At 37.8% G+C, this 144,179-nt stretch overlaps 1 protein-coding gene across 4 annotated transcripts; it reads left to right on the top strand.

Annotated features, from left to right (window-relative positions):
- Positions 1–63,625: 63,625 nt before the first annotated feature.
- MINDY3 (MINDY lysine 48 deubiquitinase 3) lies at positions 63,626–143,306 on the top strand. 4 transcript variants are annotated; one of them, XM_061436126.1, is made up of 15 exons: positions 63,626–63,717; positions 75,794–75,873; positions 79,915–79,975; positions 81,904–82,077; positions 85,345–85,396; positions 86,268–86,382; positions 88,846–88,919; positions 89,792–89,871; positions 102,029–102,099; positions 107,228–107,308; positions 128,567–128,639; positions 135,908–135,980; positions 137,809–137,896; positions 139,596–139,667; positions 142,321–143,306. In XM_061436126.1, exons 6-15 carry the CDS (start codon positions 86,326–86,328, stop codon positions 142,468–142,470), a joined length of 819 nt encoding a protein of 272 aa, XP_061292110.1. In that variant the 5' UTR covers positions 63,626–63,717; positions 75,794–75,873; positions 79,915–79,975; positions 81,904–82,077; positions 85,345–85,396; positions 86,268–86,325; the 3' UTR covers positions 142,471–143,306. The 4 variants fall into 4 exon arrangements, with proteins under 4 accessions (XP_061292110.1, XP_061292111.1, XP_061292113.1 ...); XM_061436127.1 differs by having other exon boundaries at positions 63,626–63,960; XM_061436129.1 differs by lacking the exons at positions 63,626–63,717; positions 75,794–75,873; positions 81,904–82,077; positions 85,345–85,396 and having other exon boundaries at positions 79,957–79,975.
- Positions 143,307–144,179: the final 873 nt, after the last annotated feature.

Raw genomic sequence — 144,179 nt, 5'->3', positions numbered from 1 at the left:
AATAATAAATACATAAAAATTATTAAAAAGTAAAATGAGACTGTACAGGCTTGGGCTTAGCCATCAGAATTCCTGAAAATTGTGTGGGTAAATCCCTGAAATGGAATTATGTTTTCCTGTTTCCCTTCTAACAGGCTACTTGTTTTCCTGATGAAAAATTCTTCCTCCTGCAATATTTTGCATAGAGAGACCATCACTTTCAAAAAGATAAGGCAATTAAGAGGGTAAAGAGGGCTTAACAAGTTGCGTGTAGAAATAGCAAAGTTTTTCTCTTTTTTGGAGGCATTCAGATTCTGATCTGAGCTGTTCAGCTTTTAAATAACATTGCCTCAAGTTACCTGGGGAATCCTTTCTGGACACGTTGACCCTGGAATGTCTTTGGGATGTCATGGCTCCACTACATTTTATCCTGTAATTTCTTCCCTCATAGCTGCGCCCCACCCCAGCCCTCCAAAAGTACCAGGCTTTATTTAAAATACAAACACAAAGAAAATCAAGATTATACAGAGATGTTAGGAACCAGCGCCCTGCCTTCAACTTTCAATCCTCTTATTAATACTCATGTCATGACTCTTGTCGAGGGAATGCTGGGGTGTCAGTGTCCTCAATCAGCGTTCTCTCAGTCACTTTCATTAGCAGCCATGTTTTCTTGACAAAGGATAACAAATGGACACTGTTGGTCCCTAATGTGCTTTTGACTACGGATCTTGCACCATTTCTCCGCGAAGCAATTGCAATTATTTGTCATTTTAATATGACTTGGCAAGGAGGTCTAAAAAACATGGCTATTATTCATCAGTATGTATATTTTGTACTTATATTAATATTAGAATATCATTATTACTCGCCTCACATTGTATGAGCAAGATAAAATTACACCATGTAAAAAATGCATTAAATTCTCTTTGGCTGCACTCACATAGCACAAGTAAAGGTAATTTAAGAGCTTGTACCATTTATATGCTAAACACTACCATTTATTATTATTAGTGAAGAAATACTTTCACCTCTGCACTAATGGAAAGGATATCAATATGTTCTCATTGTTAATTGGAAATAATGTAGCTAATGCTAAAACTCGAACCTCTTAAAGTGTATCTATCCATCCTTTTACATCCTGAAATGTTCTAGTGCCTAATTTTTCTATCATGTTGGCATAATGTACATTTAATTTTGATATTAGAATATAGCTCAGTAATTCTTTCATTCTGCATTCTTTCAGAGGCTTTTGCACACAAGATTACTCTGAAACCTTTGAAATTCAAGAACTAGCTTTGTACATAACTACTCATAATTTTCAAGCGACCTTCTCTCAATGGATATAGTAATGTTGTATTATAAGTGTGATGAAACAAGTGAAATTTCTATCCAGTTCTGGGTAGTTTTAAATTACTTCTGTAATTATATCAGTCCTTTTTTCTAATTCCAAGCTAGAGTTAAGTAAAATTCAAGTGTGTTGTGAATAAACAATGTTTTTAATAGCTACATGCTAAGCCAGTGGAAGGAGAGGGAAAATTTACTAGATTGTTTCTTTGAATTAAGAGCAGCACACATGCACACACATATTCATACTTTAATAAGAGTCAAAGAAAAGCCAATCAAGTAGATGTTTGCATTTCAACATAATAAGATCTGCATCATCATAGCTCAAGGTAAAATAAGTAAATTAAACTTTTTTTTTTTTTTTGCTCAATTACAATTTTTTCTTTCATTATTTACTAGGTGCCTTAGAATAGGCTAGGCTTCAGTTCAGTTCAATTCAGTCGCTCAGTCGTGTCCGACTCTTTGTGACCCCATGAATCACAGCTAGGTTTGCACTTTTTAAATCACCTACTGTATACAAGAGACTATACTAAGGCTTGATTTCAGTATCATTAAACTTACAAAATTGGGAAGGGGAGGGTGGGATGAACTGGGAGATTAGGATTGATATATGTACATTGCCATGTGTGAAATAGCTAGTGGGAAGCTGCTGTATAGCTCAGGGAGTTAGCTCAGAGCTCTGTGATGAGCTAGCACAGTGGAAGTGGAAGGTGGTGGGAGGGAGGTCCAAGATGAAGGGAAGATATGTAGACATATAGCTGACTCACCTTGTTGTACAGCAAAAAACTAACACAGCATTGCAAAGCAGTTATACCCAAATTAAAAAAAAAAAAAAAGTTGTGGAACCAAGAAATAACCTCTTAGATGAGAAAGAAAGCAAAGGGCAAACATTAAAGCAAAATATCTGGTTTGTTTGTATTGGTAAGTAGGAAGGGTAAGATGGAAGATAGGAAAAGACTAGAAACAATTAAAAGAGCATTGCCAAATTTCCAGTTATAGGATAACTGGAATGAAATAAATTGTGCTGAAGAGAAATATGTATATTCAATGATACTCATCCCATGACTATGTATAAAGTAAGGGACTGTTTAAATGAAATATAGATTACCTTTCAAAGACTATAGCTATGAAAACACTTAAAATTATGTCTTAAGGGTGTAATTTTAGATGCAGAGATATAAAAATACATCAAGTAAAAGTAGATTTTTAAATGAATGTACTCACATATGAAACACAGATATATACATGTATAAAGCAGTATGCTACAAATATTCACCAAGTGACAAGATTATGGGTGCTTTTAATTTTCTTCTTTATACTTTTTGTGTTACTCAGATTTTCTGCAACAAATATATTACTTTGTCAGAAAAAAGTCACTTAAAAGGCATACTAAAATATTAATTAGAAGATTATTTTTTAATGTGTAGAATTTAAAACCTTTATTTTCATAACTCAATACTGGACTAAATTATGGGTTTCTGTTGAATTTATTAGGAGGCTTAAATTTGTGCTAAATAAACTTTTGGCCCTTTTTAATGATATTTTAAATAGTGATGCTTAGTATTTTTTAAAGTATCCATAGGAAAGGCTCAACCTTGTAGGAGGTATATTAAAAACTTGCTCCCAGCCTAAAGAAGTCACAGAACCTCTAGGAAATACCAAAAGACTATTTTTTAAGAGAAACAGTAATATCACCCAGCTTTTTTCAAGGATTGAATCACTCACTGACGGTTTTATCCCAGGGTCAAATTTGAAACACAGATGGATTCAAAAAGTCATGAAAAATTATGTAAGCTTTTACTGAACACCTTTTGAGGAGACTGTGAAACACAAACTACATTACAAAAAACATGGCAAAATTTCCCCCCAAATGCTTTTGAGCAACTCTTCTTTACCTTGAATTTCCAGCCCTAACTTACTCCCTTTCCTGGGAGTCTTGATGGTTTTCTGCTTGTCTGCACGTTTCATCTATGCCAAAGTTCCTCCAGCTTTCTCCTTCCTCTCAAGTCATTACCTTCCTTCCCTCTCCAGAAATTCCGTTTCTATGGGAAGATCATTTGTCATCTTGGATGGAATCTTCCAGTTTTATTCTCCACCATCCATTCTAGTCAGCATCGCTGTTTACTTATCTGTAAAAATGTGAATATTCTTTCCAACCTCAGAATAGGCAACTAGGGTAGCCTGCCATATATTTCATGTTCAGTAAATGCAAGTCTCCTGCACTGCAGGCAGATTCTTTACCATCTGAGCCACCAGGGAAGACACAGTTCTTGTTCAGTAAATATTAACACACTCCTTTACCTAAAATAGCTGTTTTAATCTTGTCTATCTCTTCTCAACCACTTTTAAAGTAGTCAAAATATCAGGTTGTGCATTAAGAGCTTTTCTACCCTATTATCTTCTATGAAACAAAATGCAAAACAATCATTAAAAAAGAATCTAATTTCATTAGAATAGGACATGGTTACAACATTAAACAATTCTGAAGAGTAGCTATAAGCCAGATGCAGTAAAATTTGGAGTGATGTGAGGGAGATTTGAATGAAAGCCTACATCTTTGATATCACATGGATCTTGCTTGCCAAAATCTCTTTTAGGTAAAACTGCTCTGATGGGCCCAGAAATTATCTTTTTCTTAGAACAGATGAATGTTTAGAAAGTTTTAGCAATATCCATAGACTGTGTTTGACCCTGAAGAATATTAGAAAAGGTAAGTCTGAGAGAAAGCCCTCATAAATCTTTCATATGAAAGAAACATATATAAAATCCCTAAATAAAAAAGGAGTGACCCTTAATACCAGGAACTTAATACAAGAACTTAATACCAAACCAAGATGTCATAAACATTGAAAAAAGAGTAGACAGGTATAAATTCTGATGACCTTGGATCAAGCAATGGTTTTTTCCTTTCTTTTTTTTTTTTGCATTTACAGTATTTTTTATTTTTAATTGGAGGATAATTGCTTTGCAATGTTGTGTTAGTTTCTGCCATACAATATGCATTGGCCGTGTGTGTGTGTGTATATATCTACCGATATATATACATATATATATATGTATATATATATATCTCCCCTCCCTCTTGCGCCTCCTTCCCACCATACCCCTTCTAGGTCATCACAGAGCTGAGCTCCCTGTATTATATAGCAGCTTCCCACTAGCTATCTATTTACACATGTTAGTGTGTGTATGTCAACGCTGCTGTCTCAGTTCATCCCACCCTCTCCTTCCTTACTGTTCTCCATAGTGGCTGTATCAATTTGCATTCCCACCAACAGTGCAAGAGGGTTCCCTTTTCTCCACACCCTCTCCAGCATTTATTGTTTGTAGATTTCCTGATGATGGCCATTCTGACTGGTGTGAAGTGATAACTCCTCATAGTTTTGATTTGCATTTCACGAATAATGGGCGATTTTGAGCATCTTTTTATGTGTGTGTTGAGCATCTGTATGTTGTCTTTGGAGAAATGTCTGTTTAGGTCTTCTGCCCATTTTTCAATTGTGTTGTTTGTTTTTTGAATATTGAACTGAGTGAGCTGTGGATCAAGCATTCAATATCTCAAGGACTATGGCAATGACAAAGCAGATAGTCTAACAGAAGACGTGTGTGTGGAGGGGGGCTTCCTTGGTGGCTCAGCTGTAAAAGAATCCACCTGCAATGCAGGAGACATTAGTTCAGTCCCTGGGTTTGAAGGAAATGGCAACCCACTCTAGTATACTTGCCCGGGAAATCCTATGGACAGAGGAGCCAGGCAGGCTATACTCCATGGAGTTGCAAAAGAGTCGGACACAACTTAGTAACTAAACAACAACAGTGTGTGTGAATCAACCAGTTTGAAGAAGCTGTTCTCTAATAATACAGTCTTAAGAAACTATACATTGCATGAGAAACAATATTGTGAGATTGAAGAAATAGGACTCAGACACATTGTGAGTATGCTTTGAAGAATTTTAAGGGTTTTTTTTTTTAAAGAGGATATTGTTTGACCTCAGGCATTAATAAAAGTCTCAATAAAAGGTCTCTTTTTCAGTTAACTTCATAGCCCTATGACCATATAAATGAAACCTGAAAATTCAGATTTTCAAGATAATAAAATTTTATCTAATAAAATAGTATCTATGGTACCTCATTGTGGTTTTGATTTGCATTTCTCTGATAATAAGTGATGTTGAGCATCTTTTCATGTGTGTGTTAGCCATCTGTATGTCTTCTTTGGAGACATATCTATTTAGTTCTTTGGCCCATTTTTTGATTGGGTCATTTATTTTTCTGGAATTGAGCTGTAGGAGTTGCTTGTATATTTTTGAGACTAGTTGTTTGTCAGTTGCTTCATTTGCTATTATTTCCTCCCATTCTGAAAGCTGTCTTTTCACCTTGCTTATATGGCTGCAATCCAAAAGTCTACAAGCAATAAACGCTGGAGAGGGTACGGAGAAAAGGGAACCCTCTTACACTGTTGGTGGGAATGCAAACTAGTACAGCCACTATGGAGAACAGTGTGGAGATTCCTTAAAAAACTGGAAATAGAACTGCCTTATGATCCAGCAATCCCACTGCTGGGCATACACACTGAGGAAACCAGAAGGGAAAGAGACACGTGTACCCCAATGTTCATCGCAGAACTGTTTATAATAGCCAGGACATGGAAGCAACCTAGATGTCCATCAGCAGATGAATGGATAAGAAAGCTATGGAGCTATGGTACATATACACAATGGAGTATTACTCAGCCATTAAAAAGAATACATTGACATCAGTTCTAATGAGGTGGATGAAACTGGAGCCTATTATACAGAGTGAAGTAAGCCAGAAAGAAAAACATCAATATAGTATACTAACACATATATATGAAATTTAGAAAGATGGTAACAATAACCCTGTATACGAGACAGCAAAAGAGACACTGATGTAAAGAACAGTCTTTTGGACTAGTGGGAGAGGGAGAGGGTGGGATGATTTGGGAGAATGGCATTGAAACATGTATAATATCATATATGGAAAAAAATAAAATTAAAAAAAATAAAAAAATAAAATAAAACAGTACCTGTGATGCAGCTTAATAACTTACATGGAACTTGTTAAACTTTAAAAAATTACTTAATGTAGGAGCATCACATTGGTTAAACTGGATGATTCCAGAATCTGGGATGAGAGTATGAGCTAACACCAATGTCTTAATATTCCTTCAATCTAGTCATTATTTTTATGTATCTAAAATACTGATCAGGAAATATCAATAAACTATTCACAAAGGAAATTCAGACACAAGTGACAACTAAAAATTTAGAGCCCAGAATTAGTGATTTATAAAAACAAATAAAGATCTATAGACAAAAGTGAAGAGAACTAAATATATACAAATTTTTTGTTCAATGATAACAAGAAAGTACTGTGATAAAAGGGGTATTTTCAAATTGTGAAAAAGAAATGAATAGAGGCTTGTTTAGAAGAACCCAAAGATATGATCAGTGTGATTTTTAAAAAATGATAATTTTAGAATGACACTAAAGGGAAACACTAATAAATTAATCACGAAGTTTTTGACAGTACTCCTACAGAGTTTAACTTGAGTCTTAGGCATTTTTCTTTTAAGGTAAAGTTCAAGGTAACAAAAAAGTAGGACTTGTAAATATGTACCTAGTGTTAAAAAGAACCTGTGGTGGATTCATTTTGATATTTGGCAAAACTAATACAATTATGTAAAGTTTAAAAATAAAATAAAATTTAAAAAATAAAAAATTAATTAAAAAAATTAAAAAAAAAGAAAGGCAAATTTAAATTTATTCAACTTTTAATCTCTTAAGTGTAATAGATTGCCTTTGTTGAGTTCTGCACACTACTGTTCAATTCAGTTCAGTTGCTCAGTCATATCTGACTCTTTGCGACCCAATGTACTGCAGCACGCCAGGTATCCCTGTCTATCACAATTCCCGGAGCTTACTCAGCCTCATGTCCATCAAGTCAGTGATGCCTTCCAATCATCTCATCCTCTGTCATCCCCTTCTTTTCCAGCCTTCAATCTTTCCCAGCATCAGTGTCTTTTCAAGTATATCAGTTCTTCGCATCAGGTGGCCAAAGTTTTGGAGTTTCAGCTTCAACATCAGTCCTTCCAATAAATAGTCAGGACTGATTTCCTTTAGGATGGACTGGTTGGATCTCCTTACAGTCCAGGGGACTCTCAAGAGTCTTCTCCAACACCACAGTTCAAAAGCATCAATTCTTTGGTGCTGAGCTTTCTTTATAGTCCAACTCTCACATCCATACATAACTCTGGAAAAACCATAGCTTTGACTAGATGGACGTTTGCTGGCAAAGTAATGTATCTGCTTTTCAATATGCTGTCTAGATTGGTCATAGCTTTCCTTTCAAGAAGCAAGCATCTTTTAATTTCATGGCTACAGTCACCATCTGTAGTGATTTTGGAGCCTCCAAAAATAAAGTCTTTAACTGTTTCCATTATTTCCCCATTTATTTCCCATGAAGTGATGGGACTGGATGCCATGATCTTCGTTTTCTGAATGTTGAGCTTTATGCCAACTTTTTCACACTCCTCTTTCATCAAGAGGCTCTGTAGTTCTTCTTCACTTTCTGCCATAAGGGTGGTGTCACCTGCGTATCTGAGGTTATTGATATACATGCACATCACTTGTACATGTGCATATAACCTCTGTATGATTTTAAAGAGTATTTTAATTTCAAAGTCAGTTATTTGAGAATGAAGAGGGATACCCTACTGAATTAGCAACAATGTGAACAAACCTTTGTGGGGCAAAGGAAGGCAGACACAACAGAGCAAATGCTACAACCTTCCCATGTGTATGAAATTCAAAATAGAGAAAACTGAAACCTGGACTTCCCTGATGGTCCAGCGGTAGAGACTCCACCCTTCTGCTGCAAGGGGCAAGTGTTTGATCTCTGGTTTGGGAACTAAGATCCCACAGCTGCATGGCATTGCCAAAATTTTTTTTAAAAAAGAAAGAAGAGCTATAGAAAACTACTATTCAGTATAGTAATTCTGAGATTCATTTTGTCACATGTATCAATTGTTCATTCACTTTTATGGCTGAGTAGTGTTTTGTTGGGTGATCATTCCAGTCTGTTTATTCATTCACCTATCCAGGGACATTTGGGCGATTTTCAGCTTTGCTTTTGCCCATAACAAGTAAAGCTGCTGTGGACATTTGTGTAAATATATGTTTTTATTCTCTTAAGTAAAACCCTAGCAGTAGAACAGTTGAATTCCACAATAGGTAAACATATCCATTTTTAAAAACCTGTTGAACCATTTTCTAAGGTGGTTGTACCATGTTGTATTCCCATCAGCAATAGAATTCCACTTGTTCTACATTCTTATCAACTCTTGATATGGTTAGTTTGTAATTTTTTAATCATCCTAATGAGTTTATAATAGATCTCATTATGGTTTTAACTTGAATATCCTTGATGTCTAATGATGGCTGAGCATGTTTTTAAATTATAGAATATCCAAACCAATCTAAATTGTTAGAAAGCAAATCATTTGTTGCCTGGGCTGGGGCAACAATGGTGAAATACAGAGAAGAAAGATTTACAAAAGAGGCATGAGTAGCTTTTAGGAGTGACAGAAATGTTTTTAGTTTTTATTGTGGTGGTGGTTTTACTGGTATAGATACATGTAGAAACTCATTGTGCACTTGAAATATGTGTGTCAGATCAGATCAGATCAGTCGCTCAGTCGTGTCCGACTCTTTGCGACCCCATGAATTGCAGACCGCCAGGCCTCCCTGTCCATCACCAACTCCCGGAGTTCACTCAAACCCACGTCCATTGAGTCGGTGATGCCATCCAGCCATCTCATCCTCTGTCATCCTCTTCTCCTCCTGCCCCCAATCCCTCCCAGCATCAGAGTCTTTTCCAATGAGTCAACTCTTCGCATGAGGGGGCCAAAGTACTGGAGTTTCAGCTTTAGCATCATTCCTTCCAAAGAACACCCAGGGCTGATCTCCTTTCGAATGGACTGGTTGGATCTCCTTGGAGTCCAAGGGACTCTCAAGAGTCTTCTCCAACAACACAGCTCAAAAGCATCTAGGGGTAATAGGAATTATCTGGAAGGGATCTTGTGAACTTCCTGGGGTGATAGACATATGTTACTTCTTGACTGGGGTGTTGATTAGTCAGGTTTTTGTATTTGTCAAAACTCACCAAACTGTGTGCTTGAGATCTGGGTGCTTCACTATATGGGCTTCCCTGTTGGTTCAAACAGTAAAGCATCTGCCTGAAATGTACTTCTCTATATGTAAATTTTCCTTCAGTTTTAAAAACTTCATTGTTTAAAATTTTACTCCACAATGTCCCTATACTAGTTCAACTAATTTTGCAAAGTTGTGATTTTTTTCTCAGCAATTAAGTTTTGAGTTCAGTCTTTTATTTCTTACTAAGTGTAAATATTTATGTTTATGTCATGCTGCTACTGCTACTGCTAAGTCACTTGAGTCGTGTCCAACTCTGTGCGACCCCATAGATGGCAGCCCACCAGGCTCCCCCGTCCCTGGAATTTTCCAGGCAAGAACACTGGAGTGGTTGCCATTTCCTTCTCCAATGCATGGAAGTGAAAAGTGAAAGTGAAGTCGCTCAGTCGTGTCCGACTCTTAGCGACCCCATGGATTGCAGCCTACCAGGCTCCTCCATCCATGGGATTTTCCAGGCAAGAGTAGTGGAGTGGGGTGCCATTGCCTTCTCCGATTTATGTCATAGGAGATCAACAAACTGGCAAATTAGTAACAGAAACTGGTAGCATGCAAAGAACAGTCTAGTTGAGTGAGAGACACTCTTACTATCTCACCAAAGAACTTACTCATTGACCTTTGAAGTCACTTGGGAAACACAGAAATTTCAGTTTCACAAGCAGGGTCAAGAAATCATTGAAACGTTACAAAATTGTGACAAACATCATTTTCTTTCTTTTTAAAAAGAATTTTTGAAATATAGTTGATTTACAATATTGTGTTAATTTCTATGTACAGCAAAGTGGTTTGTATACACATATACATATTATTCTTTTTCATATTCTTTCCCATTATGGTTTATCATAGAATATTGAATATAGTTCTCTGTGGTATACAGTAGGACCTTGTTGTTTATCCATCCTAATATACTAATTTGCATCTGCTAATCCCAAACTCCCAATCCTTCCGGCCCCCACTCCACTCCCCCTTGGCAACCACAAGTCTGTTCTTTATGTTTGTGACTCTGTTTCTGTTTTGTAGATTCATTTGTACCATATTTAGATTCCACTTTAAGGCTTCCCTGGTGGCTCAGAGGTTAAAGTGTCTGCCTGCAATCAGGAGACCTGGGTTTGATCCCTGGGTTGGGAAGATCCCCTGGAGAAGGAAATGGCAACCCACTGCAGTATTCTTGCCTGGAGAATCCCATGGATGGAGGAGCCTGGTGGGCTACAGTTCATGGGGTCGCAAAGAGTCAGACACGACTGAGCGACTTCACTTTCACTTTCACTTTACAAGTGATATCATATGGTCTTTATCTTTCTCTTTCTGACTTACTTCGCTAAGTATGATAATCTCTAGGGCCATCCATGTTGCTGCAAATGTCATTATTTCATTTCTCTATGACTGAGTAATACATACACACACACGTATATAAATACACATAGCACATCCGCTTTATCCATTCATCTGTCAGTGGACTTTTAGGTTGTTTCCATGTCTTATGTCTTAGCTGTTGTAAATAGTACTGCTATGAACACAGAGGTGCATGTGTCTTTTGAATTATAATTTTGTCTGTGTATATGCCCAGGAGTAGGGAGCAGGAGAGACATCATTTTCTTATATTCATGTTTGATGCCACTCTATTGAATGCTAAGAATTTTTTAGAGGAGATCTTCCTTAAGTAAGAACCCAGTATCTGTGACGACAGACTCAGAGGTCGTTCCCCCATGATCTTCACCTCTTGGTGGTCAGTCCCACTTTTGCATAATCCCTTCTTGAGCGGCAGAACCTGTGACTCTCTTCTAAGCAACAGAATATGGCCAAGATGAGAGAATATCATTCTTATGATTATGTTACATTACATAAGATCCTGTCTTTGTAGCAGTCTCATTCCAAAGACCCTCCCTTCCTAGTTGGATTTGAAGCATTTAAGGAGCTGTGTTTGAGATTCCACTTGGCAAAGAGTTGTGGGTGGCCTCTGGATGCTGGGGGCAGCTGACAGTCAGTAGAAGCAGGGATGTCAGTCCTACAGTCAAAAGAAAATGAATTCTGCCGTTGACCTGAGTGACCTTGGGAAAGGATTTTTCCTTGGTCAAGTTTCTGGGTGAGGATGCATTTCCTCCAACATCTTAATTACAGCCATATGAGACCTTAGGCAATGGATCCAGCTAAGCCATGCCTAGACATCCATCCCATAGAAACTCTCAGATGACAAGTGTGTGTTGTTTTAAGCCACTGCATTTGTGTTAATATGCTATAAGCAATAAAAAGCTAATACAGTAGTTCTCTTGAATGTGCTAATTAAAGCTCTTCTTATACTTTCTGTGTTCCCTGGACTTTCCAATTTATTGCTGAAGCTTCAGCTCAGGTCACAGACCAGGGGCTCCAGAGTCAGTTCCTCTGCCAAGTTTGATGATGTTGGCACAGAAATCTGCTATAGCTGGAGCATCTAACAAGACCAGACACATTTCTTCAATTCCTCAGAAGAGATGAAGTTATGGCTCCATCTCAGGCCCAGAAAATAATTTCCCACCTGTACATAATAAAGGCTGTGCTCGTACATTCAACTAAATGATGTTATGAAGTAAGCCCAGGCTAAATAAACTTAATAAAATAAATATGTAATATGGGAGAGAAATCAGGGTGTAATTTTGGCAGTTTAAAATTTTGAGTTGTACATATTTGCCTTCTTAGTTAAATGACTTTGAAAACAACTTCTTAAAAAGATCTCACTGTCAAAAATATTGAAAGAATTCTTAGCATTATCACATGACTCACATTTCAGAGCTTCTCATTTTGTGAGGTCAAAGGAGAAAAGTTACAAAGGAATTTTTATTTTCAGTTTTATTTGTTTTACTTAATGTTTTAAAGTTCAGTACCATAAAAGAACTTTATTACCTGAATGACCTTTTCTTGTCTTTAATGCAAAACAATCTTATCTTAGTTTTACTGAAATGGTTCTAAATTCTTGTTAAAGTTCTTCAAATCCTGAATATCTTTGAGTTTATTTTTTAAAGCATTTTTTAAAGACATAACACTTTTTTCTACAGATGTTTAATTTGTTTCTCTATAACACTTGCAAAATCAACGTTGAGTCTAGATTTAATTAATATATACAATAAAACAAGATATGTTCCAGTTTGTTTTAATCAGCTCTATAGTAAAATTTGTTTTATATTCAGCTCTAGAGATCGTATTAAAATAACCAGAGCCAAACATTGAATTCTGTCATCTTTAGGTATTAGTATCATTAATCAATCAGTAGGTATCAAGTTCTTATAAGGAACAACACTATGCCACAAATGTATATGTGTGCTTCTAATTATATATAGCAAAGTTTTTAGTCTTAAACATTATTTAAGAGTTATAAAGCAAATACAGAAGACTACATGCGATCATGTAAGTGAATTAAAAAAATTCATTGAGCCCTTGCTTTGTTTATATATTACATGGATACCTTGGAACTGAATCAAACTGTGTGATTGAACTGAACAATAATTTTTAAACGATGTAGTCAATAAGCTTAACATAAGGTCAAGAGCTAAATGTCTTTCTGCAGAAGTGCAGAAAATGATAACCAGGAAGGCTGAATAGATTAAGTGTGTCTAAGTGTCTTCCTTGTGACCAGAGAGTATTAAGGACTCTGGGACATTTAAATACAGAGTACACAGTGAGTGTACTCTTTCTTAAACAAGCGATCTGCGGAACACTGTGCAAGAATAATATTGCATAGATTCATGCTCAAACAAGTAAAGGGTGTGATGCTTGGTTATACCTCTTGGTGGCTCACAATGCATATACACTGGCATTTTAAAGCTGTTGAAAAGTTCTATAGTAGATGAACCTCTATCATTTTAACACAGTATTTTCAAAACATATTCAGTGGGAGTCAGCATCATCAACCTTCTGGTTCCAACCAGTCTAGGGTCTACAAGCTTGTTAGCAACATTCCATTAACTTCTCCTACCGAGTGGGGGTTCCAGTCCCTGCAAAACAGCTCAAAGATGTTGTATGTGTCCCTTGAAGAGGGGACCAGGACCCTGCCCCCAAGGCTGTACAATTGTTCCTTTTGATTGCTCCTCCCTTGTCTCCACATGCCCCCCCTTCCCTAATTAACAATTATTTGAACCTACCCCTTGGAGTTCAGGGAAGGTCATGGAGGCTGAATGAAGCCTAATTGCCTGTAATCAAGAAGTGAGGGACATGGGCTTTTGTACCCCAGAGCCCCACTCCTTCTCAATTTCAAAAGCAAATGCCTTGGTAGTTAAATTCATGTTGATAATGTATAGCCAAAGCAATATTCTGAAGGCAGCTGGGGGGTGAATTCTAGTACAACTGAGTACAGTTAATAGAAGTTAGAGTTTCATGTATCCTACCAGAGTCCCTAAGAACCAGGGAGCTGGACACTGGTGCTTCTATTGAACAGAATTACAACTGGGCTGGAAACTAGAGAATTGACCAAGACCTGTACATTTCAATTTGTTCTACAATCATAGATCTGAGGAGGAATTAAAGTGCCAAACAATCAGGCAAAGAACAAGATGAAATGCACTTTACCCATAAGATTTTGTCTAAAAATAATGAGTCAGGAAAAATTTCTTCACTTGAGCATGAGTAGGAGCTGAAGCAGAAAGGGCTAAAGAGGAAACTGTGAATTAAATACTGCAGAAAAAGAGAAAGAAAGAATATCCATGTGGCTTTGACACTGATCCACTATGTGATACACAACAAAATTTTGTATTGAAGTGTGAAACTGTTTATGAACTCCAGAGAAAGTAAGAAGCTATAGCCATTAAGAAACAGGAATAGGGTGTCAGAATAGTCTGGAAATAGAACATACTGAGATGGGAAAAACAGGCTAAAATTAAAAAAAAAAAAAAGAAATGAATACAGGAATGCTCGAAATAACAGTAGAGGACAAAATTCAGGGTGCAGAAAATTAACAGTAGTGAAGAAAACAGTTACTATAAGTGCAGTGGGGAAAATACAGTAGATATCAAAGACAGACTCAAGCAAGCCAGTAAACATGGGCAGGAGCAGGTGAAAGAGAAAGAGCTGCTTCCCCTTCCTGTTCTTGTCCAATTCACAGCACATCCTGACCTTTTGTTCGTCAATTTTATCCCTTTTTTCCCAGATGGAAGGGACCCAGCTACTTGCAGGAGACCAGTGTTCTGCTGTCTCATCCAGACCATAAGATCTAGAGAATTAGGCTCTTCCCTTGATGGGGAGTTTGGGGAAGAAGAGAGTAAATTTATTCCACGGTGATATTATGATCCAGTACTTTGGGTAGGGGACCCTGACAAATACATAAAGATTTGAATCTAGAGATTGAAAGAACCATATGGAGAAGCCAAATTAGGCTAGACAATGTAGCTTCATTTGGACTTTAGGACATGACCTTGAAAGTTTAGGAGACTTTTTTGGGGCCATGTGTCTTTTTTTTTTTTTTTTTTTACAGTTGTGGTTCTTTATTTTTCATGTATTTAGTACAGTGTCCTGGTGCTTTTGCCCCTGGGGATCCCTGAGCCTTTTGTCTACAGACAGGGGCTGTTATATAGAGGCAGGGTTGCATTTGCCAGACTATAAATATACAACTCAAGAGTGTGACCTTCTTTAAGTGATATCAAAGGCCTTAGCAAGCATGCAAGCTCTAGAAGCAGCATGGGTCTCAGCAAGGGTGATGTGCACAGAGTTGCCTGGGCAGATGTTGGCCACTCAGGTACCAATAAGCAAACACGAGGTGCACAGGCTCAGCAGGTAAATGCCAGCCACGATGGCTTCAACCAAACTTCCAGCAGCCCTAGAATGGAGACTGTTGCCACCTGTACTTGGAATTCACAGATACAGCTTGACCTGGTATTCCAAGTTAGATGGAGGCAGGATTCAATATTTCTAGACGTGGTTGGGCAGAACTGTATTTACTGTAAGGCATTTGAGTTCTACATGTACTGTGAAACATTAGCAAAATTCTAGGTTTAAAAATGTTGGATTTGGAGGGAACAGGAATTCCTAAACAGATGAGTGAAGAGCTCTCAGTAACAAAGAAAAAAAACAGAAAGCATCACAACTTATTTTATAAAACAAAAATTACCTTGTGCTCACTACTGAATATTTGTGACATTCCCCCCACCCTCAAAAAAAAATTCACAAGTTGGAATCTTATCCTCAATGTAATGGTATTTGGACTTGAGCCTTTGAAAGGTCCTTAGGTCCTGAGAGTGGAGTCCTCATGATAGAATTAGTGCCCTTATAAAAAAAAAAAAAGACCCCAGAGAAGCCCCTCAACCCTCTTCTACCAAGTGAGGACACAAGAAATCTGTCTATGAATCAGGAAGCAGGCTCTCACCAGATACTGAATATGCTGGTGCCTTGATCTTAGACATCACAGCCTCAAAAACTGTACAAAATAAAATTCCACTGTTTTAAGCTACCCAATCTAGGGTATTCAGTTATAGCAGCTTGAATTGATTAAGGCATCTCACTATTAAAAAGAGAGAAAAAAACAATTAAAGGTAAAAAAGAGTAAATAAGCAAATATCAGCTGTGAATAATCATGAAAAATCTTAAGTAAAGTATTAGCAAATTAAATGAAGGCATAAATGTAGCAATTCCACTCCTGGGTGTATATCCAAAGAAAACAAAAACACTAATTCAAAAGGATGCATGCACTCACCATGTTCATACCAGTGTTATTTATAGTTCTCAAGATACAGAAACAACCTAAGTGTCCCTAAACAGATAAATGGATAAAGAAAATGTAATATTATATATATGTATATATTTGTGTATGTGCATGGTATTTATGTATATGTAAAGTCTATCATAATAGGGGCTCAAAAACATTGAATGAATAGATGGTAGAATGGGTAGGTGGATAGAAGAGTGAATGGATAGATGATAAGTAGATGGTTAATAGAAAGATGGTTGAGCGGATAGATGATGAGTAGGTAGAAGAATGAATGGATGAATAGACAGATAAATGGATGGATAAGCAAATGATTAAATGAACCAAACATGTTTTTTAAAAACCACTATGTGCATAAACGGTTTCAGAGTCACCATCTTCTAATCATGGCATTATAATCATTAAGTCATAAATAATTGAAAAGTTCTTACCAAAAAAAAAGTTCCATTTTCAAAAACTAAACAGAAACTATGATATTCTTAAAAGAAAAAGTAATAATAGCTATGCTTTGAATTCAACACTAAAATTTCTTTTGTGATCAAAGTAGAACAAATATTTTTTAAACAGACTTTAAAATTATTTAAGTAGGGCTCCAAATAAATTTAGATAAATCTTTAAATTGATTTACATCTCACTTCATAATGTGTGTAAATGTAGTATGACAGGCTTCAAATATTTGGAGGAATGTTTCATATAACAAAGGAATGTAGAGTTTACTTTAGGAGAAATCTTCAATACTTTCTAAAATAGGCCATAAAAATAACATAGGCATCATTTTGATCCTCATGAGTATACTTTATTTGTCCTTGAAAAAAAATATATCCAATGTACCTTTCAGAATGATTTATTAGGTGTTATTGTTATGGTGCTCAATATTGTTCAATACCGAACTACTATACTGATTACCACTCTCCATTCAGCTTTAGTTCTATCATGTGCTTTTATTTACCTCCTGAGGCAAAAACATTTTAATTGGTTTAGAGAAGCTTGAACTCTCTTTTATCAATGACAGATTTCATCAAAATGGAACTAACCCAAGAGCAACAGTCCAGGGCAAAAAAAAAAACTACACGAAAATAAAAGCATGATCCACTTTGGGTTTCTAAGTTTTAAGATGCACAAACCAACAGTTTGTTTTTTTTTTTAAGTGTGAAAGCTAACACAGCATTGTAAAACAATTATACTCCAATAAAATTTAATTTAAAAAATTTTTAAAGAGAAATAAAGCCTCTTTGTAATCTAAGAACTTTTTTCATATGTATATAAAACACACATATGTGCATACACACTCATATATGTGTGTACAGATATACACATACACATATGCACATATACATACATACGTGTATCTATAAACACATATGAAGAAGTGAAAGTGTTAGTCGCTCAATCATGTCCAACTCTTTGCAACCCTATGGACTGTAGCCCACCAGGCGACTTATCCATGGATTCTTCAGGCAAGAATATTGGAATGGGTTGCCGTTCCTTTCTCCAGGGGATCTTCCTGACCCGTGTGTGTGTGTGTATATGTGTGTATATATATATATATGTGTGTGTGTGTGTGTGTGTGTACACACACACAGAAATGTATAGTGCTTAGATATAATTCTACAGAAAGTTTAAGAATTATCAAATACATTAGTCTGTCTACAGAAGTCTATAACATTACAAAAATGACAAAAATGGTTTATATTTCTACCTTAGGGAAAGTATTACTCGATGAAAACAAGTCAGTGCTTCTCCCGTTTTGTTTTGTTAATGGGCTGCTTGCCGAATTATCCACACATTAAATTTATGGAATACTGCAGTCAATTTTGAAATAATTTGCAGCTATAGTAAATCCTGCTAACTGCATAAACTTAGGCAAATGGTGCATTATTTTAATAGGTTTGTATTTCTTTATTCATTTCACAATGCTCCATTATTTATGAACAGTAGCATAAGAAATAATTTGCTTGCTGCATAGAAACTGTATTTGTTTAATAGATTTTAGTTCCATGCAGATTTTACTATTTCAAGAATGGAAGCTAAATTGCTATTTTCACAGAACCAAACATTAATTGTAATACACATGCAAAACAAATACTACAAATATTAACCACAGTGATAGACAGCCAATATTGGTTACTTCCTTTAAATTTATTTTATTGTGATAAGAGCACTTAAGATGGGATCTACACCTTTAACAAATTTAATTGTACAATACAGTACTATTCCCACAAATACTCAAAAGAATAAGTACTGGTAAAGATATGGAGAAATTGGGACTTAGTACACTGTTGGTGGAAACAGAAAATGACACAGCCGCTGTGGAAAACAGTATGGATATGCCTCAAAAAAATAGAACTACAAGATAAGCAATCCCACTTCTGGGTGTTTATCCAAAAGAACCAAAATCAGGATCTCAAAGGTACACCAGTAGTCCCATAGTCATATGGTCAGTGCAGCACTAATCACCTTTGCCAAGATTCGGGAAAAATCTGAATGTACATCAGTGAATGCTTGGCTGTCCTTTTTGCCAAACAAGATGACAAAAACCGTAAGGCATTAGACACGGAAGGGCAAACAGAAATAAATTCAAGTTCTCCCAACATTCCCATGGCAAATAGGCACAGCCCATCCTTGCATTGAATTTTAGCAAAGGTATTCATGTATAAATCTGCAGGCACTCTGCACAAAGGAAAGATAAAGTGTGTGTACACTGTTTAAAGTCAATGGTAGATTTCAGTGAATTCGAGTGAATTTCAGTGAATTCACCTATCAGCAAATTCTCTGTCTATGCCCAGTGAGTCTTCCGTAGAGCTAAATTGTGCACTAATTTTTATTGCTCTTTCTAATATTAATTTGTTTCTTTTTAATTTCTTTCTATGTTAAGGTGAGCAAAATCCCCTGAGAGCCACAGACACTGACCTTAATGTTTCTCCCTGCAAAGTGAGAGGCTTTTCCAGCACAGAAAGTTCATTCTAAAGAGTAAAGTCATCTGATATTACCTAGTTGTGAAATAACAATGACTTCAGTGAATTGGTGAAAAAAATTATTCTCTTCTAAAAAGCAAATGTGCAGAATAGGTAGAAATGTAGGGTCATCTCTGTAATGTAATATAAAGGGTATAGAACATTGATTTCTTTCACTCACAACAGTAATTCCAGTACATTCACATATTATTCCAATGCGATGAATAAACACGTGTATCTAGACACTTCATTACTTTGAATCAATAGATATTCTTTGTTGCAAGCAAACCAAAAAAATTCTGTGAAAGTACACTTTCAGCAGACAAAGCAATCAAGTATCTATGGAGTACCTGCTCTATGTTCAGCTATGTGCTGGGGATTATGAAAGATACAGACAAAACCTAAGTCATGGTTCCTACTTTTAAATAGCAGCTAAAGTTTTGGTTAGGAAAAAAACAAGACGAATGCCTGAAACAACATCAAACAAAAAATATCAGGTTGCTTGAACATTTCTTAGTCCCAGCCACAGCTCAGCAAACCTGCAAAAGCATAGGTAGCAAAGTTTTAAGGAAACATAAGGTCTCCATCAAGATTACTTAACTCTGCTGCTATAGCAGAGATAATCCTAAATGATGAGTGTGTCTGTGTTTCAATAAAACTTTATTTATTAAAAGCAGGTTGTGGGCCAATTTCTGACTCTAGGTCCATTCAGTAAGGATGTTTACATTATGTTGATGTCTTAGAGAGAACAAGATTTTTCTCTTTTAAATTTGTATTTATTTTTTATTGAAATATTGATATAGAATATGGTATAGCTTTGAGGTATTTATGTTAATTTGACACATTAATACAATACAGTTACCATTGTAGCAATAATGGTGGGCTGTAGTCCATGGGGTCTCGAAGAGTCGGACACGACTGAGGGACTTCACTTTCATTTTTCACTTTCATGCACTGGAGAAGGAAATGGCAACCCACTCCAGTGTTCTTGCCTGGAGAATCCCACGGACCGGGGAGCCTGGTGGGCTGCCGTCTATGGGGTCGCACAGAGTCGGACACGACTGAAGCGACTTAGCAGTAGCAGCAGCAGCATATTACATAATTATCCTTTCTTTCAAGTGTTTGGAATCATTATGTTCTAGTCTCTTAAGTTTGATGACAATAATACTGTATTGCCTATAATCTAGTGCTTCTTTACTACTTGTTATAAGAGTGTACCCTTAAACTACATCTGTCCAATCCCCCTTTCCCTATTCCCTGGTAAGCACCATGTTACTTTCTGTTTTTACGAATTTGATTTTTTATATTAAAATGATACTAGACAGTATTTGTCTTTCTCCATCTGACCTTTCTCACTCAGCATAAAATGCTCAAGGTCCCTCCTTGTTGATGCAAATGGCAAGATGTCTTTCCTTCTCATAGCTAAATAATATTCCATTGTATATGTATCTTTTTATCCCTGCATTCATTCAAGGGCACTTGTTTCCATATCTTGACTCTTGTAAATAATAATGCACTAAACACGGGAGTGCATATATCTCTTCAATATCCTATTTTCATTTCCTTTGGATACACACACACACACACACACACACACACACATACCCAGAAGAGGAACTGATACATCATATGGCAATTGTATTTTTAATTTTTTGAAAGACCTCTCCACTGTTGTCCATAATGGTTGGATCAATTTACATTCCTACCAACAGCGTACAAGGGTTCCCTTTTCTCTACATCCTCACCAGCACCCGTTATAATCTGTCTTCTTGATGCTACCTTTTCTAACATGTGAGGTGATATATCATAGTGGTATTGATTTACACTCCCTAGTGATTAGTGCGGAGAAGGCAATGGCACCCTACTCCAGTACTTTTGCCTGGAAAATCCCATGGACGGAGGAGCCTGGTAGGCTGCAGTCCATGGGGTCGCTAGAGTCGGACACGACTGAGCGACTTCACTTTCACTTTTCACTTTCATGCACTGGAGAAAGAAATGGCCACCTACTCCAGTGTTCTTGCCTGGAGAATCCCAGGGACAGGGAAGCCTGGTGGGCTGCCGTCTATGGGGTCGCACAGAGTCGGACACGACTGAAGTGACTTAGCAGTAGCAGTGATTAGTGATGTTGAGTATCTCTTCATATACCTCTTGGTCATTGGATATCTCCTTTGGAAAGATGTCTGTTTAGTTCCTCAGCCCATTTTTAAAATAGATTGTTTTTGTGTTTTGTTGTTATTGAGTTACATGAGTTCTTTATATAATTTGGGTTATTAACCCTTTATCTGATACATGGCTCACAAAACTTTTCTCTCATTCTGTGGCTTCACTTTACATTTTGATTCTTTTGCTATGTCGAATATTTTAAGTTTTATGTAATCTCATTTGTTGAATTTTATTCTTCTTGTTTGTGCTTTTGGTGTCATATCCAGAAAATCATTGCCAAGACCAGTGTCAAGGAGCTTCTTCCCTATGTTTTGTTCTTGGAACTTTATGGTATTTCATCTTATGCTTAAATCCTGGATCTGCTTGGAGTTAATTTTTGTGAGTGCTATAAGATAGGGGTGCAGTATCATTGTTCTTCCTGTGTTTATCCTATTTTCCCAGAACCATTTGTTCCTCCTCACTGCGTTCTTGGCTTTCTTGTCAAACATTAGTTGACTGCATATGTGGAGGCTTAATTCTGGGCTCTCTATTCTGTTCTATTGGTCTTCGTGTCTATTCGTGCTAGCCCCGTACTGTTTATAACTTTGTAGTCTAACTTGAAGTCAGAAAGTGTGACGCCTCTGGCTTTGTCCTTTTCCCTCAGGTCTGCTTTGGCTCTCTGGGCCTTTTGTGTTCCATAAAAACTTTAGAGTTTTTCTTCTACTTCTGTGAAGAATGTCATGGATATTTTCGTAGGGCTTAGGTTGAATCTATAGGTGGCTTTAGGTAGTATAAACATTTTATCAACATTCTTCCAAGCCATGAACAGAACATCTTTCTGATTTTTTTGTGTGATTAGTTTCTTTCATCAAAGTCTTGTAGTTTTATTCTGCAGATATTTCACTTCCTTGGTTAAATGTATTCAGAGGTATTTCATTGATTTTAATGCTGTTGTGAAAGAAAGAGTCTTAAATTATTTAGTCAGATGTTTCATTATTAGTGTATTAGAAATGCAACTGATTTCTGTATGTTGATTTTGTATGCTGCAGCTTTACAGACATCATTGATTAGTTCTGAAACTTTTTTGGTTGATGCTTTGGGATTTTCTATATACAAATTATATCACCTGCAAATAGCAACAATTTTACTACTTCTTTACCAATATGTATGCTTTGTATTTCTTTGTGTGCATAGTTTCTCTTAGCAATGATTTCCCATACTATATAGAATAAGAGTGGTAAGAGTGACGTCTTTGTCTTTTTTTCTAATCTTAGAGGGAAAAGCTTTCAATTTCTCTCCATAGCATATATTGTTAGCTGGGCATCAGTCATATATGGCCTTTGTGATGTTGAGATTATGTTCCTTCCAATGTGTTCAAGGCTTTTATCATGAAAGGATGTTGTATTTTGTTGACTTTTTCTTCATAAGCAAAGATTTGTTAGTTTTTTTTTTAAAGATGTCCATCTTACCAATTTTTTTAGTTTTAAGGATGTGATTTCTTTCTCTTCTCTATGAAAATTTTTCCTAAGCAATCCCACGATGAAGCCATGGTGAAAGAACTCAAAAGCCAGTTTTAAGCCAAAACTGTTACAATTTTGAGCATTGAGAAGAATAAGATAACATGATTGTTGAATATTTGATAAAACATTAAATCAGTAAAAATCCATTACTCTGTAATGCTGCTGCTGCTGCTGCTAAGTCGCTTCAGTCGTGTCCGACTCTGTGCGACCCCATAGAGGGCAGCCCACCAGGCTCCCCGGTCCATGGGATTCTCCAGGCAAGAACACTGGAGTGGGTTGCCACTTCCTTCTCCAATGGATGAAAGTGAAAAGTGAACGTGAAGTCGCTCAGTCGTGTCTGACTCTTAGCGACCCCATGGACTTCAGCCCACCAGGCTACTCCATCCATGGGATTTTCCAGGCAAGAGTACTGGAGTGGGGTGCCATTGCCTTCTCTGTACTCTGTATTAATACCCCCAAAAAAGGAAAAAATGGGGGGAATAACTCATTGCTGCCTTCTACATTGACTATTAAGCCAGTTTTTTCTTTGAAAATTAGAAATCAAAGAGAAAACTTAAAATGCATGTACCTTTGCCTTTTCAATAGGATCTGTATTTTGAAGTTACCGTATGACCCCAGTTCATGAGGAAAACCTTTACTTTACTTAAAATGACCAGCAAATAATCACAGAAGGAAGGATAAAATTAAAAAAGAATCACCATTTTTCAAAGTCCAATGAAATTATATATTCAGACTAGGATTGCAAATTGATTTTAAAACCATTACACAAAACATTGATTAAGAAATGGATCTATATATGGTGCTGAAGTATACCACACAGATTATTTCCTGATTGCAAAAGGAAAATTTAATGTGCAATAAAGGGACAAGGCTGTATTCTCCCTAATCTGATGGCCAACTCTTAGTTTAAAAAGCAGTAGGACAACCAGATATTATGTGTTTCTAGATATAATGCATTATGAAATAGACAACATCACTTATGGTGCATTATACAAAAATGTTTAACGTGGTCTAATCAAAACTTTGAAATAAAATTCTAGGTTTTCAGAAATACAAGTTATTAAACTATAAAATTAAATGGCACCATGTGAGAGAAATGAGGCAATGTCCAAATGGTAGAATATTCGACTAGGTAAAGTTAGGTTCCTGTGTCAAGAAAATTTTTTGATCAAAAGAGACTTATGAAATTCAATTCATTTTGATATTTGGCAAAACTAATACAATTATGTAAAGTTTAAAAATAAAATAAAAAAAAAAAGAAATTCAATATGTAGCCCTGGATTCAATAATGTTCATACAAACCAACTGTGAAGGACATTCAGGAAATGATTGGGTAAATTTAAATGTGGATTGACTATTAGATAGCACTAGGGAATAATTATTAATTTTATTAAGTATGATAATGTTACATTGTTTTGCCTAATTGTATAGTGTCCTTACTTTTTAGAAATGCATATTCATTTTTATGTGTGGAATGTTATAATATCAGTAAATCTCTTTTAAATGCTTTTGAATAAGAAGCATTAAAAACAGAGTGTCATTCCACTAACTACCACACATTCTCTATGCACCCAGCCCTAGGGCATTCTCTATCTGGCACGTGTTATGTTGCTTCTCCGTGAAATTTGTCATTAGCAATAAAGACTTGTTGTTTGGTTGTTTCATTATTTGTTTGGTTGGTTACTTACTCATATCCTTCCTTCAAAATGCAAGTGTTATGAGTTGTGGGATCTTGTCTATAGTATTTACAATTGCACTCTTAGCCTATGAATAGTATGTAGCACTTAGTAGATGCTCATTAAACGTTATTACAGAAGAGGGGGTAGGGACTTGCCTGGTGTCCAGTGGTTGAGACTCTGAGCTCCCAATGCCAGGGTGCAGAGTTCGATCCCTGGTCTGGGAACTGGGATCTCACACGCTGATTGGCCAATAAAAAAATAAATGGCATGTAAATTTTAAAATGGGTAGGGCACACTTTTATTATACTGAATCTCCATTACTGGTGAAAATTTTCCTTTGAAGATTTCCTTTGCTTAGTTTATGGCCTTCCCTGGTGGCTCAGATGGGAAAGAATCTGCCTGCAATGCAGGAGACCCAGGTTCAATCCCTGGGTCAGGAAGATACACTGGAGGAGGGCATGGCAACCCATTCCAGTGTTCTTGCTTGGAGAATTCCCATGGACAGAGGAACCTGGAGAGCTAAAGTCCATGGGGTCACAAAGAGTCGGTCCCCACTGAGTGACCAACACTTTCAGTTTCCACTCTGCTTAGTTTGACACTTGGTTTCCTTTGGAAAATGTTGACAAAATTGGGAAGAGGCTGCTTTTTTGATTTAACATATGAATATAGTTTGTGTTGTATCCTGCCAGCTAACAAAGGGGGTAAAATGACAGAAAGATATGAGATTTAAGTGCAGAGTTATGTGAAATCACATGTGAACAGTCTGCTGTGCGCTGCTGGAAGACATCCCTGTGAAGTTCAAAAAGCTGAGTGCTCTAGCACCTGTTTCTGAGCTATAACCTGTTTACACTTTTCATAATAAGATGAAACTCAATGTTTTCGGAAAGCCAGTACATGAGCGTTCTAAACATATCCTGTTGGAATTAAATCTTTAGTCCTAAAAATAAAGCTTGCAGTGCTCCGATGAAAGAAAATTAAAACATTTTATTTAAAAAAATGTGACACTGAGATTCATAATCCAAAGAAACTGTACCAGTGTGAATAGGAACATCTTTTCTACCTACAGGAGGCATATATTACAGTCAAGATCCGATTTAAATTTATAGGTTACAGAGACTCTTTGGCTCGAGAAATACTAGTAACAGATTTTTGTCATATAGAAAGAAACTGAATTCCAGAGAGAACTAATAATAAGACCATATGCCTGTCATTTTATGACTTGACATTGAATCTGCCTTAGATAATGAAGGCCACCCCAAAAGTCCACTAGGTCAGAGGTCCCCAACCTTTTTGGCACCCGGGACCAGTTTTGTGGAAGATAATTTTTCCATGGACCAGGGGGTGGCAGGGGGGATGGATTGGGGATGATTCAAACACATTGCACTTTTTTAAACTTTTCCTTTTGTATTGGAGTATAGCCAATTAACAATGTTGTGATAGTTTCAGGTGGACAGCAAAGGGACTCAGCCATACATATACATGTATCCATTCTCCCCCAAAGTCCCCTCCCATCCAGGCTGCCCTGTAACATTGATCAAGCACATTGCATTTATCGTGCACTTTATTTCTGATCTAATGTAGCTGCTGCTGAGCTGACAGGAAGTGCTGATTCACGGCCCGGAGGTTGGTGACCCCTGCACTAGGTGACATGTCTAATGGCTTATTCTGTATCTCTTACTCTAATCAAAACATGGAGATAAGCGTTACAGATACTGTCATAGCAACAGAAAAGCACTGTTGCATGACCATGTTTTTACCAGGTTACAATTTCCTACAACCAGAATTCTGCTTAGTTGTCACTGAAAGGGAAGATCATAAGAAGAAGCATGGAAACTCTTAGACTAGGATATAGTCAATAATGAGATGTGAAATCTGTCTTTCCCCCAGCTATAGTAACCTCATCTAGTCAACAAATATACATTGAGATTTAACTAGTTGCCACACATTATACTAGAAGCTGAGACTACAAAGAATAAAAGGAACATAGGATTTATCCCCAAAGGCAAAATATGGTAGTGGAAAGTAATCAGCAAAAGCTATGTAAATAGGGCAAAATACATCCCAAAGCTACACAGGGATAGATCACAAAGTCAAGGTTTTAATATTGGTGCTTTTCTTAAGAGGTACAGGGTAATCTGTTAAATAATCTGTTAATTCTATGGCTTGAATGTTTATGTCTCCCCGCCCTGCAAAATTCATATGTTGAAATCCTAACCCCCAAAGGTGATGGTATTAGGTGAGATTTGGGGAGGTGATTAGGTCCTCCACTGGATGATATAAATGACTTAATACCAACCTCTCACTGAAAGGACTAGCCTTCATTCTTTACTGAGCATCTATTGTATACCAGGCACTCTGCTAAGCTGTAGAGATGCAAAAATTGTTAAGAAACCAGTCCCTGCCTCTAAGGAGCTCAGATGTGTAAGCCATGTGGCAAATATGATGATGAGTAAGAAAGAGAATTACAAAAACTCAGCCTGGGTATACAAATGGAAGTTTCCTGCAAGAAACGGGATCATTTTAAAAGATGAAAGAGATTGAACTCTTTATGGCTTGGAAGAAAGGAAAAACACTCCTGGAGGAGATGTCGAAGAACTGAGTTAAGAGTAAGAAAGAAATTAAGAGTAAGAATAAGAAAAAGTTAATATGTCATAAGCTAATTATATATCTTTTGGGGGGAAAAAAGAAGGACTTAGGCCAGAGATATATTTTATTTACTTGGATGATGCAGAGTAATTTGAATTATTAAAATCAGTTCGAGTGCTACAATCCAGAAGGACTGTGTCTCAACCTGAGGATTTATTATCACTCAGCCATCTGTGACCAATAGTCCCTACAGAATTGTTCCAAATTTATTCTCCAAAGTTAAATCTATGATTGCAAAAAAAAAAAAAAAAAAATACTGGCTCCCTTTCAGTAGGTGAACATCTGGATTCATTTGAAACAGGTAAGAATCAGATACCTGATATCTTAAATTTTTAATGACAATAAGGAATAATGTGGAAATAAATTATTCTATTGTAATACAGTAGAAAAAATTAAGATGTTGGTAGAATGCTGAAAGTGATTGGAATACTGAAAGGTCTACAAAATTGTCAGATACAATAGGGAAGATTTATTTGTAAAACAGTAGGCTGTGAGGGTGTGGAAATTGTTTAATTTAGGATTCCTAGGCCCAAATTTTGTTTAAATTGAAAGATTAGTCATTTTAAAGATTTTCCTGAAAACGCATTTCAAATTTGAATGCCTACCTGTTAGATAGTTTGCATATGATATGATGGGCAAAGGAGTGGAGTCGGCCTCATTCTCAGAGAACAATATAATTACAGAAAAATCTTTAATTACAGTCTCTCTTAGATCAAGGACCTAGGAGTGTAAGAGTTGTCAGAAGCACCAGGTTGAATCGACTGCCATTTGTCTTGAACACTAAGAAAATCCACTTTGATGTCCACTTTTCCACAGGCCCTTTGTACTTCCTCCAGTCCACTGTAGGGGTCAGTAGAGATGGACATGTAGTTCCTAATCTTGAAACCTCCAATCTGCCAAACCTCCAATCTTCAAGCTGTCACACAGAAAAGGGTTGAAGGACAACATCCTTCTGCCCAGGCCACGAGAACAGAAGCCAAGCTGGTCTCAAGGCCACTTCTTGCCCAGGGCACTAGAGACTGAATATTGGTGTCAACACAAAAGTCACATGTTGAAACCTAACCCCCAATGTGATGGCATCTGGAGGAGGGGCGATTGGGAGATGATTAGGTCATGAAGGTGGAACCCACATGAATAGGATCAGTGCCCTTTTAAAAAGCGATTCCATAGGAACTTGCCTGAAGGTTCACTGGTTAAGACCCACTACAAGGGGCACAGGTTTGATCTCTGGTCAGAGAACTGAGATTGTGCATGCTGCACAGTCAAAAAATTGAAAAGGTTCCAGACTCCATGGAGCTCCCTCACACTTCCTACCACATGAGGATATAGTGAGAAGGTACCCTCTATGAAGGAGGGTCCTCACCAGATGTAGAATTTGCAGATTCTTACAGTCTCCAGAACTGTGAGAAATCAATGCATCTTGCTTATAAGCCAGCCAGGAGTGCTATGACCCATGAGGTCATCCACACAGGAGAACTGGGGGTTAATATGCAATGGAGGGAGTGGATCTCAACGGGAGGCAATAGCATGGCTAGAAATGAAGGATCCCACATGAAAAGGCAAATCCTGGCCCATATTGCTTATTGATCAAGAGCCGAAGCAGACCAGTGGGGACTGAGGGTTGGGGGAGCTCTGAGAGTCACTTCTGGCACCCTCACCAATAACTGTGAATATCCCTTCCTTCCTCAAAGTGTGCATCAGAGAAACAAATATTGTATATTAACACATACATATGGAATCTAGAAAAATGATACTGATGAACCTAGTCGCAGGGCAGGAATAGAGGCGCAGACATAGAGAACAGACTTGTAGACAAAGAGGGGAAGGAGAGCAGGGGACAAATTAGGATAATGGCCACTGACATATATACACTGCTATTTGTAAAATGGCCAGTGGGGAGCTCCTATATAGCACTGGGTGCTCAGCTCTGTGATGACCTAGAGGGATGGGATAGGGAGACAGTAGGAGGAGGCTTAAGAGGGATGGGATATATGTATACCTATAGCTGATTCACTTCATTGTACAGCAGAAACTAACATAACATTGTAAAGCAATTATACTCCAATTTTTAAAACATAATGGGATTATCTGCACATGGACTTTCGTATGAGTTTTTGTATATTCTTTTGAAAGTGAAAGTTGCCCAATTCTGTCTGACTCTTTGTGACCCCATGGACTATTACAGTCCATGGAATTTTCCAGGCCAGAATACTGGAGTGGTAGCCATTCCCTTCTCCAGGGCATCTTCCCAACCCAGGGATCAAACCCAGGTCTCCTGCATTGCAGACAGATTCTTTACCAGCTGAGCCACCAGGGAAACCCAAGAATACTGGAGTGGGTAGCGTATCCCTTCTCCAGCGGATCTTCCCAAGCCAGGAATTAAAACAGGGTCTCCTGCATGGAAGGTGAATTCTTTACCAATTGAGCTACCAGGGAAGCCCATGAATTTCTGTATATTCTCTTAGCAAGAATTTATTAAAGGGCTCTTACTGGGTAAGTGTAGAACTTTTAAAGGTAATATACATACCCATAGCCAAGATCTCTTCTAGAGAGAGTCCATATCAGTTCTCACACTCACCAAGAGTCTATGACGTATAGCCAATAGTCAGCAGTATAATTTTTTTTAAATAGTAAGGGGTAACAAACAGATGAAGAGTTTTATCATATTATGATAAAGTGCTTTTATTTGTTACTAATGAAGAAGTGAGAAATAGATTTAAGGGACTAGATCTGATAGGCAGACTGCCTGATGAACTATGGACAGAGGTTCGTGACATTGTACAGGAGACAGGGATCAAACCATCCCCAAGAAAAAGAAATGCAAAAAAGCAAAATGGCTGTCTGAGGAGATCTTACAAATAGCTGTGAAAGAAGAGAAGCCAAAAGCAAAGGAGGAAAGGAAAGATACACCCATTTGAATGCAGAGCTCCGAAGAATAGCAAGGAGAGATTAGAAAGCCTTCCTCAGCGATCAATGCAAAGAAATAGAGGAAAACAACAGAATGGGAAAGACTGGAGATCTCTTCAAGAAAATTAGAGATACCAAGGGAATATTTCAGGCGAAGATGGGCTCGATAAAGGACAGAAATGGTATGGACCTAACAGAAGCAGAAGATATTAAGAAGAGGTGGCAAGAATACACAGAAGAACTGTACAAAAAAGATCTTCACGACCCAGATAATCACGATGGTGTGATCACTGACCTAGAGCCAGACATCCTGGGATGTGAAGTCAAGTGGGCCTTAGGAAGCATCACTACGAACAAACCTAGTGGAGGTGATGGAATTGCAGTTGAGCTATTCCAAATCCTGAAAGATGATGCTGTGAAAGTGCTGCACTCAATATGCCAGCAAATTTGGAAAACTCAGCAGTGGCCACAGGACTGGAAAAGGTCAGTTTTCATTCCAATCCCAAAGAAAGGCAATGTCAAATGCACTCATCTCACATGCTAGTAAACTGATGCTTAAAATTCTCCAAGCCAGGCTTCAGCAATACATGAACCATGAACTTCCAGATGTTCAAGCTGGTTTTAGAAAAGGCAGAGAAACTAGAGGTCAAATTGCCAACATCCACTGGATCATCGAAAAAGCAAGAGAGTTACAGAAAAACATATACTTCTGCTTTATCGACTATGCCAAAGCCTTTGACTGTGTGGATCACAATAAACTGTGGAAAATTCTGAAGGAGATGAGAATACCAGACCACCTGACCTGCCTCTTAAGAAACCTGTATGCAGGTCAGGAGACAACAGTTAGAACTGGACATGAAACAACAGACTGGTTCCAAATAGGAAAAGGAGTACGTCAAGGCTATATATTGTCACCCTGCTTGTTTAACTTATATGCAGAGCACATCATGAGAAATGCTGGACTGGATGAAGCACAAGCTGGAATCAAGATTGCTGGGAGAAATATTAATAACCTCAGATATGCAGATGACACCACCCTTATGGCAGAAAGCAAAGAAGAACTAAAGAGCCTCTTGAAAGTGAAAGAGGAGAGTGAAAAAGTTGGCTTAAAGCTCAACATTCAGAAAATGAAGATCATGGCATCGGGTCCCATCCCTTCATGACAAATAGATGGGGAAACAGTGGAAACAGTGGCTGACTTTATTTGGGGGGCCTCCAAAATCACTGCATATGGTGATTGTAGCCATGAAATTAAAAGATGCTCACTCCTTGGAAGGAAAGTTATGACCAAATTAGATAGCATATTAAAAAGCAGAGACATTACTTTGCCAACAAAAGTCCGTCTAGTCAAGGCTATGGTTTTACCAGTGGTCATGTATGGATGTTAGAGTTGGACTATAAGGAAAGCTGAGCACTGAAGAATTGATGCTTTTGAACAGTGGTTTGGAGAAGACTCTTGAGAGTCCCTTGGACTGCAAGGAGATCCAACCAGTCCATCCTAAAGGAGATCAGTCCTGGGTGTTCATTGGAAGGATTGATGTTGAAGCTGAAACTCCAATACTTTGGCCACCTGATGTGAAGAGCTGACTTATTAGAAAAGACCCTGAAGCTGGGAAAGATTGAGGGTAGGAGGAGAAGGGGATGACAGAGGATGAGATGGTTGGACGGCATCACCGACACAATGGACATGGGTTTGGGTGGACTCCAGCAGTTGGTGATGGACAGGGAGGCCTGGCGTGCTGCGGTTCATGGGGTCACAAAGAGTTGGACACGACTGAGCAGCTGAACTGACCTGAATGAGATTTAAATTGTTTTCAACTTTCTGTCACTTGTGTGTGTATATGTGTGAATCAGTTATTTTAGACTAGTATGCTTTTAAAGGGACTGTAATCTCTACACATACTAATGTCATCTCACACTGAGTATAATATAACTTGGTCATAAGATTCTTCCAACATATGACTTTCAGCTGTTTGAAGGAGGCTTTAGAACTACACAGTATTCACATTTTGATAGAGAAAAAAATAAGAATGTTTGCTCTATCTTTTCTAAGATGGTAAGTCAAAGAGCTTAAATTTGTGGAGAAGTACCCTAGGTTTTGGTTTAAGGTAAAACAATCTTATAGCTATTTAAGTACAGGCAGCTCATTTCTTCAACAATGCAGTTCCCAACACTTTTTCTGTCTTTTTCAAAAGCAAAGTGTGGGGATTAAGCTCATTATTCTAAACAGTGAGTAATATAGGTGGAACTTATCTTTTGCTTCAATCGCAGTGCATCTTTTACGATAATACACTTATATTTCCTTGTAAGGGATCCATAATCATTCCACAAGAGAATTTTCTCAACCACATAATGTTTCTTAACCACTCGAAGAATTATTTTAAGACACTTAAATATCTTTCAAGTGTTCCCTCCAATTTTTATTTTTAAATCCTGAAGTATCTAGTGAGCATATAGTTCTTTCTTATAACTATTTTCTTTTTTAGAATGGGTAAAAACTCACTGTCAACACATTAGTGCAAGACTGATGTAGATAATTTCAAAGCCAGTAGTCATGGTGTTCAAAAGTAGTGATCCTTTGCATGTAACCACATATTACATTTTGACCATTTCATTGATTGAACAGCCACTATGAGCTGACACTATATTCTATGGTTATGAATATGAACCAGACAGAAGCTCTGCAGTCAAGGTGCTTATGGTTGGGTTTACGAGATACCGTGTAATACAAGCTGAGAGGTGGGAGATCAGAGAAGGATTCATTAAAGAATTATTTCTTAATTAGGTTCCAAGCAAGGAAGTCATATTTAGACAAATGACAACCGTTTTTGTTCCACAAAGAAAGAGAAAGCCTGTGTAAATGGGATGGAAAAGAAAGGGCCAAAAATATCTCTATAATGCAATCCATTTTGACTGCCAAAGGAGTTCGTGCTGGGAGATATGTAAAAAGGAGTGTCATAAACAAAGTATGTACAAATCCTGAGTTATAAATTATGAAGGAAATACCACATTTCATTTCTAGGATATTCATTATAAATTCTAGAATATAATAGTTCAGTAATATACTATAGGTTGGTGATGTTATGTCTGCCTGGGAAAAGAAGACTTATTTATAGCAAGAGTTACAGCTCCCTCTACAGGTCAAAACTAGAAAATCTTCGGGTGGTTTCAGAAATAAATGCAATGGTTAGAACAAAGACTGAACATTTCATTATAAACTGCCTTGTAAAACAGCAATGTCTTGGAATATATTCCTTTAATCTAAACATGCATTTTCTTTTGTTATATATATCACAATTTAGAAGCTTTGTTAGTAAGAGAAAAGACTCCAAAAGTCTGAGGAAACCGTTAAAGCCGTGAATTGGAAAGTATCACAATTCTTAAATGAAGCTCCCCAAAGCTTTTTCTTCCTCAGCATCCTTGTCTCTTCTGCCTAATTCCGCTAATCTGCGTGTGCTAAGTCACTTCAGCCTTGTCCACTCTTTGCGATCCCATGGACTGTATCCTGCCAGGCTCCTCAGATCATGGGATTCTCCAGGCAAGAATACTGGAGTGGGTTGCCATGCCCTTCTCCAGGGGATCTTCCTGACCCAGGGATTGAACCCACATCTCTTAGTCTCCTGCAGTGGCAGGCGGGTTCTTTACCGCTAGCGCCACCTGGGAAGTCCAATCCCACTGAAAGTCACAGCAAACACTAAATCTGTCATTACACACACTTTCTAACTACCTAGAAGAGAGTTATGCATAAATGACTCACTTTGCAAGCTTATAAAAGCACTGTTTTTATCCCCAGTCTGCTAAAACACCGGCATCAGAAGAAGGGTTTGCCAGTCTGCACTTTTAACAATTGCCCCTGAGGGATTCTTCTCAGACCAGTTTGGGAAACACTTTTCCAGTGCAAATCTTCTTTAATAAACTAAAACTCTTCCACTACTAACTTGTTGCTGAACAGCTGACTCCTGATTATCCTCAATTAATTAGCACCACCTGTTTAACAAAAGTGAATGGTTCCCTATTGTCTATTAGATCAAGTCTAAAACCTCTCTCTGGCAGGAACTCAGGCTCTCCACCAGCTGGTCTCGTCTCATTTGCTCACATCCCCTTCCAAAGCCCCGATGCCAGCTGGGCTTCTCTTTCATTGGCCCCCACTCTGCCATGCATCTCCCCGCAGAACAATTACCCCTGCAGGAAAATGTTACTTCTCCACTGTTTCGATGTCTATCTCAAGTCTTAACATCTCCTGGACTGACTTTTGTGGCCTCTCATGGTCTTAACTCTCTGAATCCTATATGATCTTCATGTTTTAGACTCACTCCAAAATGCCATACAGCAGGAGTCCCCAGCCCCTGGGCTACAAACTAATATGGGTCTGAGTCCTGTTAGCATCTGGGCCACACAGTAGGAGGTGAGCAGCAGGGGAGCAAGCAAAGCTTTATCTGTATTTACAACCGCTCCCCATCACTCACATTACCGCCGGGGCTCCGCCTCCTGTCAGATCAGCAGCCACGTAATAAATGCAATGCATTTGAATCATCCTGAAACCATCCCCTCCCCACCCTGGTCTGTGAGAAAATTGTCTCCCACAAAACCGGCCCCTGGTGCCAAAAAGGTTGGGGACTGTTGCTGTAGAGTATTTGTTTTCTTATCAACTTATGGGCCAATGTGCATGCCTACCCCCAACAGGCTAATAATTTGGCCGCCTTCTAATTCATTCTAGTTAAATATTAGTTTAACCATTTTGTAAAGGAGAGGCTAATGTGGTATGGGGGAAGAACATAGGAGGAGCACAAAGCCCAGCCACTGTTCTGCTGTTCCCAGAACCTTCCCATCCTGCTCCCCACAACACAAGCCCTGCAATATGGCATGCCCTCTAGGGGACTCACTACTGCCCTCACCATCAAGCTACTTGAAAGTATTTATTCTGACAACACACAGTGCATATTCTCAGAAAATCTTTGTAATAAGATCTTCTCAGTTTTAATCATTTTCTTCTGATGCTCTGCACAACCTACAGATGTAAGAGTACAGATGTGGGGCCAACCTACTTCATGGCCAGTGCTATGCATATTAGAGATAGAGATCTTGAAATGTTCAGATATTTTAATTTTTTGTGTACATTATGGGACCTATCATAGTTGATCTACAGGTCTGTGATAAATACTGGGGGAGTTTACCACAGTCATGAGCCATCAACATCTGTCACCTACTAGCTCTAGTCCAAAGATATTAAAGGGACTATAAATTCAGCATTTTCATAATATTGATGATTTTAGGATGCTAGGGTACAGTATGCATAGATGTACAAGATACTGTATATATAATATATAAGTGTATACACTATATATTGCATATAATTATATATATATAGTACAGTGTATGTGTGTGTGTGTACATGCATGGTAAGTCACTTCATTTGTGTCTGACTCTTTGCAACCCCATGGACTCTAGCCCACCAGGCTCCTTTGTCCATGGGGATTCTCCAGGCGAGAACACTGGAGTGGGTTGCTATGCCCTCCTCCAAGGGATCTTCCCGACCCAGGGATTGAACCCATGTCTCCTGCTTTGCAGATGGATTCTTTACTGTTGAGCCACTGGAGAAGTCCAGTATGTGTGTGTGTGTGTGTGTGTGTGTGTGTGTGTGTAATTTAGGTTTGGAATTGGTGAAGTGACTTTATGCTAAGTAAAGTATGCTTCTATTGAAGCCATATGTGTGTGTGTGGGGGGGGGTATGACTTCAATAGAACTATACTTAACATAAAGTCACATCTTCACCAATTCCAAACCTAAAAAATTAATTAATACTTCCATTTCTAGCTATATAACTAACTAGTTAACCTGAAAATACCAACAGTTAAGCATTATAAATGATATGTAAAAATTAGCAAACATCCTTTTGAATACATCAAAGACAACATTTTTAAAAATAACCTCCCATGGACCCATCACCTACCCCAATAACCATCAACCCATAGCCAGTCCATGGCCTTATCTAAACTGCCATCCACTTCCCTCCCTCCAAGATTATTTGAAAGCAAATCCCTTACAACAACCATACATATTTCCATATGAATTTCTAAAGAGAATGACTTTCTTTTTTAACAAAATCGAATGTAATATTGCATCTAAAACATTCCTTGATATTATTAAATATCTAGTATTCAAATTTCCAATGGTCTTAAATTTACATAAATGAAGGTTGTTTTAAATTAGAAACATTCAGGGCTGGTTTCTTAAAAATAAGAGAAGATATTATCCAAAATTTTTTTAAAAATTTAAATGCCAGGCATATTTGACACAGAACCAAACAGAACTTCAGTAATTAGAAAACTAATATACTTGCTACAACAATAGCCCCTGAATATTCAAACTTTTAACGCTGTTGTGTTGACTTCCTTGACGTAAAGTGTTTGTCTGCAGTTGTGTCCCTGCTATTGTGAGCTAGGACATCAAGCTGTTGTGACTAAGTGTATTATATTCAGGACTGAATCCCAGCCAGAACCCCATCTAGTGCATGAAATGTGGAATGTATCCAATAACAGTTTGTTACTTTATTTGAAATGACCAAACTGCCTTGGCCTAAGTGTTCTTACATAGCTGCTGCTGCTGCTAAGTCGCTTCAGTCGTGTCCGACTCTGTGCAACCCCATAGACGGAAGCCCACCAGGCTCCGCTGTCCCTGGGATTCTCCAGGCAAGAACACTGGAGTGGGTTGCCATTTCCTTCTCCAATACATGAAAGTGAAAAGTGAAAGTGAAGTCGCTCAGTCGTGTCCTACCCTCAGCGAACCCATGGACTGCAGCCTACCAGGCTGCTCCGGCCATGGGATTTTCCAGGCAAGAGTACTGGAGTGGGGTGCCATTGCTAACAGACATCTACTGGACATGGGTACACCTATTTTCCATTAATTTAATTAATAAACCAAGACAGAGGAGAACATATGTATCCATTTTGTCTGATGAGGTTGCAAACTAGCTATACTTGTTTTCTGTTGCAGCAGGGAAAATTGCTACAAACTTAACTGACTTTTGACAATACCCATTGGTTATCCCTTAACTGGGTAGGTCAGAAGTCTGGGATGATGAGATTCGGATCTCTACTTAGATTCTTACAAGGCTGAAATCCAGGTGTCAGCAGGCTGATCTGTTATCTGAAAAATCTAGAATTCACTCAGGTTGTTGGCAGAATCTAGTTCCTTTGTGGGTGTAGGACTGAGATCCCCATTTCCTGGCTGCCTGCAAGCCACTGTTAGTTCTCAAAGGTTACCAGCATTCCTTGGCATATGACCCCCTCCATCTTCAAAGCCAGTAATGATGCATCGAATGTCCCTCAAACGTGGAATGTTTGACTTCATTTTCTCCCATCAGTCAGTTGAAACTCTGCTTTTAAAGAGCTTGTTGGCTTAAATTACGCCCACCCAGATCACCTCCTTTTTCCTTGTAAGTTGATATAGTCACAATAATATAATCATGGGAGTGATGTCTCATGATATGCAGAGATTTGACCTCATTCAAAAGACAGGGGGATTATTATCATTAGATGAGTGTCATAAGAGACATTCTTAGAATCTGCTTACCGCATGTCAAGTGAATGACAATAATTATTTTTTAAAAAGATTGAGCATAAATCCATCAATTCAACAAACAGTGATGATACTCCATCCATATACTAGATGCTGCTGATACAAAGATTAATAAACTGGGAGCTTCACTGGTGGTCTACTGTCAAGAATCTGCCCTCCAATGCAGGGGAGAGAGGCTTGATCCCTGGTGCAGGAACTAAGACCCCACATGTCTTGAGACAATTAAGCCCATACAGCAGTGAAGAACCCACATGCCACAACTCAGACCCAAAAAAGACAAAACTAAAATAAATAATTTTTTAAAAAATTAATAAACCATAGTTCCTTCCTTCAAGGAGATAAACTTCTGAATAAGTATTTACTGTTATGAGGCTCTAAAATGTACAGTGATGGCATAAAGAAGGAAGTTCAGTTCAGTTCAGTCGCTCAGTCGTGTCCGACTCTTTGTGACCCCATGAATCGCAGCACGCCAGGCCTCCCTGTCCATCACCAACTCCCAGAGTTCACTCAAACTCATGTCCATTGAGTCGGTGATACCATCCAGCCATCTCATCCTCTGTCATCCCCTTCTCCTCCTGCCCCCAATCCCTCCCAGCATCAGAGTCTTTTCCAATGAGTCAACTCTTCGCATGAGGTGGCCAAAGTATTGGAGTTTCAGCTTTAACATCAGTCCTTCCAAAGAAAGAAGGAAGAGATGGGTCTAAATCTTGACATAGAAACTAGGTGGATAGTAGAACCAGATGCTGAGATCTAAGCAACATACCAGATCCCAGAGAGCTTTGCATGCCACACTTCAGGATGTGTACTTTATTCTGCAGCAGAAACAGAGTCATTGGTAGCCATTAAGCAAGAGAATGACATGAGATTCCTCCAAACACTTGACACCCAGCTTATGAATTTGTCACTTGCAATAAATAGTACACCACTAGCTATACCATATGCAAACTGACTCTCATCATGGCTGCATCTGGAAGAAGAGAATTCAGACAAACTGATCTAGTGACCAGAAATGTTAGTGCAATTTTCAAGGGAGTCCAATTTATAACTAGATCCTTGCTTAAGCACTGGGAAAATCTGACTCAGCCTGGCATCTCCTCCATCAGTATTCTGTGACAAATTTCTAATTTCTATAATCTATTATGTCATACTTCCAAAATTCCATGACTTTCTCGCCCACCTTTGCCAGGCTTTCAACTACCCACCAAAAAAAGGTTTTCTTTTATAGATTGGAATTAAAGCTTTGCACACACGCACACACACACACACACGCAAAGCTGCACATTTTATACCTGCTGTTGCTTCCTGAGAAAAGGTTACAGGAATCTCAAGTAAATTTTAATGAGGGAAACTCTTAGGTCTCAGAATTGATTTATGTGGGGAAGCATTTGAGAGTGTGTAGTAAGTGCATGGAGAAGGCGATCGCACCCCACTCCAGTACTCTTGCCTGGAAAATCCCATGGACGGAGGAGCCTGGTAGGCTGTAGTCCATGGGGTCGCTAGGAGTGGGACACGACTGAGCGATTTCACTTTATTTTTTCACTTTCATGCATTGGAGAAGGAAATGGCAACCCACTCCAGTGTTCTTGCCTGGAGAATCCCAGGGACGGGGAACCTGGTGGGCTGCCATCTATGGGGTCGCACAGAGTCGGACACGACTGAAGCGACTTAGCAGCAGCTGCAGCAGCAGTAAGTGCATGGTTGACATGAATTATCATGTAGGTGTACAGAATTCCACATACATCGTCCTTTTGTTTTAAAGACTAGCCAAGTTACAGAAACAGAATCATTTTTAAATGTCACTGTTGGATCTCTGCTTACTCTAAAGAACTAAGGATTTAGAAAATAAAATTCCTGCTTCCTGAAATGGACTCATCATTAAGTTTCTTCTTGTTGGTGAAATGTATTGTTCAAAACAATAAAAGTGGGGAAGAAATGACTATTTCCTGATTAAGAGGAGAAGAAAAAATCAAGCAACTCCCTTCCCATTATCTTCTGTACTTGTACATCTTTGCCTGTCTCCTCCTGTTAGCAGACATGTGTATGACTCATGAGATTCTATTTGAAGTTTCAGCTCAACTATTCTTTCCCCAGTATGGAGTTTTCCATCAAAATCCATGAAGCAGAGAAACAGAGGAGCCTGAGCATTCACGCTTCCTGACATACAAAAAAAAAAAAAAAGGTGAACGTCTTAAATGGGCTTTCCTGGTGGCTCAGCAGTAAAGAATCTGCCTGCAATGCAGGAGACCATGGTTCGATCCCTGGTTGGGGAAGATCCCCTTTAAATAGGAAAGATCAAAAATCAAAATATTAGAGAGACAGATGTAGAGAGCAAATGTATAAAACCCCAAGGAGGGTGAAGGGTAGGATCAACTGGGAAATTGGAATTGATATATATATATATACACTGCTGCTGCTGCTGCTAAGTCCCTTCAGTCGTGTCCGACTCTGTGCAACCCCATAGATGGCAGCCCACCAGGCTCCCTCGTCTCAGGGATTCTCCGGGCAAGAACACTGGAGTGGGTTGCCATTTCCTTCTCCAATGCACGAAAGTGAAAAGTGAAAGTGAAGTCGCTCAGTCGTGTCCTACTCCTAGCGACCCCATGGACTGCAGCCTACCAGGCTCCTCTGCCCATGGGATTTTCCAGGCAAGAGTACTGGAGTGGATTGCCATTGCCTTCTCCGATATATATACTACTATGTCTAAAATAGATAACTAATGATAACCTATTGTATAGCTGCTGCTAAGTCACTTCAGTCGTGTCCGACTCTGTGCGACCCCAGAGACGGCAGCCCACCAGGCTCCCCCGTCCCTGGGATTCTCCAGGCAACACTGGAGTGGGTTGCCATTTCCTTCTCCAATGCATGAAAGTGAAAAGTGAAAGTGAAGTCGCTCAGTCGCGTCAGACTCTTAGCGACCCCGTGGACTGCAGCCCACCAGGCCCTGCCTCCATGGGATTTTCCAGGCAAGAGTACTGGGGTGGGATGCCATTGCCTTCTCAGGGGAACTCTATTCAGTGTTCTGTGGTGACCTAAATGGGAAGGAAATCCAAAAAGAGAGGATATATGTATACATATAACTGATTTGCTTTGCTGAACCCAGAAAATAATGCAACATTGTAAAGTAACTATACTCCAATAAAAATGTTTTAAATCAAAATATTACTAAAAGTTTAAAGAAGCATAGTATTACCTTCCCTGTAGATATAATTCCAGAAATTCTTATCACTAGAAGATGAAAAATTTCCAACTTCTAAAAATTAATTTCTGACACATCTAAATTTCTCAAAAAATGTTTTATTTTATTCAACAAAAAAATATTTTCTGAGAACCTGTTATGTGCCAGTATTATACTAGGCATGGGAAATATTGGGTTAGCCAAAAAACTCATTCAGGTTTTTTCCATAAAATCTTATGGAAAACCCAAAAGACTTTTCTGGCCAACCTAATACAATGGAGAACAAGCCACCTTGTCAGATTCTATTTTAGAGTAGAGTATTAGGAGTTCTATTCAACCTTGGAATACCAACACACCATGGGAAGCTTTTAAAAAAAATTTTTTTTTTCACTTTTTGTTCATTTTGTTCAGTTTTATTGAGATATAGCTGACATATAGTATTGTGTAAATGCAAGATGTACAATGTGTTGATGTGGTACATATTAAAAATTATGACCACCATAATCACCATTTTCATCACATCACAAATTATATCTTTTTGTGGTGAGAGCATTTAAGATTTGCTCTTCTAACAACCTTCACATGTACAAAGAAGTATTATTAACTATGATCACCATGCTGTACTTTAGATCCCCAGAGCTTACTCATCGTATAGCTCTTTTATTGCAGCGCATGGGCTCTAGGGAGTGCAGGCTTCAGTAATTGTGGCACACAGGCTTAGTTGCCCTGCAGCATATGGGATCTTCCCAGGCCAGGGATTGAACCCATGTCCCCTACATTGGCAGGCAGATTCTTAACTACAGGGCCACCGGGGAAGCCCGAAATTCAACTTTTTAACAACATACAACAAAAAACTCCACAGTAAGGGGATAGCTTCTAACTTGATACATTATATAATTTCTAGTGATGGATTTTGTTAAACTCTTATCCAACTCCAGCTAAGTAAAGGATATTAATTTTTGACAACGTTTTGCAAAATGATGAAGTTGCTTCTTGGTAGAAATCAATTTTATATACTGATTACACTAGGTCTTTTTCTGACTTAAAGCAGTATTAGCCCTGGTTATGTGATCTTAATAGGTATTTCTCTTTTGGCCGCCATGTAAACTACAGGATTAAGTTTTATTTTATGCATTTGTGTATTTACTTGTTCATTTTTAAAATAAATTATTTATTAAACCACTATTATAAGTAGTGTTTTGCTAGGTGTTTGATTTGAAGGCTTTGATCTGCTTGAGATAAAATAGAGATGAAATTAAAATATGTTAACAATATTAATTAGAATCATTGGCACATTTATTTTCCATATATGGATTTTTAAATTATTTTACAACTAATGCATATTTATCATTTTAAGAAAGTAGAAAAACGGATAAGAAAAATAAAATGCATGTTTTAATTATCGATAATTTCACCTTCTAGTGATAAACAGTATTAATACTTTATATCTTTCTATTTTCCCCCCATACATATTGGGCAGGGCAAAAATAAGATATCAGTAGTTCTGTTCTCACTCAAAATGAAACTGTGCCAGAGGAGTTCCTTGGTGCAGAGTGCGGTTGTAGGAGACAGGGAGACACAAAGAAAGCAAGATTGTCATGCTGCTGCTGCTAAGTTGCTTCAGTCACGTCCGACTCTGTGCGACCCCAGAGACGGCAGCCCACCAGGCTCCCCCGTCCCTGGGATTCTCCAGGCAAGAACACTGGAGTGGGTTGCCATTTCCTTCTCCAATGCATGAAAGTGAAAAGTGAAAGTGAAGTCGCTCAGTCGAGTCAGACTCTTCGAGACCCCATGGACCGCAGCCTACCAGGCTCCTCCATCCATGGGATTTTCCAGGCAAGAGTACTGGAGTGGGGTGCCATTGCCTTCTCCGAAGATTGTCATATCATGTACCTATTTTTCCTTTTGTTGCTTGTGCTTTTATCATATTCAAAACTTCATTACCTTAGACCACTATCATGAAGCTTTTTTCCTAGGAGTTTTACAGATTCATATCTTAATTTCATCTTTAATCTATTTTGAGTTATTTTTGTAGAGAGTGTAAGGTAAGGGCCCGACTTCATTCTTTTGCTTGTGGATATTCAGTTTCTCCAACATTATTTGTTTTGGAGACTATCCTTTTCCAATTGTATTTTTGGCACCCAGTAGAAAATCAGTTGACTGTATATGCATTCTCTGCTACTGGTTGATAAGTCTATTTTTACACTAGTATCGTACTGTTTTAATTACTATAGTTTTTAAGGTATTTTGAAATCAGGAAATGTGATCTGTCCAGCTTTGTTCTTCTTTTTCAAGATTGTTTTGGCTTTTCATTGTCTTTTGCAGTTCCATATAATTTTAGAGGTGGTTTTTTTTTTTTTTTCCTGTAAAAAATGCCATTGAAATTTTGATAGTGATTCCATTGCATCTGTAGATCTCTCTGGGCTGCATGGATATTTTAACAACATTAAGTGTTTCAATCCACAACCGTAGATATCTCCATGTATTAGCCACTCACAGGAGGAGGAGAAATACTGCATGAGTCCACTTATATGAAGCATCTAAAACAGTCAAACTCAGTAACAGAGAGTAGAATGGTGGTTGCCAGGGTGTGCAGGGAACGAACAATAAAGGGTTTTGCTGTTTAATGAGTATAAAATTTCAGTTACACAAGATGAATAAGTTCTAGAGATCCTCTGTACAACACTGTGCCTGTAGTTAAAAATTATATATTGTACACCAAATGTTTGTTGAGAGTAGATCTTGTGTTGCGTTAACACAGTTGTTTGTTTTTTAAAAAAGGAAGCAAGATTGATTTGAATGATTTACATAGGAAAAAAACATTGGAAGAGAATTAAATAGATCTGGGATATGAAAAGAAGAGAGAAAAGATTATAATGAGAGAGTATTTATGTAATCAGGAAAGAGAAAGAATAAACTTTTTATTAATAGTATCAGATGTGGGCTGTAGGTATCAGAGGGAACTTTAAGTAATGTGTGCTGAGTATACCACTATAAACTTTAAAATGTATTCTCAAATTTTTGGAGAATTTTATACTGTCATTTATTTGAATGAAGACCAATAGGTGATTCAGCTTTATATGAATAATACATCTACATATTTTATGATAGCTGTGGGTTTTCTGCCCAGCCATAATCATTCCACTTTTTCAAATGATGACATCAACTTTCTAAACCTAGTGGGTTCCTGGCAGTCACATTTGTCTGACACAATTTTATTCCTCTGTCCACAGTTAATACACTAAGGATAGACATCATATATTCATGTATTCTTAGCCCAGAGTCTCTCCAGGAATTTGGAGCTCAGATTTGCAGAATGTCAGGCGGTTTCTAGGTATAGCTGGACTATAATATATGAAACTGAGTTTTAGGATAGACAAATTCATCACATGGATCATAGAATAAGCAAATACAAATAGCAAAACAGAGATGAAAGATGAAGAATGCTTGTAAGTTTTTAATATGTGGTTTAGTCTTTTCCTAAGAAGTTTCTCCTAAAAATGTAGCTTTGGAATCTTTGAGACATCTTTATTTTTTTAATAAATTCCCTTTCTTTTGCTTTGGCTGGCTATAGCTCAGATTGGTTTCTTTCCTTTGCAAACACATGCAGGCACTTGTACACACACATTTAATAACCTACTTGTTCTTTTTCAGTAATACCAAGAGTATATTTATATTAATAAATATGGTTTTACCTTATCAACATTCATTACTGCACAGTACTCTTGCCTGAAAATCCCATGGACGGAGGAGCCTGGTAGGCTGTAGTCCATGGGGTCGCTGAGGGTCAGACACGACTGAGCGACTTCACTTTCACTTTTCACTTTCATGCATTGGAGAAGGAAATGGCAACCCACTCCAGTGTTCTTGCCTGGAGAATCCCAGCAATGGGGGAGCCTGGTGGGCTGCTGTCTATGGGGTCACACAGAGTGGGACACGACTGAAGCGACTTAGCAGCAGCAGCAGCAGTTTTATGTTATAGTTCCATAATTTATTTAACCAATAACTATTTTTGTATAATTTTTACCCTCAAAAGAAAATCCTTAGACATATAGTTTTGCACATTTATTTGATAATTGCCTTAGGATGAATTTACAGAAATGCAGTAATGTACATGCTGGATCAAAGGGCAGGTACTTTTTGTGAGACTTTTGAGACATGTTGAAAAAATATCCAAAAATGTGTGTGATAATTTATCAAAATATCTATAAAGATTTTAAATTGTCAGTAGGAAAGGAGACAGTATCTTATTTCAAGATGTAGCCCTTTAATCTCTAGAGCAATATGGTATTTGTTCATGAGGGTCATTTTATTTTTTCCTTAGTTATTAAGTTTTTTGGTGCCTTCCCAAAATCTGCCTCATCTCCTCACCAGGTGACCAGGCCCATAATTAGGGAAAGTCACAATATAAGGCAATCAGGAAGAAAAGACCTATGCTTCAAATGAGCTGCAAGATACAGAAAGAACCAGGCAAATTTGCATAGGATTAGATTCTGAGAGATTTTGATGAAGGAGGCAAGTGTGTAAGGTTGAATTTGTTATTGTTGTTTAGTTGCTGAGTTGTCTCAGACTCTTTGCAACCCCATGGACTCTAGCCCACCAGGCTCCTCTATCCATGGGGTTTCCTAGTCAAGAATATTGGAGCAGGCTGCCATTTACTTCTCCAGAGGATCTTCCAGATTCAGAGACTGACCTGTATCTCCTACATGACAGCAGGTTCTTTACCACTGAGCCACCTGGGAAGCCCCGTAAGGTTGAATACACAATCCAGAGATGCAAGATTTAATATCCTGGCAAAGACTCCAGGAGGGTGGTACAGTTTACCCCTAGAAGCATGGAAAAAGCAATGGGTCCACACAAAAGGAGTTTGAAATTCCAGAGTTGCCATGGATGATGGTAGCAAAAGGGATCCAAAGGCTAAGAGAGGTGTGCCTGCTAGACCAGAAAATCTGTCAAATGATTATGTTCCATGGGAAATCCTGTGGGAGATACCATTTCCAGGCCATAAGAAATGCACTGTTGAGAGATCACCAGCATCATTAAGAACTTCAGTGTTAGATCTCCCGTGTTTTAGGATGACAGCTGAAGTGTTCTTTAAAGACCAGGGCTCCTGATCACGGTGGGGATAACAGTTCCCTCTAGATTTTAGAATTGAGGTGAATGCGAATAATCATAGGAAGCTAAGTAGATGCAATTGTAGTGGATAGCAAGGTTGGAGATGGTTTAAAGAACACGGCATCCCCTAAGGGCAAAATGGATGGGCAGCCAACAAAGGTACCTCCCAATTTGCAAAAACAAAATAAAGGATGGTGAATGAAGACAGTTGCCCCAATTTAAATAAAAGATGATCCCTAGGCCAGCTTCCAGACCTAATCCAGGTTTTAGGCATGGAATTTATTGACCTGAGATAGGGTCCCCAGGAAAAAAAGACCTTGCAAGAATGTATCAGATGTACACACAGTCGTGATTCCCTTAGTGCATTCCCAATAGGACCTAAAGGTTTTTACTCAGGTAACTGTGCACTGAAGAAGGGAAGATTTCAGCATTTCTTGAATTCTGAACACAGTGTCCAAGTTGACACTGATGCCTAGGGACCTGAAATGTCACGGAGATGGGGCCTTGAGGCTTCCCTGGTAGCTCTGGTGGTAAAGAATCCACTTGCAATGCAAGAGACAAGGGTTCAATCCCTGGGTTGGGAAGATCTCCTGGAGAAGGAAATGGAAACCCACTCCAGTATTTTTGCCTGGAAAATCCCATGGACAGAGGAGCCTGGCAGGCTATAGCTCATGTGATCAAAAGACATGACCTAGGGACTAAACCACCACCACAGTGTTGCATGACATCATGAGGGTGGGACCCTGGTCTAGTAAGTCTGGTATCCTTAAAAGAAGAGATCTCTCTATCTCTCCCTCCCTCTCTCCCTCTCTCTCTTTTGTCATGCCTGTGCACAGAGGAAAAGACAGAGGAACCAGAGATCAAATTGCCAACATCCGCTGGATCATCAAAAAAGCAAGAGAGTTCCAGAAAAACATCTATTTCTGCTTTATTGACTATGCCAAAGCCTTTGACTGTGTAGATCACGATCAACTGTGGAAAATTCTGAAAGAGATAGGAATACCAGACCACCTGATCTGCCTCTTGAGAAACCGGTATGCAGGTCAGGAAGCAACAGTTAGAACTGGACATGGAACAATGGACTGGTTCCAAATAGGAAAAGGAGTATGTCAAGGCTGTATATTGTCACCCTGCTTATTTAACTTATATGCAGAGTATATCATGAGAAACACTGGGCTGGATGAAGCACAAGCTGGAATCAAGATTGCTGGGAGAAATATCAATAACCTCAGATATGCAGATGACACCACCCTTATGGCAGAAAGTGAAGAAGAACAAAAGAGCCTCTTGATGAAAGTCAAAGAGGAGAGTGAAAAAGTTGGCTTAAAGCTCAACATCCAGAAAATGAAGATCATGGCATCCAGTCCCATCACTTCATGGCAAATAGATGGGGAAACAGTGGCTGACTCTATTTTGGGTGACTCCAAAATCACTGCAGATGGTGACTACAGCCATGAAATTAAAAGACGCTTACTCCTTGGAAGGAAAGTTATGACCAACTTAGACAGCATATTAAAAAGCAGAGACATTACTTTGTCAACAAAGGTCCATCTAGTTAAGGCTATGGTTTTACCAGTGGTCATGTATGGATGTTAGAGTTGGACTGTGAAGAAAGCTGAGCACAGAAGAACTGATGCATTTGAACTGTGGTGTTGGAGAAGACTCTTGAGAGTCACTTGGACTGCAAGGAGATCCAACCAGTCCATCCTAAAGGCATCAGTCCTGGGTGTTCATTGGAAGGACTGATGTTGAAGCTGAAATTCCAATACTTTGGCCACCTGATGCAAAGAACTGACTCATGTGAAAAGACCCTGAAGCTGGGAATGATTGAGGACAGGAGGAGAAGGGGACGACAGAGGATGAGATGGTTGGATGGTATCACCGACTCGATGGACATGATTTGTATGAACTCCGGGAGTTGGTGATGGTCAGGGAGGCCTGGCGTGCTGCAGGTCATGGGGTCACAAAGAATCGGACACGACTGAGCGACTGAACTGAACTGAACTGCACAGAGGAATGATCATATGAGAACAGAATGAGAAGGTGCTCGTGTACAAGCTGGGAAGACAGGTCTCACCAGAAACCAACTCTGCCGTCACTTTGGCCTTGGGCCTTTAGCTCCAGAACTGTATTAGAAAACACAATTTTTTTGTTTAAGCCACACAATCTGTGGTATTTTGCATGGCAGCCCCAGCACTGCCTTTCTAATATGTATACACGAAACTTTCTTCAACAAAAGACTTTTTAATATTGTATCTGCTGTATTATTTGCCTCAAATGTCTTCTTTATAAATTTTGTAAAGAATGTGTGGTGAAACCCTCACTGTCCGGTTTTATCCTTCTGTTACTATGTAGCAGCAATGCTGCTGCTGCTGCTAAGTGGCTTCAGTCGTGTCCGACTCTGTGCGACCCCATAGACGGCAGCCCACCAGGCTCCCCCGTTCCTGGGATTCTCCAGGCAAGAACACTGGAGTGGGTTGCCATTTCCTTCTCCAATGCGTGAAAGTGGAAAGTGAAAGTGAAGTCGCTCAGTCGTGTCTGACTCTTAGCGACCCCAGGGACTGCAGCCTACCAGGCTCCTCTGCCCATGGGATTTTCCAGGCAAGAGTACTGGAGTAGGTTGCCATTGCCTTCTCCGTGTAGCAGCAATAGGATGGAGAAAATTGGCCTAAATTCCAGGAATGGTCTCTGGTTGGTATTAACTAATCATTGCAATCACATCACTCTTCTTATGCACTGGTTTCTAACTTTAAGCTTAAGCCAATCAACAGCATAGCGATCCCCTGGCAACAGAGCTGGATTTATTAACTAAATTAGTGAAACTGAGGAAGAACACTTGAGCAAAAGCTGAAAAAATGTTCTCTTTATTCCACTGAACATGAATGAGGAAGTAGCCATTATTCCAAAACTCCAAGTGGAACCTACAGTAAAGTGTATACTGAGGAATTGTGAGAATATTGGTCCTTGATGATATTGTTGAACCACTGATTAACCAATCTTAACCTTTATCCTACTTTTGGACTATTAATTATGTGGACCATTTTCATTAATATCTAAGTCCCTTTCAGTTGAGTTTCCTAAAACATAAACCTAAAAGCATCTTAACTGATGCAGTAACCAATTAATTATTTTTTCAGTAAATATATAATGAATGCCTTCTTTGACCCAGGCAGTCCCCCAGATTCGATGAATGAAGCAGAAACAATGCCCTTCCCCTCAGAGAGTTAATTCCATCCAACTCTCTTTATTTTGAGTCTCCATCCTCTGTGTAATTTATTCTATCATAACTTTATGCATGGCTTTAATCTTTCATATGCATTCTGGGAGAGTTATCCAAATTTGTGTATTTTAGTGCCAAACTGATTACTTACATCACTAATTATGCTCTTTATTGCCTCCATTTCAAATCTTTCTTCTTCTGTGTTTTTGGTGTTTTTCACACTCTTTCTCCCATGTATATTCACTTTGTTGTTGTTGTCGTTTTTGGTAGCACCAGGCAGCATGCAGGATCTTAGTTCCCTGATCAGGAATTGAACTCCAGCCCCCCATATTGGGAGCAAGGAATCTTAATCACTGGACAGCCAAGGAAATCCCTATATATCCCTTTTGTAACAGTCATTTCTATTTTCTTCCTTACCTATTAACACTTTATTTCATATTTTCTATCCTTATAATCTTTTCTGGATCAAGGGAATTTTTTCTTTATACTATGAAGGATGCAAACAGTGTCTTGAAATTCACTTCCAAAAGTATGTTCCCCTAGAAGCATCTTGTCATCCTTGTAGCTTCAACTATTTTCTTCAACTTTTAACAACAAAATATTCTTGATTTTTCACAGTGTCTTAACTTATATAAACTTATTGTTATGTATAATACATGTTATATGCAATAGATAGTCACTTTGTATAAAATTTCTCTGTAAAAAATTGAGCAGAAAAATTTTCAATAAATATAAAGGATACTTTCTACTATCAAGGAAAACAAAATCTCAAAGAAGATAAAAAGTTCACCCTTGTTGAAAAATCATGAATTTACTTTCTGGACATAAAGGAAAAAGTGCAAATGTAAAATCTTATGATTTTTCACAGAATGGATAAGGACCTACAACCAAACTTTGAAAAAGCATAATGGCAGAGAGGAATTGAATATTAACACAATATGTCTGGGATATGCCCTCACTCTATTTTTGAGCCAAGAAAAATATTCCCCACTCTTCACTTACCACTCCAACCGGAAAAAGCTCAGATCTGAAAATCAAAGAGATCCTCCCTGCCCATTTTAAACCCTAGTAAAGACAGAATTGCAGTATGTTAGGATAATTCATGGAGAGGATGAGATGCATATCATTTATTATCACAATTTAATAAAAATAACATTTGGATTATTCTATATCTTTTTCCTCTAAACTTAATCACTTACTGTACTACAGAGCAACTTCAGTTGTTAAAATTTACTCTTTTCACTCCTCATTGTGTAATGAAAAGAACACATAACTTAAAAGGATGTGGCTTACTGTAGGCTCCAATACTTATTTCAGTGTAATTTTTGAAAACTAATCTTGATTATGAAATGACGATTGTTACAGAGTTGTATCATAAGAATCAATGAGAGTAAGTCTGATAATAAATTTGAAAATGTGCCTTTGAACCATAGAGGTGTGCTAATAAATGAGAATTATATATTAAAACTTATACTGAAGGAGAATTATGTTAACATTTCTTAGTTTATAATAAAACAAAATGTATCCAGTATTTTGATAATTGTATCATTTAACATGTAGCCCCTAACTTGGATTTCAAATGCCAAATAAACTGTATTTTGTCTACCCTGAGCTGAGTTTTCCATCTGCTGATCTGCTCATCAAATTGATGCAAATGATTTTAAGTAGGTTTGTTTCATTTCTTGACATTTGTGTTGTGTACATTTTTAGATTTGTGTGTGAGTATACATTTTTAGTATTTCTAAAGAACTGTATTGTTTTCAATTTCTTTTTCTCAGATCATCCACACCAACAATGCAGGACTAATTAGCTTAGACAAGCTATGGGTTCCTGAAATCGCTGAGGAGAATTACAAGAAACCTCAAAGTAAGTTCTTTTGATGAGTCACAACTTCTTCTTACCACCTTCTGGGATCATGCTGTGACTTTGACAAGCACTCTCGAGGGAAATAGCTTTGCCAGTTTACACAGTGAACCAAAGGCAGAACTCAGAAAGGGCAGAGCCAGTTATCCTCCACGCACTTTCTTAATGCCGGTGCGTATGGGGTTCGCCCATTCCATTCCAGGCTGACACCCACAACTGGCTGCAACGTGGAGAGATCGCCCAGCGGTGTTATTTCTGGGAATACTGAACTATAAAGAGATCTCTTGACAGAGGTGTGACCAGTGTAATATTTAATAGCATCTTTAAAAAAATAACCCTTACACAAATAGACATTGAGTGTTGTCTTGCTTTTCTCAGTACAAAAAAGAAAACATGCAGAGGTGTTCTGTTACAAATGCAAGAGTTGTTAGTTACTCAGTCCTGTCCTACTCTTTGAGACCCCATGGACTGTAACCCACCAGGCTCTTCTGTCCATGGAATTCTCCAGATAAGAATACTGGAGTGGGTTGCAAAGGAGTATTTTAAAAATTATAAAATATTCTGTTGCCTTGTCATATATGGCCTTTATTATGTTGAAATATGTTCCTTCTATACCTAATTTACAAACCCTTATCATGAATCAAAGTTTTTTGCCACATGCTTTTTTTGTGTTTATGAGAACATATACATTTTTTATTCTAGTAATATGGTTGATCACATTGATTTCTGTATGTTGAACCATCCTTGCATCCCAAGGATAAATCTCACTTTATCGTGGTGAATGATGCTTTTCATGTGCTTCTGAATGCTGTTTTAGAGTGTTTTTGCATCTATATTCATCGGGGATATTGGCCTGTAATTTTCTTTATGAAATGAGAACTTGTGATAATCTGAAATTATAAAGCATACATTGGTCCTGTAGATATCAGAATACATAGTTATTATTTTTGGTTACTCATTGCTTTGTCAACAAAATGGCACACATTATATCCTGAAATTTCTAGAAGTATTATATAAAGTAGAAGAATCCAGCCAAGTTTATTCCAGGGCATAAATTTCAACAATATACATGTTTTAAACAAAATCATAAAATCAAGGTTCCTAAGGTACAAAAGTAATGACCAAAGCCTTTGGAAAAAGGAAGATGTTTATGGGTGCAACTACTCCAAAAAGGTTTTTGGTTTACAAAATTCAAACTATAATACAATGGCACCACCTGTTGATGGAATTGCAGAATTGAAATCCTAAGATTACAGATACAATATCAAATATTTATTGGAATTACAAATCAAGGTATGGATATACACATCATTGACTACTGATTAGGTGAAATCTATCGGTGAGATGGTTAGGTGGTAATTGACTGGCTTACATCAATTGTTCTTTGACTTTCTGGCATTCTGTGGAATGGCACAGCATTCCTTTAAGGGCTAATCATTTCTTGAACATAGGAAAGTATATACTTACAATTAGTTTTCAATATTTTTAATTGAAGTATATAGTTGATTTACAATGGGTGTTAAGTTCTGTTTTGGGCTTCCCTGATGGTTCAGCTGGTAAAGAATCTGACTGAAAACTGGTTTCAATCCCTGGGTTGAGAAGATCCCCTGGAGAAGGGAATGGCTACCCACTCCAGTATTCTTGCCTGGAGATTTCCATGGACAGAGGAGCCTAGCAGGCTACAGTCCATGGGGTTTCACAAAGTTGGACAAATTCAGTTTTATGTATATACACACATTCTTTTTTACGTATTCTTTTCCACTATGGTTTATCATAGGATATTGAATATAGTTATTTATGCTCTACAGTAGGACCTTGTTGTTTATCCATTCTATATTTAAAAAGCTTACATCTGCTAACCGTCATCTCCCATTCCATCCTTCCCCCAACCCCTTTCCTCTTGGCAGTCACCAGTCTGTTCTCTATGTCTGTAATTCTGTTTTTGTTTCATAGATAGGTTCACTTGTGTCATATTTTAGATTACAAGGGCTTCCCTGGTGGCTCAGAGGTTAAAGTGTCTGCCTGCAATGCAGGAGACCTGGGTTTGATCCCTGAGTCAGGAAGAGGCCCTGGAGAAGGAAATGGCAACCCATTCCAGTATTCTTGCCTGGAGAATCCCACGGACGGAGGAGCATGGTGGGCTACAGTCCACGGGGTCGCAAAGAGTCAGACACGACTGAGTGACTTCACTTTAGATTACAAATATAAGTGACATCATATGGTATTTGTCTTTCTCTTTCTGACTTACTTAGTATGATAATCTCTGGCTGCATCCATGTTGCTGTAATGACAGTATTATATTCTTTTTTATGACTGAGTATAAATGTATATCAGTTCAGTTCAGTTGCTCAGTCGTGTCTGACTCTTTGTGACCCCATAAATCGCAGCACGCCAGGCCTCCCTGTCCATCACCATCTCCTGGAGTTCACTCAAACTCATGTCCATAGAGTCGGTGATGCCATCCAGCTATCTCATCCTCTGTTGTCCCCTTCTCCTCCTGCCCCCAATCCCTCCCAGCATCAGAGTCTTTTCCAGTGAGTCAACTCTTTGCATGAGATGGCCAAAGTATTGGAGTTTCAGCTTCAGCATCATTCCTTCCAAAGAACACCCAGGGCTGATCTCCTCTAGAATGGACTGGTTATGTGTCTTGGCTAATGTGAATAGTGAAGCTATGAACATAATGGTACGTGTATCTTTTTGAATTATAATTTTGTCTGGATATATGTTCAGAAGTAAGGTTGGTAGATCATATGATAATTCTGCTTCAGTTTTCTGAGGAACCTTCATACTGTTTTTCAGAGTGGCTATAATGGCAACCCACTCCAGTGTTCTTGCCTGGAGAATCCCAGGGACAGCGGAGCCTGGTGGGCTGCCATCTATGGGATCGCACAGAGTCGGACACGACTGAAGCGACTTAGCAGCAGCAGCACACCAACTTATATTCCCACCAACAGTGTAGGAGGGTTCGCTTTCACCACACCCCACTAGAGTTTGTTATTTGTAGACTTTTTAGTGATGGCCATTCTGACCAGTGTGAAGTGGGCCCACACTGCAGTTTTAATTTCTATTTCTATAAAGAAAGCTGAGTGCAGAAGAATTGATGCTTTTGAACTGTGGTGTTGGAGAAGATTCTTGAGAGTCCCTTGGACTGCAAGGAGATCCAACCAGTCCATCCTAAGGGAGATCAGTCCTGGGTGTTCATTGGAGGGACTGATGTTGAAGCTGAAACTCCAGTACTTTGGCCACCTGATGTGGAAAGCTGACTCATTTGAAAAGACCCTGATGCTGGGAAAGATTGAGGGTAGCAGGAGAAGGGGACGACAGAGGATGAGATGGTTGGATGGCATCACCGACTCGATGGACATGGGTTTGGGTGAACTCCGGGAGTTGGTGATGGTCAGCGAGGCCTGGCGTGCTGCGGTTCATGGGGTTGCAAAGAGTCGGACACAACTGAGCGACTGAACTGAACTGAATAACTAGCAACGTTCATGTGTCTCTTGGCCATGTGTATTTCTTCTTTGGAGAAATGTCTATTTAGGTCTTCTGCCCATTTTTTGATTGGGTTATTTTTGGTTGTTGTTGAGTGGGATGAGCCATTTATGTATTTTGGAAATAAAGCCCTTGTCACTTGCATCATTTGCAAATATTTTCTCCCATTCTGTAGGTTTTCTTTTTATTTTGCTTATGGTTTCCTTTGCTATGCAAAAGTTTGTGGAAAATTTGTCCAAAAGATGACAAGTAAGGGTCTCTGTCTTGACATAGAATCTAGATGGATCAATAAAGAGCCACATTTGAGAATTTGTAATGATGTATCTTCCTCACATAGGCTGCAGTTATCATTTTCACTCTCTGTGTGGCCCAGGAAAATTTCATCTCAGAAAGCAACACAAAATTGATCTATGGCAGCACAATATGCAAATTCAAAATTTCTTTGAGGGACAAATACTCCATCTAGATAATACAGTCATACGAGATTCCCACAAACCAAACTTAATTTAAAAACAAGTTTGGGAGTCCCCTGGTGGCCTAGTGGTTAGGATTCTGGGATTTCAGTGCAGTGACCTAGGGTCAGTGCTTGGTTGGGGAACTGAGATCCCACAAACTGTACAGTACGTCCAAAACAGGAAAAAAAGTTTATAATCCAAATCATAGAACTAACAAAACATTTCATAATAAATGAGTTAGAAAATACTATTATAAAACTTCTGGAAAATCTGGAAAACAATCAAAGATTTTGATTTGTATAAATAAAAATGAAACAATTGAGATTTAAATTTTCAATTAAATTTGCTAAAAGCAGTAAAGACAGAGGTGAGCAGAGATTAAAAGATGAAGACTTTATTTTACGTATATATTATGTAGAGAAAAATAAATGGCGTATATGGAAGACAAGTTGAGCATGGGAGACTGAGTGACTAAACCCAATGTATGTGTTAGGATTTCCAGAGATGGATAATAATGGCTGAGAAAAAAATATTAAAAACTAAATGGCTGAAATATTTTCCAAGTTGATAAAAGACATAAATTTACAATTTGAAAAAGTACAACAAATAGCAAGCAGGATAAATAGAAATGACCCACACCCTATAACACAGTAGAACAGTAGAAAACCAAAGATAAAGATGGGGGAGAGTGAGAAGAGAGTGGGAAGAGAGAGAAAGAGGGAGCTATCCAGTGTCTCTTCCTTTTCTAATTAGCACACCAGTTCTATTGGATTAGAATACCATATTTATGATGTCATTTAAGCTTAATTACTCCTTTAAAGGCATTGTTTGCAAGTCACATTGAGGCTAAGGCTTCAGCATATGAATTTGGAAGAGGCAAAATTCAGTCTATGGCACCTCCTTAATCTGGCATTCTTCACTCATCTCTCCAGTGACACTAATGCCAGGCTCCTGCTGCAATATTTCATGCCTAAACGTACATCCTCCCTGTCTTTGCTAGTCAAAATTCTATCCAGTTCAGGGGACTTCCCTGGTGGTCCAGTGTTTAAGACGATAGCTTCTAATGCAGAGGATGCAGGTTTGATCCCTGGTCAGAGAATTAAGACCCCATATGCCACACAGTGTGGCCAAAAAACTAAATTCTGTCCAGCTTAAACTTCTCTGATGTTTTCTCCAGCTCAAATGCAGCAAGAACTCATCTTCCACCTTTCTCCCCAAGGTTCCTGGTTCAAACCATCAATATAGCTAACATAAGAATAGCATTTTTCATTATGCATTTTTTTTCTGTTAACTCTGTTAAATCCCATAATCCCTGTATGATGTAATTATTAGTAAGTTTATTTTCTGTGTGTGGCATCTGAGTCTCAAAGTGCTTACTTATTATATCAAAATAGAGAATATTTAAATATGTGCATGTTTATACAGAATGGCACCATTCACTGATAATGAAACATGAAAGGGGAGGTTTTCTGGGGCAAGATATTTGATTTGGCACATACTAAGTTGGAAGTACTTGTGACACATCCAAGTGTGTATCTTATATACTCAGTTAATATAGTTAGTTCTGGATTAATATGCAAGTTTGAAGTTGATCTTAGTTAAAATGTTAGCACAACTAAATGACAAGTGGCAAATCACCAACCTCTTTAATTCTATGTGTTAGTGAAGAATAGTGCTAAACTGTTTACTCTTTATACTTTCTCAACATTCTTTTTCTTCTCACTCCTTCTACACATCTTAACTTCTAATCAGCCAGTTTTTAAAATCAGAACTGGGCATGATCTAAAGTAAATGGGATATTAAGAGATGATTTAAATTTAGTCCTTACTATAAACAGAGAAAGCACAGTTAAGTGATTCATCCAAGGTCACGGTACCCAAATAAAAACTAACATCCAGCTTTTCTAATTCCTATAAAAAATCTATTTCGTTAGGGACTTCCCTAGTGGTCCAGTGGTTAAGACCTCCCCTTTCAATGCATGGGGTGTGTATTCAATCCCTAGTCAGAAAGCTAAGATCTCACATGCCTTGTGGCCAAAAACCAAAAAACAGAAGCAATACTGTAACAAATTCAGTAAAGACTTTAAAGATGGTCTACATCCAAATAACCTAAGAAAAAAAGTTTTAAAAAATCTATTCCATTATACTGTGGCCAATGATTTCCAAACAGTTTTCTGTAGAAATAAACTGTGAGAAACTCAGTGAAAAAATGATTCAAATATAATTCCATCTCTTGCTCAGTTCGGTTCAGTTCAGTCATTCAGTTGTGTCTGACTCTTTGCGACCCCCATGGGCTGTACCATGCCAGGTTTCCCTATCACCAATTCCCGAGCTTACTCAACCTCATGTCCATCAAGTGGGTGATGCCATCCAATCATCTCATCCTCTGTCATCCCCTTCTTCTCCCTCCTTCAATCTTTCCCAGCATCAGGGTCTTTTCAAGTGAGTCAGTTTTTTGCATGAGGTGGCCAAAGTATTGAAGCATCAGCTTCAGCATCAGTCCATTCAATGAATATTCAGAACTGATTTCCTTTAGGATGGACTGGTTTGATCTCCTTGTAGTCCAAGGGACTCTCAAGAATCTTCTCTAACACCACAGTTTAAAAGCATCAGTTCTTCAGTGCTCAGCTTTCTTTGTAGTCCAACTCTCACATCCATACATGACTACTGGAAAAACCATCGCTTTGACTAGATGGACCTTTGTTGGCAAAGTAATGTCTCTCCTTTTTAATATACTGTCTAGTTTGGTCATAACTTTACTTCCAAGGAGCAAGTGTCTTTTAATTTCATGGATTCAGTCACCATCTGCAGTGATTTTGGAGCCCAAGAAAATACCGTCTGTCACTGTTTCCTTTGTTACCCCATCTATTTGCCATGAAGTGATGGAACCAGATGCCATGATCTTCATTTTTTGAATGTTGAGTTTTAAGGCAGCTTTTTCACTCTCCTCTTTCACTTTCATCAAGAGGCTCCTCAGCTCCATTTCGCCTTCTGCCATAAGCGTGGTGTCATCTGCATATCTGAGGTTATTGATATTTCTCCCAGCAATCTTGATTTCAACTTGTGCTTCATCCAGCCTGGCATTTTTCATGATGTACTCTGCATATAATTTAAATAAGCAGGGTGACAATATACAGCTTTGATGCACTCCTTTCCCAATTTGGAACCAGTCCATTGTTCCATGTCCAGTTCTTTAAAACTGTTGCTTCTTGACCTGCATACAGATTTCTCAGGAGGCAGGTAAAGTGGTCTGGTATTCCCATCCCTTGAAGAATTTTCCAGTTTTTTTGTGATCCACACAGTTAAAGGTTTTGGCATAGTCAATAAAGCAGAAGTAGATGTTTTTCTGGAACTCTCTTGCTTTTTCAATGATTCAATGGATGTTGGCAATTTGACCTCTGGTTCCTCTACCTTTTCTAAATCTAGCTTGAACATCTGGAAGTTCTTGGTCACGTACTGTTGAAGCCTCACTTGGAGAATTTTGAGCATCTCTTGCTTGACTTTATTTAACTCAGCATTTAATGACAGAACCCCTTTTCCACCACGTATTAGTAGGAAATGACATTTTATGTCATACCTGAGCATGACAGTGGTGGGTTTATAAGGAACTGAGATGTGTTTAGTTTGATGCAAAGAAAAGAATTTCATGTGCTTGACAGATTTACACTGTTATTGGAAGCCAAGGGGCATATACATGAAATAGTTTTTATTAATAAATACAGAGAGGATTGTTTTAGTAACCTGCTTAGAACTTATCTTATTGTAGAGTGGATTTCTGAAAGATTGATTTCTCTTAAACAAGTGGTGCAAATATACTAAATTCGAATCTGAGGGCTTCTAGTTGGAGAAGAGCCCTTTCATGGTAGTTGCTGGTAACATGGTCATGAAGCTGTTTTGCTCTTTTTTGACAGGGAAATTTGGGAAAAGACAACAGAATAATTCAGCATGGAGTTAGTATTTAATAATGAGTAATTCTGTTTCTTTGAAATAGTGAATTTGGCTAAAGAGAATTGACGATTCTGGTAATCTAAGCCCAGTTTTATAGAGGTGCCCTGACTTGAATTTGAAAGAGGAATACTACAAATAAAATTTAATATGTTAACAGGAAGTTTCTGATATTTTTAGACTCTCTTTTAGGATTAAAAATCATTTATGCAACCTATATGTCAACCTGCTCCACTGTTCTTGCCTGGCAAATTCCATGGACAGAGGAGCCTAGTGGACTACTGTCCATGGGGTCGCAAAGAGTCTGACATGACTGAGCCACTGGGCATTCATGAATATGTGCATCTTAATGACACACATCAATTTAATAAAAACTATACATGGTCCTGGGCTTTCCTTGTAGCTCAGTGGTAAAGAATCGGTCTCCAACGCAGGAGACCTGGGTTTGATTCCCCGGGTTGGGAAATGGCAATCTGGAGAAGGAAATGGCAACCCACTCCAATATTTTTGCCTGGAGAACCCAATGAACAGAGAAGCCTGGAGGGCTACAGTCAATGGGATCACAAGAGTCGGACATAAGTTAGCTACTTAGACTAAGACACATAGATGTTCCTAAGGAAAAAAATATTGTAAATATGGAGCAAGATAAATATGCCAAAGAAAAATTACATAATTTTCAAGTCATTATAAAAACGAAAAAGGCATTATCCTCCTGTACCAGAAATATATGCAACAAACTTGACTGTTACAATTATTTTTCTAAATAATTACTAACTAAAAAAATGTTAAATGAACATTAATTTGCATTTCTAATGTAGTGTAAGTAACTTCACAATTCAAATGTAGCAAGTAATGAATAATTAAGCAACATAAATAATTTAACAATCAAATATTCCTTGTTAAAAATATGTCCAGCTAATTTAAAAATTTAAAGTATGTTGCAAATAGAGAATATAACCTAAAGATAGAAAGATCATGCATATTAACATCTACCCAAGATTTTGCCAGTTTCATCACAGCTTAAAACTAAGAAAAATCATGGATCAAGAAATATTTCATTAAATTTTTTTTTGAAAGTATTTCTTTCTATTCATGGACAATTATATCTATAACTATGTCTCTATAATAATGAAAAGAGAAAAACGTGGCAAACACCTCTGAACTTATTACTGATTTTAAAAAAATGCAGTGTGAGAGTTGTGAGTTAAGTTTTATTTGGGGCAAAATGAGGACTATAGCCTGAGACAGCATTTCAGATAGCTCTGAGAAACTGCTCTAAAGAGGTAATGGTGAAGGTCAGTATATATGTGATTTTGGTGAAGGGGGTGTACATGCAATCAAGCACATATTTTTGGAAGGTTTTTGCTAGTCACAACAAGCAGTTGTCACCATGAAGGATTTTAGTGCTTTTCTAGATATGACAAGATACTAGAATTGGGCTCATAAAATCAGCTCCTCAAAATATCTAACTATCTGAAGACCTGTTCTGCCCATTTTTCCCAGAGCACAGAATGCTACATTTCTGTTCTTCACCCTGAAGACCTTTCAGGGGTGTTAAAAATCAGCAGCTGCCGCAGCACATGATTTAATCCTTGTAGATTAAAGGTAGATGCAAGCTCCCATGGCAAGTGCCAATTTGTAGTTGACATTAGAGTTCTGCCACTTACAGGATCTATGAACATTGGCCCTTCTATGTCTTTTAGGAAGTGAAATAATTGTGCAAATTATAAATCACCTGTGCAAATAATAGACATTTACTTGGACCAGTCACTGGTACTTCCCCTCATTTCCTTACTTCTTGAATTCTTAAGTTCCTTAAGTGAATTCTCAAGCTCCATTAAGGCAAGTTTCATTCTAATACTGAGATCCAGCTATATTCAAGGCTCTCTATTAGTTACTACGAATAAGACAGGTCCTCCTCTTCCTTAAACATCTTCCACAGGAGAAGAGTAAATAATTATTTGCAAATTACAAATGACAGTAATTGTCATAAGCAAGTTACAAAATGACAACCCACACCAATATTCTTGCCTGGAAAATCCCATGGATGGAGGAGGCTGGTAAGCTATAGTCCATAGGGTCACAAAGAGTCAGACAAGACTGAGCAACTTCACTTTCACAAAATTTCAGAAGCTAAAAATTTTCTTTTATATTGTAACAACTGGAGAAGGCTTTACTACAAAGTACCATTTCTACTATGTGAGAAGTAGAGTGAAAAGTGGAAGTGTTAGTTGTTCAATTGTGTCCAACTCTTTGTGACCCCATGGACTGTAACCCACCAGGCTCCTGTGTCCATGGAATTCTCCAGGCAAGAATACTGGAGTGGGTAGCCATTCCCTTCACCAACGGATCAGCCCAAACCTGGATCCTGCATTGCAGGCAGATTTTTTACCACCTGAGCCACCAGGGAAGCACCAAGAAATGGAGTATTTCTTGCCATATCAGTAACCAGGGATATCACAGTAATCAGTGATTACAGCACTCCAATGTGAATTCCTGAGCCCTAAGGGCATTCAGGAAGAAGGGTACCTGTGGACTAGCAGCCACCAAGACTGTAGCTACTCCCTAAGGTGAGCCCCAGTGGAGCTCAGGATGTGAAAAAACACAGGCTACTGGCCCAGGATAGCTGAGATACATGGAAAGAAATGATTTCAGTGATCCCAGACTCTTGCATCTTCCCACACCTAGAAAAGCACTAAATTCTTTAACTTGGGATATCTGTGCTGTGCTTAGTCACTCAGTTGTGTCCAGCTCTTTAGCCTGCCAGGCTCCTCTGTCCAGGGGAATTCTCCAGGCAAGAATACTGAAGTGGGTTGAGATGCCCTCCTCCAGGGGAATCTTCCCCACCCAGGGATCGAACCCAAGTCTCCTGCATTGCACGTGTATCCTTTACCATCTGAGCCACCAGCGAAGCCCAAGAATATTGGATTGTGGAATATCTGGCTTCCTTTAATTAACAATAATCTTTTGATGTTCAGACTACCTGCCCTTTGTTGCAAAACTTCTATCAACCTGTCTCCTCCCCTCGCCTCCTCAGAGCAGTTGTCTCAGGGTTACTAGAGATGCTGTCTCCCGGCCTTAAAGTCCTAAAAATACTCACTGAATTAAAAAAAAAAAAAACTTTGAATTTTTAGGCTGTATTTTTTAAGTCAACATACATCTTGAAGAATGAATAAGATTTGGTTTGAAAAACAGGATAAAGGATACTTCACAAGGAATGAAGATTGGGAAGAAGGCTATGGATAGGGTTCAGGTACTTAGAGCAATTCCTTTTAACAACAACAAAGGTTGCTTAAGTCAAAAATAGAGTATAAATTAGCAAACTCTGTTATTTGCTGCCTGGAAGGAGCCCATCAGATTTTTGCCTTTCTGTTTGAAATTCCAAATTCAGCCAGAATAAGTTTTCTTCTTTGTAAGTGTCACAAATAGAAAATTTTCAGTTCAATTCAGTTCAGTCGCGTCCAACTCTTTGCGATCCCCATGGACTGCAGCAAGATTCCCTATCCATCACCAACTCAGGGAAACCACTAAATTTAACTGAATGCTTGTCAATGATTGAAACCTGGTCTTTAAGCTCACGTGTTGCCCATATACCCTACAGTCTTCAAAATTGTAGGTAAAATTGCTCTACTATTTACAAACGGGCAGCTTTGAATCTGTTTTCCTGTAAAGAGCTTTGTAATTCTGAGTTATGCTTGGGTCAGGCATTTCTAGGCACCCCACTCCAGTGCTCTTGCCTGGAAAATCCCATGGGCGGAGGGGCCTGGTAGGCTGCAGTCCATGGGGTCGCTAGGAGTCGGACACGACTGAGCGACTTCCCTTTCACTTTTCACTTTCATGCATTGGAGAAGGAAATGGCAACCCACTCCAGTGTTGTTGCCTGGAGAATCCCAGGGACGGGGAGCCTGGTGGGCTGCCGTCTATGGGGTCGCAAAGAGTCAGACACGACTGAAGAGACTTCTACTTCTACTTCTTCTAAGTCGCTTCAGTCGTGTCCGACTCTGTGCGACCCCATAGACGGCAGCCCACCAGGCTCCCCCGTCCCTGGGATTCTCCAGGCAACAACACTGGAGTGGGTTGCCATTTCCTTCTCCAATGCATGAAAGTGAAAAGTGAAAGGGAAGTCGCTCAGATCGCGAAGTCGCTTCGCGATCCCATGGACTGCAGCCTACCAGGCTCCTCCATCCATGGGATTTTCCAGGCAAGAGTACTGGAGTGGGGTGCCATTGCCTGCTCCGAAGCGACTTAGCAGCAGGCATTTCTAACATTCATTCGGCCACATTCTTCAGTTATGTTGATAGCTGGTTTAACTTGATGTGACTTAGCAAGAGATTGAGAACCTTCAATTTATGGGCAGCTCTCCACACAGACATGAATGTTTCCTCAAGTAGACTCAACCATACTCTTAAAGCTGTAGTTTGGCATAATTAATATTACAAATTTTAAGGTATAGGTTATGTTCTGAGTCCCAGGGCTTGGGCCTGGGGTCCTAGGGCTAATCCCAAAGCAGTGCGGAGAAGGAGGTATTCTACAATGGTAGAAATATGCCAACGCCCACGGGACGCGATGCTCCTGCCAACACAAAAGCAGCCATCGCACGACAGCCCCCTTGCACTGAGTTCAGAAAGGCCAGTAGCCCGAAGAGTCCCCAGCAGCTCTTCTCGCCCCACCCCCACTTCCGCTTCCGGGGAGGCGCCGCCTGCCCCTCCGGCCGTGGGGGCCGCAGTGAAAGAGAAGCCGGAAGTGGCTCCGGTACTTCCGGTACGGGAAACTCCTTGCTGCCGCTCCGACCGGGCTTGACAGGCGGGGTCTCTGCAAGTAGGTCTCTCTCCTTTTGCCTCCCTCCAGTCTGACCTTCAAGCTCGTTTACTGCCGCCGTCCCGCCACTCTGGTCTCGGAAGCCGCCCCTTCCCCATGTGCCGGGGCAGGAGTCCTGAAAGCCAAGACCAGCTCGCCGGCATCCCATCATGTCCGAACTGACTAAAGAGCTGATGGAGCTGGTGTGGGGCACCAACAGCAGCCCCGGTCTCTCTGACACCATCTTCTGCCGCTGGACGCAAGGTACCCCGGCTGGACTCAGGCTTCCAGCCCCCGCTTCCTTTTGCCCCGAGAGAGTCGAGCCGTGACGCCTCTCGCGCCAGTCCCCTCCCGTGCCCTGCACTCTGTCCCAATTCCCCTGCTCTGCACTGACACTGGACTTTCTAGAAACGCCCTACCCTTCCAGGGGGTAGAGGTTGAGTAGGAGAATGGTTCCAGCTGGCAGCTAAAGACCCGAAGTGCCCCTGCCGCTCCCTGGGCTGCCTCTTGGGCTGGAAAGGAGAAGGGGGCGGCAGTCGGGCTGCAGGGTGTGACACTGAAGGTGTGCCCTGTGCCTTGGTATCCATTTCTCAAGACTTGCTCTGGCCTCCTGGGTCTTCACCCCCGAACGAGGCTTCATCTTGGTGTTTGGTCTAATTTTGGAGAGAAGGGAAGTCCACGTGAAACTCACTGTGGCTAATTCCACGAAACGATTGTGCAGTTTGTATTTTAATTAGGCGGTTAGGCGTGGTACTCGGTGAAAAATAAAACGCTGCTGCAAAGTGTTTTCTACACCCCAATATGCCTGATTTTGAGGTGATTTAGTATCTGTTCCGTGGCTCATAGAACTTGCTGCGCCGATCTGATTATTCAGACAGGATTTTGAATTATATAAGAAGTTTTGTTAATACGAATAATTGTGAAATAGAAGACACACACACACACACAGATTTAATTCCAGAGCTGTCCCAGGCTCTGCGTTGGGCAGTTCATGCTAGTAATCATCCCTATCTCGTGCCTTTTAATATTAAAACGAAACGGACACATTGGTTAAGGTGATAAAGACTGGTGAGGTTAAGTGAAGTTAACAGCATAGTCTTTGAAGTCAGAAGGGTGGGTAATGTATTTATGTAAAACATCACAAGCCAATGGAATAGTAGCTATTTAGTACTCTTATTAAAATATTTTGTTATGAAAACATTTATTTAGAAAATACTGATTCTCAAAGGATTTGGGGTAAATTTAGCATAGTAGATCTATGTCTTTACTTCATAATGTTTACTTAGAAACAAACATTTAGGGTTTAAATAATCTCTTCTTCCCTCAGATACTTCTAAGACCTGGTAAAAACAGAATCATAATGTGTAACAGCTAGTTAGGTTATTTAGTTCATTACTCTTTGTTTGAAAATGAGAAAAAGGAGTCCTGAAGGCTAAATGACCAGGCCAAAGTTGCATGAATTGGTAAGAACTGGGAGTGAATTACAAGTCACAGCTCTGTCTTGTTTTCCTTCCTATTTTTAACCAGACATGTAATTAGTTTGGCTCTTTCTACACACCTAATTTTGTCACTTAGCTAATTTTTTTCAGAAATCATGGGCATTTACATTTGCAAGTTCTGTTTTAAAACTTATTTTCCTATTTGTTTTATTTATTCTAGTAACAAATAGCCCTAAAGTACACAAGATTGTAAGATTGGGAAAGGTTTTACTTTTTGTTAATTAAGCAGTAATATAGCACAGAATAGGGTGATATTTGGCCTCATTTATTTTAGTACTGTGTTGCAGATACAAGGAGAATTCAGAGAGGCAGTTCTAATAATGGTTAGGAGCAGGAGCAGTCTTTGGAATAGAAATTCTTTGGTTCTAGGTTCAAGTTTTTTAACTTAAGCCTCGGTTTCCTTCTCTGTGGAGAACAGATAATACTAGGGCCGATCTTACAGGTTTGTTGTGAGGATTAAATGCAAGTGCTTAACACAATATCTGATATAAACACTCAGAAAATGATAGCTTAATTTAGAAAGTGCTTAATTGTAGGATAGATCAAGCCAAAGATCACTCTCTAGCCATGCCCTGACAGTTGCAAGAAATTATTATTAATTAGATCACGTTGTAATGACACATTAGAATGCTCTACCATCTTGTAGTCAGAGGGAAGTTCCTTAACAAGATGTGTTCAATCAATATCATTTGAAAATAAAAGGTTATTTACTTTTTGTTCTTTACAGAGGGCAGCTATATTGTGGCTGATTCTTCAAGATCTTAAATTGATCATGGTTTTAAGGCAACCGAATATGTATTTTTAAGTTATCACTTCTGAATCAGAGAGATGTTGTTAGTGGTTTTGCTCTGTTGACTTTGTATTCATTTATTCTTTCTCAGAGGAGACAGAAATTGCTGAAGGTTGCTGTGGCAATGATTTGGGAATGACACAAGACACTGCTTTGCTGCCCTTGACTTACTGCATTCGTAATGTGACATCAGCTTTGGCTTTATTTCATCATCTGTAGCTGTGCTTTGAATTGACAACTGTTACCTCATTATCTTTTGGAAGCAAGTTATAGATGTAAGGTCTTTGGTGTAAATATTTATAGAACTATGTCCAGGAATATTCCATTTATGAAACTATACTGATTGGTCCTGTTAAATTCCTTTGATATGTTAAACAGCTTTAGGAGTTTCCCCCTCCCCCCTTTAATTGATTTGGCAGCTTTAGATAATATGTTAAAGCATGTAAGTGCAGGAGTAGCACATAGGTTTGTGTGTGTGTGTGTGTGTGTGCTTTTAAAATTCATTTGGCAGTTTAAGATAATTCTCTTTTGCAAATACTTTTTTTAAAAAGAGAGAAAAGTAGGGTTTTGGTGTGAGTTTTTTTGGGTTTTTTTGCAGTTTTTATTTTAAAGCCAATAAGTCACATAATTTAAAGATTTGAAGTTGTTTTGTTGTTTAACTTGGACATTTACTCCCTACTCCTGCTTGCTTCCCTCCTGCTCAATTGTCGCTAATGCTTTTTAAAGGAAAAAAAAATTTTTTTCTACTTCATTATTTGTAAATATCATTTATTCTTCCTTCCTTTCTCACAAACTGAAGTGTTCCAGGCTTACTTGATAGGGCACAAGGGAAGACAAATAACAAATATGGCATAGTATATATACTAGAGGGTAAAGAAATAGGAATTATAGGGTGAAGTTGCCTGGAAAGGCCTCATTTTAAGATGAGATTTGAACAGACTCTTGAAGTAACTGCATTAGTCACGCAGGTATCTGAGGAGTATTCCAGGCAGCAAGGATAGCCATCAGAAAAGACTTAATGCAGAATACATCTGGTTAAGGAACAGGAAGGAGGTGAGTTTGGCTGGAGACAGAATGAGGGAAGAGGGGACCAATAAAGATGATATTAGAAACAGTATGGCCCAGATCACTAAGATTTTATAGGTCATTGTAAGGACTTTGGTTTTTATTCTAAATGAGATGACGGGTCATTGGGAGGTTTGGAACAAAGGAGAGACACGACATGACAGTTTTTAAAGGACTGACCTGACTACTAAATTGAGGATGGACTGTAGTCCTAGAGTGAGACAAGACCAAATGAGAGAGAATTGCAGTAATCCAGGGGGTAAAAGACGGTGACTTAGCCCGGGAGAGTGGTAGTGGAGGTGGTTGGAAGTGGTCAGGTTGACCTCAACCCAGCAGAACCAGAATAAGAGTCCTCATGATCTGACAAAAGTAAATATTAATCTTATTACAAAGGAAAACATTTTGGCTGGTTGAGACTTTGTTTTCTTTTCAGTATTGATTGTCTAGCCAGTGTTTGGCAAATATTTTCTTTAAAGGGCCAGTGACTTTATTGTCTGGCGTTGCAGCAGAAGCAGCCCTTGATAAGATGGGTGTGGCTCTGTTCCAAATCTGCATTTGAAAAACAAGCCAACCCTGTTGTACATTATAAACTCTGAGAACCCATCTTTTCCTTTTTTCTGCCCAGTTCCTTCGAGCTTTAAATTACTTCATTGTTTCACCTAAAGATTAGCCAGAAGAGAAACCCAGTTTTGCTGTTTATTGCAGTTTAGTGTGTTTTAGGGTAGAGGTGGAGTGTTTGGAGCTGCGGTTGTTTGAAATTAGTTTTGCACTTTCTGTGTAGGACAGTGTTTACTATATGATTAAAAAAAATGATTCTAAATAACTTTTGAAAAATTGAGGGGTCAGTAAAAATGTAAGTTTAAAAATGTAATCAGGAGTTAAAACCATTTGGGTTAAAATCCAAAAGTGTGATGTGAAGGTAAGTCAGTACTATGGATCATATAATTTCAAAGATCTTTGTTGTTGTTGGAAACCTTTTATTTCCAACATAGATTTTACTTTCTCAAACCTACCTACATCGCATTTGACCTAAAAAAATCAATTTTTAAAATCTCCAATTTGTAACCTTATGTGATAAAGTCAATTTCTTGGTACTTTGAGTACATAATGTATTTTTAAGTTCAAAATATTTATGATAATACTTAGATTTGTATTATGCTTCACAGTTTTTGAAAATCTTGCTTAATCTTTGCAACAACCCCAAGAGACAGCAAGAGATAAATGTAGTTATCCTCCTGTTTATAGATGAGGAGACTAAGGCTCAGTTCAGATTCCAGTTAATATTATCTAACTTATAATGACAAATGAAGTCTTTCTGTGTAGCCTTTTGTTTACATGGAAGACTAGAAGAACTACATAGGCAATAGTTGTCAAACTGGTTTGAATAAGTAAGTCATATGAAAATAAAAGACTAGGAAATTGCAAAGAGGTTGATGGCTTGGGTTTAAATTAGTTATGAGCCGTAAAATTGAGAAAGACGTCTGTGTCTGTAGTGCTGTCCGGTGTGATACAAAATCGTATGCTTAGGATCAGACGCTAAGGTAGACGGCTAATTTCAGATCTAATTAGTAAAACAGTCATTTTGTGATAAGTTAATTCCTCTTAAAACTAGGAAATAATACAAATATGAGAACACTTGACAAGAAAAATAACTATATCCTAAAAAATTCCAACTCAAGTGAAACATTATAAAAGGAGATGCCTACATAGCATAGTCCTGTTTTAGGACAGAAAAGTTCATTTCCATTTGTTTGACTTTATTACATTTTAAGCTGTAAGAGCCCTTGTTCATTATCAAATTAACACCCTCAAGCATATATGCTGCAATTAAACAGAATTTGGTATAAAGCAGATCTGCCTAGAATTCTCTCCCTGGGGTTTTATCTCTAAAGTACAAAAGCAACTCATCATAATGTACTTCAGTCTAAAAGCCCCACCCATGGACCTTGAAAACTGAAATACATTATTAGTGATTTTAAGAAAGGCAAGAATCCATTGCTGCTGCTGCTAAGTTGCTTCAGTTGTGTCGGACTCTGCGACCCCAGAGACAGCAGCCCACCAGGCTCCCCCGTCCCTGGGATTCTCCAGGCAAGAACACTGGAGTGGGTTGCCATTTCCTTCTCCAATGCATGAAAGTGAAAAGTGAAGTCGCTCAGTCATGTCCTACTCCTAGGGACCCCATGGACTGCAGCCCACCAGGCTCCTCTGTCCATGGGATTTTCCAGGCAAGAGCACTGGAGTGGGGTGCCATTGCCTTCTCCAAAGAATCCATTACTGATACTTACTTATGACATACCCTGACAGTTTGGAAGAGCTTAGTTGCGCCTCTGCACTTAGGCCCAAGACCAGTGACCCTTTTTTTCTTGCCATTAGGAAAAGAGGTGGGTGAAGAGTAGAGGTCCCTTGGCTTCACCTCTTGTTTCCAGGTTGGATCTCAGTTTTGCTTGTCTTGATGAGATCACCAGCACCCTTAGTTCTCATTTATTAAACTTGCCTTATTAAATTTGGCCCATCCATCATGCCTGTTTTTTAGCCTATATTTAGTGTGTCCTCTATTCTGTTTCTCCCAACGTGTTGTGTGTTCTGGAGCAAATTGTGGTCAGCATCAGTACAGGTGTACTAATTAAACCTTAGCTGAGCCCTCAGTATTTCTCTTAGTTCTTTATCCTGTTGACTCTTATGTTTTTTTTGGAATTAATATTCTCAGTTTTCTATGCCCCTCATTCTGTTGCTCTTAGTAACATCTCTTCACTTCCTCTTTGCCCATATTTCTATGTTGAAAACTGGCTAAAGTTGTCTTTTTCTCAAGTTTATTTAAATTCAGGGCCCCATTACACTCTTAAAAATTATTGAAGACTTCACTATGAAAAAAAATTGGGACCTATGGCATTATTTTACATTAAAAAAGTCTCTTCAGTGTCTAGCTCATTAGAAGATAGCTGGATTCTCTCACTTGCTTCTCCATTCAGTCTGTTACATTCAGTCTGTTGTTTTGGTTGAAGTGTATGCAGAAAATCCATCTTCATACATATAAGCAATTGGTAATATGGGAGTATCATAATAGCGTTTTCAAATAATTGTGGATATTCTTCTTTGATACTACACTGAAACTCAGCAAATGGTAGTTTCTTAGAGGTTAGTTGAAATATGAAATCTGAAGCCACATTAATGAACAGTTGTACTGTATTAAAATGAAATCCATTGGTTTGTCTTGTACTTTGAGTGGATCTTCTACCCGTGAATTAATTTGTAACCATTTGTATCAGTTGTTTGGAAATTATTGGTCTGCTGGTTTACGCAAATATTCCAAATGTTAACACATATTATTAAACAATATCTAAAGTCATATTTATTATTATCTCACTGATCCTGTCAGAAAAATCTCTTTGAGTATTGGGAAGTTTCAAGCTCACAGTGCTGGCCCTGAGTTTTCCAGAATTTTAGTTAATCACTTGAAAGCTTGAAATTTTATTGCTGGCAAAAGTGCTGTCAGTTTATTTTTTCCTTGAAGTGTCAGGCTCACTTCATTTACTTCTGAGAAAAAGTCTAAATAATCATAGTTTGTTAGTAGCTCTTCAGAGTAAAAATAACATTCACAGACAAGCTGTTAGTTCAGCTCACAGTTCAAAAAATTATACATCTGCTTTTCTTTGAGACACCTGTACAGGGTACGTAGCAGAGGTGCTTCGTGGGTAGTTTCCGTTATGTCATACAGACTATTTTTTTTTTTAAGTACTTTGTATTCAAAGTCAAGATTTAATAAGATTAGCATTAGCAAGAGCTTTCTTAAGTTCAATTGGCTTTTTCTGTGTGTTTGAGAGCATATCAGGGTGTTTCGGTATAGCTTAATGGCATTGCCTTGATGTGTGCTGAGGCACCAGTAACATAACCCACTCTTTGTTTTGTACCATCACTGTGAATATCAAACCGAGAATCTGTATTATAGTAAAACTGATTTTCACCTCTAGCAGGTTCCCTAAAAGGTCACTAAAATTTCCAGGGCTCTGTAGACCACACTTTGAGAACCTCTTTATCCAGTCCAGCACTACTGTGTACCATCTCAGCTTTCTCAGAACTCAGCGTCCTTATCTCTTTTTCCATTTGGTCACTCTTTTCCTTCTCTTAAACTCATGCCCTTTGGTCTATAAAATAATAATTCTTTATCCAGCTACCCTTCAAGCTATCATCCTTTTCCCCTTCACTTGTTTAACACAGTTTGCAGCTTCTCCTTCTGCTTGTGTTCTGAATCACACCTCAACTCTTTAAAATTTGACTGCTCTTCCTAACATTCTAAGTTTCCTTTTTTTATATTCCCCGTGGTGACATGCTTAATCCAGGGTTTTCATTTATGTTTTTATTCCACTCAGCATTTGAAACAGGTGACTGCCTGCTTTTCCTTTCTGGGGCCTCACTGTGTTTTTTCTCTTACCTTTCAAGTCTTTGTCAGTCTTCTTTGCTGACTCAGCATCTGCTTATTTCTTTTTCTTTTTTTTTTAATGTTAACCGCCTTCATTATCTTTGTTCTGTGTTGTCATTCACTTTAACTGCCATGTTTAGGGTGATTCAAGTTGCTGTCTTTAATCTTCACCCCTGCCCTGAGCTCCAGACCCATATCCCTCCCCCCGCCACCCCACCACATTTTAGAGACTGAATTTAGAAACAAACATTTCCATTATCAGGCTTCTCAGATAGCTCAGTGGAAAAGAATCCAGCTGCCAATGCAAGAGACACAGGAGACATGGGTTTGATCCCTGAGTCGGGAAGATCCCCTGGAGAAGGAAATGGCAACCCACTCCAGTATTCTTGCCTGAAGAACCCCTTGGACAGAGGAGCCTGGCAAACTACAGTCCATGGGCTCACAAAGAGTTGGATGTGAATGAACTCACCCCCTTTATCTTTCCTCCCAAAACTTCAGCAAGTATTCATTGAGTATTAACTGTATTAATAATAACACACTAGGAAAACAGTGGTCAGTAAGAGAGGCAAGATACTTGCAAGGCAAGACATAATAAACAAATGAACAATAACGTAATTACAGATGATGATAAGTCCTGGTTGGTCTGGGGAATGGTAGGAAGGATTTACTTAGCTAGACTTGTCAGGGAACATCCCTCCGAGGAGTTAATACCTCAACTGAGTCTTTTAGGATGAGAAGGATTCAGCTATGAGAAGGGTAAAGACCATTTCATGCAGAGAGAACAGCCGACACCAGGGCCCCAGGTAAAGACCTTGAGATGTTCTGAGGAGTAAGACCGCTGTGTATGATGAAGGTAAGAGTGAACTGAGGGAAGGTGGGATTGAGAGATCATATAGGGTCTTTTTTAGGCAATGAAAAAGGAGTTTGAATTTTATTTTAATTGCAGTAAGAAACCATTTGAGTGTTTTAAGCAGTCTGTAAGAAAAATTGATTTCCATTTCTAGACTATTTCTCTGGTAATTTATGGTGAGTAGGTAAGGGGTGGGTTGGGAGTTGGGATGTGGGTGAAATGGGGTAGGGGGATCCTGACTGGAAATTCCTAACGGTGTTCTAGATGAAAGATGATGGTGGTTAGAACCTGAAGGTGAACCAGAAGCGGAGTGGAGATGGACAGATACAGATGTGTTTTGGGCCCTTGAACCAAGAGGATCTTATAAGGTGAAGCCTTAAAGATAAGTGGGAGTTTTTTGGAGAAAGTGTTTCAAGTGGAGGGAACATGTTCAAAGCATGAGAAACCAGAGAGAGAATGGATATTTGAGGGTCTGAAAGAAAGTCTGCACACCTGGAGGCTAAAGAAGAAAGTATCAAAGGATAAGATAGGAGATATAGGCAGAAGCCAGACCATACAAGACCATGTTAAAGAATTTAGATTTTGTCAGTGACTGGAGTTCCAGTCAGGGCTCTATTTGGAGATTACCTGATTATAACGCATAGTGGAAACCTTGGGAGTAGATGAGTTACACAGGGAGAACATGTAGAATGAAAAGAACAAAGACGCTAAAGACAAGACCTGAAGAACTTCAGCATTTAGTTGCTGATCGACATTGATACAGAGTAGAAACAAAAAAGGAAAATTTGGAACAAGAGGGACCACTAAAGCCAAGGGCCAGAAGGTTTCACAAGTCAATGGTGAGCATTTCAGATGATTCTCTTGAGAGGTCATTGGTGAATTTGGTGACAGTGAGTTTGATGCAATCACAGGTTGAAAACCAAATTATTGTGGGTTGAGTTAATTGGGAGATAAGGAAATTAAGACAGTGCATACAGACAATTAGGTATGCTTTGAGTGAGTGGTGTTTGGAATCTTGGATGGAATTTTTTTTTTTAATGGTCAAATGATTTTTTAAATTAAGACTTTTCCTTTTAGAACAGTGTTATTTAGGTTCACAGAAAAATTGCGGGCAAGATACAGAGATTTCCCCACATACCTCGTGCTCCCATGACGTGCACAGCCTCCTCCAATGTCAATATCTCCCACCAGAGTGTTTGTTACAATTTTGAACCTACATTGACTCATCATTATCACCCAAGGTCCACAGTTTTTATTCGTGGTTCTATACATCCTATAGGTGGTGACAAAAATATAATGGAATGTATCCATCATTATAATATCACAGAGTATTTTCACTGCCGTAAAAATCCTCTGTGCTCTATCTGTTCACCCCATCCCCCACTCCCCTCCCCTTGGCAGCCTCTGATCTTTTTACTGTCTGCATAGTTTTGCCTTTTCCAGAATGTCATATAGTTGGAATCATATGGTATATAACTGTTTCCTCCTTGTTTTTTCACAGCTTGCAAGCCATTATTTTTTATAAACACCGAATAATATTTCATTTTCTGTATGTACTATTTATCCATTCCCCCACTGAAGGATATCTTGGCTGCTTCCAAGTTGTGGCAATTAGGAAAGGTGCAGTAAACAGTGTGTGTAGGTTTTTTTTTGCGGGGGGGTGGGGGTGCTAAATTTTCAACTCCTTTGGGTAAACAAGGACCTTCTGGTAGAATCTTAAGGAGAATTTTCATTTTTAAATAGGAGGTACATGTTTAAATCCTATTTGAAAGGGATTGAAAGGTAAAGAGAGAGGAGGTGGACTGGATTGGTGTCCTCCATACTATTTGTTAACTCACTTGCTACCTAGTATCTCAAGGTAGAAACAGAGTTAGGTCTAATTTCTTACGTACCCAGCCTTTGCTGCACTTGCATATGTTCATCAAATCTTAATTTTTACCTTAGAAATACTGTTTGTATATAGTGTTTTCTCTCAACATTAGTGTTGTTTTTATTAGTCTGGCACTGTCTCCATAGGTCTGTTGAAATGGTCTCCTCCCCATTCTGGTCCTTTAAAGAAAGAAGCAAAATACCAGTATGGTTGTGTTACTGCTTTAATTAGTACTTGTCATGATGTGGCCCTTCCCAGTATGAATGTCCTGTCATCTCTCCTTTCTCACCATCCTGCCCCATACAGCCCTTCAGCTGCATGACATTTCCCTCTGATCCATGAACTTGTCCTGTTCTTACCACACCTTTTTCCTTTACTAAAGATGTTTTCTTTACCTGAAAGTCATTCTCCCACCCTTGCCTTTCTGGTAAAGTTCCATTCAAGGTCAGCCTTCAAGTCACCTGTTACGACTTGATTTAGGCAAAGTCATTCCTTTCAGTTTCCTCAACACTGTCTTCATACTTCTGTTGAAACATTCATTTATTCCTTTATTTCAGTGATTTGTTTGTATGTCTGTCTTCATCTGGACTGTTGGCTTCTCCAGATGAGGGACTTTGTCATGCATGTCATTTATACCCTGGATGTTTGGTGTCGTGTCTGAGGGTCATGAAATATTTATTGGATAAATGACTGAATTATAACCATTAGGTATGTTGAAATTGGAAATGATTGTTCTAAAGCTAAGTACCCGGAGGCCTAGGGAGGTGAAATGATTTCCTGAAGGTTGTACAGATAGTAACTCACCTCTCCTGACTTTGGCCGCAATATCTCCACAGTGTGCCGTGTTCTCTGTGGGAGCTTGTCCTGGCTGCTCTCAATCAGTGCGACTTGGTAATACTTGAATTAAGATGGAGCCAGTATGAGCACGTTTGGTGTGTATGTGCTGGGCTTAGCTGCTCAGTCATGTCCAACTCTTTGCAACCCCTTGGACTGTAGCCTGCCAGGCTCCTCTGTCCATGGGATTCGCCAGGCAAGAATACTGGAGTGGGTTGCCATGCCCTCCTCCAGGGGATCTTCCCAACCCAGAGATCAAACCAAGGTCTCCCACTTTGCGGGCAGATTCTGTACCATCTGAGCCATCAGGGAAGCCAGTGTGTATAATGCTCTTTAATTTTTAGCTTATAGAATGTGACTCAAAGATGAAACTAAAAAAGATAACTCTGTAGAGAGTCCTAAAATTTCTGTTTAAATTCAGTAAACTGTCTAGTCTTTCTTCCAGTATATTAAATTACTTTAAAAAAATCAGATTGTGTCCTTTTACTGATGTCTACACTGTATCTCTTTAGTCCACTTAATAGGGGGCCCTGAGTGCAAAATTGTGTGTGTGTGTGCATGCACGTGCACTTGACAGGGAGCCTAGGTTCCATATCTTTTTTCAAAGGGTTCTTTTATCCTCCAAAAAGCTGAAAACTATAGCAATGGACTGACTTAAAGATAATTTGCTGTTGTGATAAGTGATTCTCTATCAAAGCAAAGTACATTAAAAATTCTTTCAGCTACTACTTGAATGACATGTTTAATCTTTGCTGCTTGCTTTCATTTTTAGGGTTTGTGTTTAGTGAATCAGAGGGATCTGCATTAGAACAGTTTGAAGGTGGCCCCTGTGCTGTTATTGCACCTGTTCAGGTAACATAGACTACTTTACCAACTCCTTAGAGGGACGTGTTCAAACGTTCCCTCCTTGACTTTGTGTTTTCTAATACCTGTTCTCCGTGTAATCATGAAGCATGATCAGTTACCTCTTAATTTGTGTTCATGTAAATTGCTTTAAATGTGTGAAATAAAAATGAATTCAGAATATGAGTAGCTTACACAGCAGTAGCCATTTGGCTGACTTTAACTCCAAATTTTCTATTATGTTTTCTTGAAAATAATGAGCATGACATCTTACACAGTGATCCTACTGAGTAATAATAATTTATGCCAAAGGTAATTATACCATAATCATGGTACCATTTGTATTTGTTCTGTCTCTTAAAATGACTCTTCAAAAAAGTTGAAGATGAGTTAATATTTTCATGGCCTAAAACTTAATCAGATTTTAAAGTAAGTTGACAATATATACTGTTTTAGGCTGTAGCTTTTTGGTCTTTAAAATAAAATCAGTAACAGCAGATTTCAAACAATTCCCAAAATTTAAAAAAAAAAAGATTTTTTTTTCTTTGCACACGAGAAAGGGTGAATTTCAGTGTGTGTATTTGATTTTGAATTTTTATGTGTTGTATTGTTTGAAATTCAAAGGCTGATTTGCCATGAACTATTAAATTATTAAAATGGAGAATTGAATTTTCAGTTTGCTGTGATATTTATGATATCTAGACAGCAGTATAACTTCAGAACTGTTAAAAAGAAACTTGAATTTATTGCTTGTTTTAATCAGCACATTTTGAAAATACATTTTTAATGTGGTATTTATTATTCATTGGGCATAAAAAATGCTTTCCTGACTGTTAGTTGCAAAATAAACTTGTCTCTCAAACTCCATGCACTTACATTGTTAAATTTAAAGTGCATTTTCTGAAGAAGAAATGTTTTCCTTTATGGTTGATTCTAAAATATATTCTTTGTAGGTCATTGTTTCCTCTTTAAAAAGTAAATTTGATACATTTTTTTCATTAGTAGATTTTTTTTTAATTAAGAAAAATTTGAATGAGCTTTGCCTAGGGATTTTGGAGTATAAATAAATTTAACTATAAATTAGTTATTAGGGCTGTTGAACAACTGAGGTAGGTTTTGGTTTGCTAGTAGGAATCTTCTCTGAATCTGAGGATTCTGTGTCTTGTTCGTATACAAGATAGATTTTATTGCCACTGACCCTCTTGGGCCGTGATAGTACCTCAGTGAAGTGAAAGTGAAGTCGCTGAGTCGTGTCCGACTCTGCCGCCTGTGGACTGTAGCCCACCAGGCTCCTCCGTCCATGGGATTCTCCAGGCAAGAATACTGGAGTGGGCTGCCATTTCCTTCTCCAGATAGTACCTTAGAGTCTTTATTACCAGTCTATGAATATACTTAAATGCAAGATAAACAGCAGGAATTTCATGTTTTATAAAATTCAGTATATTTCCAAAACGGTAATTATTTTTGCAAGTGGAGTTGTTATGTAACAGGAAATAATTGTAATATTCAAAATTAAGATATATCTTTGAGGTAGTAACTTAGCTTCAAAGTCACATAAATGTTTTTGGTTATAGAATTTTGTTTGTATTAATATTTCAATGTAAAAATGAAAACTAAATTACTGAGAGTAATGAAGGGAAGTGTGCGAGTTGGATGTTGAACTTTTTAAAACTGAACTCTAGAACATGGCACTTTTGCTAGAAGAATAGACATTATGGAACCAAGTAGAAAATACAGTAGTAGACCGTGTTACATACAATACAAGTTTACCTGGAATTAATCGCATATCATAATAAGAAGGAATGCAAATCAGTGATGAAATACAATGTAGTTTAGTAAATGCTACTGATATGACAGGTTGATAATTTGAGGGGGAAAACTGAATCTGGGTTGTCTCGTACCATGTACCAAGTTTATTCTTGATATAACACTTAACCATGGTAAGTTGAAAATAATGGGTTATCAACCCTCTAAGAGAATAAATGAGTTCCAGGCTCAGAAAAGTATCTGCAGGTAATGTTAGCAATAAATGTATATCTTTCTTAGACAAAGAACTCGTACACATTGGTTAGAAAGACACTTAAACCTCAGGGGTGAGATGGGCAAGTATATGCAGTCATGGCAGTCATGTGATGCTGCACAACCAAAAAATCCAGATGCCCAAGCTCACTAGGAATCCACCAAAGTACAAATAAAACTTTTAAATAGGTTCTTTTGCTTACTCTTCCTTATCTTTAGATATAAAATAATGGCCCAAAGGCTTACTCTTCCTAATCTTTATATATAAAATAATTGCCAGTGCATATAAGGGTCGGGTGATGCTGGCACACTCTGTAGCTACAGATAACTCTATGTAGTATAAATTTGTAGTATGACCGAGGGAAGGAATTTTACATTATAATTGAAACCATAATAAAATAATGCAGATTCTTTGATGAGAATAATTTTACTTCTGTGACTCTTTCCTGAAGAAATAATCCTTAAGATCGAAAGGTTGTATGCAAGAATTAGCTTTTTTAGAGCAAGTCCAAATATGTTTTTTATTTATAGTAGTTTTAAAAAATTGCAAATAACCTAATGCACAGTAACGTCATGTAAACATGGAATGATGAAGTAAATTTTAATAGCTTGGTAGACAGTTAGAGATTGACTTATAAATTATGTGGAAAAACAGAAAAGTGGAAAACAATCACATACCCATTAGGCTTCTCACTTAAAATTTCAAACAGGTATGAAAGAAAGACTGGAAGGAAGTATATCAAAATGTGAATGGTGGTTCTATTAGTGGTGAAATAAGGTTGTCCCACCTCACTTTTCCAGTTTTACAATATAGTTATGTTACTCAATTTTATGGTCTTTGTTATTTGGGGAAAAGTCAGAAGCACTTGGTTGTAGTATTTGTAGATTTTATTTTTGTGAGAATATCATAGAATGTTACTTATTTTTTTGTTAAAATGTTTAGAATTGATAGCTTATTTGGTGCCAGGTATTGTGCTAAGTGTATTACTGGATCATCTCATGTAATCCTCATTACAACCTTTTAAAGTTTGTGCTATTATTTTTAATTAGTAAAATAATGGAACCAGAATTCAACTTTAGGTCTATCTAACTAAAAGTAGTTCTCTTATCTGTATACTACTGTTTTCAGACGTTGATGAGTAAGAATGAAATGGCAACCCACTCCAGTGTTCTTGCCTAGAGAATCCCAGGAATAGGGGAGCCTGGTGGGCTGCCGTCTATGGGGTCGCACAGAGTCAGACAGGACTGAAGCGACTTAGCAGCAGTAGCAACTAAAAGTAGTTTTCTTATCTGTATACTACTGTTTTCAGACACTTATGAGTAAGAATCACCATAGTAACTACTTTTTCTTGAATCTGCCTGCTGGAGATAAAGTAGGTAGAGCATCAGGATCTGCCTCTTAAATAAACAAGTCAGGTTAACTACACTTTGAGAAGGAAACAGTATTATACTCGGAACTGCTGTCTATCAAAACACCAATGTAACCTAGTTGGCACACTTAAGAAAAGGTTAAAAATAGGTTTGTTTTTTCTTTGGGATCTTAAAGCTTTTTGAGTTAAATCAGAAAGTTAGGAACTCCTTATCAGTGACCCACACAGTGGTATTCCTGTGTCACAAATGAGAACTAGTACAGAACCACTTTTGTATTTAGCTTTCTTTGCTCAAAGGAATCAAAGAGAAACGTGGGTTTTTTTTCCTGGTCCATAGGGCCTTCACTCTGTGAATGAAGCAGTAAATTTCTTTTTCAGTTATGTGGTTATTATTTGAGTCCGTTCTATTTGCCAAAAAATATGTACTACAAAAGAAGAATTGTATCGATCTAGAATCAAGTTTATAGTAGTATATTCTAAGTAAGTAATTATGTTCAGTTACTGGTGAATGTGAAGGGAAATTATTTGAAATTCTATAGCACTATTCAAAAGATCAGAAAGGAGGTAAATTAAGTGGGTTTTTTTCCCACTATAGAATAAAAGAAAGATATAAGGTATGTTTATAATAAATTCTAATAATTATTGCTTTAATTGTATAAAGGCATTTCTTTTGAAGAAGCTCCTGTTTTCTTCTGAGAAGTCTTCTTGGAGGGATTGCCCAGGTATGATAGCTGTCTTTTATCAACTTTTACTCCATCTTTTATTTTATAAGTGATTGATGCAGCATTCATTGCCAGTAATTCAGTTGAAATTATCTGTTTTTAAAAAGTAAACTATCAGTTACTTTTTCGTGAGGTTGACTTTTTAAATATTCCCGAAAGTTTCATGAACAGTGACTCTAGATCTTAAAAATGTGTATTTTGTAATGTGGTTTTCCTAACTGAGAGGGGTAAGACAGGTTTTTACAACTAAGGGAAAAATCTTTTGGTGCACTGTTAAATGGTAGCATACCATAAGGGAGGATCATTTATGTTTGTATTGTCTTATTTAGCTTTGAGCAAAAACTCAAGATTATCTTTGTATTGCTGAACCTTTTAGTATAACACTTTACACAATGCGAATACTACTGCAGGTAATTCTGAGTTAAATCGCAAATGAAGCTTTCATGGCTTCTGCAATATGATTAAATCAGAGAACTGTATGTGCTACCTGATAATAACAAACATTTGCATCCTTGACAGTTTACAAAGGTATTTTCTTTACTTAGACTGTCTTATGTGAACTCACAATGACTACTGAAAGAAGGTAGAATATATTATAATCGCAGTTTTGTGTATAAGGGCAGAACAGCTTTCATTCCAAACCATGCAGGTACCTTCTATTAGTGGTTTTAAATTTAAGAGATAAAGTGTCACTGTCATGTATTTTTAATTAATAACTTAAATGCAAAATAAATTTCAGTAGAGAAGAAAGAAACTATTCAAAAGAGACTGTTACTAGCATGAACATTTTATTAAATTTCTAAAATTTCTTGCATAGAAACATTCATATTGATAAGAAATTTTTGTAGCATTGTCATGTTGTAAATGCTGTGGTGGCTGCTGCTGCTGCTAAGTCGCTTCAGTCGTGTCTAACTCTGTGCAACCCCATAGACAGCAGCCCACCAGGCTCCCCCGTCCCTGGGATTCTCCAGGCAAGAACACTGGAGTGGGTTGCCATTTCCTTCTCCAATGCATGAAAGTGAAAAGTGAAAGTGAAGTCCCTCAGTCATGCCCGACTCTTAGCGACCCCACGGACTGCAGCCTACCAGGTTCCTCCGTCCATGGGATTTTCCAGGCAGGAGTACTGGAGTGGGGTGCCAAAGTGAATAGGACAGTTCCAGTCTTTAAAGAACTCTTAGTCTGTCTAGGGAGAGAGAAACCTCCCTCTAGCATAAAATTTTACATGGGGTATATAGCTATCTTATCCCCTTTGTTTGAAAGCTTCAGAAAGTGGTACTGCTTCTGGAGACGAACACTACTCGAAAAGGGGAGGGTGGCTAAGGTTCAGGACAAAGTTGAGCATTGTGCTATTTTTGATAAATGTCTGATGCTCACATCACCACAGTACAGTATCAGTGGTTTGTATACTATGCAGCATAACCGCAACGGGCCTCTGCTAGTGTAATGGATTGTGTCCTTATATGTGCTGATGGTATCTCATTATCCTTCCCCCTGTGGGACTGGGAGATCAAAGACATGAGACTAATTCAGAAATGGGGAGAAACAGAGGTCCCCACAGGCCCTTAGAAGACCTGGTTCTACAAGAAGGGAATCCTCATGGCTGAAAGGCTCTGTTTGCAGCCTAAGAAAGGGATAATCAGTATCAGCTTACTCCACATAGCATATTCTTTCCTCTGATGTTTAATTCTGCATTTTCCAGGATTCTTTTTCTCCTGAATGGAAATACTCAATAGCAGTGACATTTTAACCCTCAAGCACATTGTTTTTCTAAACTGTAATTGAAGATCAGTGGTTTATGGATTTCTGCCCCACTAAAAAATGCTCGATTTTCGTCACTAAATTAACACATTCTTAACATTGTTATTTGACAGGGTTTTTTTGTCCCCCACAGAGAAAACCATTGTAACTTATGCTTCGGTTATTTTTAGAGGAAGAGCGGAAGGAACTCCTTTGTCATACCTTGTGTGATATTTTAGAAAGTGCTGGTTGTGACAACTCGGGATCCTACTGCTTGGTTTCTTGGTTAAGAGGAAAGACAACTGAGGAAACCGCTAGCCTTTCTGGGAGCCCTGCACAGTCTAGTTGCCAAGTGGAACATTCTTGTAAGACACACTTTTATTTCCTGAAGTAATTTCTTGTCTGTGTGTTTGAATAGAACTATTGGAAATTTTACAGAGAGAACAAGATTTAAACGTTGTATAAGATCTGTTTTTTAGCCTAAGCTTACTTAATCCTTGAGCTTTGTTAGTTTTCATTTCTCTTGATAATTTTAATTGCTGGAGGATATTACATTTGTTTATTTTTTCTTTGATTTTTGGGGAAAAACCATAGGAACTGCATCTCTTAAAGTAAACTTAGTAAAAGTTCTAGTTAACTTCTACTTGATGACAGTCTCTTTTCAGCTTCGGAACTCTCATTTAGAAAGCTGAAAGAACATATTTCTGTTTTCTTTGCTTCAAATACTTCAGTGCTTCAAATACTTCAGTGTTTTCCATGGTATTGGGAAAAACAGGGAAATTATTATGACTGTTTTTTACATTAGGAAATGTCTTAATTATCTTCAGCTGTTTCCTAAAGCAAAAATGGGGACACTTTTCTTCCCTGTGTTGTTTCTTTTCCTCCTGAACTTTTTGGACAAGGTTACTATAGATGAATTATTTTGAGATAGTTTTTTTATTATGAGTTTTAATTTTGCATTCATTTAAGTTTTTCATACCTTGAAGATTTCTCTTAAAGAAAAATAACAGCTCTTCTCACTCACAAGAATTATATATTCTATATATTATATATTCTATAGAATTATATATTCTATGGTTTTTAAAAATTCTTACATAGTTGACCTACAAACTGCCAGAATGAACTAGTAAGATTGTACTACAGATAAAGAGTTGCTTTTCTGGTTTTCTTTTAGAAATTAACTTGCTTGTAGGTTGCTTTTGGTAATTGATAGTTGTAAGTGCCTTTACTAAATAAGTGACTTGTTCTACTTATAGTGCAATCCATTAACTTTCGTCTCTGTGGAAACTGTAGACACCCAATTTCTAAAAAGTAAATTTCAGTTGCTATGGTATATATCTTGCTCTCCCTATAGGATTGTCTATGAGGCAAGTTGTATCCTTGAGCCAACATGTCTCTATGATGTCAGCATCTTCTCTCTCTCACCTTTGCAGTTACAATGGCAAATTCTACTAATAGTACATTTGCAAGAAATAATTTTTCAAATTTAAACAGTTGAATGGCATTTCCTTTTAGGCCTTTCAAACATAGCATTTCAAAAAGAATTTAATATATTTTTAGAGTTAAAGAAAACAAGTGGAAAATACTCACAAGGTTGATAATCTAAAAATGTCATTAAGGCTGGTTTTAAAATATTTTCCAGATTTTACTGGATTGCGTAAAAGCATGTTTAATAGTTTAGGATATTAAAATCTTAATAGGAATAGATGAAGAGGTTAGAAGTTGTTTTAAAGAACACGTGGCTAAACGTACTCCATGTATTAATATTATAAGAAAATAGCTTTTTGCTAACATTTTTCATGAGTATCCTAGTAAACTATGTGCTCACTGGATGTGCTGTGCATTTCTGTGTGGATGGGTTAAATTGTTCTAGGTTAAATGGCCTTCTGATGTTAACTTTGGCACTTCAGTAACCTATGTGGGCATATTATATTGACTCTGCCTCCGAAAAACATTTTTTAGTAATTTTCCAATTTACTTTGTCTCATTTTTAAAATAGACATGAAATGAAACTATTATAAATTGATTTTTAATGTTATATAAATTTGAGAAGTTTTAGTAATTGAAAATTCACATTAGATGTTGACAATGAAATGAACTTATATTAAAATTTATTCCATATAACAATCTGTTTTACCTGTTTTTTCCTTTATTCCCAGCTATGTTCTTTTTCTTGTGTTTTATATTTTTCTACCATCCTGCCTGCTAAGCTTTTTATTTTGCTTGCCTCTTTACTCTAAATTACTATCTCTATGTCAACTTTCATATTGTACACTTAGTAAAATTATTTAGATAATCAGGTACCACAGAGAAATTAGTACAGTTTGGAAAAGATTAGGCAGAAGGTTTATTTTATCTTGAAAATTTACATGTGAAGTGTTTTTCCCCTTGTCAGTATTACGTTGTGTACAAACATTAATTTCATTGGCTTTTGTGGTGTGTAGTTTGGCTTTTGGTAATGCACACTTATTTGCAGTAGTGAATACTCAGGTTCAATTTCAGTTTGTTTCCCACACACAAATCAAAAGATTATTTAAATGAATCCATTTGGACTTTACAGATGTTAAAAAGTAATTCAAAACATTTGAAAATTAAGTCTGGACTTTGAAAGGCTAAAATAATGTGACATTTTTTATTGTAAATCAAAATTTCAGTTTTGAATACACAGTGAAACAGTTTCTTCAGTTCTCTAGTGAGGATTAGTATTTGAAAGTACTAACGTTTATTTAATAAGGTATATATGAAATTGTTCCTTGTGATTAGAGTGAGCATTTTGATCTGTGTAGGATTTCTTGAAAGACTTCATCTTTGTGGAGCTGAGACTATCTGGGTTCAGATCTCAGTTCTGCTGTTTATAGCTTTTTGCTCTTGGGAGGATTCTTCTTTGGGCCTCAGGTTCCTCTACTGTAAAATGGGGTAGTAGGGTTGTTTGTGGATTAAATCAGATTAAGGCCCATAGAGCATTTAAAAAGGGGCCTGGAACTTAGAACTGTGCTAAGTAAGCATTACTTTTCATTTAAATGCTTTCTTTGATTTCCTTTGATTTCTTAAAATTTTATAATTTTATTAGTCAATATAATCTAAATAAGATGCTGAAAACTTGTCAACAGTTAGTTATACAAGTAGATGAGGAAACAAACTTAAAGCTGTCGTTGAACCTGTGTACTTTCAAAGTTCTCTGCCTTTTTATACACATTTGTTTAATAATGAAACATCAAGTCTAAAGATTTTATATTAGAGGAAGATTAGCTGTGAAGATTTGACTTGGCTCTAAGAAACAAAAGATGATTTAGAAGTGCAGGACACATTGCAATTATGTGTGAAGCACTATGATTGTCAATGCTTTCTCACATGTTATTAACTATTCTAGCACAACTGAATTCAAAGAAAATGTTTATTATTTAATCACCTTTCTACATTCTCAGTATTAAAATCCATTTTAGTTCTATTCATGATACCTAAGATGTTGAAATATAAATTTATGTTCAGTAAAGTGGAAAATAAACTGAGAATTCTAAGGAGTAAGGAAAGAGGGAAACTTTTGATTGCTTAAAAGTATTTACAGCCTGCTGTGTGTATCTTGTGTCATTTATTTGCCATGTGTAGTGCTGAAAAGTGTCTTTTATGTATAGCTGCCTTGGCTGTCGAAGAGCTTGGCTTTGAGCGATTTCATGCATTAATTCAGTAAGTAACATTGGAACATTTAAAATACTTACCTTGTGGACACATTTGCCATTTTAAGTCTGTTCATACTGTGGAAAGGTACTTAGATTTGTATGCTTGAGGATTAATTTGTTTTCAGATTTTTTAAAAAAAGAATAATTTGTCAATATGTTCTTAAAATATTCTGATTCCCAAATTAACTTTGGAAATACACTTTTTATAACATTAAAGGCTTTTTCATCATTATAATGAAAAAACATTTTAGCTTAATGTTTCTCCAAGTGAAAATAAAGATTTCTAGTATGATAAGTATTTGTGTTATTGCTTATTGTCAAAATATGCTTTCTATAATTTTCATTAACAGTGCCATATTTTCATTAGAGTATTTAAATTTTTTGTTGTGAAATAAAAGGTAAGGATAGCTATGTTGGTAGAATTGTGAGTGGCACTTGATTTGAAATACAACGTTATTTTAAAAGAAGCCACAAATGTACACCTTATCCTTGGTGTTCACATATTTGTTAAATAATTCTCAAGCTTTAAAAAGTCAAGTTTCTTTGTTCTTAAACAATCCTAGAAGAGGACCACCTAATTCCTTAAATAACTGTATGATCATTAAAGAAGTCATTGATGTCAGACAGTTCACCTAAGAGATGAAGAGGTTCGCTACCAAGTAGGCTTTCTATTTTAATGGTACCTATTACGTATAATGACAGTTGTCAGCAATAGCTTTGGCTTTTAATGGCTAAATTTATATTTGAAAATTTGAGACACAAAAATCTCCTGTTTGTATGTATGCATTTTAATGTAGAAGACAATTTTAAAATGTTCCCATTTATGAATGTAGTCAATCTCATCATCATGTTAATACTTAATTCTTTTTTCCCCCCAGAAAAAGATCATTCAGAAGTTTAGCAGAATTAAGAGATGCTGTCTTGGACCAGTATTCAATGTGGGGAAACAAATTTGGAGTATTGCTTTTTCTGTATTCTGTGTTACTGACAAAGGTTGGTTAAAGAAGATGTTTTTCTGATTTTTTTTCATTTGAGTTTAGTATTTTTCCTGTTGCAGAAAGAAATTTTACTCCTGATGTTGTTTCTAAATCTCAGAATTGAATGTCTTGTGCCAGTAATGAAGAATAAGTCTCTCTCTCTCTTCATTCACCTGTTACCTAACCACTTTTCAAGCTTCACCCATGATCTTCTAGACTGCAGAGATTCATCAGTAATGTTCTAATTATGAAGTGCAGTGAGGTCTTTGGTATTTTATTTTCTTTGATCATAGTGGAAGCACTTGACCCCTAAACCCCTTCTGGAACAGCTGTATCTGACACCAGTCCCTTCTTAGCTTACCTGATAAATCACTGTACTGGTTCTCTTTCTGTAATGCCTCATAATTACTTTTCTGCTTATAGCTTCATTTCCATCTTTTCCTGTTAGTTACCTTTGTATCCTCTCAGCTTACCTTTATATGGTTCATTCTGACCTGTACACTTCTGGTCCTGCCCTTTTCTGCAAGTGCCAGCCTCACATCTCCAGCGACCTGTTTGGTCTGAGTTATCCTGCTGGATTTGCCATATCTGGAGTCAGACTTCATTCACTTGATAAATGTTTATTGAGCATTGACTGTTTATTAGGGACTAAACTTACAATGTGGGGTACAATTTTTGTTTAATCATTCCTCTTCGATGTTGTAAACAAAAAAGTAGACCCCTTAATAGTTACTTCCGTTTTGGCAGTGTTTTTGGTGTGTGTTTGTTTCATGCACAAAGCGTAGTGGGACAATAGAAGGCGTGCCTCAGTTCATATGGTTGAATCAAGAGCAGACCTTGTAGGCATCACTAGATGGATGGGGAGAAGTTTTCTGGACAGAATAACTATGGGAAGAAATTCCAAGCTGTGGGAACAACAGGTATAAAGACATTATCTTAGCGTAGCATAATATACCAGAAAGGCAACCATGGAAGATGAGAATGGCATATATGTAAGAATTCTTGTGCAAAAATACTTAAAATCTCATTTCATGTGGCCAGAATTGGAACAAATCAAAAATTGTGAGCAGTGGAGTAACAAGATCTTTCTGTTGCTAAAAGGTTCATTAAATTGGTATCAGAGTTGTGCTGGAGGGAGTTGGTATGTGGATAAGAAGACTAGAGTCAGGGAAACTGAAAGAGTAGTTCCTGAAATAGGTGACCCTAAGCCGGAGCAGTGATCATGGAAATGGAAAGAAAAGGAGCATATTTTTTAGAAGCATGTTTTAAACTTAGAAATTTTAAATCATTTAGGAGCATATTTAAGAGAAAGAATGAAAAGTAGTTAGTAGTCAATTAGCAATGGGGACTGGCAGTGATGGAGGTCCCGAGGATGCCTGGTTTCTTAATGAGTTCATCATGACTGTTCAGTACTCTCCCAGTTCTTACACTCAAAACTTTTGATACCTCCTCTCTGTCTTGTCGTTCACAGCCAAGAAAACTATCATGTCTAGTTCTTCCTTGACCTTGAAATAAGGTCCACTCTCTCCCTAGTGATTTTTGGCACTTGATTATGTTATTCATTGTGACTTTGTGATGGTCCATTTTGTATAGTTGTCTACAGGGAAGGCCAGTGTGAGGTCTTAAACTTGTTTGTATCCTTCTACAGTATTTCCACAATCATTACTATTTTGATTGTTGATTATCATCTCTTTAATTTTTAGAAATGGCCTGTAATCAAATGGAATCAATGGTGAATAGCACAGTGAATGGCGGTTTATCTTTGTCATTTTGAAATTGATGGAGATAAAATGCCGAGGCCTTCTTGTACTTATCCAGTAGCTAGACCTTTAGGGATTTGGGTGATCTTTGGGGTGATAAAAAATACCAGAAAATTGGCTTTCAGGAAATAAGAAACTCCTGCCCTCCTAGTTTACATTTTGTCAGTGCACATTTGAATGACCAATATATAAGAACACACAATCACAAGAGAATCTTCCATTTTCTTATGTACGAGAAATACCTGTTGTGTATTTAAATGTACATCTTTATCATGTGTGTATATATTTAGTGTTTTAATGATCTAAGAAAATACATCAGGTACCTCAGTAGGTATATTGGGTTCAAGTTTAATTTCACCTGAAGTTAAATGAGTATTAACTTTCAGATAAAATAATTTTCTCCTCACTTCTCTTGAAACTTAAACACTCTCTCTGTCTTCCCTCTCTGGCCCTCCCCCCCACCCCTTTAACTCACACATTGGATCTGTTACCTGTTCTGATGTAGAATACACAGAAGAAAAGATTCTAAGAATTAACTGCTTCTCACCATTTTCATTTCAAACGCACCCCCCATTTCAAATCTGGATAATTCTTTGGGAGAAAAGTTACTTATATAATTGTGTTTTATTAATTCATAGGATAAACTGGTTAGTTTTTAAACTACCATAATTTTCATTTTTAGTTTTAAAAATAAGCCAATGAATTCTTGGTTTCTTTAGGGCATTGAAAACATAAAAAATGAAATTGAAGATTCGAGTGAGCCTTTGATAGATCCTGTGTATGGACATGGCAGGTAATTAACTAAAATCTATTATTTCCTTATACAGACTTCAGGTTTTAGGACTGATAATATGCACATAAGATAACACACTGAGTCAGATAATTTTGTTTGTCGGTACGGACAGCTTAAAGTCTCTGAGTATGAGCAGTCTTACGCTTTATACATTGCTTTTAGGTATGAAGTATTAACTTACACTTTAGGTCTATGTATGCACTGGGTTTATTGTAGCAAATAGTTTCTTTTAGGATGACAATGGGAATATTTTAACAAATTTTACTTGATAGTGCATTCATGAAATTTTCTAATAGATGAAATTTGCTCACGTTAACTTAGAAATAAGTACACCCATGTGTATTTGTGAATGCTTTCCCTGTTTGCGGGAAAAAAATTTTTTTTTTTTCTTTTTCTCTGAGAAAACCCTGCCTCTCAAGCTTTTTATAGCTATTTATGCTAAAAATTGATGACACAATGACTGATTGTTAACTCACTCCAAAACATATTTCCTTTAGATCTTTCTGCCCCAGAGGTTAAATTCACATGTCTTGCATCAAACACAAAATAATAAAAAGTATATATGTGTTTTTAAGGTGATTATAAATAAATTAGCAGTCTAAGTATCATTTTGTTAATCTATTTTAATATGATGTCTTGAATAAAGTTGTTAAATTTATGTGATTATATAGAACAACAAATGCCACTGTGGTGACACAGGAAGTGATACATTTAGCAAGGTTGTGTATAAAATGAGAACTGTAAGGTTTTTCTGTTTTTTAAACAACATAATTTAATGTAAAAAGTCATGATTTTATGCTTTATCATAAGAGTAATTTGTTTTAAAAATTAGTATATTCATACTTTAATTACTTTTTAATCTTTATTAATAGCCAAAGTTTAATTAACCTCCTGCTGACAGGACATGCTGTTTCTAATGTATGGGATGGTGATAGAGAATGCTCAGGAATGAGTAAGTATATTTATTCTTTGTTGTGTTTATTTTGTTTATGATGAGTATTCCACTAACATACAGTTGATTGTTGATTCATCTGTTTAATGGTTCTGTGTTACTTAGAGGTTACGATAAATGCTTTAGTATAGAGGAATCGCTTACAGTTTTCACAGCACTATAACATGAAGAGCATAGACTCTGGAGGCTGACAAACTTAGGTTCAAATCACAAGTATATGACTTGAGTCAAGTTACTTAAGCCTTTAGCTCTCTCTAATATAAAATTAAGATTATAGGACTAACTTGTTTAGAAAAAGTCATAGGTCTTTGGATATATGTAAAATTAAAATGTATATATATGTAAAGTTTGTACTTATCTAGTGATATCTGTCTGTAAGTCGAGAGCACTATTGAATTTTGCTTAAAATTGAAAAATTATGAGTATCGTGATTTGAAGTATTTAAGAGTCTAGTGGTTTTTTTCCTGTATTACTTTTAAGGTTTGTAATTTCCTTTAAAATGCTGGGTAAATTTAAGGTTGTCTGAGAATTTTAAACCACCATCACCTCCATCTCTGGTCTCAATTATTTCTTTCGTATACCTTCATATGTTGCCAGGAACGTTGAAGTCAAGCACCTTTGGCCGATCCATCTAGTTAAGGAGAGCTGATGTACAGCTCTGCAAAAGATTCCCTGTAGCTTATTGTTACTTGGTCAGTCTGAATTCATTTATTTGTTCTTTCAGCATACGTTGAATAAGTTAAAGGCATGTTAAAGGCATGTCAGACTCTTAAGTATGTAATACTTGAAGTGTGTGATATAGAACAGAAATCATGACTCCTGTAGTTCACAGGGAAGTTTAATTTTTCTCCTAAAATTGGATAAAACTGTCAACAAATTACAGAAGCAAATATTATGACTGAGAAAATAATAGTTACTGCTTTCTGCTCCCATTTAAATGAATGAATCTTGATCTTAAATTTAAATTTTCTCAAATTTTAGAAATACATGGAGTTAATAGAAACATGAAAGAAGACAATATTAGGGGGAAAAATCAGTAAAAATGACTGAATTTCAAAATTGAAGAGCACCTTAACACCATCCAACCTTTCACTTAACTATTTAAGAAATCTAAGAGGTACCCTTCCATCCTACATTAGCTAATGTATACAAAATTATCTCAGTGATGAGGTGAAAATGAGAACCTAGTTTAGGTGATTTCTGGTAAAGGTCAAAGTTCAAACAGTAAAATTCACTGACAAAAAAAGTAGTGAGCTGAACTTGCTCTATATTTTTGTAATTGAACCCATCCTGTTCTTGAGCCCTCATTCTGATTGATAGCTGAAAGTATTCAACCCTGCTAGTCAAAGACATGTCAGATTCTCAAGTCTTCCATAGGCTTTTCTTCATGCTATATATGGGTTGGCCAAAAAGTTCATTTGGGTTTTTCCATTACATCTTCTGAAAAACTTTTTGGCCAACCCAATACTTACAGGATATTGGTCAGCTATCCAGTTTAGATTGTTGACATGTACTAATTTATCCTTTTCTGTTTCTTGAAATACTAGCTTTCAAAGCTATTGTCTGGCAGTGTTTTTTTTTAAAGTATAGTTTAAATATCAAAACTAAGTAAAGACTTTAAAATATTATCTTGGAAAAGAAAATAGACATGGTATATTTCTTGCATTCTCCCTTAATTGTTATGAATGTTGGCTTAAGGTTGAATCTGTTTTCATTCACCAAAATTAAAATGAAAATCCATACATTCATCCAGCATTTATTGGATATTTTTCTGTCTGACAACATGGGGGAGATTGTGATATATGTATTATACAAAGGAAAAATTATAATTAAAGAATTACTAGTTTTCAAATCTTTAGGCAAGCTGCTTTACTTCTCTTGTCTGCAGTTTCCTAATTTATAACTCAGGGAGGTAATACCTTCCTTAAAGAAATGTTAGATTATGAAGATTAAGATAAAATTTCTAAAATGCCTCAACCAGCTCATGGGAATACTTGGCCTTTCCTCAAAAGAGGAAAACAAGAGCATGCACACAGGTAATTATAATGCAAGGTGAAATGAACACAAGTTGAAGTAAAGTATGATAGAAGTTCAAGGAAAGGAGGAAACCTTTCCTACTGTGTTTGCCTTGGGATGAGTGGGGAGCCATTAAGTAGGAGTGGCCATTTTAATGAGGCCACATGGAATGAGAGAGAGGGAAAAATAACAGGTTTGTGTCTAGAGACAGGGAGACAGACCAGTCTGATTAGAGCAGTGTATCTTAATCCCGACTATGTGTTCCTCACTTAGGAAGCTTAAGAGTAAGTCAGTACTCAGGCCCCAGCTGAGAACAAATAAACAAATTAGAATTTCTGGGTAGTGGGGTCTGGACATGATAATTTAAAAATTACCTGTACATAATTAGAATGTACAGCCAGATTTGAGGAGATAAAAGCATTGACTGTGAAGAACACAGAAAAGATCATAAATATAAGGTTGGGTAAGAAACCAGAGGATCTTGATACTGAGAAGTTTAAACCTTAGTTGTCAAGTGTTAGGAAGAGAGTCATTGAAGGCATTTAAGCAGAACAGTAACATAAGACAAAATAAGAACTTGAACCTGTCAGCTTGTATGCATAGGAATGGGATGGGATGATAGGTCACAAACTAGAACAGGTAGTCAGTGGGTGGGAAGTAACAGGATGAAATAGGTGTGGCAAAGGAAGAGAAAGAGAGCCACTAGGATTGTGTACTTCGTGCCAAGCAATATGTTTGGGTGTGTATCTTCTCAACCTCAGTTTATAGTTAACAAAACCGAGGCTTAGGTCATTTGTAATTCACCCCATGTCCAACAGCAGGCGTCCACGGCTTCTGACCACAGCCCAGGCCTGTGCTCAGTCCACCATAGCATGTTCTTCTGCTCGACCCCTGCCTCTGGGAAAGAGCCTCTGGGAAAGTAGAATCTGTAGAATTCAGCTGTGAATTAGATAGATGAGAGTAAGGTACAAATAACCAATAGGTTTTCAAATGAACTTTATTGAGTGAATGAATAAGTGCAAGAAACATTACATAGGAAGTCAGCTTTAAGTCACTGTTTTGGTAGCAGAGAACAATTCTTGTCCTCAGGTATTTCATTTTCTTTAAACAACTGTTGACAGTTATTAAGAATGCTGATCCTGTGTGCCACAGCTAAGACCTGGCACAGCCAAGTAAATAAATAAATAAAAATAAATAAATAATAATAACAACAGAAAGCCCATTATCCAGCAGTGACAAGCATCATCTTAGCAATGCCAACCTCTGTTCTTAATATTTAGTGACTGTCTTCTTTTCTCCTATTTTATTCACTTCTTTTCTTAAAACTACTCTATGAAGGTCTTAGAATAAAGGAAACTAAGGCACCAAATTATCTTATTTCATGCAAACAAGCTGGAGTTTAAACCACAGTTGTCTGGTTCCCTTACAACCAGCATAGTTAATCATCATGATAGACAGCCTATTACTTTGCCAACAAAGGTCCGTCTAGTCAAGGCTATGGTTTTTCCTGTGGTCATGTATGGATGTGAGAGTTGGACTGTGAAGAAGGCTGAGCGCCGAAGAATTGATGCTTTTGAACTGTGGTGTTGGAGAAGACTCTTGCAAGTCCCTTGGACTGCAAGGAGGTCCAATCAGTCCATTCTGAAGGAGATCAGCCCTGGGATTTCTTTGGAAGGAATGATGCTAAAGCTGAAACTCCAGTACTTTGGCCACCTCATGTGAAGTGTTGACTCATTGGAAAAGACTCTGATGCTGGGAGGGATTGGGGGCAGGAGGAGAAGGGGACAACAGAGGATGAGATGGCTGGATGGCATCACTGACTCGATGGACGTGAGTCTCGGTGAACTCCAGGAGTTGGTGATGGACAGGGAGGCCTGGCGTGATGTGATTCATGGGGTCGCAAAGAGTCAGACACGACTGAGCGACTGATCTGATCTGATCTGAACAGAGTTTTCAGTGTGAAAATAAATATATAAGATGATATAGAAGAATTTCATTTTATTTAATTTCACAATAGCCCTAAGAGGTAATTTTTTGCCTCATTTATAGAGAGAAGCAGAGATTGAAAATTTTATCCAAAGATTTTTTTTTTTTTTTATTGTGATACAGAGTTAAGTGAATGAGCCATGCTGAATTTCTCAGTCAAGGAGAATGAGGACTAAGAATAGGCTATGAATTTAGCAGTTAATGAGGGCTTTCCCTTAAAAGAGCAATTGAAATAGAATCCATAGCATAAGGAATAAATATTTTAGGAATGCAGGCAAGGACATTTTGCTGGTGAAAGGATGGAAAGAGAGGAGTTCATTGCCTGGTCATAAGACCAAGAGATGGTATGCACCAGTTTTGTTTTAAGGCATAGAAGTCTCCTAAATTGTCTGTTAGGAGGAAAACTGCTTTTAATAGAAGAGATAGTAAATGGAGTTGATGGTAACAGTGACGTTGGAAAGATACACAGTTCTTCTAAAACAAGAAGAAAGAATGCATTGAGAAAAGAAAAAGAAAAAGGCATTTTGAGGTATCAAATATTTAAATTGGGAGAACTTTTGAGAGTTTGAATTTGTCCACTGACAATGAATGGACAAAGTTAGAGGCATGTAAAGGAGAAAGAGTTTACATCCACTGCTTTAAGAAGGAGTATAAAGATGAATTATGAAAGGAATGTGTAAATGTGCAATCAGAGTTAAGAGCTCAGATGAGGTTACATAGAATTATTTAGAGTGGATCCAACCAATAAAGGTTACAGTTAGGCTTCTGTTCTTTTTCTTTTTTTTAACTAATAGATTTATTGAGATAAAATTCACATAATTTACACATCTGCCATTTAAAATGTATAAGTCACTGGTTTTTAATATGTTCTTGAGTTGTGCAGTCATCACCATATCAGTTTCAAAACATATGTATCATAAAAGAACCCTTAAACCCATAAGTAGTCGCTTCCCCTCAGCCACCATTAATCTGCTTTCTATTTCTGTTGATTTGCCTATTCTGGACATTTAATAGAATCATGTAATATCTAAACTTCTGTACCAGTTTATTTCACTTAGTGTAGTATTTTCAAGGTTCATCCATATTTTGGCATGAACCAGCACTTCACTCCATTTTACTGAAAAATATTTCATTGTATAGCTTATACCACATTTTCTCATTTTCTTTTTTCATTCATCAGTTGATGGACATTTGGTTTGTTTCCACTTGGCCATGATAAGTGATGTGGTTAGTAACATTTATGTACAAATGTTAGTGAGAAGATGTTTTTATTTTTCTTTAGCATCTACCCAGGAGTGAAAATCCTGGGTCATATGATAACTGTGTTTATTTAACCTTTTGAGGAATACCTGTTAAACGTTCATATGCCAAATTACCTTTGGAAATTTGCTTTACCGACTAGAAGAGTATAAACTTATGCTTGCAGTGTGTAGTTCCTGTTTGTCTCGTCCTAACCAGCACTCAAAACTTTGACTCTTTAATATTTTTGTCAGTCAGTTTACTGACACTTGGTAGCCTATTTTGATTCACATTTCTCTGATTCCTAGTGAACCTGCACCTAATCATCTTTTCATATGTTTGTCAACTTTCAGTGTTTTCTTTTTCTGGGAATTGTCTGTCTTTTGGCATTTTAGAAGGAGAGGTTATTTTACTTATAATTTCTAGGGGTACTTTACAAATTCTTAGTTCTTTATGTATTAAATCTGTTGTAGATACTTTCTCTCAACCATTTCTGTTTTCTTTAACTTTGCCACTGCTACCTTTTATATACCAAAGCTTTCATTTTTGATGAAATTAAATCATTTGATCTCTTTGAGGGCTTCTGGGTTTGTTTGTTTTTTTTTACATTTTTTTCTGTGTATCTATTCTGTGTTTCTCCCACCCCAAAGTTAAAGCTAGCACTGCCTAGTATTTTCTTCAAATGCTTTGGTGGGCTTTATTTCTTTTTAATGTTTATCCTGTTAATCCATCTGGATTTTATTTATTTATGAGTGGTATGAGATAGAGATCTACCTTTTTTATTTTTTTCCCAAAGGATTACCAAATATCCCAATTCTAACTTCCCTAGTGGCTCAGATGGTAAAGAATCTGCTTGCAATGCAGAAGACCTAGATTCGATCCCTGGGTCAGTAAGATCCCCTGGAGAAGGGGCAAGCGACTGCAGTATTCTTGCCTGGAGAAATTTCCAGAGATGTCTGGCAGGCTACAGTCCATGGGGTCACAAAGAGTTGGACACTGCTGAGGGGGACACACACACACACACACACACACACACACACACACACACACCCCTAGATACTGGGGACACACACACACACACACACACACCCCTAGATACTGGGGACACATACACACACACCCCAGATAAAATGCAGAGCTCCCAGTTAAATCTGAATTTCAAATAAGCAATCCTTTTTAGTGGGAGTATGTCTTGTTTAGTATTTGGAGTATACTTATACTGAAAATTTTAATTTTGTATCTGAAATTTAAATACAACTGGGCATATTGTATTCTTATTGGCTGAAATTGGCAACCCTGGCTAGATGCCAACTCTGTAGCAACCTGACTTCTCAGGAATATAACAACCAGTTAGTGGGTTTTTAAAAAGCTCTTCACTTCAAAAGTAGATTTCACAAAGTTCATGGCTCAAAGTGCATGTACCCTTACCTGTAAGTGAGATGAACCAAGCCTTTTTTGGTGTTTTTTAAAATTTTAGGTATTCCAGCATTATTAAAAAAGCCTCCCCCCTCCATTTTTAAACTATAGATTCTTTTTTAAATTTTTATTGGAGTATAGTTGCTTTACAGTGATGTTAGTTTCTGCTATATCATAATCAGCTGTACATATACATGTATCCCCTGTTTTTTTAGATTTCCTTCTCATTTAGATCACCACAGAGCATCAAGCAGAGTTCCCTTTGCTATACAGTAGGTTCTCATTAAATTAGTTATCTATTTTACGCATAGTAGTGTATATATGTCTATCCCAGTCTCTGAATTCATCCCACCCTCCTTCCCCCCGTGGTAACCATAAGTTTGTTCTCTACTTCTGTGTCTCTAGTTCTGCTTTTAGATAAGACACAGGTGTACCATTTTTCTGGATTCCACATATATGCATTTACTATTTGATGTTTTTCTTCTTCTGACTGACTTCACTCTGTATGACAGTCTTTGGTTCCATCCACGTCTCTGCAAATGGTACAGTTTCATTCATTTCTATGGCTGAGTAATACTCCATTGTGTGTAGATTGTTTACTTACTCAGTGACCTTACATAGTTTCACCCCAGCTTATATTTTCAGCCTTCACGAACTTATCGACGCTTGCACAGAATCATGCTACTTACTTTCATTTCTTTGTGCATGCTGCTCCTTGTGCCTGAAGACTTCTATCCCTCCCGTCTCTGCTCGGCCAATCCTTCAGCTGCCACTGCTTGTGCTGTCCCCAGGAGTCCCCTGAGACCCACAGCTGCTGGTCATCTGTCTGGTCTCTGAGCATTTTGCCTTCATCATACTTATCACATTCTACATTGTCACCTACTGTTGAGTTTTTTTTTTTTGGCGGAGGTGGGGAATTTGACTTTTTTTAAATTGTAGTAAGAACATTTAACATGAGATCTACCCTTGCAACGAATTTTTAGAGTATGGTATTATTTATAGGTATGAGATTGTACAGCAAATCTTATTTGTCTTATGTAACTGAAACTCTCCTCTCTGTAGAATAGCCTCTCCCCATTTCCTCCTCTACCTCCTATCAGCACCATTCTACTTTCCGCTTCTGAGTTTGTTTTAGATACCTCATCTCAGTAGAATCATGCGATGTTTCTCCTTCTGTGACTGGCGAACGTCAGTTAGCCTAAGGTCCTCAAGGTTCATGTATGTGCACATACGATAAGATTTCCTTCTTTTGTAAGTCTGAACGGTAATCCTTTGTATGGATGTTGCACGCTTTCTTCATTCATTCGTTGCTAGACATTTAGGTTGTCTGTTTCTCAGCTGTTGTGAACAGTGCGGCAATGAACATGGGAATGTGGTATCTCTTTGAGATCCTCATTTCACTCTTTTCAATTAAATACACAGAGGTGGAACTGATGGATCATGCTCTGCTCAGTCGCTTCAGTCGTGTCCAACTCTGTGTGACCCCATAGACGGCAGCCCACCAGGCTCCCCCATTCCTGGGATTCTCCAGGCAAGAACACTGGAGTGGGTTGCCATTTCCTTCTCCAGTGCATGAAAGTGAAAAGTGAAAGTGAAGTCGCTCAGTCATGTCCAACTCTTAGCGACCCCATGGGCTGCAGCCCACCAGACTCCTCCATCCATGGGATTTTCCAGGCAAGAGTACTGGAGTGGGGTGCCATTGCGGATCATACAGTGGTTCTATTTTTAATTTTGGGGGGGAACCTGCATCCTGTTTTTCATGTTAGATTCCCACCAACAGTGAACAAGGATTCTACACATCCTCCCCAGCACTTACTACTTATCTTTTCTGATTTTGAGAATGGTTATCCTAACATTGTGGTTTTGATTTCCTCCTCTCTGATGATTGGGGGTATTGATATTCAGCATCTTTTCATATACTGTTGGCCATTTGTATGTTTTCTTTAGAGAAATGTCTAAGTCTTTAGCCCAGATTTTTTTGTTTAGCAATTTATTTGGTTTGGGGAGTTACTTTTTTTGTTTTTTTTTAACGGTGAGTTTTAGGAATTCCTTGTATGTTTTAGGTGTTAACCCCTCATTAGATACATAGTTTACAGAGAGTTTCTTCTTTGTCTTCGTAGTCCTGGTGATGCCTTTGTATTCCCACACTGTGCTTAACATTGTTCTTTTCAATACTGGCCCTCAGGGTGTTTGTTAAATAAATATAGTGCAAGTATGTGCTTTCCAAGTCAGTATCAAGTTTGAAAGGCCTAAGAAGGACTTCTTTAGACACCCTGACAGTAGTGCGAAGTGATAGCAGGGAGCAGAGAAGGGTATGGAGAAGCAAACTCGTGAATATATGAAACTACAATTTGATACAGTCTGACTGACTGAACACAAAGGTGGATAGACACTTAATCATGGTTAGTTTTAATTGCTAGGCTAAAAACAAGAGAAAGTTCTGAAATATAATGACAGAATTATTAGAATTTTCTGCAAACTTAAACAGATTTCTTGGAGACTTAGTGAGAAAAGTGTAGTTAGTGTAACTAAATTCTGTAAATTTTAATATGAGAATAGTATGTCTTCACTGTAATTATAACTTTGTACAATAATATTATTAATGATGCACTTTAGCTATCAAAATAAGATAAAAATTTTAAGTACATAGGAATGATACATTTTACCATTTACAATATTACCATTCAAACAACATGGCTAAACATGTGATTACTGACTGCATCTGAATAATTCATTATTCAAGAGTTTTGAAAGCTGATTTGGTGTATTTAGTAGCATGATATTATAAATATAGTATTCCAGACATCTGTAAGGAAATAGATGATGTAGTAATCAAGTCATAACACTAGGTGGTGGTAACTGATTTTAGAAATTAAAACGTGAAATAGTTTCTTAACATGTATTATTTGAACTTGAGAATATTTAGTGCTCCTTAATTTTCAGAATGAAGAGGAAGAAAAAATTTGAAAGGCTATGGGGTACCATCTCTTCCTATCTGGGTTGCTAACCCTCACTTTCTCTTTTTGGTCTGAATGCTATGCCAACGATTTTCAGATTTCTTGGTCTCATGACCTTTACGTTATTAAACATTATTGAGAATCCAAAAAAGCTTTTGCATATTTGGTTTATAAGAAAATAATAATCACTGTTTTGGGGGTTGTTAAAAATTAAGACAGAGAAATAAGTCTAAAAGCAACTTAGACATCCCTGAGAATTCTAAGCAAAACTTGGAAACTGTAGCTGTGTCTCCTCTGAGCCCGTAAGAAGCTAGTGAAAAATACAAACTGTGTGTATACATGCCTTCTATTAATTTTGAATTTACAAAAATTAAAGCTTAAACAACCGATTCTTGGTATACACATCTAGATGTTGTGCTTAAGGATACATAGTCAAATATTTACAACAAAGCAAATAAGTTGATATTATTACATTAATTGATAAAAACATGATATCCTACAGGAAAATGGACGATACATAACCAAATAGTAAAAAGGGTGTAGAGTTAAATATACGTTGTGTTTATAGTGGACATAATTTTTTACTAGAAAAAAGATTCTTTTTAGAAATATGTATGGTCCCAAATTACTGTTACCCAAGTTACTATTATCCTGATACTTAATGTACTTTAGCTGAAAGCTGTAGTGTATGAAAAGAATTTATTACCATTATAGTTACATTTCTGATGTGGAATAGTCTGTCTTTTCATTTTCTGTGCTTTTTCTGCTCTTTCTTATCCATTTCCATGATCATGCTGATGATTCCCTAAAGCTTTGTATCCAGTTCTGACCTCTTTTTCCATGTTCCTGAACCTTACTTCTAGTAATGTACCCATCTCTCTCTAGAAGTCCTCAAGGTCACTGAATTCTAGTCTAAAACCAAACTCACGCTCTCTCTTCATACCACTTTAGAACCTAATTCTTTATTCTCTCTCTCAGTCAGTCACCATTTATCAGGTTCCCCAGGCTAGAAACCTTTAAGGAAGCTTTGACAAATTTTTTACCCCTTGAATACATTGATTTTTCATACTTCTTTGCCATTTCTTCTCTTTAAATTATCTTCTTATCCTCTTCTTGGCCTGGAAAATTCCTACATATGCTTCAGGATTCAACTCAGATGTTAACACTTGCATGCACCTGCATCTGGTCCCATCACTTCATGGCAAATAGATGGGGAAACAGTGGAAACAGTGTCAGACTTTATTTTTGGGGGCTCCAAAATCACTGCAGATGGTGATTGCAGCCATGAAATTAAAAGACGCTTACTCCTTGAAAGAAAAGTTATGAGCACCCTAGATAGCATATTGAAAAGCAGAGACATTACTTTGCCAGCAAAGGTCCGTCTGGTAAAGGCTATGGCTTTTCCAGTGGTTATGTACGGATGTGAGAGTTGGACTGTGAAGAAAGCTGAGCGCCGAAGAATTGATGCTTTTGAACTGTGGTGTTGGAGAAGACCCTTGAGAGTCCCTTGGACTGCAAGGAGATCCAACCAGTCCGTTCTGAAGGAAATCAGCCCTGGGATTTCTTTGGAGGGAACGATGCTAAAGCTGAAACTCCAGTACTTTGGCCACCTCATGCAAAGAGATGACTCATTGGAAAAGTCTCTGATGCTGGGAGGGATTGGGGGCAGGAGGAGAAGGGGACGACAGAGGATGAGATGGCTGGATGGCATCACTGACTCTATGGACGTGAGTCTGAGTGAACTCTGGGAGTTGGTGATGGACAGGGAGGCCTGGTGTGCTGCGATTCATGGGGTCGCAAAGAGTCGGACACAACTGAGCGACTGAACTGACTCACTGACACTAACACAGTAAACAGATGCTCTTAACACCACTGTAAGATGTGTGTGTTCATCTAAACAAAGAGCACAAGTTTTCTCATCTGTCTCCTTTGATAAGCTCTTAGCCTTTGTAAGGGTTTCCCTCGTAGCTCAGTGGGTAAAGAGTCTGCCTGCAATGCAGGAGACCTGGGTTCGATCCCTGGGTTAGAAGATTCCCTGGAGAAGGGAATGGCTACCCACTCCAGTATTCTTGCCTGGAGAATCCCATGGACAGAGGAGCCTAGTGGACTACATACAGCCCATGGGGTCGCAAAGAGTCAGACACAACTGAGCGACTAACACTAGCCTTTGTAAAGCAGGTACTGTGTTCTGTTCTTCATTATTTCCGCAGTCTTAAGCTGCTGCTTGTGTTTATTTAGAGGAGAAAGGGATGGTATCAAATGTCTATCAAAAGTTAACATTGAATATAAAGTTTTATAAATGCATTTAATGTACATACAAAGGCTCTATTACCTAATCTATTGGTATTTTATAATGAATAGGACTATCACGATGGCTTGATGTGAACTCTTAACAGTAAATATATGCTAGACTTTTAAGGTACAATTTTGGGTAAAAGTAAAAGTTTTGGTGTAGAACATATATATGTATGTGTACATATGTATTTATATTGAACTGCTTTTCAGATCTGTATGCTAATGCATTGCTGACTTTTTTGTTGCAGAACTTCTTGGTATACATGAACAAGCTGCTGTAGGATTCTTAACACTCATGGAAGCTTTAAGATACTGTAAAGTAAGTTGATTTTTAAGGTCCTTTGAATGGTTTTTATTCACTTGTCCACTGTTACAGAGAGCATTTTTCTCCTATGACAGCATATTTTAGTTTACTGCTGATAGTGTATACTCTCAATTCCTTTTTCATCACCCTTTCTGAACTGACAGGCTTATCAAGGATAGAGTTAAGCTGGCCGATCATGCTGAGTTTCCTATTTTTTTAGGCTCATTCCTTTTGAGGGTCAGAGGCAGAACCCACTTTGAAATAATTTATGAAAACAGATATCCATTATTGAATATAAATAAAGCTTTTGATAAACTGAGGGGAGAGAATGTCCTATTTGATCTTCCATACTAACAATATGTTTCACTGAAACAACTGGTAATATTTTGTCAGGCATAGTAAAACAATTAGCTAAATGCCTGAAATTCTAACTTTTGTCTATTTCATCTGAAAAATGATTTCACACTAAAAGAAGAAAGACCCAAGCATTTCACAGCATTAAACTCTTAACACATGTGCTAGGATTAGAAGCTACCATGAAGTTCTCACTTTTTGATACATATCTCATCACTTTTCCTGCATAATCTGAAATTACTATGGATATTCCAAATAGTTTTAAATGGAGTTTAAATCATTAATGATTTGCATTTAATAAGATGTTCTGATTTTGGAAAAAGAAGTAGATCTCCTATTCTTTTCCAGTTTAGAATGGTGGTTCCATAGCAGTGGTTCTAGTGGTGGTGATTATTTTTAGTAACAGTAACAGTCCTTTCCTGCCTGCCTGCCTGCCTTCCTCGTCTTCCTCATCCTCCATCCCCTCCCTTCCTCTCCTTCCTCTATTTCCTTTCTTTTTTACTAGACAACATTCGCCTTTCATGACAACACTTGCACAGGGATGATATGGACATGATGATCAAATGACTTCATCCTGCCTTTATTCATTAATAGTAATTGTCCTGTCAAACAGTAGTAACTCTTACATTTTTAGTGACTTCAGTTACACAAGCTAAAGCTATCCTGAGGCAGTCTAGCAACCAGGGAATAAAGCTGTGTCTCCTCCCCAACACATCCACAACCAACCATTCATATTCCCAAAAGTGTGACTGTGTATGCACATAAAAAAATGACGACTAGATAGAGATAATGGGTGTTAATTAGCTTGATTGTGGTGATCTTTTTACAGTATATACATGTATTAAAACATCAAGTTGTCCACCTTAAATATGTTGTTTTTGTATGTCAAAGATACTTCAATGAAGCTGTTTTCTAAAAAGTGCACGGTGTGTGTTTTGCAGGAGGATAAAGAGTGAAGGTGATATGTTTTGAAATCTTCACCCTGTGGCCTTAAGGCCCTGATGGTCTGGATTCTCTGTCCTCCAGCCACACTGTCTCTTGTCAGTTCTTCATACGTGCCAAGCCCTTACCTTCCCTGGGTTGGAAAGATCCCCTGGAGAAGGAAATGGCAACCCATTCCAGTTTTCTTGCCAGGAAATCCCATGGACAGAGGGACCTAGGTGGGCTGCAGTCCACGGGATTGCAGAGAATCAGTCATGACTTAGCGACTAAACAACAAGCCCTTACCTGATGAATCTTTATACTTCTTTCATTTCTGCCTGGAATACTCCAGCTGAATGGATCACTCCTCTCTCCTTCAAGCCCTAACTCAGATGGTACCTTAAGGGCCTTTTCCTGGACCATTTCCCACTGACTCTTTTCACATTTTTTTGTAGGAATAATCACTTTGTAATGACCTTTTTTTGTTGGCTTAGTTATCTTTTTTTTTTTTTTAATCTTGAATTTTTCTATTGCCCTTAGTGGAATATTAACTCTATGAAAGCAGTCACATTGTCTTTCTGGGTACATATTAGATGCTCAGTAAACATTTGTTGAATGAATGAGCAGACAGTTTCACCACAATGGTGAGCTCTTCTAAATATGCGCATTTGCTTTTCTTTAACAGTTAGGTAGAACAGAGGAATGTTTGTTTTCTGCCTAAGATCATAGTGGGAAGTCATTAGCTGCTGTATAGTCTCCTGTTACCCCAGTATTACTGCCTTAGTACTGCCCTAGTATTACCAGTCTAGTGTTCTAGCAGTATTGGTGGTGTTTTCTAGGGTTTAAAGATATTTCTTATGGTAGGATACAGCACACAGATGCTCAGATAGATGAAAGGCAGAACACTTCTGTTACTTACAGCTGTAAACAAGAGAAAGCTCCAAGACAGGGCCAGGGAGAGAAGGAGACCTGTAGACAAGGCACTGGTAGACTGCAGGCCTGAGAGCAGCTTCCTTATGGGAACTGGTGTGGAGTTGGCTGGGGGGCCGTGCAACCCATGCCTGGCCCCACTGTGGGCTGGCTGGTTTGAATAGATTCAGTGGGCTCTGGGGCTTGGGAGTCATCCCTTGTCTGGTACCGGGCTCCAAGGCGATTAGGGCCATGCATGGTGGCCTGGAGTGTGGGAGACATATCAGGGAGGTTTGGACTTCATCAGCTGCCTTTTTTAAAGGAAGCTGACCAGCCCCTAGTGAGGACCTCGAAACTAAGTGAAGATAAGCATTTAAAAGAGAAGAAAAATAAAACTCTTACACTGTGGTGCTCATCTGTATATAATTATAGCTGTCCTTCTGAAAAAATATATATACTTGGAATTATATACTTTTTATCAAACATTTAGAGAAACAGCAGTTAGGAAATAATTGTGTTGTTAATGGATTTTGTGAGTCTGAATGTTTTCCTTTTCTTTGATAGTGTAGCAAATTGCCCTTTAGAGTTAAAATGATCAATTTCATATTACTTTTATCATATGCATTCATTAAGACAAAGGAAACAGTCTCTCTCATGGGCTCTCTGGCTCTCTTTCTCTCTCCCTGTCTCCAGCTCCTGTGTGCATGTGTCTGTGAGAGTGTACTGAGATGAAAGGTTGACTCTGAGTGCTTTGGGGTGTGCACTTTAAAAAAAAAATAGATATAGAACTCCGAAGCCATAAAATTCACCATTTTAAAGTATATAATTCAGTGGGTTTTTTTGTGTATTCACAAGCCTCTGCCGTCATGACCACTATCTAATTTCAGTACATTTCCTCACTCCAAGATCCTCTACACGCTTTAGCTGTCATTTCCTCATTCCTTGCCAGCCCCTGGCGCCTTTTTGACGCTGAAGCTTTGCCTCTTCTGGATAGTTCATCTAAATGGAATCGAACAGTATGTGGCCTTTCATGTCTGGCGGCTTCTTTCACTTAGCATAATGTTTCCATTGTTCATTCCTGTGTATTAGTACTTAATTTCTTTTTTATGACCAAATAATATTCTTTTGTATGATTTATCAATTTATATCAATTTTGTTTTTCTCTTTAGTAGTTGATGGACATTTAGATTGTTTCTGATTTTTGACTCTTATGAATAATACTGCTATGAACATTAATATATAATACTAACATAATAATGTATAATACTACTGTGAACATTAGTGTTTTGTGGACATGGTTCTGTTTCTCTTGGGTGTGTACCCAGGAATGAAATTACTTGATCACATGATATCTACATAATTTTTGGAGGAACTGGCAAACTGTTTTCCAAAGGGGGGGTGCACTATTTATGCCCTTTCAATTTATTTATTTTTATTATTACAAAACACTGCATGAGTTCAGCATTCATTTACCCTTTGATGCCACTGTATATAATTTTATCCTCATTTTTTTTTACTTCTACCTTAACACACACACACGCTTACACACTGATACATGCCCACTTTTTCTAGAAGAGGAATTAAACGATGTCTAAACTTTGCATCACAAGAGGTAGCATGATGTAATGGAGAGCTGCCACATTATGTGTCAGAAAACATGAGTTTTAATTCCGACTCTCTGCTAGTTAGCTGTTTGAATTCAGACCAGGCACTGATCCTGTGTATCTTCTGGTTTCCTTATGTAGAATGGACGGACTTGGCCGAAAACCTCTGAAATCCCTCAATTCTGAATCTCTGATAAGCTTTGTCTTCTCCTTTTCCTTTTACTGTTATCTTCTGTATTGTCCTCAGATCACCCTTCCTCCTCTACTGGTTGTTCATTGTGATTAGCACATCCAGCTCATGTCTCCCATCACAGGTCAAAAAATAGTTTTACTCTCCCACTGCCCTCCTAATGGTCACAATAAGGTGGTTGAAAGCAGGACACCATGGCGAGGCTTTTGGCCGCTCAGTGATGAATAGTTGACCCTGACTGACCGCTGCAAGTAGCCACTTGGGATTTCCCAGCTCCAGTGGGGGTTGGGGGGCGGGTGAAGGCCTGTGTGAGAAAAGAAAACTCAGCAAATGTAATTGGTAAGGTTACTTGTTTTTCAGAGTCCTTGTCCATCTAACAGTGTGAGTGACTGATGTGAACATGGTCAGATTTCACAAGTCAGTTTTTCACCTGTTGAATTTTAAGCTTGCTTTTTCTCTGTCACACAAAAATGATACCCTTAAATTTTCGGTGCTGTTGTTTTTATAGGTTAAGTGTGTAACCTTGGAGGCAGGCTATAAGGTATAACTTTTTAATGTATTTTAGAGAGAATTAATATTGTGTAACTTTGAACTTACTTCCTGCCATAAAGAATCAAGTGAAGGATTCTTTACTATTCCTAGATGGAAGTATGTATTTTGCTTTAGAGAGTCTATTTATTATATTGCTCTAAGTTCTTTGAAGACAGGATGTTCTTAAGGCTTTTTCTCTTATTTATTCATGTATCTACTCACTTGTTAATTTATGATTATTTTCCTGATAAAGTAATTATCATCAGATTTATAGTTTTAGAGTTTGAAGTACCAAGCTGAAATTCCTAGAAGTGGCCATTTTATCTAAGATTTTCAGTGAGACATGAGAATGATTCTTAGGGTTACACTAATTTCTTTTTTGCTGTGTTAAATCTGTATTATTGTTATTATTATTCTAGTGGAATGATGCAGTATAAGCTTTGCCCTGACAGTCTTTATAACACTCATTTTTACATTTAACGTTTGACCTTTATGGGTAAGGCATTCTGGCACAATCCCATTATTCCATTTAAATATGAATTAGGCACTTTAGTGATGCTTCAAGCATTTGTTGGTAAATATTTAACAGGCAATATAAAATTTTCATTTACTTATTTTACTACCTTTGTTCTAGGTTGGCTCTTACTTGAAATCTCCAAAATTCCCTATTTGGATTGTTGGCAGTGAAACTCACCTGACCGTATTTTTTGCCAAGGTATGCTTTGCAGGATCTCTTTGTTGTTGTTTTTAAGTTTGACATCAGGCAAACAGGTAATATTACATCCATATTTAGTTTGAATCTTTATACAGAGTTCAGTGGATTGTTTCAAAATCTAAAAAAGCAATACTAAAGGATCATACTGCTTATTCGATTGTCCTGCTCTAGTTTTGGGATCATTTCAGTCAAGTCTGTCATGATTTAGTTATAATTTCTTTATCTTTACCAACTTTACAAGTTTGACTTCTGATTTTTTTCAGAAATCACTGTGTTATGGTGAAAATAATTGAAATTAAATGTTTTGAGTTATTATTTTCTAGAGGATAAAAATCTAATTTACGTGATATAAAATAGTTTTAGTTACAACATCTAGGAAAATATTTTGAAATTTATTAATAGTTCAATGATTTAGAAGTCAGTTGCTCTTTTAGGATGGAATATTTCCACAGTTTTAGTATATATAGTATAACAATATCGAACTAGGTTAAATCCATTTGAATGTGTTTAAAATTTTTGCCCCCAGAAAAGTGTTGCTAAATCCAAGGCTTTATAATCTTTCTCTTCCCACAATTGACTGGTTTAGAGCTTTGAATTCAGAAGCCTTTGTTAGCATCCCAGCCTTGCCACTTCCAACATGGCTCAGCCTCTTCGCCCATGTCTTTAAAATAGGATTTAGAAATAGGATCTTGTTCTTAGGATTGTTGTCAGGCTTAAATATAAAACATTTAGCAGAACCTAGTACATGTTAAATGCCCAGTAAATCTTAGCTGTCATCATCATCATCATCATTGCCTTTCTCATTATTCTGGTATGCCTGCGTAGACGTGCTAGATGTTGGACTAAAGGGAGAAAATAAAGAATTATATTTTTGATGTTTCTTAATCCTGTTGCACTTTGCTGATCACTCTGCGTGCTCTTTCAGCTTGTACTTGTTAGTGTTCTTTATTTGTGTCTGTTGTAAGAAGTATGAATTATATAAATTGTACTAAAGACTAAACTGACAGTGCTAGGTTTAGTGGATCTGTTTCATTATTTATAACTGTATTTTTATTGTGCTGGCAAACATCCAGCAAGTGGTTTTAGTGGCAGATACAGGCTTAACCTTTCCTTACAGGGAAAGCTATAAATACAATTGAAAAGTACAGATCTTACTGATTTGTTGTATTTCATCTGACAGCTTTTGCTGTTCATTTCCCTCCTGAAGTAGAGAGGAAGACGTTAAAAGCAAGTGTAACCTGCAGAAACTAAACACCTAATTCCCTGACTGAAGATTTCATCATTTGACTAATTTTAGTGTCAAGTGTTATAAATTTCCAGAAAAGGAAATCCGTTCCAGTTCACATACAGAAATGTGTTTTCAAGTCAGTTATTATTTTTATCACAGCCCTATTCTTTAGCGTTAGGAAAACTATTAAATTCTATGAAATATAAAAGACAGATAAAATGTGTTTTTTAATTTTAACTTTTTATTTTGTATTGGAGTATATAGTTGATTAACAACGTTGTGATAGTTTCAGGGGCGCAGCAAAGGGACTCAGCCATACATTTACATGTATCCACTCTCCCCAAAACTCCCCTCCCATCCAGGCTGCCACATAGCATTGAGTAGAGTTTCCTATGGACCTACAGAGTTTCCTGTAGGACCAAGGTCCTACAGTAGAACCTTGAAGATAAAACTATTTTAAATCTTAAATTTTATGAGTGATATTTAAGAAATGATTTTGTTGTCAAAATAGCAGAAAAGATTTCATGGGAGATTAATACAAGCAACAGTGTCGGTTGAGCTATGTAACAGTGCAGACATTCTGTTTTCAAGCATTGATATCAGGTATGTCGAGAGTGTCGTGGGAGTACGCACCATTCTGTGAAATACACACTGCCCCCTACCTGTCCTGGTTTGCTTCGTTGTTGCCAATGAAGTTCCCTTTGTCATTCCCAAGATGCACAGTTGTTCCCCTCAAGCCTTTTGTCTCATGGCTCCTGGTCAGTAGTGAGCCTTGTATGGGGCAGGGACTCTCATTGATTTTCTTATCCACAGACCTCAGCCACATGCAGTGAAGAGTTGAATTGGACTCATGAGGTACATATATAGAGAAAAAACAAAGACCCCTGCAACACCAGTTGTATGTAGGCCTCAAAACACACTCAGTGTACACTGTGGAAATCAGTCAAGATTTTTCAACCTTTGTTTGTTTTTGGCTGCGTTGGGTCTTCGTTTCTACACGTTGCTTTTTCTGGTTGGGATGAGTTGGGGTCACCCTTCGTTGGGGTACGCCGGCTTTGATTGCAGTGGCTTCTCTCGTTGTGGAGCCCAGGCTCTAGAGCACAGGCTGAGTTGCCCCACAGCATGTGGGGTCTTCCTGGATCAGGGATTCAACCCATGTCCCCTGCGTTGGCAGGTGGATTCTTAACCACTGCACCACCAGGGAAGTCCAGTCAAGGTTTTTAAATCTGTCTTCATTTATATACATCCTCAAAGCTACTAATAATCCTAATAGGAAAGTGCACGTAAATTTAAAGTGATTATAGAAGTTTATGTTAAGATTTTAGGTTCTTCTGCTGTTAAAAATTATTCAATTTGTATATTTCAAATACCTTATCTCTCTTTTAGAACTCTTAATTAAATTTTGTGCTAATTGTTTTTACACTTACCTTTGTGTAGTTTAGTTGCTCAGTCGTGTCCGACTCCCTGCGACCTCATGGACTGCAGCACTCCAGGCTTCCCTGTCCATCAAAGTATAGGGAATTCATTAGTTTCATGAATAAAGCCTTTGCACAAATTTCCCACATTTAGGTTCCAGTGACATTTATATCTTCTAAAAATGTTTTTTCATGACTCACTCTGAAGCCTCTTAAAAGCATGGTACTTCTTTTTCAGTGAATTTTAGAGCAATTGAATTTGGATTGCTTGCACATGGTATCTTTAAAAAGTTACATGTAAAGAATTTTTCCCTTTGAAATAAACTGTTACAAAGCTGGAAGAACATGTAAATGGTAAATGATATTAATAATGTGCTCAGTCTCTGTTGTGTCCGACTCCTTGCAACCCCATGGACTGCAGCCCGCCAGCTCCTCTGTCCATGGGGATTCTCCAGGCAAGAATACTGGAGTGGGTTACCATGCCCTCTTCCAGGGAATCTTCCCAACCCAGGGATGGAACAAACCTAGGTCTCCTGTATTATAGGTAGATTCTTTACCATCTGAGCCACCAGGGAAGCCCAGTATTAATAATACTTGATAATATTTACTGGGTCCAAATTTAAATTTTTCAAAATTTTATTCATGTAGTGTTTGCCATTTAGGTAATATTGTAAACTTTGTTTGTTTTTACATTACAATAAGATCTGTTATTTGATCATACTTTCTTGGATATTTATATATTTGAGTAAGTGATTTTGGCAGTGAATTTATTTTTGTTATTGTTTTTGATTTGTTTTTGGTAGGTTTATTCACTCGTATGTTCCTAACCTGAAATAACACAATTTCCCCTCTGTCTCCCTCCCCCAAAACTTAAAGAGAATATTGATACCTTTTTCTACAAAACCTGTGTTTGTCAGGAAAAGTATTTTGTGTACGCTGACTTCTTTGTACTGATTATGATGAAATACTATTTAAAAAGCATGTTTTAAGGTCATGATTTTAAAGGCAGTCTGTAATTTGGCATTGTGTTGGGTTGGCCAGAAAGTTTGTTAGGCTTTTCCATAAGCTGTTACAGGAAACCCAAATGAATTTTTTGGCCAACCCAATAAAATGCCTTTGAAAAGCAGTAGACTTTCTCATGTGACTTATACACTGGGAGTGATTATAGTCGCAGTTCTCTTCATTTACGTATGTACCCATTTCTTACATATTTACAGGGTTTATTTACTATGTGCCTGGCATTATGCCAGGTGCTGTGAATACAGTGGTGAGGAGAAAATAGATTAGGCGCCTGTTATGGATGTGTGCATTCTCATGGAGGAGGCATTAATCAAAGAGTCACACTTAAAAAACTAAAGCTGTGATGGGTGCTGACAAAGCACAGGTCTCTAAAGGTGGATTAGAGGAAGATTAGGGATGACTCCTTGAGGAATTGATGTTGAAAATGAGCCCTGAGGCATCAGTAAAATTAAGCTACAGGGAAAGGGAAAAAAGCAGTTCCTACAGGGAAAATAGTTGGAGCAAGCAAATCACTGCAGAAGAAAGGACTGTGGTGCGAACAGCTGAAAGAGAAGGGGAGCCCTGAGACTTGGAGGTGGGGGCAGGAGGAAGCTGTAAAGGTAGACAACCTGTGCACGCTCTTCTAAGAGTAAGGGCAGCCACCAGAGTTTAAAAATCGGTGCTGGGAGTAGTTTGAGGGAGAGATAGGAAGGAAGGGAACAGGACTAAAAGTACATTTTGAAAAAAATCACTCTGGCTAACTGTAGAAAGCAGACATTGAAGGGTATCCTAGGGATTAGATAAACAAGACTCCTGTAGACTTCCTGATGAGCAAAAGGTAGTTTGATCCAAGGTATCAACGGTAGACATGGATAGACGTACAGCTGACCTTTGAACAATGTGGATTTGAACTGATTTTACATAGATTTTTTTTTCATTAGTAAATACTACACAATTTCTGGTTGGGTGGATCTCCAGTTGGTTGAATCTGTGGATACAGAACCACAGATACAGAGGAACTGTGAATACACAGGGCCAATTTTAAGTTTCCTGTGAGTTTTTGACTGTGCTGAGGGTCCGTGTCCCCAACCCCTGCATTGTTCAAGGATCAACTGTATACAAATTTGAGAGATTTATTCCTGAGTTGACAGAACTTGGTGATAGATTGAGATAGGTGAGGAGTGAGAAGTCTAATGAGATGTGTGTTTTTAATAGACCGTAGACCCTCAGAAAACTCCACAGCTTTGCGCTTGTCAAATGCAGCTACTCATGGTTAAGGCCATTTATTTTTCTTTGGCTACATTGACAAGGTCAAGATATTGCAGTGAAACGGCCCAGCCAAAATAACCCCACAGTGAGGTTTACAAGGCCTGCCCACACAGACAGTGCTTTTTAGTCTCTCACATATTAAAAGACCACCAAGGATCATGAGACATTTGAGAAATGTTAATGTGAAAAACAGAAATCAGAACAAATAGGGAAAAGGAGCTCAAAAGATTAGAGATAATGTAGGACAATGAAGGCATCAAAAGAAAATTGCAAGAAACCAAGAACCATAAGAGAATTTATGATGAACTCCATGAAACTATTGAAGCCGTGAGGAAAGGACATTTGAAGGACAGAAGAGAAACCGAAAACTTCCTGAAAGAACTGAAAGACAGATTGGAGAATGCTCTGCCCTAGGTCGTGGCAGTAGCTTCCTAACTGACGAGCATGCTGTTGCCCTTCATGGAGCTTAATAGCTTCTCAATTCAGCAATAGAATGAGCCCATTAAATGGAGTCACTTCATGTCATTGGCTCCCTTTTCACTAAGAGTAAAAGCCAGTGTCCTTAGAGTGACCCCCTCGGCCCTCCCTCGGCTCATCAGACTCCCCAGTGCCCTATAAGCGTGTTTCTTGCTCCTCTCCCCTCCTGTCTTGCTTGGCCACAGTGGCTTTTCCTGTACCTCCAACGGGAAACAAGCCCTCCACCCCTGCTCTTGCCTTTAGGATCTTGGAGTGGACGTCTGTATCAAGGATTCCTCCCTACCTTCATGTCGTGCATGGCAATCTGAGCACAGGTTGGAAAACAATCTCCAGATATGGAGCATTTCAGAAGGGAGTGACTTTATTATTAAGAACAAAGAGCTGAGATAATGAGGGCACTCTGAGCACAGTGGGCTGACACCTGGCAGACCAGGGAGAGCTGACTTAGAATCGTGGGCCTGTCAAGAGAGAGCCGACCCCTTTCGTGGGTTAGTAGTCAGTTTCTGTAGCCTCAAGACAAAATTCTTGCTGAAAGGGTGGCATTAGGTGATTGGTTAGGGTGCTATAGGGTGAGTACTTGAATGGGCATTTTTACCAGGGAACTGGGTGGTAAGGATGTGAGGACTCATGGCAATGGTTGCTATGGGGCTCAGTCAGTTCTGGGAGATGACCTTGGTGGGGGACTCTATGGCCTTAGTACAAGGCCTCACACCTGTGACCTTGGTATGGAACTCTATACTTCAGATCAGGATTCAAGTGTCAGTTTCTTAGTGAGGCCTTCCCTGGGACCCTTTATAAAAATCTCAGTCCTCCTCCCTTTTCATTAACAGTCTCTCTCCCACTTATTTTCAAAATAGATATTTTTTAATTGAGGTAAAATTCATGTAACAAAATTAACCATATTTGGAACATTTCACAATATTGTGTAGCCATCACCTGTTATCTAGTACTAAAACATATTCATCACCCAGATCTATTTAGCAGTTACTCCCTATTCTTCCTGCCTGGAATCCTGGCAGCCACCGGTTTGCTTTCGGTCTCGATGAATTTCCCTGTACTGGATATTTCATATAAATGAATCATACAGCATATCACCTTTTGTGTCTTGAGGCTTATCCTTATTTTAGCCTGTCTCAGCGCTTCAGCCCTCTTCTGAAAGAATGATCCTCCACTGTGTGCATGTCACACAGTGTGTCCACTCATCAGTGGATGTGTGGTTTGTTTCTGCCTGGGGTTACGGTGAATAGTACTGTAGTGAACATTGCTACACAAGGACCTGTTTGAGTCCCTGTTCTCAATTCTTTTGGGAGTTTGGTATCAATCTAAAACTGGAATTGCTGGGTTATATGGCAGTTTTATGTTTTAATTTTTGGGGAAATGCCAAGCTGCTTCCCAGTGACTATACCATTTTACATTCCTACCAGCAGTAAACAAGGGTTCCCAGTTCTCCACATCTTTGCCAACACTTGTTCAGTTCAGTCACTCAGTCGTGTCCGACTCTTTGCGACCCCATGAACTGCAGCACGCCAGGCCTCCCTATCCATCACCAACTCCCGGAGTTCACCCAGACTCACGTCCATAGAGTCAGTAATGCCATCCAGCCATCTCATCCTCTGTTGTCCTCTTCTCCTCCTGCCCCCAATCCCTCCCAGCATCAGAGTCTTTTCCAACGAGTCAACTCTTCGCATGAGGTGGCCAAAGTACTGGAGTTTCAGCTTTAGCATCATTCCTTCCAAAGAAATCCCAGGGCTGATCTCCTTCAGAATGGACTGGTTGGATCTCCTTGCAGTCCAAGGGACTCTCAAGAGTCTTCTCCAACACCACACTTCAAAAGCATCAATTCTTCAGCGCTCAGTCTTCTTCACAGTCCAACTCTCACATCCATACATGACCACTGGAAAAACCATAGCCTTGACTAGACGAACCTTTGTTGGCAAAGTAATGTCTCTGCTTTTGAATATGCTATCTAGGTTGGTCATAACTTTCCTTCCAAGGAGTAAGCGTCTTTTAATTTCATGGCTGCAGTCACCATCTGCAGTATTTTGGAGCCCCCCAAAATAAAGTCTGACACTGTTTCCACTGTTTCCCCATCTATTTCCCATGAAGTGATGGGACTAGATGCCATAATCTTTGTTTTCTGAATGTTGAGCTTTAAGCCAACTTTTTCACTCTCCTCTTTCACTTTCATCAAGAGGCTTTTTAGTTCCTCTTCACTTTCTGCCATAAGGGTGGTGTCATCTGCATATCTGAGGTTATTGATATTTCTCCCAGCAATCTTGATTCCAGCTTGTGTTTCTTCCAGTCCAGCGTTTCTCATGATGTACTCTGCATATAAGTTAAATAAGCAGGGTGACAATATACAGCCTTGACGAACTCCTTTTCCTATTTGGAACCAGTCTGTTGTTCCATGTCCAGTTCTAACTGTTGCTTCCTGACCTGCATACAAATTTCTCAAGAGGCAGGTCAGGTGGTCTGGTATTCCCATCTGTTTCCAAATTTTCCACAGTTCATTGTGATCCACACAGTCAAAGGCTTTGGCATAGTCAGTAAAGCAGAAATAGATGCTTTTCTGGAACTCTCTTGCTTTTTCCGTGATCCAGCAGATGTTGGCAATTTGATCTCTGGTTCCTCTGCCTTTTCTAAAACCAGCTTGAACATCAGGAAGTTCACGGTTCACATATTGCTGAAGCCTGGCTTGGAGCCAACACTTGTTACTGTCCCATTATTAGTATTGCCATCCTAGTGGGCATTAAGTAGTTGTTGTGGCTTGATTTACATTTTCCTAATGACTGATAATGTTGATCATCTTTTTATATGCTCTTTGGCCATTTGTATATCTTCTTTGAGGAACTGTCTGTTCATGTCCCTTGCCTGATTTTGAATTCGGCTGTTTGTCTTTTTATTAAACTGTAAGATTTTTAATATTTTCTGGTCACTAGGCACATAACATATATTTTACTTAACTTGTTTTAGGTATTATCTCACTAGTAAGCTCAATGATGGCAGAATTCGTGTCCACTTTGTCTCTTCCTGTTTCTAGCACCTAGAACAGTGCTCTATAGATTTTTGTTAAACAGATGAAGAAATAAATTAGCAGAATACACTGAAGATTTATTTCACATTGTGATGTAACCTTGTTGATACTTGATAAAGGGGGAAAATGGAGCTGCATATGCTAAGTTGTCTTTTATCATAAGAATTCAATAGATCCCTAAGCTTGAAATCAAGAAATCAAGAAATAACTGTTAATGCTTGGAGTATCCTATATGGAGACAAAAATAGAAGAACTTACTTTTTTTCTTTGGCCTGATCAACTTAAATACACACACATACATACACAGATTCTTTCTCCAGAAGAGTGAATAAAAAAACTTCTTTGAGTATTCATAAATAATCATTTAAAAATCTGTCTTCATGGTTTGAGGATGGATGAGAAAATTGTTTCTATTCAGTGAAATAACTTCTTTTTCTTTTTGAGATGAACAGTATATTTTTAGGTCTCACATCCATACATTACTGCTGGAAAAACCATAGCCTTGACTAGACAGACCTTTGTTGGCAAAGTAATGTCTCTGCTTTTTAATATGCTGTCTAGGTTGGTCATAACTTTCCTTCCAAGGAGTAAGCATCTTTTAATTTCATGGTTGCAGTCACCATCTGCAGTGATTTTGGAGCCCCCAAAAATAAAGTCAACCACTGTTTCCCCATCTATTTGCCATGAAGTAATGGGACCAGATGCCATGATTTCAGTTTTCTGAATGTTGAGCTTTAAGCCAAGTTTTTCACTCTCCTCTTTCACTTTCATCAAGAGGCTCTTTAGTTCTTCTTTCCTTTCTGCCATAAGGGTGGTATCATCTGCATATCTGAGGTTATTGATATTTCTCCCGGCAGTCTTGATTCCAGCTTGTGCTTCTTCCAGTCCAGCGTTTCTCATGATGTACTCTGCATATAAGTTAAATAAGCAGGGTGACAATATACAGCCTTGACGAACTCCTTTTCCTATTCGGAACCAGTCTGTTGTTCCATGTCCAGTTCTAACTGTTGCTTCCTGACCTGCATACAGGTTTCTGAAGAGGCAGGTCAGGTGGTCTGGTATTCCCATCTTTTTCAGAATTTTCCACAGTTTATTGTGATCCACACAGTCAAAGGCTTTGGCATAGTCAGTACAGCAGAAATAGATGTTTTTCTGGAACTTTCTTGTTTTTTCTTCTCTTTAATTATCAGTTTTCCCTTTGACTCATTAACTTCCTTTTTTACATTTGGTAGTCTCAGATTAAAATTATTTGGCTCACTTTCATATTTTCTTCTTGAATTGGAACTAATTATGGAGCTAATTTTCAATGCAGAATCAAGATGATGCTCTAAATTTGACAATATGATACTTTAATAGTATTAGAATTATATCTATAAAAGGATAGACAAATAAATTTAGTGGTTTTGTTTTCATTGTGCATTTAAATCTCTGGGATGGAAGCTGCTGATTCAACATAAAAATAGTTGGAACCTACCTGTGACATCTAGCTTCATTTTCAGAAGATCAGTGACTAATTTCCTTGATAATCCATTTCCAACTTTCTTTTGAAGCCAGGAAGATGAGTTTTACATTCCTTTTTGCTCTCTTTTATGGTTATAAAAGGACTCCTTGTATACTGTGTAGAGTGTTGCCTTTGACCTTTCCTATGATAAAACAGGTTTCCTTTTAGAGAAGTACACATGAAAACACATCTCTGTTTAAATGCAAAGTATATGGAGAAACTGAATTTAATGCAAAAGAGAAACAAAACATTGAATTGTTCCTGCATGAGCTGACTCTTTTTACAGAGGTATCTGTTACTGGGAATCAAAATAGAATTCTTTATACAGAGCATGCTCTTTTTGTGTTCTTACTCTTTGGTGTAACATTAGCAGGACTACTGCAGTTACATGTTAGAACTTTTTTTAGGGCGTTCAAAAGTTGAACCATTCTACTTTATCATGAATATATTCCTGTACGTGTATTAACACAGTTTTAAGGAAAAGAAGCAAAATGATGCTTTGTAGATTTTATCATAAAGAAAATTAACTTCTATGTATCTTTCATTACTGATAAAAGTCTTAGAACTTGGAATATAATTAGATCCACAGTTGGGCATTTTGTAATACGGTTTTCCTATGTATTAATACGGTTTAGTCATCCCATCCATTTATCCTAAGCAAATTTTAGAGTTTTGTGCATTTGTTTAAATTTCATGCCTTATTTGCCTCAGAAAGGAAAATGGATTTAAGAGCTAAAATATTACTGTTTGTAGTTTAAATCATAATTGTCATATTTTTGTATTTTTTATGAATTTTTTTCTGTTGTCTCAGTCACGTCCATGATATCATGCAGTGTACTGAAACTAGTAAACTCTTTCCATTTGAATTTGTGTCTTGTAGCTTTTTGTTACATTAGAACCCAGATCATTGTCCATACAAGATACGGTATTGCTGATATATGCCTACAGGCATTCTGTTATGAGTAAAGTCTATGAGTTTTTGTTTAGAATCAGCATTGATAAGTCCATACCTCTACCTGTCCGTCTAGAATTGATGAAAATAATTGTGGCAAATAGAGTGGGTTGCAGAAAAGGCCTTATAGCATATATTTAATGTATGATGAAAGTGAAATTGAAGGTGGCTCAGTCATGTCGCCTCTTTGGGACCCCAGGGAACTATATGGTCAGCATCTTGTGTGCACTCCTCATTCAGGCCTCGGTGCAACCCTGTGAAATAAGTACTGGTTTCATCTACATTTTAGAGTCTGGGACCAGTGAGAAATAACACCTCCTGGCTAAAGCCTGAATTCTGTTCACTGAGCTTTTAAATACTTCTGTCCCTTAGGAAAGCAAATTATGATACTAGGGTGAACTAGAGACTGAAAGAGGGGAGAGGTGTGTGCAGAGGAGATGGCACTGGAATTAAAGGACGTAATGGAAATGGCAACCCACTCCAGTGTTCTTGCCTGGAGAATCCCAGGGACAGGGGAGCCTGGTGGGCTGTTGTCTCTGGGGTCGCACAGAGTCGGACATGACAGAAGCGACTTAGCAGCAGCAATGTATATTAGACTGAGACGAAATGAGGAATGCACTCTAGGCTTGGGAAAAGAGGAAACAGAAAGAGATGTGGGATGTGAAGCTCTGTGCTGTATTTGGAGAATAATAGTCGGTTCATGATGGCTGAACTATATTCATTGTGCTAAGAGATAAGATGGAAGCAAAAATTGGGATTAGATACAGCACCAACTGGTATAATCATTTCTCCTCTGACATCTCACTATACTGTGCTTATCTTGATAAGCTATGCATGCTTATCTTGATATGAAAGGCTAACCATGCCTGTTCATGGAAGTAGAACAACCTTCTTAAGAACTTTCTCTCTGAAGCTGTGATGAAACTTACAGAGTATTAGAAGTTGAGTACTGTCAGTATTTTTCACAGTTAAACCTTGTTTAAAATAGTAGAAAAGGAAGGAGGCTGTGGGAGGATCTAGGGTCAGGGATGTCCCTTACTTTGCACTTATACTAATCCAGGACTACGAAGTTTAAATGACCAGTGTAGTGTTGTGTGGACTGTAGTCAGCCATCTTTCTAGGCTTCTGTTTTCACAGGAAACATAGGAAGTGTATATATGTGTATGGAGATTCCTTCTGTGCAGCTTATGTGGTTAAAATTCACGTCCATGGGTAGCACGGAGGAATAGAAGAGGAAGAAGCAGGTCAAGGATGAACAGGACGAGCAGATATTATACATGTGACATAAACTAAAACCTCAGCTAGAATGTTAGGGTTTAATTCCTTTTGCCAGCTTCCTGAAGTCACAACCAATCCTAAAGTTTGAACAGTTCACACAGCAGTATTCAAGACGGGTGGGGTGGGGCAGTGAGAACAGTCACCCCAGGCCAGAGCAGGCATTTGGCCACTGAAATCGTCTAGAACTGCCTGCATATGACAAGGATAAAGAGGAATTTGACCAAGTCCATTTTATTATGTTTAAACTCTGTGGCCAGTGTCCCCTCTTTTTGCTGTGCTGAGGCACACTCTAACCTTCTCCCCGGACACACGCCCCCGAAGCTTCTCTTAATTTGCGTGGTGGCCGCACGTGTCCCGCAGGTGCCTGCCTCCTGCTGTGAGGACTTCGCAGTTCTCCTGGCACGGCCACAGGTGGCCCTCACAGCTTCTTCCAGGAGCTGGCAGGATGTCACTTCTGCTTCTGTTTCTTTGGCCAACAATGGCACCTAACCAAACCGTGATGTCAGTGGGGCTCAGGAGTAGACCCCTGCCACAGAGAGGTACTACAGAGCCCATGACAACAAGCACTGATTACACTCACAGGAAAGTACAAGGAATTGACATCAACTGCACTGTCTACCACCCTGGGCTACTGTGGGGCCAGGTAATGTCACAGAGTTTCAGTTTGTTTAAAGGATATAAAGAGTCTTAGCCTAGAAATGAGGAATTTTTGACCATCAGATTGATTTTTTTTATAATATGAACATCTACCATTTAAAAAAAAGCCAGATAATCATTTTTCTTGAATTTTGTAGGTATCCATGTGCCTAGAGAGTAACAGCTCGTGTTAGCGGTTTTCTTCATGACATACAGTGGTTAAAGGGGCAAAGAGCTTTTCTTGGCCCAGTTCTTCAGAGTAAACAAGAGAAGAAGTTATTCTAGATGTCCAGGAGAGCAGGACACCTTAGGCCTGAGGGATGAATTCTTTTGCATAAAGCAGTGGAGAAGGCTAGAGGGATCCCTGCAGTGAGTGGTCCAGTCATAGCGATAGGGAGGAAAAGAATCCAACCAGTGTTAATATGAATCATCATAAGGATTTCAGCACATCATATCGAAGACTTTCCTTCCATTGCCTGGTCTTGTTTACACATTTAGAGTTTATGTTTCTGTGCAGAAAGAATCTTGAAAGGCTTTGCTTGTGTTATTTCCTACTCTGACTTCGCTGACACAGCACAGGTCAGCACACAGCAGTGAGCTGTTGTGGGGTAACTGGGACTGCTGCATATTCGAGCAATCATGGAAGAGTAAGAAAAAAAAAAAGGAAAAAGAAAAAAGAAAAAAAAAAAGGCCACTGTCCTACCTACTTTAAAGAGCATTTAAAAAATATATATTTATTTATTTATTGGGCTGCCTTGGGTCTTGGTTGTGGCAGGCAGGATCTTCTGTTGTCATTGTTGCAGTGTATGGGCTCAGTAGTTGCTCCGCCGCATATGGGATCTTAGTTCCCTGACCAGGGATTGAATCTGAGTCCTCTTCATTGGAATGCGGTTTCTTAAACACTGGAGCACCAGGGAATTCCCTACTTGAGAGCATTTGATAACTGATTTAAAATCTTATTTCTTAGTGGTTCCCAAAGTATTTTCCTTAAGTAGTTAATGAGCAAAGTCAATATGGAACATATAATAAAGTGATTTTTAAAGCAAAATTTTACTTAAAGTCTAAAGGGTAATTATATCCCAGTTAGCTGTGTGTGTGTGTGTGTGTGTGTGTGTGTGGAAAGACTCCTCATAGCACTATAAAATGTTGTCTGCAAGCTAGAATGTAATTTATATGTGCATGATCATTCCTGAAAATAGATAAGGTTCTCAAGGGTTCTTTGATTACTCATGACAACAGATTGCTCTTGATAATGATGAAAGGTATAATAAATAAGCTTTAAAGACCTTTCTGGTAATGAGCTACATATTAACATCTAGCTAACACACTGAACACGGGCCTTCCTTATATTTCCGTAGGTATTTTAGAAGCATAGCTAATGTTACAACATTTTAAAAGGTTTATGGTGGACAGACAGAGCTACACGAAAAAGAGATATTCATTTCATGACTCTAGGATATTGGATAGTCCCATTACACCTCAGGGTTTTGTTTTGTTTTTTTTTCATCTTCCCTTGTAGTACTTTGCCAGTTAAGGAAAGGTGGATGAAGCCAGATAACTTTAAAAGCTATATTGTTTAGCAGTCTCTGTTGACCAGTAAATTGGCTGAGAAGGAGGTGTTTGCTATAACATTCCTGTGATTAAAGCATCCGATTATATTTAACTAGTGTAGAATACTACTTTTAAAATAAAATTAATGTTGATGATAAATCAGAATTTAAAAGTATTGCTAATTAAAATATTTGACTCCCAGGTTTAGATTCTCTTGTGGGAGTACCTTAAAGAGTTTTGGATGCAGTACACACTGAAATTTTCTCCTAAGTACTGCAACTGGGGAAGAAAAAAAAATGCTCACAGTTGTCCTTGCTGCCTTAGATAATTTGGAATTACATCGTTGGAATCTATTTATTTGCAACTCGGTAGTTTTTTGAGGATGGGGGATATGTGAGTTTGAATTTTATTTTAGAAAGTAATTTTAAGAGAATTTTAATAAAATTCACAGAACATATAGGAACATATTTTTCTTTCTTCCATTAGATTGTGATGTCTTTATCTCATCTAATAGGCTTGACAGGTATTCAAAACATTATGGGTATGTAGGTAGTTATATGGGGAAAATATGTTAAATATGTAGTCTAAAAACTATTGCCACATTTAAGTCTTAGATATAGAAAATCTGAGGGTAGGATCCTCTTCATATTGTTCTTCACATTTATACAGTTTTTACATAAGAGTTCTATTTTATATTATCCTTTCTAATTAAATCATTTCCTTTATGTGCAATGAAAAAAAATTTGGCAGTTATATCTCACTAAAATATCTTGTCTTAAGGTTGAAAAGGACCCATTCTCAATTAATGAAATTCTACACTTGCTGTTCAAACTTGCTGTGCAGATATGAAATAGATGTAATATTATGATATCGCCAAAATTACTACATGGGCCATCCTACTCCAGGTCTTACACAGGGAACCTTGTTTAGAAGTGTTGAAGTTAAATAAATTGGTAAAAATGAGTGTTGGAATTTGTAATTTTAAACCAAATTAGAAAGTTACAAGTTTGGAGTTCAGCATGAAGCACTTTAATGGGAATAGAAGGTAGTTTTGTAACTTGTCCTGATTTCATCTATAAACATTTAAACATAAATTTAAACAAGCTTTAACTAAGAGGTCTTTTTCTACAGTAATCTAAAAAGCATTGTAAACACTCAAAATAAGCAAGCCAACAATCAATTTAGAAGACTGTTTTTAATTTATGGATGAAAACTTTTGGAATGTTTCCCTTAGAATTTATTGTAATCTTTTGTGGTTTTGGTAGGGGGACTTGGTGTTTTTCTTTTCCCCTCTGTAATACAAACACATCTTAAAATCAGTGATATGAGTTAAGAACAATTAATTCCTAAGGAGTATGGCAGATTAGCTATTAGTATATTACTGAAACCAAAGGAGCAAAACAAGATTTTTTTTCTCTTAATTATTCAAGACACAGTTTGCTTCACTAGTAATGACAGTTATAGTTGATGGTTTTATTATATGGAACCCGACCACTACCACTGGGTTGTATTTTAAGAGGAAAAAGGAATTTCTGTTTTGGTAGTTTACTTCTGAGGGTTTTTCGTTGTCTCCTCATAGTGTTTTGAGATACTTGTTTTAACTTTTAAACATCAAACAAGAAGTTCTCTAAATTCCTTTTTGGAAATACTCCATCCTGACATCTTTGCTATAATCTTTCACCTGTTACCATATTTTGCCTGGCAGACTCTCCAGCTTTGATCTCCTTTAGTCCTCATTGCCTTCTTCTGCTGGCCTGTGAGAGGCCTACGACTGGCACCCACTGGGTGGCATAGTGTTAAGACAGCCACGTGCTCCACTTGGGTTTTTAACCATCTCCTCCAAACTGCATGTGTATTCTTCCATCAGAGCGGATTCCCCTGCCTAACCACTCCCTGTCTCTCACAGTTCTCCATCCTGTTCAGCTCTTTCAGTTTCCCTGGGCTGTGCTCATTCACATGGTTTCTGCCTTTGATGATTCCATTCCGGCTAGTGAGAATTTCCTACCCTCTTTTCTGTTTCACATGAGAGCCAAAGTACCTTCTTTGTAAAATTTATTAAGGTGATTAAGACATCATTATATCCCCAGATATGTCAAAAGAAGGCATGTATACTACATCTTAGAGCATTGAGGGGGAAAAATATAATATATTCTCTAAATCATGGGTCAGTAAACTATGGCTCACAGGCTAAGTCAAGCCCTACACCTATTTTGTGAAATATTTATTGGAACACAACCAGGTGCTCTTGTTTATGTATTATATTATCTTGCTGTTATGCATTGTCTTATTTTGCTACCTTATGGCCTGTGAAGCCTAAAATATTTACAGTCTGGCCCATCACAGAAAAAATTTGCCAACCCTCACTCCAAATGAACACTTGTTAAATCAGAGTACACCAGGACTTTGCCCAGGCTTCATCTGATATTTCTATATTAGGCCATCACTGTTCAAACAAGAATTAAGTACACGTTTTCTGAAGCCTAAATTGTTTATATGTTTATAACTGGAGGCAAGAGATCAGCAGTGAATGTTTTTGTTAGTCTATTTTAATTTTCTTTTTTTTTACATAAGCATAGTATTTATTTATTTGTAGCACTTGAAATTTAAAGATGAGACATCAGGTAGTTAATAAATTCTTTTCATACTCCCTTATTTTCTGAAATCTTTAATGTCAGAGAATTTGATGCCAACCTTTTCCTCTGGCTAGAACTGGAATCTTCCTTGTTCCCCAAACTTTATAAACGGTGGCAATTTCCCAAAACTTCACTTTGTAGGAAGATTTAAAAGATGCTTCGTTTATATTCTCTGCCACCTCTTCCCCCCAAAAGATTCTTTTTGTTTGTTTTTTACCAAGAAAAACATTATGCCCATTCCTTCTACTTAGATCACAGTTTTAATTAATATTTAGAAATTTTGAAGTAATGTATTAAAACTCATTTCAAGCTCTGCCTCATCACTTACTAGAAACAAAGGTTGAAATGCAACAGGTGGTGAGTAGGAAGAATGACTTTATCTTCATCTTGTGCTTCCAAACCCTCCCCTTTGCATAAGAGCTCATCTACAGCTGTATACCTTTTCCTTCACCAGCGTTTCAGTGACTTTGCTCCTCCACAGATTCCAACATGTGTTCTCAAGGGGACAATTGAAAAAGAAAGGAGACTTGGAAACAGTTTCTACATGTAGAAACGTTTGCAATTAAGGTTTGGGAGTGGTAAAGGAAGCTAAGTAATAATAATAACAATAGTTTCAATGCTATTAAACGCCCCCTAAATCTGAGAACCCACACTACAATCCTGGCCTTGATACAAAGGTGATTGTAGAGCTAAGGCTGTACTGGTGATGTATTAGAGAAAGGAAAGCATTTTAAGAAATACTGTTCAGACTAGGTTAAATGAACAAATTTAACCCAAGAATCGGGTAGTGTCTGTAGTACCAAACTACAGTGCCTTTTTCCTATGGCTCAATGATTCTGCTCTGGAACTCTGTCCTACAGATACAACTGTTCATGTCCTATAGATATGACTGTTCACGTATGAAATCACATGTTCCAGTGTATTTGGTACAGCAGTGGTTATGGTAAAATGTTACACACAATCCAAGTATCTAGCAGTAAAGGACTGGATCATAAAATCAGAAAGGCATTGAAAGTTCAGCCAGATGAAAGCATGGCCCTTGACATGTGTATTATCTATAAAATGATACTGAAAATGCAGGAAAAGGAGACCCTAAAAGTTGGTATCAAGGGATGGTAAAAGGGAAATAATTGTATATTACCAGATCTACATTATAAAGTAACAGATTTTTAAAAATTATTTTATCATTTAATACATTAAAACTGTGTAGGGGCTTGCATATATTGCCTTGTTTTGACTCCCATACCCATTTGATACCTACTCCCCATTGAGTGGAACATACTATTAAGGTGCTCAGACATGGTCAGGTGAGAACTACTCTAACTGACCCTGAAGAGTTTATTCCTTCATCTCTGAGATAAGGGCAAGATGATTAGGACAAAAGTTATTTAGTGCATTTCTTAAAAATTTGTTTCGATGGAGAAACAGCAATTTAAATTCTATTTAACATTTATATCCCACTTTTTTAAAAATTGAAGAATAGTTGATTTACAGTGTTGTATTTCTGCTGTACAGCAAAGTGATTCAGTTATACAAATATATTTACTCTTTTTCATATTCTCTTCCATTGTGGTTTGTTACAGGATACTGTATATAGTTCCCTGTGCTGTACAGTAGACCATGTTGATTAGCTATTTTATATATAGTTATTTGTATGTACTAATCCCAGGCTCCTAATTTATCCCTCCCCCATCCCCTCCCTGCTTTGGTAATCATAGGTTTGTTTTCTGTGTGAGTCTGTTTCCATTTTATAAATAAGTTCATTTTTTTATATTTTAGATTGCACATGTAATTGATATCATACAGTATTTGACTTTCTGGTGTATTTCACTTAGTATGATACTCTCTAGGTCAGTCTGTGTTGCTGCACATGGCTTGATTTTATTCTTTTTTGTTGCTGAGTAATATCCGTGTGTGTGTATACCACATCTTTATTTCTTTCATGTCTTAGCTATTTCAGATAGTGCTGCTGTGAACACAGGGGTGCATTTATCCTTTTGAACCATGGTTTTCTCCAGATATCTGCCCAGGAGTGGGATTGCTAAATCATATGGTAGTTCTATGTTTAGCTTTTAAAAGAATCTCCATACTGTTCTCCATAGTGGCTGTACCAATGTACATTCCCACCAACCGTGTACAACCGTTCCCTTTTCTGTGCACCCTCTCTAGCATTTGTTATTTGTAGACTTTTTAATGATGTGGCCATTCTGACCTTTGTGAGGTGATACCTCATTGTAGTTTTGATTTATTTATTTTTTGAATTGTATGAGGTATTTGGATATTTTGGAAATTAAGCCCTTGTCAATTGCATCATTTGCAGATATTTTCTCCCATTCTTCAGGATGTCTTTTTACTTTGTTTATGGTTTCCTTTGCTGTGCAAAAACTTAAGAGTTTGATTAGGTCCCATTTGTTTATTTTTACTTTTATTTCTATTGCCTTGGGAGACTGACCGAAGAAAACATTGCTACAATTTATGTCAGAGTGTTTTGCCTATGATCTCTTCTAGGAGTTTTATGGTGTCATGTTTTATATTTAAGTCATTAAGCCATTTTGAGTTTGTGTGTGGTATTGAGGTGAGTATTCTAAGTTCACTGATTTATATGTGGCTGTAAATCAAGTGTGTGGGTTTATTTCTGGACTCTGTTCCACTGATCCATATGTCTGTTTTTGTACCAGTACCATGCTATTTTGATTACTGTAGCTGTGTAGTATTGTCTGAAGTCTGGGAGGGTTATGTCTCCAGCTTTGTTCTTTTTTCTCAGGATTGCTTTGGCAGTTCTGGTCTTAATGGTTCCATATACATTTTAGGATTCTTTGTTCTAGTTCTGTAAAAAAATGTCATAGGTAATTTGATAGGGATTGCTTTAAATCTGTAGATTGCTTTGGGTAATATAGAGATTTTAATAATAATTCTTTCAACCCAGGAGCATGGGATGTCTTTCTGTCTCATTAAGTCATTTCCAAATTCCTTCATCAGTGTTTTATAGTTCTTACCATATGAGTCTTTCACTTCTTTGGCCAGGTTCATTCCTAAGTATTTTATTACTTTTGATGCGATTTTAAAAGGGATTTTTTTTGTACTTTTTGATATTTCATTGTTAGTGTAAAGAACTGTAACAGATTTCTGTATATTAATTTTGTATCCTGCTATATTGTTGGTTATTTATCAGTTCTAGAAGTTTTTATATGAAATCTTTAGGATTTTCTACATATATGTCATCTGCATATAATGAAAATTTTACTTCCCTTTTATTTTGAATCCCTTTATTTTTCTTGTTCAATTGCTGTGGCTAGGACTTTCAATACTATGTTGATTAGAAGAGCTGAGAGTGGACATCCTGGTCTTGTTTCAGATTTTAGTGGGAAAGCTTTCAGCTTTTCACCATTGAGTTTTATGTTGGCTGAGGATTTGTCATAAATAGCATTTGTCATGTTGAGATATGTTTCCTTTATACCTACTCCTCAAAAAGGAATCAAGATGGTAAAAAGAGAAGCTTGGGAAACTTGCTCTCTGATAAGGTTTGTCTGAATGAACATAATTATAGGCAGATGCTTGGACCAGATATATGAATAGAGGAAAACAACTAGAGCCTATATTCTAGTTTCATGTTGGTTAAGTGTAGAATTTCATAATGGTTAAAATATGTGGAGTAAAGCTTTGTGAAGAGTCCAGGATAACATTGAACTTTATGCTTATTTTTGGTAAGTTGTGGCTTACTTTTAAAGAAATTCATCATGATAGAGAATAAGTTTTATAGGGGGAAAAAACCTGCCTTTTGGATATTTCCTTTAATAAAAGTTAAAATTCTGAACATGCTGAAGTTGTTATTGATCTGTCCCTAGGTCATTGATATAACATGCTTTCTAAAGTAAAAAATTTCAAATGAATTCTTATGTAATTGTTGTCATATCTCTGGATTTAATTTTTAGATATTTGAAAACTAGAGTATATTTTGTTATTTTTCATTGGCTATTACTATACAACAAAAAATGTCATTAATTTTTAGAGATTCAGTTTTATAGTAATTACTTATGCAATATTAGACTTTTTCAAGAGTTATATAAAACTTTATATGTCATTCTTACAACAGTTCTCTGTGAAGTATTGCCATTTTTCAGAGGTAAAGTTAAGGCCCAGAGAGTCATACAGCTATGATACAAATATTAACAGAACTCACAGTATTTTGATTCCAAATGTCTTCATTTCTCTAGCCTTGTATTTATTTTGCTTTTAATGTCATGATATTGCAGCTTGTTGATAGCATGTTTTTTTATGTTTTCAGGATATGGCTTTAGTTGCCCCTGAGGCTCCTTCAGAACAAGCCAGAAGAGTTTTTCAAACTTATGATCCAGAAGGTAAAAGATTTTATTTTTTATTAACATTGTTTTATATCTTTATATATTTGAAATACATTGATCCTTTCCTGAGTTTTATTTTTAAAGAGTTGTTGGATTACTGAATGAAATCTATCTTGGACTAGTTGAAAGTTTTAAATAAGAAACAGTGGAAATGAGAACCAAAAAAAGTGATCATCATATTCTCACAAGGAAGGGTTTTGTTTCACATGGTACTTAAGTATGGTTACTTGAATCTTGACTTCTGATGGTGTTAAACAGGGAAAAATACTACTTTTGAATTAAACTTTCTTAGCAGTTTTCAAATAAGCAGTACAGTATGATTAATTCTAGTCACCATGCTGTACATCACATCCCATGACTCATATTATAACTGAAGGTTGTACCTCTGACATCTTTTACTCCTTTCACCTACTCCCCCACCCCTTGCCTCTAGCAACCACCAATCTGTTCCTGTATCTGTGAGCTCAGTCTTGTTTAGATTCCACATATAATTGGGATAATAGGGTATTTGTCTTTGTCTGATTTACTTCACTTTAGCATAATGCCCTCAAGTTCCAACCATGTTGAGGCAAATAGAAAGAGTTCCTTCCTTTTTTATTGGCTGAATAATACTCCATTTAGTGTATAGACCACATTTTCTTCATCCATTCATCCACTGATGGACATTTGGAGTGTTTCAGTATCTTGGGTTGTAAACAGTGCTGCATTGAACATGAAGATGCATCTCAAGTAGTGTTTTCTCTTCCTTCAAATAAATACCCAGAAGTGGAATTGCTGGAAGATGTGGTAGTTCTTTCTCTTTTTAACTTTCTGAGAAACCTCCATACTGTACTCCATCGTGGCTGTACATCCCCACCAACAGTGCCCAGGGGTTCCCTTTTCTCCACATCCTCTCGAACACCTGCTGTTTCTTATTGTGACTTTGATTTGCATTTCCCTGACAACTAGTGGGTGTTGAGTACTGTTTCATGTACCTGTTGTATATAATCAGTATATCTTCATAGGAAAATGTGCATTCAGAGCCTCTGCCTCTATTTTAATCATAGTGTTTGAGGTTTCTGTATTGAGTTCTGTGAGTTCTTCACATATTTTGTATAGTAACCCTTTATCAGATGTGAGATTTGCAAATATATTCTCCCATTCAGTAGGTTGCCTTTTCATTTTCCTTTGTTACACAGAAGCTTTTTAGTTTGATACAGTCCACTTGTTTATTTTTGCTTTTGATGTCATATCCAAAAAAATCAATGCCAAGAGTGTCGTGGAGCTTACCACCTGTGTTTTCTAACAAGTTTTAAGGTTTCTGGTCTTACAGTCAAGTCTTAACTCAAAGTGGATCAAATTATGTGTGTGGTGTAAGACAAGTGGTCCAGTTTTCACAGTACCACTTGTTGAAGAGACTGGTCTTTATTCATTGTATATCATAACTCCTGTGCTGTAAGTTAATTGTCTATTTATGTGTAGGTTTATGTCTGGACTCTATTTGTTCCATTGATCTGTGTGGCTGTTTTAGGTGAGCACCTAAAAACAGGGCAGGGCACCCGGGGGTAGACCTTCTGGGAGGAGATACCGGAGCAGCTCTGATGAAGAGGGTAGGAGACCATTGCAGCAGGGGCTGCATGTGCCCCGCCCCAACTGTTGGGGATGCCTGCATGGGTTTTCCTTTTCCCCCAGGTGGTGAACTTCCTCCCAGAGCAACCCTCCTGGTGTCAGGCTGCTCTTGGCTGGGGGATACTTCTTAAAAAGTGGTGTACTTTTCTACACCACTATCCTCAATGTATCTTGGAACACCATGGGGTTTTTGCTTCTGCTTCATAGCCCAGTGCTATCCTCGGACTGTTTTCTTCAGTTTGTAGTTGTTTGTTGTTTTGTTGGGTTTTTGTGTGGGAGACATGAGTTGGGGTCTCCAAGCCTCCATCTTGCTGATATCACTCCCCAGAATATTTCTGTGTAATACTGTGGAAGAAAATACAGAAGAAGAAAAACAAACTTTATGATTTGTTTTTGAGCCAGATCTTAGCTTCTCTACCACACTAACAAAGGTTGTTTTGAAAAGTTCATAGATAGATAGATATCACTCTGTTGTCCACTGTATCATTGCTAACTAGGTGGTTTTGATCACCTTTGCATTTATGTACTTTAGTTAGGTGATGGTCACAACTAACTGAGTTTTCCAGGATAACCTTAAAACTGAGTTGTGCCTTCTATTCCCTTGTAAATTACCATGTAGGAACCTACGTTGTTGGATTAGTCCTTATCAACTGATGAATGCAGTTATTTTTATAAATTCATTTTCTTCTGTCTTGAGATTTTTTGTTCTTGGAGATGTACTCTTTCAGTCACACAAATTCTAGGAATCTTGGTAACCCATATAACTTTAGTTACCTTTCAGTCTATAAGTCTGCTTTCTTATGTATCTTCAGATCAGATCAGTCGCTCAGTCGTGTCCAACTTTTTGCGACCCCATGAATCGCAGCACGCCAGGCCTCCCTGTCCATCACCAACTCCCGGAGTTCACTCAGACTCACCTTCCAAAGAAATCCCAGGGCTGATCTCCTTCAGAATGGACTGGTTGGATCTCCTTGCAGTCCAAGGGACTCTCAAGGATCTTCTCCAACACCACAGTTCAAAAGCATCAACTCTTTGGCACTCAGCCTTCTTCACGGTCCAACTCTCACATCCATACATGACCACAGGAAAAACCATAGCCTTGACTAGACGAACCTTTGTGGGCAAAGTAACGTCTCTGCTTTTGAATATGCCATCTAGGTTGGTCATAACTTTCCTTCCAAGGAGTAAGCGTCTTTTAATTTCATGGCTGCAGTCACCATCTGCAGTATTTTGGAGCCCCCCAAAATAAAGTCTGACACTGTTTCCACTGTTTCCCCATCTATTTCCCATGAGATGATGGGACCATATACCATAATCTTCGTTTTGTGAATGTTGAGCTTTAAGCCAGCTTTTTCACTCTCCACTTTCACTTTGAGGCTTTTTAGTTCCTCTTCACTTTCTGCCATAAGGGTGGTGTCATCTGCATATCTGAGGTTATTGATATATCTCCCGGCAATCTCGATTCCAGCTTGTGCTTCTTCCAGTCCAGCATTTCTCATGAGGTACTCTGCATATAAGTTAAATAAACAGGGTGACAATATACAGCCTTGATGTACTCCTTTTCCTATTTGGAACCAGTCTATTGTTCCATGTCTGGTTCTAACTGTTGCTTCCTGACATGCATATAGGTTTCTCAAGAGGCAGATCAGGTGGCCTGGTATTCCCATCTCTTTCAGAATTTTCCACAGTTTATTGTGATCCACACAGAGGCTTTGGCATAGTCAATAAAGCAGAAATAGATGTTTTTCTGGAACACTCTTTCTATGATCCAGCGGATGTTGGCAATTTGATCTCTGGTTCCTCTGCCTTTTCTAAAACCAGATTGAATATCTGGAAGTTCATGGTTCATGTATTGTTGAAGCCTGGCTTGGAGAATTTTAAGCATCACTTTACTAGCGTATGAGATGAGTGCAGTTGTGCGGTAGTTTGAGCATTCTTTGGCATTGCCTTTCTTTGGGATTGGAATGAAAACTGACCTTTTCCAGTCCTGTGGCCACTGCTGAGTTTTCCAAAAAGAAAATTCTTCATTTTTAGTCACAAACTAATCAGCTACCTTACTAATTTGCTCCCCACCCCCACCATAGTACTCTTGTCTGTGTTCTGCACCACGTTTGGTTTGTAACTTTCCCATCACATATAAAGTAAAGTGGTTTTGCAAGATAGGCCAGAAATCAACTACTCATTTCTTTCCAAACCTCATAGGTACAGTTCACAAAGCTGTTTTTGGTTGAACCATGGTGCCTGAACAGAACAGTTTATGTAAGTGTAAAGTTAGGTTAGCGTGAATAATTGTCAGAACTGTGATAGAGCAGCTTCTTATATCAAGCCCTGTGCTGGTCCTAGGGCTATGTCTTCCCTGCTGTCCAGGGGCCAGAGAAGCAAAGCAGCAGGGAGACATGGGACAGGAGACCAGGGCAAAAGCAACCACAAAAACGCCCGGACCTTGCCTCAGGGCCAGAGTCACATATTTTCTCCACTAAGAGTTCTACTAAATTGTTTGTTAGTAAAGGATTGATAATAATAATAGGTAAAGTATGATACAACCTTTAATAAAAATAATTTATTATTTTCTTGACTAAGACCAACAGCGTTTACAGTCTCCTCAGTTAGATCTCTTCTGGGAAATGGCAACCCACTCCAGTATTCTTGCCTTGTCCATGGGATTTCCAAGCTTGGCGGGCTACAGTCCTTGGGGTCACAAAGAGTCAGACACAACTTGGCGACTAAACAATAAACAATAACTAGCTCTCGATTTTCTCCTCTGTTCCTAAGAAACTTTACTCTTATTATCTACAGAGGTTTGAATATGTTACAGTCCCAGTGCTGGGTCCTGCCTCCTCTCAAGCTCTCCCTCACCCGCTTGAACTCCTGACACAGCTCTTCTCCTGCAGCTCTCTGTCAGCTGCGGCCTCTGCTAAGAGAGACCTGCCAGGTTCCCCTTGTCTTCCCCAGGTTTTCCCAGTGGGAATCACAGTGGGTGCTTCCTTTTCCTTCACGTCCAGCTCTGACTTCTCCCTCATGAACTCTCATCATACCAAGCAGGTTGTTAACTCACTCCACTGTCACGCTCCTTCCCAGCACTGCTCTGCGCTATGTCCCTCCTCTCATGCTGTAGGAGCTGGGCACTTCTTACCATATGTTTACTTGTTTTTAAAAAGCAAAACTCTTTCACATTTGTAAACAAATAGCTTTTCCCCTCCTTTTCAAATGTCTTAAAACACAGCCTAACTGTATGTGAATATTGGCTCTGTAGCTGCTCACGAGCTCACTGTCACACACACAGTGCCCCCTCTCATCCTCCCCATTCTTCTGAGGTGGAGCGCCTGCACAGGTCTGTTTTATATTCATGTGGTTAAATTACTGATGCAAAAAAAAAAAAAATATTACTGATGCATTCACATTCTCCTTTTTTCTTGTGTGCTTCTTAGCCCTGCTTGGTGTGTGTGTGTGTGTGTGTGTGTGTGTGCGCATGCGTGCTCACTCAGTGTGTGTGTGCTCACTCAGTGTGTGTGTGTGTGTGCGCGCGCGTGCGTGTGTGTGTGTGCTCACTCGGTCGTGTCTGATTCTTTGCAACCCACCAGCATGGTAGCCCATGGACTATAGCCCACTGGGCTTCTTTGTACATGGAATTTTCCAGGCAAGAATAGCTTGAGAAGTCAACAAATTGACTCTCAGGTTTCCTCTGCTGTTGGTATTGAGGTTATCTTACCATTGTGTCTCCATTTCCATATTCTTTGTGGAACCAACCAACTAAATCCTAGATGGCATGAGTTTCATCTGCTTAGACTTAAGGCTTCTTTTTCTAAAGACCTTGTCTTGATATGAATGACTGCTAAAGAATAAAGTAACTTCAAAATCAGTGTTTTAAAAAGGTAATTCCGAATCTCCTCTTCTGATCTTGGGTATATTAAAAGTCTGTGAGGTATTGAAAAAATGCTCTCCAGTCTCTAGTTATACTGTATGTATAAAAAAATAGTCACTGGCTTATAGTCACTGCTGTGCTCCGTGTTTACAAGCTGTAAATCTCATAGGCTGCTTAAAAAGTATTGGAGTGGTTACGTTTTGAGGTAAATCATGTTTGAGTTAACGAGGTCATTGTGTTGTTTTCCTGCTTGTTGTTTGTATCTTATACAGCCAATTAGCTTTTTTGAGGATGGGAGCAGAGTCTCAGTTACAGTAAGAAGAGATTAGGCTGCCTGCCATTCAGTGCTCCTGAAGAATATTGTAATACACACTGCCTGTGTCGAGTGATACATGTGATAACCCATAAACACAGAACTGTTTCTGTCTGCCAGTGACCTGATAAAGCCTGTTTTACATTTGGAGATGCTAAGCTTTCAGCTGTGACCTAACTAAGCAAAATGAATAATTTTTTTCTACCTTTCGAACTCAAGTTAGGCTTACAAAGCTGGAATATTTTCACAGGTGCCTTCAAACAAGTTCTTTATTCTCTATATTGTAAATTATTGGTAGCTTGACAAACTGGAATTATTCTAAACCCCCACTTTATAAAACTATGTTTAGGAAAATTTTTAATTATCCTAAATGATTCTCAGCCTTTTAGTCAAGGCCAGTCTTCATATGAATAAGCATGTGCTTAAGGAGGTTTAAGAAAATACTTTAAAAAATCATAACTTCTTTATTTCCTTTCTGGTAGAGACAGAGTACATGCTACATCCAGAAAGAGCAGCTATGCTTTATATTGTGGTTTGATGACAGAAGCAGGGCTTGTGGACACCTCATTTTCCAAGACAAGATTTTTATTTTTATTATTCTAATCCCTGAAAAAGGGTATCATTTTGGAAGCTGATCAGAAGCCAAGACAGTCTTCAGAAATGAGTAAATGGGTAGAGGAATTCGAGTGTTGTACATTTAAGGGAATCAACAACTTGCTTGTTTAAAGGCACTGTGATTTCAGACAGCCCTACAAGCTTTTTTTGTGTGTCATGCTCTATTGCGTCATCTGAGTTTGGGCCATTTCCCATCCTCATTGAGCCCCAGAAAAGGAGTATTTTCTATTGACTAGTCTTCATCTACATTTGAGTCTACTCTGCGTCCCAACTTTTTTTTTTTTCCTATTAAATCTTTGGCTTTTATGTAAGTCAGGTCTGTTGATTTAAGTCAAGAGATATCTTTTCTTGATCTTATATTATTAGAGATCTCAATAGCAATCGATCATGAAAATCCTTTCAAAAAGTTAAAAAAACATTGTAACAAGAGGAATTTATTGGTAAAGGATTATTTAAATTGGATTTGTTAAAGGGAATTTAAAGGTTTACATTTCAATAAATATTGAAAAATATACCTAATTAATAAATAGTTGTTATAAACTTAAGTAGAAAAAACTTACATCGTTTAAATTTGTAAGCCTGTTTAAGAAGTAATTTGGCTTTAAGGTTTCCTTGGTGTTCTCAGGTAGAAGTCATGTGGTTATTTTTGTATTAAAAACTAACCTTGAAAATAAATCTTTGCCTATGTGCTCAAGAACACTAACAGAAAAAAAGAACCTGATAGACACTGTGCCCAGAATAAACTGAATATGCTATTCCTTAACTCTTTGTATCCCTCTTCCTGACTTTTCATGGTGTCTGTGATCAGCAATAATAGCATTTCTTGAAGTAAACTATCTAAATTGTTTCTGTAATATTTTTTCTCAGATAATGGATTCATACCTGACTCACTTCTAGAAGATGTGATGAAAGCATTGGACCTTGTTTCCGATCCTGAATAGTAAGATACATACAAAGTGTTATTTATTTAGTGAGGGGGGAGGGTGGGAGGACTCTTAACTGCCCCACGTGGCCATTGTCTTCATTAAAAATGTACATCATTCCATCTATAACTTCTATAAATTTGGGATCTTTATTATCCATGGGAAGATCTGTCTAGTTAGGTGGACACATCTTTTAATCAAATACATAATATATTGATCAAATATAGGTTATTAAAAATCACCTTTGATCTACATTTCTTTTTTTCCCTTTTTCTGAAAGTGTATCTGACAGTGAACAAGCTTTAGCTAACAAACATTTAAGGAAAGGATTCAGCAAAAGCAACCCAAAACAAATTGGTATACACAGTTTTTAGAACTTGATACTATTCTGTTTTCAGTTAGTTTGGCTTATTTTCTTTGAAAGTATGAAATATGTATAAACATTTGCAAATTAATCACATGTGAAATAATGTCTCAATCTCACCACCTAGAGCTGGGATGTTACCCTTTCTTAGTAGACATAATTGGTGATTCCAACTTAAAGAGGAGAAATTCAGAGACAGTTGAACCAGTCCAATAAATGGTATAATAGTAACTACCGTATTTATTCTCAACTGATTACCAAGTGGAGATCTTTTTGTTTACATTGCTCTAATACTCGAGAGAGACTTGAACTCGGATAATTTTGGTTACTAAGAAGTCTTAAGATGGGAAGGAAGAAAAAGGTCGTTATTAAAGTTAGCACAGCTGAGTCAAATTGTTTTTTCTAGAAATAGCTGTAAGATTGGACAGTTACTCACTTGGTCTTTTGGTCCAGTCACATTTATAATGTTTGATGGCCATAAGCTAACTGGACTGTATCAAGGATTAATAAATATAGTAAATATATGTATTACTGTATTCTTAAAGTAAGCTAAAGGAAAGGTTATTAGGAAAATCATCAGAGAAATATATTTATGATATATGTATATATTGATTGAAAAATACGTGTGTGTGTGTGTGTGTGTGTGTGTGTGTGTAAGTGGACCCTGGCAATTCAAAGCCATGTTATGCAAGGCTCAACTGTATAAAAGTTACCTTTATAACCTGAGAGGTAATATGGAGAATAAAAATGTTCTGAAAAGACCATTTTCATTTTTAAAACTCTTTAAACTGCAATCCATCTTCTCTGCCTTCTTTCTATACATAGTACCTTTCAGCAACCTCAGTGACACCAAATGCTAAGGGCTCTGCCAAGCGCTACTCCAGTCATGCCACTTCTTGAAATTCAGTGTACTTTATTAGCTCTTTGAGAATTGTCTTACCTTTTTTAACCTTCAGTTTACACTGTCTAAGAATTTTAAACCTCCACCTTATTTGGTTCTTGAAAGTAAGCTTTTCAGGAGATGTTTTTGATTATCCCCCCGTACCGCTGCCTTTGACACTGTTCCTTTTTCTCTTTAACGTAAAAGAAAAAAATGTTTATTTTTAAGCCTAAATGCCTCATTTGGTAGCTAAATTCAGGGATACCTATGACGCAAAGGGAATGTGCTTTTGGGAGGCTATAGGCCTGCTTTTACAAGCCTGGGTTTTTTATACGTTACCTAATAAGGAACAATATTCCAAAGTCATCATCATAATTTAAATTCTAAATAGTAACAGATTACTCTGGTTTAAAAATAACCAAGTTTTGGCAAATTAGATGTCATTCCTGTGTATTTGTCATTAAGGGTCTAAAAAAGAACAGCTCTCGGGATTTTTGGCAGTCAAATGTGTTGCAGTACCAGTAATTTAATCATGAAAGAAGAAAAATAAGCTTTTTTTTTCCTGTGGTATCCACTGTTTTTCTTTTCTCTCTCTCCATAGTATAAATCTTATGAAGAATAAATTAGATCCAGAAGGATTAGGAATCATATTATTGGGTCCATTTCTTCAAGAATTTTTTCCTGATCAGGTAACATTGTTTCATTCTATTGGGATGATCATATTATGATTGTTTCAGCATTTTTCCCTACTAAACATGTTCTAACATGCAGATATTAGACTAAGCACTATTATTATGTAAATACTTGCCCAGACCAAGAGGATAGAAGGGCATGTGTGTTCCAATACAGTAATGTAAAATTTTGATTAAAGGACAGAGGTGGTGAAAGAGTATATACACCAATATAGATACTTTGATACTGTTTTCTAAAGAAAGATTCTCTTAATTCCCTCCTGCCCCTGGGTAACTTCTCTCAGGTCCCTATTGTCAACAGTTTGGTATGTATCTTTAGAACTTTCTCAACGCTAGCAAAGAAGGTTAAGGAGCCTGTGTGTAGTGCGAACTCCTACCAGTGCTCCTGTATCCCAGGAGAATTTTAGTTGCATTAAAGAAGACCCTTTGAGTGCAACTGTACTGTTTCATGTTGGGTCATGTCTATGTCACTGGCTAATTCTACAGCCTACACTTACTTTTCCTCCTGTAGGAGTGCAGGGTTTTACCACTCCCTCAAATTATTTAGCAGGTGTGTTGTGATTTCATCAGATACCAGCATGGTTTACAGTAAGAATAGCAGAAGCAGCTACCATTTAATAAGCATGTACTATGCATGAGATACTGTGTACCTTCTCAATTGTGTATTATTTTTCCCCGTGAGGAAATTGAAGATTAGAGAACTTAAAAAAATGGCTTACAGTTATACTGCTAGCACGAGGCTGATTCAGGCTCCAGTGTAGGTTGTCTAAGCCCAGAGACAAAGCATTTTAGCACCGTTACATTACCTTTTGTTGCTATTTTATGCCACTTGTTACTAGAACTGCAGTAAAATATTTATTTTGTAAGTTAACTCTGAAAATCCAGTCAAATCATTTATCTAAGTAATTGCACTGACTCGTGTATAAATTAGGATGGTTGATATGTCTTATAAAACTTTTGAGTGGGATACAAAAAAGAGCTTGGATTCTAGACATGAAAAGTTAAAAACAGTTAAAATACGAACTTTTAAAATACGATGCACAAATTATTGAGACAACTGGAAGTCCAATTAGTATATTTACGGAAAACTTAAAGTAAGATTTGAACTAGATCTTGTAAAACAAGAGAAGTTGAAAAAAAAAATCACAAATGTGCACAGAGCTGACAACAAAAGGTCTTTTCATGGGAAGATGAGGAATATGCTTGTCTCAGAGAACTGAGAAAGGTGAGTGGTTGGGGACAAGACTGGAAAAGCAGCTTAGGTCCTACGTTTTTAGGATTCTTGGTTACAAATCCCAGCATGAACTAAACATGAGCAGGAAGGAGTAGCTCAGAATACCTGAAGGATGGAAGAGGTAGGTAGTGCCTGGAAGGTGGGTTCCAGGAGCTTCTGGGACTGGGCCAAGTCTCATCTCCACCCCCATACATGCACATATTCAAAACCATAAACTACTGTAGAAGAGCTTATCATAAAAATCACCGCTCCGCCAATTTCCAGTCTCTTCCCCAGATGCGACTATTTCAGCTTTTAGATTTTATAGTACTTAAGTACATAAATCTAAGTTTCTTGCTTTGTCAACTGATTCCTTAATCAAGGCTGTAGAATTAAGAAGCTTCCATTTTACTTTGAATTGCTAGTTAGAAATTGCCTGATATAAAGATTTACAGTTTTAATTGTTGGTTATTTATAATATAGGGTTCCAGTGGTCCAGAGTCTTTTACTGTCTACCACTACAATGGATTGAAACAGTCAAATTACAATGAAAAGGTATGATAACTCAGTATAATTTGTCTTCACCTGAGTTGATAAAATACAGGAGTATGTATTACAATGTGAGTCCCATAAAACTGATGCCTAAGCAAGGAGGTTATTCTAGGAGTCTCTTACTGTCACAGCTTATCTTAGACCTGGACTCCTGAGATCATCATTGGAATTTTGGAGTAGTGGTTTCACTGTAACAAGGTAACTCATCTACATACATGTTGTTACCCTTGGTGTGCAAATATTACAAAATCAAGTTTAGTCCACTGAAGTTACTGATCCACTTAAATGAAGAAAGAAGGGGCAAGAGGGAGACTTTATTTTTAAAAAAAAGAAATCTATTTTAAAGGATTTAAATTAATAACCATAACAGCGAGCATTTATTGAGGATGTACCTAGAATTGTCATCAACACTTTGTTTTCTCCAAAGTTTCACCCCACCCCGTGAACTAAGTATTCTTGCATATTCTCCGTTTACAGTAGAGAAAACTGAGGCACAAAGAAGGAAGCAGCTCACCAAGGTCAGGCAGCCAGGAGACAGCAGAGCTGGAGCAAAGGCTAGGTGTCTCCCTCCAAGCCTGCGGTTCACCCGCTGTGCTCTGATTCTGCCTTCTTGAATCTCGGACAAGGGCCCGCGGGTGCTTCACTTGCAGATGTACTCACCCACTCCACAGCAGAAGCTTGGTCTTGCCAATTCACCCTCTTTGATTAATGAGCTTGGCGACACATGAGATATATCTACTCTGTTTGCATTTATTCCAGTTAAGAGTCACAGTAGATACAGCTCATATTAGGACTAAGGCCTAACATGCCTTTTTAATTTGAAGTACCCATGCTGACTTCATGTGTATTTGATATACTGAGGATGGCTACAGAAAACAGATCATCATGTGCATTAGGGCAAATCTAAACCTGCCCCTAAAATATACTTTTGTTTTCATAACAAAATATAAATTAGAACTTTTACTAAATTAGGGCCAAAGATCTTTTCATAGGAGGGTAATTGATTGATACCTATTTTGAAAAATAGAAATTGTCAATAAGAAAACTTGTATGTTTGGTCCTAATGTGTAAATGAGCGCTTCATCTAGTTCTAAGTTCTGTGTAGCCTTGTACTAGAAGGTACTTTGTAGTCACAAAGTAGTTACTTGCCTACACAATCCCTGCAAGGTAGATCAGTCAAATATTATCTGTATTTTACAGATGAAGCCTCTGGGACAGGGAGATTAAGCGACTCACCCAGGGTCACACGGCTAGTCACTGTCAGAGCAGGGACTGGAACTGAGTTCCTGAAACCCAGTCTTGTCCTTGGTCTGCTTGCCCATGCTGTATGTGTATAGTAAGTTTTTAAGTCATGCTCATGACAAGTGTCTGACATGACTAACAAAAAGATCAGAAATCAAAGATGAACTATTAACCTGACAACAGTACATAAGAATTAGAATGCAAAGCATGTATTATACTTTTAAGCTGCAAAGGTATAACGTAAAGTTACTTACGAGCTAGAAATGTGGTAGACCGCTTAGAAGATACTATTAAAAATACCTGAGGAAACAGGTAGCAGGAGAAGGCTGGCCAAGTGGAAGGGAGCCTGGCCCACCAGGGCAGCCCAGGCTGGGGAGGCCACAGAGGAGATCATGGTACTCAGCCCTGAGCACTTCTGCTCTAATGCTGTGAGCAAGGAAGGTTTCTCATGGAAGGGAGGTCTTGTCTTTCTTGATCATTATGATAACCTGTTATATGCTTGGTGGACAATTTTTCAGAAAAAGAAGTTTTGCTTTAGAGAGCTAAAAAGCATGATTACTTAGGGTTTTAATAGTAAACTTACTCCATCAAAACTAGAACCTAATTAAGAAACCAAAGCACCTGACCTAGTAATAGAAAAATACTCCACTCCTGTAGTTAATGTTTTTTAAGGAGACTCCAACTTAAGGCTTAAGTTTATGTTCTTCCAAGATAAAAGCTATAATTACAATCATATATATCAGCCACTGAGTGTGAAAATCATTATACATACTTTTTCAACACAGCAGGCTTATTCTGTTGTCTTTCAAATTATGCAATTAGAATATCGAGAAATTAATGACAGTGCTTTCATATATACAGTGAGTGCTTATAAATGCTAACTCATTGTCAGTATGTTACTTCATAGATAATGTCTTAAAGTTTTTTAAATTAGAATGAAACCTTTTTTGACGTCCACCTGCCACTGCATATCAATTACCTAGTTTTTTATCCATCAACCTTTTCCTGCTATTTCTGTTTCTGACTGACGTCTTTTTTTCTCCATGATTTTTGGTGCCAAACCAAAATGAAGAGCACTTCAGAAGTATTTAATACAATAACAGAAAATTTCATTGCCAAATATCCAATTTGCTTCCAGCTCTGGAAATTCAGCACTTTATTTTCTGCTTTCATTATAAGTCCTTCTCAGAATATATAGCTGTATTTTTATTACAACTTTTTATCTGAAATAAGGCAGCATTTGAATGATGAGGCAACATTTGAAGAATGAATTTTATCAGAAGCAGTATATTCTTTGTGATTTTTTAAAATCCCGAATCATAAACACAGTACCCTGTTTGCTCGTCTGTGAAAAAGTCCCTCATAAGACTCTGCTAAGATTGATTGACCTCAGTGGCTTGCTTCTGTTCAATAGGTAATGTATGTGGAAGGAACCGCAGTTGTTATGGGGTTTGAAGACCCCCTGCTACAGACAGATGACACGCCCATTAAACGCTGTCTCCAAACCAAATGGCCATACATTGAATTACTCTGGACCACAGATCGCTCTCCTTCACTAAACTGATTTGCCTAAGTATTTATAAAGAAGATTGTAATAGCAGATGTTGAAAAAAGGACGCAAGACTGGCAAGTGGCCCAATGAAGCTATACACTGGTATCACTGATAAACTGTAAATAACAATTAAAGACACATTTTCAGTGTTTAAGATATGTTTAAATTATTTGTTGTAAAGCTTTATGTTAAAGGTTACCCTATTTAAATTCTTTATGTGAAATTTACTAGCAAAACTAAGCTTTAATCAAAGTTCATCACTGTTGCAGTCAGATAATTTGGTCATTTGCCAAATTACAGACATCATATTACAATAGCATTTTTATATTAAGTATCAAGGTTACTATTTATAGACTTCTACTTTGGGATTTTATTTCATTCAGGCACCGTTGATTGTTTAAGTGATTCTGGCATGCAATACATCAGCCTCCACATTGACATGCAGAAGAATTTTTACCTTTATTATTTCTAAAATCTGGTTTCCATTAGAAATATTGATAAATAACAAATTATCAACCTCAATCTTTGACAGTTGGCTTAGCTCTGGCATGTGTATAAAAAGTAGAAACTATAAGGGAACATTACCATTTATTCACAGATATATAGAGGATGTATTTTAAAAAATGATAGGAAAGAGAATCTGTTTGATAGTCTTAACACTGTTAACTTTCACTGTATTGCCAACTACACATTTCCAAATTTGTCCCAACAGCCCTGTAAGCCAGCTTTCTTGTATATTTATAAATGTGATAAATGCATGAGAACATCTGTTATTACGTTAGTATATTGCATTATTTATTATGATCCTAGTCGATGGCCTAAATAAACACTTTTTTTCTTTAACTTTACCCTTGATTTGTTTACATTCATAGCTCAAAATAACATACTCTTAAATGAGTCTGCCCAGTAGCCCTACCAGCACAGAACAAATGCCTTTTGGACTCACACAGCACCTCAACAGGTCCTTGCACTTAGCAACTCAAATGGTCAGAAGCACCAAAACCTGGGGGACAGCTGTCTTCGTAAGTGGACAAAGCCCCTTCCTGTGTACTTTCGAAAGCAATTACTATATTTCAATAGTTTTGTTGCCCAATAATTTGAAATGTGAATACCCAGAAAATACTTCACTTAAGGCAGACAAGATAGCCTCATAATGAATTTCAGAACTGAACTTTTACTTCAATAATATGTATTTCCTCTATAAATCTCTTGGGGGTTGTATTTATATTTTTGTACACATTGACAATGATAAGTAGATTTTAGCATAGGAAAGCCCCCAATTTTATATATAACAACTCCACTGTATTAGGAGTGTGTTACGAGCTACTACAATTACAGCTGTAAAATGTCAGTATTTGGGGTTAATCTTGCTTATTTCCAAATGGATATAAAATATTATGCTAGAATTAGTTCTCTAACTCTGCTCCTAAATTCCATAAGGATTATGAAAAACCATAGATTCTATTCATAAACACTGAGTCTACATTATAATCTGTTATTTTTAACAATTGTTTCATAACAAACCATTCTAAAACTTCATGACATAATCATTTTACAAAGCCTATGGCTCAGGGGTTTGAACAAAATACAACGGGAATGGCTTGTCTGCCTCTTAGCCTGGAGGCCCAGCTAGGAGAGTGTAGGTGCCTTAACTCCCATGACTGGGACCTTAGCTTGATCTGACAACTGTCTAACATGACATTAGACAACTGCAGATAACA

This window comes from Bos javanicus, chromosome 13 (genome assembly GCF_032452875.1).
Source record: "Bos javanicus breed banteng chromosome 13, ARS-OSU_banteng_1.0, whole genome shotgun sequence".
Taxonomy (NCBI): Eukaryota; Metazoa; Chordata; class Mammalia; order Artiodactyla; family Bovidae; genus Bos; species Bos javanicus.
The sequence above is the reverse complement of the archived record's forward strand: the minus strand, read 5'-3'. Positions and strand labels throughout refer to the sequence as shown.

Excerpts from the sequence above, each read along its gene's own strand:
- MINDY3 (XM_061436127.1), top strand. The coding sequence starts at position 63,867 with ATGTCCGAACTGACTAAAGAGCTGATGGAGCTGGTGTGGGGCACCAAC. Across the intron at positions 82,078-85,344 it reads TTGCCAAGTGGAACATTCTT|CTGCCTTGGCTGTCGAAGAG; the intron begins GTAAGACACACT and ends TTTTATGTATAG. Across the intron at positions 86,383-88,845 it reads ATTCTGTGTTACTGACAAAG|GGCATTGAAAACATAAAAAA; the intron begins GTTGGTTAAAGA and ends TGGTTTCTTTAG.